Consider the following 144,179-nt stretch of genomic DNA (forward strand, 5'->3'; position numbering starts at 1 on the left):
CCATACCATGGGTAGAAAGTTGGACAGATACAGAAAGCACTGAGTGGTGGTAATGGGATGGTTGTTATATGGTAGGGTGGGTGTGGTTTGCTCCAGGAATACATGCTGGGTCCTTTCTCATTTTCGTAAATGGTTTGGACATACAGAGAGAATCGTCTCAAGTTTGGACTGTTGGTCCCAAATTTGACGATACACGTACATACCAACCGAAAGGAAAGACTTGCATTTATACAGTGCATTTCATAACCACCAGATGAATCAAAACACTTTACATCCAAAAACGTTTGCAATGTAGTTACTGTTATGATACAGGAAACATGTCGGCAAATATGCATTCAGAAAACTCCCACAAACTTTAATGAATCAATGATCAGATCATTTGTTTTTCTGGTATTGACTAAGGGGTGAGTATTGGTCAGGGTGTTGGGGATAACTTTCCTGCTCTTCTGCAAATACTGTCGTTGCAACTTTCATGTCTGCTCGACTTGCTGTTTAGTGTCTCAACCCAAAGACATCATCTCCAACAGTACGGCGTTCCCTGCAACATCAGCCTAGGTTTTGGTGCTAAGGACCCTGAGTGGAGGTTGAAGTCATACCTTGTGAGTGAGAGGCAAGAGGTCCAGGTGACATAGTGATTCAACCACATTTCACATTGATGCATTTTCCATCCCCCGTTTGTGTTGGCAGGCTTCACCAGTTAGTCTCAGGCTCCTGCCAGTCTCAGTATGAGCTACCATGCAATTTTCTCATGTATATGCACAGCAATGCGAGACCCATTGGCTGGTGGGGTGACCTCACTTCCAGGAGCCTGAAATCATCTGCTGTCAGAGCTTCAAGAGCCAAATGGATAAGGGGACATCTTTTATTAAAACTCATTCAGGGGATCTGGATCTGCTCATTGCTGGCTGTGACAGCCTTTATTACATTCTCCTAGTTGCCCTTGAGAAGGTGGTAGTGTGCTGTCATCTTTCACCTCTGCATTCTTCTGCTAACAGAAGGAATGAATGATTTATCCAGATTGTTTGATGTTTTTGAGGATTTAGCAGCAGCTCTGAATTTGTTACCGAAGTCTATGAAAACATATAGTAAAAGATAAAAAGCAGAATGTAAGCAGGTAGGGGTCAAAAGGCATTGCAATAGGGAATAAATAGATGGGGGGTGGACAGAGATAGGGGAAATAATGATATGGAAGAAAGGAAGGAAAACGAAGAGATGGAGGCAAGGGGATATCCATGGCAATGGAAGGGAAGGTAAATAGATGGTGAAAGAAGTAAGGTGCATATTGATTCTAATGGAGTGATAAGAAAGAGCTTACATTGATCTATCACTTTTCATAACCTCAGTATGTCCAAAAACATGAAAAAATACCATTGATGTGTAGTCATTGTTAGGTAGCGGGAAGATAGCACACATAGCAAAATTCCACACACCAAGCGAGATATTTGTTAAAGATAATGTCTGCATCTGGATTTCTGATATCACCATCTGGGATTCTGTTGTTCTAATATGGCTGTGTCTGGGATTGACGGATACAGATACGGATACGGATAGCAGGAGGCTACATTTTCAGTTTATATGCCCCTTTATTAAACATGGTAACTGCTAACTGCTCTCAGGACAAGCCTTTGCATGAGGCTGTTTGACAAACCCAGCTCTCAATCAACATGGTAGCCATGTGACCTTACATCACTTCCCTTGATAATGTCGGCTACCTTAATGAAATATTAACATTAATCATTTACACTACATTCCCCTGTCTCTATTCATTACATCTCTCACATTACCTTATCTTACAGGTCAGCTTCAGAAGAATTAAAATTTTAATTAAAATAGTGTCCAGCCTTTATTTTTAGAATCACCTGATTGCCAGTGTTGGTGATGCTTAAACTATGACTCTGCTCCTATTACGTGATATTTGAGAAGCAAAAATATGAGACAAGGTTATCTGTTGAGTTCCTCAGGCAACATTTTGACATCTCCTCCTCATATAGTAGTTACGTTCTGCAAATTAGTTGTGGCATGACACAATTCTTGCACTGATACGAAAGCACTGTGAACCTGCCTCCCTTTTGCTTCACATCCAGGCCTCTGAAAGGGCTGTTAGGAAGACATGCACATTCTATTATCCTTAGACACAGAGCGGCTACATATGAATGGAGTCCTGCCATGCATTTTACAGGCGAAGTATTGTCTGGTCATTGACCTATGGGAATGGAGTCAACGTTACTGAGCAGGCTGGTATCTGTAATTTGTTAACCCTGCTCTGTTATCAAGGCCTCTACACCATACCAGGAGCTGCAGTTATCCTACTGGACCTCTGGGATAGGTGTCACCACTGCACATAACCTTGGAGGTGCTGCACACTCCATAGTGAAGTGGGCTGTTGCAAAATCATTCTTTATGCTGATACAGATTCAGGTCGTAGACTCTAGGTTCCATCTGTGGACAGCTTGGTGCTGCGCTTGATGTAGATTAGGAACTGGGTTGCCGCTGTTCAAATTCATTTGTTAAAGGGTTGATGATGGAATATGCTAAAGAGAATGGGGGCAGAATTCAAGAACTCATTAATCCCTTTGGCAAATAATGATGGAATTGATACAGCCCCTCATCAGGTAAATGACTAACTACGCTTTATTTTAAGTTCTGAAATTAATAAAGTGTTTGCAAAGTTATTGATACTTAAATAAATTGCTAGTCGTGTAACAGAATTGTGTATAAATTTTATTCCGTTACCCGTGCTTCATTATTCTAGGCAGTGGTTGGCTGAAAAGTATGATGTAATGATGTGAGCTACTGGTAGTATCATGATTTGTAGAACAGCAATTATATTTGTTTATGGTTCCTAGATGCTGCAGTGTAAGAATCAATGCAAAATTTAAAAACCACAGCATGCTGAATTGCAAGACATTATTAAGGTGACATTATTGCGAATTACTCCTAATGTTGCATTAAGAACATGAGGATGATTTATTTACTAATTGCAGGTTTGGAAAATGCCACAGTTCAGTCCACTACTTGTTCTTAAGCACAGAACGCACAGTACTTCTTTAAGATTTTGCACCTTGTATGCGTGACTGCAGCTGCTACCTGGTGGATGCTGCTTCAGATTATCCTGACTGTCTTATACTCAGGTGCTGATCTGGGTGGTGCTTGCTGAGTGGCTGGGGATACAGCACAAGGGGATTGGTTCGTGGTGGAAAGGACTGCATCCTCAGGCTGCTTGTTAATCTCCACTAACTGGCTTAGTGTCAAAGGCTGATAGAATCAGCTGCCGTTTGTGGATGCTGCTCAGGCAAGGCTGGAACTCCTCACCAGCCCTCAGCGCTAAAAAGTGATTCATATGATTTGCAGAACAGAGCACCGTTAACGTGGGAATAGCAGGGTGACCAACAGGGACATTATATGTGTGGATCGGAGCCTGTAGTATCCCAGTACCTCATCGGACACTGAACGCTGAAGCTGAGAACTGCAGCAAAAAAATCAATTAACTGTGGAAGACAAATCAAAAAAGAAATATCTGCAGCGGTAAAATGGCAGAGCAAGAAATTGAGGACTTTGACGCTGACAGTGTGTCAGACACAGCCTGCATGCTCAATCATGTTCACCCTCCACCGTACAGCATCGATGACCAGCCATGGCCTTTGGAAGCACGCAGCATGTGCGGGTTCTGGGGATGGGCTTTCCTTGTCACTGCTTTTAACTTTCTGTTGTTCCTCCTAAACTTTGTTCTCATGGGCACTGTGTTTTGCATTGTGCTGCTGCCCACTATCGTGGTGGTGTACTTTGGGTTTCAGTGTCACTCCAGGGTAAGTAACCTATGGCTAGAAATACTCATTCTCAATTTTTTTGTAATGGCTGTGAAGCAAACGTGAGTAGCCTCCTGCCCCAGCCGAAGATGCGACCCTTTTACTTTCGCCGGTTATGAAGACTGCATGACTCTTTTGATAATCAGTTGCTTTTTCTATGATTGTGGGTCAGGTGGTCTTGTTGAACACTAGAAAATAAAACTGCGCCAATTGTAATGAGTAGAGAGAGGATTGTGTCCTTTCATGTGGATCTAAATTTACCTCTTCATCTGAGTGATAGAGGATTGCTATCGATGATAACCTCCTGGTGAGCAAGTAACATTTCTTAAAGCTTATACGATGTTAATAAAAAATACTTTTGAATACAAACAGATGGTGCAGCAGCAAAAAAACTGCTCCAGTTCTGTCAACAGTGCCAGTGAGTGAGTCTTAGCTACTGCATGTGGTGCCTTGGCTGTGAATCATGCTATAACAACAGAGCCAGAAACTTTAGTCAATGGGGCTTTCTAGACTATTTTCTGTAGTCATCTTATGATAAAACAGATTTCCACTGAAGGTGTGTTTTCAAGGTAAATGAACTCAAGCTTTATTCTTCCAAACATGGAAGAGATAGTAAAGATCTACTTTTAAGCAGGATCTCAGAATTACCTGAAAAATACTTCCTTTGAGAAATACTCATGCTTAAATGCAAAAACAAAGAATACATAAGGGTATCTTAAGTCACAAACCAGGCTATTGTTTGATTTAAAAGTAGGCAACAGGCAATGTAGAGTGCAGATTTGGTTCAGATCAGCATCTTTAGGTAAGTCGGTGCAAAAATTCCCAAATCCCCACTTTCAGGGGATCTAGTGACTGGTGTCCACAAACATTGAATTATCAAGGGCTGGAAAATGTGGCCAACTCACCTGCTGAGCCATGTTTTCCTTGTTCTTTCATGGGATGTGGGCCTCACTGGCTAGGCCAGCATTTATCACCCAGTCCTAGCTGCCGTGGAGGAGGTGGCAGTGGAGCTATCTTGAACTGTTGCGGTCCAAGTGACGTAGATACATCCACAGTGCTATTGAAATTCCAGAATTTTGATCTGTGCTCTCATTATATCTCAGGATGGGATGTAGGTGGAGATTTGGGAAAAAGTTGCTTCCCTGCCTGCATTTCCAGACGTTGATGTATGAGAACTTAAACCAGAGAAATAAACTGAAATTACCAGCAATTTTCAAACTGCTTCATCGTCAAGGAACTTAAAAATCTGTAAAGTCACACAATGAGTCAGTATTTTCCATTAACAGGTCTGTTGGAAAATATTTTTTTTTGTTAAAATAATCCCTTCTCTGTCTCTGAGAATTCAATAAAGCGTATTGTTTTAAGGTAATTTCCCAGTTCATTTGAAGATGAGAGAAAATAAGATTCATATGAAAACCTGCAGTGAAATTGAATGAAGTGGTCGTACATTGCTCAACCTGAACTAATCTCAATACAAATTCACGAGGGAAAGAATGGTACATGGTGTGAAACTAAGATTAGACTGTACCTTAGCAACGCAGTGAGCCATTCAGACGGCTAGGCTTTTGTTTTGCTTCTCTGATTTTTACAGCTTACACCTGATGTCGTGAAATTGACATGATGATGGCATTTGGTGGAGATGGACACAGTATTTATTGGTCTGAAGAAGGGTCTCTGGACCTGAAACATTAACTCCATCTTCTCTCCACAGAGGTTCCCAAGCCTACTGAGTTTTCCCAGCAATTTCTGCTTTTGTTGCAGTATTTATTGTGTTGCCATGTTGTGGGAGGCAGAGACTGGTCCAGCTAAAGTCTTGCTGTTCAAACTTTTAGTTACACCCCAGGGTTCTCTCTGCAAAAGTCTCACGGTGCCCACTTATGACACTTGTAGGTCAAGTCTTAAATCAAGGCAGCAGGTTGATGGAGAATAGAAGGAAGAAAAGCCCCACACTTCTGGGAAAAACCTGCTACAGAAGCCAACAAAGAATGGAGATTTGGTAGAAATGGGTTCTTCAGCAAATTGCTTTCCCTTGCCCAGATAATGCAAAGATCTTTGTTCAGATTATTCTAGAGTGCAGCAGAATGCATATTAAATATTAGTTTATGTAAACTTAAGAAAAAGGCAAGTGAAGACTTTAATATAACAACTTTCAAGACCTCATGAGGTTCTAATGTGCTTGTCAATTAGATGAGAAGCTGTAGAAGTGTCATCACTGTTGCAATGTAGAAAAATGGGGCAGTCATTTTAGGCACAGCAAGATCCCACAAAACACAATGGCTTAATCAGCCAGGTGATTTAAAATGAGGAACTTATTCATGAGATAAATCATTGGTAAGACCTTGGTAGGACTTGCCTGCTCTTGGTTGAATGGTGCTATAGTACCTTGAAATTCTACATTGGTATCATGTCTTTTCTGAAAGTGTAGCACTTCTTCAATACTGTACCGCAGTGCCAGCCTAAACTGTTTACATTTCTTCCAATACGTACTGTCTTCAATCCAAACAATTCAATGTTTAAGTACATCAACCATTTCCACTCAACTCTAAAGATTGCCCTGAGGTCCCATTTTAAGGAGCTGGAATACTGAGTGGAAACAGTGGCAGCTCCTCTCCATGTTTTCAGCTCTTGTCACAAATCTGTCTCCAGTATTATGCATATAGACCTGTATTTTCAGTTCCTGGGGCACTTTCACTTTGGACTGCTGTCAATGTATCGTGAATCACCCTCTGTGAGTGTAACACTCCTGTAAATGTCGTGGGGGTTTTTAAAACTGCAATGACTGATCGTAGATTAGTATTAATCCGTAAAGTATTGGGATGCAGTTAGATTTTGCAAACACTAATATTTCTAACATGCTATAATCAGAGCGCAAGCTGAGAATCTTCCCATTTTGTTTAACGGCAATGTACGTTCTTTGATGGTTCAGATGTTTAAACTAAGTTAAGTGACAACAAACAGTATGTTGTTGGCTGCAATGCTGTTCCACCATCATAACAGGGGAGTTCTCCACTGGGAATGCAATTCCTGTCTGAATTTTACACAGTCTAACAAGTTAATTAACCTGTGCTGGAAATATGGAAACCCTATGGTGCAACTAGCTTGGTGGAGGCCTTGAGCATAAAAAAGAAAGGACCCTTTTCCAGGAGATTGTTGTTATCATGAAAGCAGCTCTTCAGACGTTGCTAGGTCCTTGCTTCCATCTTTGTGAAGATACTGAGAATCTGCTTCATGAAGGCACTTCGGGAGGCACAAGATGCGGGATAGCCAGGGCATCCCATAGGCAACAACATCTTCCATATTCTTTTCAATAGTCAGAATAAACTAACCATTGCATTGCTTATCACTGCAAGCTCCATCACCCCAAAGACATTCCAGTGTGCCCTGGTCACGGGGTAAACCCTGGGCTAATATATTGACGGTAAGTTACTTTCCATATATAATTTGCAAAATATGTAAAATTACTTTTTCTCAGTGTTGATCTCTTAATGTTGATCAAGAGAAATCTTTTTTGAGTGAGTTATTTAATTCTTGGGCAAGTCATGACCACCATGGATCCAGTGTCATGACTTGGTTAGAAAGCAGAGGTAAAAGGATTTGAAACATAGAGTCTCTTATATTTAGACAATAACCTTACTCTGTCATGTAAGAAAGCGGATCACAAAATCTACACCACCTATTAAAAGTCTGTTGTAATACCTCCTGATCATCCAAGTTCAGACAAAAATCTGGAATATACATCGATCTTTGTAACTTACACCATTCGGTCGTGGCTCTCTGGCCTGTATACATATTCAATTTTTTTGCATGATTCTGCTCCACACGTACAGAATTTATGTCTTTATATGACATGGAGAATTTATTCATCTGTTAGTCATCTGTTAGTTCTTAATATGGCATCCAATGTAATCCTATTGGAGTCATAAGACCTTGAATAATCCTTCTCTTTGGCTCCACCACACTGTCTTGCAGCATTTACCTACCTGCTATCCTCTTATCCCAAACTGCCATTTCTGTGATTCTTGTTGTTCATCATTTTTACCTTCTCTGTGTTTTATTTGCTTCTGGTTCTGCCACTGAGCTTATTTTCTCACTAAATTTCTCTTGGCATCCTATCTGCAGCCTTCAAACTTTATGAATTGCAAATGTATTAATTTGAAATCTTTAAGTGAGCATGCTTACAGCTATTCTCTGCACTGCTGGATTACAGCCCAGCCCTTGGAGTCTGAACCATAATATAAATGAGGTAGTTATTTCTTTCCAGAGGCAAGAAATACCACCTCATTAAAAAGTCATAAATATAAATGGCTTTGGCTAAAGCTGCTTGCCCAAGGGGTTGCTATTTTCTGCTGGCTGTATATAAGGTGAGAACTGTAGAATGATCAAAAAGGCTAATGGAATTCTGAGCTTTATGTCTACAAGAGTGGAACACATGGGGATAAAAGTCATGTCTCAAATGTTGCTTCCACAACACCTGGCATTTGTAGTTCACGGCACCCTGAACATCTTGAGAAGGAAATATTGGCATTGGAGATTTACCAGAATGAAATCTAGGCTGTGAGGGATGAATTGCAAGAAATGTTACATGGAGTCATAGAGAAGTACAGCACAGAAACAGATCTTTCAGTCCAACTCATCCATGCTAATCAGATATTCTAAACTAATTTAGTCCCATTGCCAGCGTTTGCCCCTAATCGCTCTAAACCCTTCCTATTCATGTACTCATCCAGATGCCTTTTAAATGTTGTAATTGTACCAGCCTCCACCACTTCCTCTGGCTATTTATTCCATACACACAACATCCTCTGCATGAAAATGTTGCCCCTTACATTCTTTTTAAATCTTTTCCCTCTCACTTTAAACCTAATGCCCTCTAGTTTTGGACTCTATAAACTTCTATGAGGTCACCCCACAGCCTCCATTACTCCAGGGAAAATAGCCCCAGCCTATTCAGCCTCTCCCTATAACTTAATTCCTCCAACACTGGCAACATCCTTGTAAATCTTTTCTGGACCTTTCAATTTTCATAACATTTTTCCGATAGCAGAGAGACCAGAATTGTGCTGGTGAGAATGCCTTGGAATTAAGGGTGAATTGATTCGGGTTGATTAAGATATTATAAACTGAAAGCTTGTGTGCAGGTTCCCCACCACCAACATCACCACCACAACCGCCTCCACCCCCCATTCTCAATTACTTGGAGTTTCACACTGGCCCCTGTAAACTTCTCCCTATCATTAGAGGACATCCTAATTGATAGGAGAGAGTATGGTATCCATATTGACCAAACCAACGGTTTCAAGAACCCCAAATTCGCCCATAGCATTTATCTTGGATGGAAAGCATTGACATTGATGGTTATTGAGGCAACAGTTTTAAAATTACTTGGAAGATGTATTATTTATTGTTAGGAAAAGGAAAAACATAAAATAATGTAGTCAAAGTGATAGTGATTAAACTAGATAATAAAGTGTGAAGCTGGATGAACACAGCAGGCCAAGCAGCATCTCAGGAGCACAAAAGCTGACGTTTCGGGCATAGACCCTTCATCAGAGAAGGGGATGGGGAGAGAGTTGTGGAATAAATAGGGAGAGAGGGGGAGGCGGACCGAAGATGGAGAGAAAAGAAGATAGGTGGAGAGGAGAGTATAGGTGGGGAGGTAGGGAGGGGGATAGGTCAGTCCAGGAACGACGGACAGGTCAAGGAGGTGGGATGAGGTTAGTAGGTAGGAAATGGAGGTGCAGCTTGAGGTGGGAGGAAGGGATGAGTGAGAGGAAGAACAGGTTAGGGAGGCAGAGACAGGCTGGGCTGGTTTTGTGATGCAGTGGGGAGAGGGGATGAACTGGGCTGGTTTTGGGATGCGGTGGGGGAAGGGGAGATTTTGAAGCTGGTGAAGTCCACATTGATACCATTGGGCTGCAGGGTTCCCAAGCGGAATATGTGATTAAAATAGGCTGCTCCAAGTTAAGATTTAACCTTGACCAGTCTGATAGACCGTATAACTTTCTGTGCTATGTATGCTGTCAGGAGATATGAATAAAACGCACCCTGCAAATTAAGTACATTTGAAATTTTGTCATTGAATTTTATTTTTGCAATAATGGCTTCATAATTTTACTTGTGTCGGGGGTGAGCTGTTACACAGTGTCACCTTTCTGAATCCCACAAAAGAACAGCAAGACATCCTCCAAGACACAGAAAGAAAATAAAGAACATGAAAATATGGCTAAAAAGAAAGAACAGGCCATTCGGCCCATCCAAGTCCATCTGATGTCTCACTTTCCAACGAAAGTTCATTGTTGTCTGATCCTTCCCAGAATGACTCGGCTATTTTGGGAGGAATTGGTGGTTGAGGGGGGCCTGGTTGTAGTGACAGAGAAAGCGAACAAAATGAAAGCCACTTTCCCTTGCAAAATTGAAGTGCAGTAAGAAAACATTACAAACGACCTGCCTCACTGCCAGTCAGACTACTGTCATTATGAGTGGATTTTTCACAGAATGCATTTCCCTTAAGAGCAGGATGAAGCATTTACTGGTGTAGTGAGTGACACTGAATGCTTTTAAATGATGGGCAGGTGAGTGGTTCCCATAGACCAGCAACTTCAATCAGCCGATAAGATAACACACATCACAACCAATTTTCACAGAAACCACTTTGTTCCTGAACTGGACATTGACTAGTCTTTTGATTTATTTCAATAGAGACAGCTGTTTCCCTTCATCCTGACTGAGAAAATCAGTGCTAGTAAGGGTTCCCCTGGCAACCTCATTGCCAGCATATAACTTGTGAGAGATGGGGGAACACAGGAAAGTGAAAGTAAATATTGTGTGCAGTCACAAAGAGGACAGGACAAGCCCCTATCTTGCTCAGAACCTGTGAGTACGTCCACTTCACCTCCACGACTGTGCTCTGAGTTTTTCCAACAGATAAAAAAAATCACTCTCTTTGTGATGATTACACAGGGATTTACTGTTGAGCTATTCATCAGGTTTTTATTCATTTGTGGGACATGAGCACTGGGATGTGGGACATGGACATTGCTGCTGGGCCAGCATTTATTGCCTATTACCAGCTGTCCTTGATGGTGAGCTGCCTTATTGAACCTCTTCAGTCCCGTGCTGTGGGTAAGCCCACAAAGCCATTTTAGAGGGAGTTCTAGGATTTTGACCCAGCGATACTGAAGGAATGGCAATTTATTTTCAAGTCAGGATGGTGAGTGGCTTGGATGGGAACTTGGAGGTGGTGTTCCCACATATCTGCTGCCCTAGTCCTGCTAGATGGAAGCAGTTGTGGGCTTGTAAAGTGCTGTCTACAGATCTCTTTGGTGAATTTCTGCAGTGCACCTTGTAGATAGTACATACTAGTGCTGCTGAGTGGCAGGAGTGGAGTTTTGTGTATGTGGTGCTAATCAAGCGGCTGCTTTGTCCTGGATAGTGTCAAGCTTCTTGAGTATTGTTGGAGCTGAAATCTTCCAGGCAAATGGGGAGTATTCCATCACACTCCTGAATTATGCCTTGTAGACAGTAGACAATAAGAGTCAGGTGGTGAGGTATTCAGTGTGGTATTTCTAGCCTTTGGTGTGTTCTTGTAGCCAGTTGTAAGCAAGAACTGTACTCACTGCTAATAGATACAGATTGTACCTCCCAGTTCCTGTGATGTACCGACTGTTGATCTACTAATGGGATTCAAAGTTAATCAAGGTTTTATGATCAAGATTTAAGTTGTTGGAAATCCCTTCCTGTTGAGAGGAAGTATTTGGGAAAATATACAATTAAACTGGACAAAACACTCCACAGTGGAATGAAAAGAGTGTCCATGGTCATTCTCTCCCCCACAAAGCAATTAATTCCCTATTCAAGGGAATCATCCCTCATCCCTAAATGGTCAACCTGCTCCCTAGATGGATCAATAGATGGATCACAAGATGATCACATGGTCAACAAATGATCAACTCTACCCTTCACAATATAGACTTTATAGTTTAGAGGGACATAAGATCAATTCCTTCCTTCTACACAATTTTTAACATTTGTTTTTGGGATGCCTAGCCTTTTGAGTTGAACCCCATGTTGAGATGACTCCAGTTGTCTGACCTGGTCAGATTTGCTGGTGTCAGTCAGTGTGACTGCCTCACTTGAACAGGCTTGTTGGCTAAGTCATGCCTCACCCCTCACGTCGTTAGCAGCGAACATCAAGTCAGACTGCTTATAATTGAAACTTGCCATTAGCTGACCAACGTGGCGAGGCTTCACCTTTTACACTGTAAATGCTTGAGCAAGAAGTGTCATAGTTGTGAAGGAGCCAAATAACTGAAGATGCTCACTGAAGATTGCATGACGCAATCTATCCTGCCAGGTACACTCATATTTGGACTCGGGTTCGTAACTATGTGTTTCCCATTTGTGCCCAACAAGATTGTGCCCATGAATGTCATCGTTACTTATTCATGGTATTCTTAAGAGGAAAACCACTTAGCCTGCCTTCAGGAAACTGAACGTTGCCTCCCACTCAGTAAAGATACCCCACCCACCCTTCTAAAAGCTCCATGACGACCTGTAAATATCTAGGTCATTTTAATGTGCTGGGTCAAAGGATGTGGAGATTGAACTGATTGCCTTTTTTAAAGTCACTGTAGAGTACAATTAGGTGGCAGGTAATTTCAGGTCAGGAGTAAAACAGGCTGTGTACTCAACATATTAATTGAGTAAAATAGGCAGTGGACCCAAATATTAAGTTCAAGCCAACATCCTCATACGAATTCACAATGTAACGTCATTCTGTTACTGCTGTTATTTATAGCTCTGAGTCTGTTAGTTTTATGCTGGCACAACATAAATTATTCTCAGTTATTATTTTGTTGACAGTATACTGTGTTTTTGATCAGTGAGAGGTGAGAAAGAATTTTAGCTGTTGATGGTTTAGGAGATGGATTTCTGTTTATTGCCACTTGTTTTTGTGATAATAGAATTGATTATTGCAGCCAAACGCTGAGAGAGAGTTCAGAAGCAAATCATTGTTTATTGCCACAGAAATACTGCATTGATCTCAGCAAGGAACTGGCACTGTTAAAATCTCTATGAAATCTGGACTTGACTAAAAGCATCTGTACTGTTAAACTTCATCACAGTGCAAAAAGCCAAACTTCAAAAGAGTTAGAGCAGTGTTCCAGATGTTAGTGAACTAGATCCTGAGGTACAGCCAGTTGCCGGATTGACCGCCCATACTGCATGATCCTGAGTTTGCAATGTAATATTTCCCATAAGCCTCTCAGAGAATTAATCAGAAAACACAATGTCATGATCCAAATGCAATTTTACCTGCAGCCTTCTCTAATATTGCATTGTCTTTGACTTCTCCATGTGTCCAACATTCAGTGCTAAATAGGTAGAGCTTCTCTCCAACTAAATACTGAAAAGACTGGAGTGATTGTCTTCTGTCCCCACTATAAATTGCATTCTTGCGACACCACTCTGTCCCTTCTGCAAGATACTGGCTCGACTTGAACCAGGCCATTTACAACCAGTGGCATCCCATTTGATCCTGAACCTAGTCTCGTCTTCATCACCAAGATCTTCCATTTACTCTTTGATAACATTGGCTGTCTTTCCCTTAGTTGATCCATTGGCAAGACCTTCATTTGTGCATTAGTAATCTTTGTACATGAGTATTTCCGAGGTCTCCTGGCTGGTCTCTTACTTCGCACCTAATGTAAATTTGAGTTCTTAGGAAACTCTGCTGCTCATCAACTTCCTCACACCAAGTCCAGTCATCCAGCCTGCCCATCCAGCTGGTGACCATTCTCACTGACCCACATTGACTCCTCATCCAGCGTTGTCTCATTCTTGTTTCCTCCAAGGTTTCTCCTCTTCCCATCTCTGGAACCTGCTCCAACCCAATAAAGCTCTGAGATCGTGGCACTTCTTCAGCTCAGGTCTTTCGTTGCACATCTGCTACTACTTACTTCTCCATAGTTAAAATGCTCTCACTGCTGCTTTGCTCAATTCTTCACTTACCTTTGCATTCGGTAGGATTGTTGCAGCACTGCTGATATTATTCCTGCCAGATTGCAACCTATCACCTTCACAGGAGTCCCCAGTGGCTGTACGCCCCTGTGCAAATCTCACAATCAAGGTCAGTTGGGAAGTCTCCCATTGGTTCCCTGAAGAGCTCAATTCATCCAATTAATGGGAAAGGTGACTTCACTTTGTTGCCCACTGATTACTCCCTGTGTCCTCCACCTAATCCTCAGTTAAAATGATGAGAGTCAGGAAAGGAGGAGATAGACCAGCAAGTATACCACCACTATTTTTTTTAACTGTTCCCTCTCCATTCCTTCACAGAATTGTTATAGTCTCAGAAAGGGACTATTTGGCCCATCAGATTTAAACCAGCTCTCCAAATCAACATTTTGCATAGTAATACGCTCCTGTCTTCTCCCTGAAACGCTACACATTGCTCGTTTTCAAATAACCATCTGTCTTTCTTTTGAAAGTTTTTACTGAACCTGCCTTTACTGTTGACTCACTGGCTAGCACTGCTGCCTCACAGAGTTAGGGACCTGGATTCAATTCCAGCCTTGGGCAGCTGGCTGTGTGGAGTTTGCATGTTTTCCCAGTATTTGTGTGGAATTCCGCCGGACGCTCCAGTTTCTTCCCACAGTCCAAAGATGTGCAGTCTAGGTGGATTGGCCATGCTAAATGTGGGGCTACAAGATAGTGTGAGATCCTGGGTCTGGGTGGGATACCCTTTGGAGGGCTCGGGCTCGGGCCGAATGGCCTGCTTCCACACTGTGTGGATTCTATGATTCACACCATCATGCAGTACATTCCAGATGTTAGCTGCACGCTGTGAGAAATGCTTTTCCTCAATGTCAGTTTTGGTTCTTTTTTAAAACTATGCCCTGTCTTTCCCAAATCTTTCACAAGCAAGAAAATGTCCCTATTTGCTCTGTTCAGACCGCTCATGATTTTGAATACTTCACCCAGAACTCCTTTTAGCCTCTTTCTTCTCCAAGGTGAACAGTTCCAAATTCTTCAGTGTACCTTCATAACTGCACCTCTTCATCCCTGGAACCATTCTCGTAAACCCCTTCTGCCATCTCTCTGATGCCTTCACATCCTTGCTAAAGCGCAACACCCAGGGTTGACCACAAACCTTCAGGTGAGGCCAAACTAGTGTCTTGTACGAGTTCAATATAACTCCCTCGCTCTTGTATTCCATGCTCCTGTTAAAAGAAGCCCCAGAAACTGTTAGCTTTATTAACTCCTCTTTTATCCTGTTTTGCGAGTTAAATGACTGATGCACACATATACATCCTTTTTCCCCTGCTCCTGCACCCCTTTTGGGGTTGTACCCTTTAGTTTGTATTGTTTCTTTATGTTCATCTACCAAAAACTATCACCTCATATTTCCTTCACCTCAAGCTTCATCGGCCACCTATCCACCCCATTCACCCAACTTTTGAAGTTCTAAGCCATCCCCTCATAACTTACAATGCTTCCAAGATTCATATCACATGCAAATTTTGAAATTGTACCCTGTACACCGAGGATTATGTTATTAAAATATATCAGGAGAAGCATAGATCCCAAAAATGATTCTGGGGGAATGCCAATACAAACCATGCCCTAGCCTGAAAAAACATTCATAAATCAATGCTCTGTATCCTGTCACCATTCAATTTTGAGTCCATGTTGGTTTTACAAAATTTATTCATAGGATGTGGGCATCGCCAGTTGGGCCAGCATTTATTGCCCATCCCTAATGCCTGTTAAAGTCAACCACATTATTGTGCGTCTAGAGTCACATGTTGGCCAGACCAGGTAAGGATGGCAGTTTCCTTCCCCAAAGGACATTAGTGAACCAGTGGAGTTTTTTTTTGCGGTTCCTTTTACTAAGTTTCTTTTATTCCATGAACTCTGACTTTGCTTACAAGTTTACTTGTGTGGCACCATATCCAATGTTTTCTGTGAATCCATGTACCTCACATCTACAGCATGGCCCTTATCAAGCCTCACTGTTACCTCTTCCAAACAAAAACTCCAGCAAGTTAGGTCAATATGAGTTTCCTTAAAGAAATCCATCCTGAATCTCTTTGATTAACTTGTATTTCGTAAAATCATATATTCCCTACAGTGTGTAAGCAAGCTATTTGGCTCATCGAGTCTATGCTGACATTTTGAAGGGCATGCCACCTAGACCAACCCTCAATTATCCTATTCCTGTAACCCTGTTCATGCCACTATTCATTTTGTCCTGAATTATCATTTCTATAAGTTTCCAACCTCCAACGTTAAACAGACTAGTCTGTAGTTGTTTGCTTTTCACCCTTACATTCTTTTTAGTAATGTTTGCCATTTTCCAGTTCTCCAGCACACTCCTGAGTCCAAAGAAGACAGAAATTTTATTGCCAGTGTTTTTGCAATTTCTATTCTTGCTTCCCTCAGTATCCTTGAATGTATCTCACCCAGTCTAGTTGTTTGTGCATTATTTCAAATTTGGTTTTAAGGTGATTGAGGCAGATAAGCTTCAATGGAATGCAGGCCAGAATGTTAGAAGGAAGAATCACAAGGGAAATGTTTGCGCTTCAGTGTTGGCCAAATAAACTGCGCTTTAGATTATTTATACACTTTTAACAACATTTTTTTACCCATTCCTTCACATATGGAAACTGGGATGAATTTCAGAGTAAGATCAAGATATAGATTTATATTTAATTACTTGCCTCCAGATCATATAAATAATTTTATTTGACAGAATAAAAATGTGAAGTGCAATGGAAGACCAGTTAGGAGGCAGCAGCTGGTGCAGTTTAGCTCCAGTCCCAGAGAGAAATTCTACACAATGAAACTGTTAAATTAGTTGTCAAAGTGTGCTGTTACACTCCACCAGTTTCATTATTCACTTGGTGCCAATTACCTTCAATATAACCATGATGGATTATTGTCAGGTATTTCCAACAATGCACAATCAATCGATGGCTTAGGTGAGATAACGAAATTTGATGGAGGACTATCTCTAATTTGACTGTCACTTACTGCAAGTCTATTTCATGTTTCATGGCCTCTAATTTAGCCTTTGAGCCACATCAATAAGTTCAGAGTTACAGTACAGAGGTAGTTTAAAAAACAGATGAAGGTCTGAAAATCTCATTGTGTGAGGTAATGGGAGGGGACAGTCAGTGGCAGCTAATGAAATGAGTGGAAGAGTTAGCAACAAATTTGAAGCAATGTATTTTTCTCGTCTTGTGTCATTTCTCAGTGGAATATTAGCGATGAAATGTATTAATTCTCATGTGTAGCGGATCACAAGAGCTCAGTCAGCATGACTGTATAGAGTGGGTGTTATCAGTAATGTGGTAGCGGGATGATTTTGGTGACATCCAGTTTTATTGGGAAAGTAGGAGACGAGGAATCAGTTCAGTTTGGGCTTGTTAAGTGTATTTTGGGATGGCGTCGGGGAGATGGGGCAAGGTGTATGTGTGTGTGTCTGTGTGTTGGGGTTGTGGTCCCAGAGCTGGCAAAGGGAGGGTGGGCAGGGCCTCAGAAACTAGTGCTGGGGGTTAGCCCGCAGTATGGACTGGCCAGCTCAATATACAATATATAATCAGGCACTGAATGCATTTGAATGAGGGATCCACACCCCACCCCCGCTCCACCTCCATCCCTACCCCACCCAGAGTGTCCCAGTGGGTATGATCCTTTGGGAATGCTGCATGGCAACAGGCCCACCTGGAGGTGGGGCAATCCCAGTGGGGGAGGTGAGCCCCTCAAATGGACCACCATTAGCAGAGAGACAGGAAGGATATCGGTGGACCCTCCCACTAAAGTTTACTATGATGGAGGCGGGCAGGTGGGTAGAGTTTGGTTGTGACATTATCCCACTTAAATAAGTGCCCTTCGCACCTCCGAGCTAGCCTCCACCAGGAGCAGAGGATCCTGCCATGTTTGTAGCACAGTAAGGAAAACTGTGGGGCCTTAGTCACTGGGAGCCACCTCCTCCCCTCAAAACTCCAGCCTGGCCTGTTGCTTCGCAATGTTCACAATAGCTTCTACACTGCAGCCAGATTATGTCCCTGGGCTGGGAGGTGCTTCGATCAAAGGCACTTAGTGACCAGAAGGACTGCACATTGGGTGTAGGTATGCTTTCTGGGAGCAAACCACACCACCACACTGACTAGTGACACCCGCCCCCCCATTCCTCCGCCTTCTCTCTCTCTCTCTCTCTGTGAAAACTTAACACAACATCATCTCCCACCAACTCCTACCCCACATATCATATGTGCTTGTTCAGGGTTGTACACAATCCTCGGATTCTGGGAATAATCTTCCAGCAGTACCATTGGCCTTCCCCATGGAGCTGCTGAGTGTGAGCTATAGGGTTCTGCTGATTGGCTGGCAGCTCTTATAAGGTGGGACTTCTGGCCCCTGGGGTCTTGATTTGAGGCAAGAGTCCCCACCTGGCATCACCGCTGCCTGATTGACATGTGGTTGGGTGAGTCTTTTCTGGAAGAGCCACCGTGGGCCATTTGCCAGCTCTCCAGTATTCACCACTGCCACCATGTTGTAGTATAAGTATATCTGTTAGATAAGCACTGGCTAGACTCCAAGGGGTATCTTTAAATGGTATTTATTAACAATTGGTACATAGCAATATTGCAGCAGGCTTCTATAACATAAACTGCTCTATTTTCAACCTTTAAGCAAAGTCTTTCCTACATGACACAGAGGTCACGGTTACACCTTCACGTACCTCAGAGTCTCATTTGCGTATCTGTCATTTATTTCTATAGTAATGCTTTCCCTCTTCGATCAATGTTTCCCATTAATAAGGTTTTAATGCAGGTTATTATGGCCATGGAAACACACTGTTGTTCATTCTAGAGGAACATAATTTAAAAATACTAAAGTTACGCTGAACTTGCATAGTACCCTGACCACACTCAGAGCATTGTGCAGAGTTTTGGTCCCTATAGCAGAGAAAAGAATATAGAGGCATTGGAGAAGATGAAACAAAAATACTGCAATAATGTCAGAACTGAGTGAATATAACTTTAAGGAAAAAAATAAATAGGCTGTGGCTCTTTTCACTAGAGAAGGTTGATGAGTGATGTGACAGAGATCTTTGACATCATGAACAATTTGATAGATCAAGTGCAAGAGAAGATATTCCACGTGTAAGATCATGGTTATAAGATACTAACTGATAAACTCAATAAGGAATTTAGAACAAGTATTTTTACACACAAAGTATTAGAGTGTGCAATCTAGTACTGTATGATACAGTTGATGTGTATGGCATTGATCTAAATTTGTGGAAAACTGGATAAATAAATAAGGGAGAAGGAAATCCTGATAGAGTGGGAGGAAATGTGTGCGAAGCATAGCCACCTGCACTGATCAGATAGGCCAAATGGTTTCGCAGTTGTAAAAGATTAAAAGAATATCCTGTATTTACACTGTGTCTTTCATGGACTGGGGAAATCCAAAGCATGCTACAGGTAAGGAAATATTTTTGAACCATGATCATTGTTGCACCAAAGGAGATGCAGCAGCTAATTTGGATATAAAATTCACCCAAAAACAGCAATATGATAGAGGAAAAATAATTTGAATGATAAATATTACCTCGGACATGCTACTGTTTTCCTCCTCCAGACCAGTAATTTATCTAGATAATACAAGGATGTTTAGCATTTTAGGTTTTCTATTTCTGCTATGGTTGGTTAAACTTGGTCAATAGTACTGATGTGCAATGATGTCTATTCTTGCTCGCTCTCTTGCCAGGGCAGCTGTGTCCCCTGCTGCTCTTTCTGTCACTATCTCAACAATTCCGCTGTTACACCTTCCACAATAGCTTTGCCCATGCTGACACTGATTGAGGTGGGTGCCACGTTTCCAATTATCCTGTTGGATCCATCAGAGTATGTTTGGTGTCCTTCCACTTGGCCCATCCATCATATTGCTGAAACCTATTCTATCACATTGGTTATGGTGTATGAATTTTAGTGCTGGCTTAATCCTTTTTGTTCCAGATCAGACTGGTGGATCATATCAAACAACACATCCCTTCGGCAGAGTAAAACCTTTACCCAATCAGACCCTGTTTGCACAACTCATAGCCTAGTGCCTAACAGTTGATGCAATTCTTCAATTGAACAAAACTTGCTAAACAATTCCGATTGTGCTGATAATTGCAATAATAACTAATTTACAATTAATTGTCAGGCTCACAATGTGGCTGACGTAATGATACTAGAAGCTACATATATTAACACACAGGGCCCAACTGAACAAAAGGTTGGAGGATAGGCATTCCCTGGTGTATGTCCCAGCAAAGCTCTGGGCAATCAAAGTCGACTTACTTTGTTTGAATTTGAACAACAGTTTGGCGATTACCTGGTCCCTGGTGCATGCTCCATGGCAACACCGCAACTAATCTGAATTCATTTGAAAATTAACCAGCACCCTGATTAATGTTTCCAGAGAGACTTGAAATTCTTGTAATTCTGCCCTGCCACATGCAAGATGAAACACTTTGGCAGCCAATCTTTTTCTCAGCCTTACCTCTGTTTTGCACAATCAGGTGACTATTTCCACTTTTTGCATCCTTTACCTTAATATAAAACTGAACTAATGCAAATAACACTTGAACAAACAGGTAAATGATACTTCAAAGGGAAAGGTAAATTTCACTTTAAATTGACAAAACAACAAAAATGCTTCTTTCTTACATGACCACAAGAAGACTCTTCATGGAAACAGTGCAACACATAACTATAAAGATTTTTGCATGCAATCTGGAATGCCAGAACTTTTGTTTTCCCCCTCAACAGATTTAGCCCTTGAGTCAAATTCTTTAACAACTGTATTCCATCTGAGGTCAACTGAATATGGTTAACAACAAAAAGGCAGATGAACATGAACCCTTTCTCAATTGGGTCATAATAGAACTGATGACCTAGCTTTCCATGGCTCCTTTCTAACTGAGCAACCACCAACGCTGTTTCATAATCAGGTCCCTGATACAAACTTTCAATTCTTTTTGAACGCCTGATTTATTCATATTACCCTTAGAATTCAGATCTTTCAGCTTGGCAGCAAACTGCCTCCACAAGAGGTTCTACAATTTTATCTTGCTTCTTTCTGCCTAACAGAAGGCTGACCATTTTTTCTTTGTAGAGAGCTCAGCTTGCTCCTAAACACACCAGGACTTTCATAATTATATCTTACTGCAACAGCACAGAAACAGGCCATGTGGTCCAACTAACCTGTGCTTTTGTTTACATTCCATGAGTCTCCTCTGGCTCCATTTGCGTCATCCCAGCCTTTCAGTGTACCGTTTTATCCCCTCTCCTTTCATGGACTCATCTAGTTTCCATTTGAAAATATCTAAGACATTTGTTTTAACTTCTTTCTCTGACAGCAACTCCCTTGTTGTAACTGCTCTCTGAGTTAAGGAATTCCTCCTTATTACTCATATGGACTTACGAGTCACTATCTTATACTTAGGAGCTTTTGTGCTCCTGAGGTGCTGCTTGGCCTGCTGTGTTCATCCAGCTCCACACTTTATTATCTTGGATTCTCCAGCATCTGCAGTTCCCATTATCTCTTATATTTACAAGACTTGTTTCAGATTCTTCCACAATAGAAGTATTCTCTCAGGTCTCCTCTATCCAATCCATCGATAATTTGAAAAACTCTATCAAGTCTCCATTAAGTCTTCTCTTTCCCAATGACTAAAACCCCCATCTGTTTGATCTTTCCCAATATCTGACTTCTCTTAATTCTGCTGTCATTCTTTTAAAGTGTTTTTACATTTTCACCAGTGGTTCTATGTCATTTTTAAAGTGCACAGACCAGAACTATATTTAGTAGTCCAAGAATGCCCTGACAGGGGTCCTTTACAAGTGTTGGGTATCCTAAAAGGCATTAAGGTGGACAAGTCCCCAGGTCCAGATGGGATCTATCCCAGGTTTAGGAGGGAAGCAAGAGAGGAAATAGCTGGGGCCTTAACAGATATCTTTGCAGCATCCTTAGACACGGGTGAGGTCCCTGAGGACTGGAGACTTGCTAATGTTGTCCCTTTGTTTAAGAAGGGCAGGATTATTTTCATTAGAAAGACGGAGATTGAGGGGGGACCTGATTGAGGTCTACAAAATCATGCGGGGTATAGACAGGGTGGATAGCAAAAAGCTTTTTCCCAGAGTAGGCGACTCAATTACTAGGGGTCATGAGTTCAAAGTGAGAGGAGGAAAGTTTAAGGGAGATATGCGTGGAAAGTTCTTTACCCAGAGTTTGGTGGGTGCTTGGAACGCATTGCCAGCGGAGGTGGTAGACGCAGACACGTTAGCGTCTTTTAAGATATATTTGGACAGGTACATGGATGGGCAGGGAGCATGCCTTAGAAAATAGATGCCAGGTTAGACAGAGGATCTTGATCGGTGCAGGCTTGGAGGGCCGAAGGGCCTGTTCCTGTGCTGTAATTTTCTTTGTTCTTTTCTTTGTTCAACATAAGTTTAGTACTTTTGAAATCTACTTGCCTAGGAGTTGTTAAGAATTTTAATTGCTTTGCTGACTAGTTCTGTTCACCTTTCTCTTCCTTCAGTTTTATAATGGATCTTCCTTTCTATAGCCATTAGAACAGGCGGTTTTATAAGCACAAGATTTGGTACTAGTACAAAGGACCATTGTCCCAGTTACAATGGCAGACCCAGCAGAAGGGCCCAGCTGTGGTGTCCGGCCTACAGCCCCACATGAAAGGCAGGCATTACTGATGCAGGCAGGAGACCACAATGTTGCCTCAAGACAGAGGCGCTCTGACGATTTTTGAAATGCTCGACAAAGCAAACCTCAGTTTCTAGGCCATGTTGTTGTGAGGGAGTCTTTCATAGGCTGGCTCATGACTATGGCCCTCTGATCCCCATAAATCAGGGATATTTAAAGGAAGCATTGAGGGCCTGCTGGCTCCCTGCTGTGGGGCTGACTCTATGCTAAGACCAGATTCCAGTTGTAGTGGGATTCCTGTCCACCTTTGTGATGAATCTGGTGGTGCCAGCACTCGAGCCCCATTTGGGGCCTTAATTAAGTATAATTTGTTTGCCGTGTCTGCTGGGTGAGTAGGTAAAGCTTGTTAGATCCCTCCTCCAGCAGCAATAGTCAAAGATGGGAATATGTCAGGGTGTTGGCCTGCCATGGGAATCTGTTATTTTGCTTTGGGTCCCACCTCCAAACCCACTTTCATGATACTAAGAAAAAATAGCAAAATTAAATCTTGAGGTTTGATCACCATTGAAGAAACCGAATTCTACTTTGCGTGATATTGTTTAGAATGCTCCTACAGGATCTACAAAGATATTTTTAGACCTGCCAGCCTGAACCTGTTTCCGAGAGATGTTTTGCCTGCCAACTGCATATCTGATGATAATGTGCTGAAGGCAGCTCATCTGAAAGGAACAGAGTTCATGTTGTCAGACGATATGCAATTGTTAAAAATCTCAAGGTACTTAAAGAGTAACCATTCACTGCATCTTCCTCTTAAACTATATCAATTTCACAGAAAAAAATCAGGCTTCAGGTGCTCTGAATGTGTCCTGCTACATCTCTATCCAGTCGCTATCCAGTTTCATCTCCATCAAAGTGCAGGAAATACCAACTCAAACTGAAACTGAAGTAACAAAAAAGGTAGCAATGGAAGGGAATATGATGGCCCTGATTCTGCGGTTGACAGTGAAGGAATGGATGCATGATGCTGGCAGTTCTGCTTGTGTAAACTGTATGCCCCTTCCTTGCCTGTATTAATTCTGCTGGGCATAAGGAGGTTAAATTGCATCAGACACTGGCGTAGAAATATAGAAAACAGGAGCAGGAGTAGGCCACCTGGCCCTTTGAGCCTGTTCCACCATTCAGTAAGATCATGGCTGATCACCCAACTCAGTATCTACTTTCTTCCCATATCCTTTGATCCCTTTAGCTCTAAGAGCCAGACCTAACTCTTCCTTGAAAGTGTTCGGTGTTTCGGCCACAATTGCTTTCTGTGGCAGAGATTGCCGTAGGCTCACCACTCCACCACGGAAAAAAATTGTCCTAATCTCAGTCTTAAATAGCATAACTGGTGGCCTTAGCCTGTGGTCCATGGTTTACCCTGTCCAGCCCTGTTAGAGTTTCTATGAGATCCTCCCGCCCCCTCCATTCTCCTTAGTTCCAGTGAATATAGTCCTAACCGATCCAGTCTCTCTTCATCTGTCAGTCAGGAATGTGACTCATACCCAGGCTGGACAGAGAGGCTGAAAGCATTCTTCTCATCTTGCAAAATAACCAAGTAGTACACTAAATTATCTGTAAAGATAAACAGTCTGCCTGTCAGGTCCAACTCCTTTCACATTGGTACAATCAGCAAAGATGAAAATCGAGACACGCAGTCAAAATACAGAAAAAAATCGATGAGGGAACCTAACAAAGAAGGAACAGAAACAGCAAAACACACACAAGAAAAGTTAGCATTAGCAGATAAGATTAAGGATAATCCAAAAAGGGTCTACAAATACATTAACAGAAAGTGGGTAACGAGGGAGAGGGTTGGACCTTTTCATGATCAAGGAGGTCATCCTTGTGTTGAACCCCAGGAGATGGGAGAAATACTAAATGAATACTTTGTGTCAGTTTTCACAATGGAGAAGGAAATGGAGTCTAGAGAATGCAGAAAAATAAACTGATGTTTTAAAAACAGTTCACATTACAGAAGAGGAAGTTTGGGAGGTCTTAGAGAATACAAAGGTAATCTCCGGGACCTGATCTAATGATCCCACAATGTTGAGGGAAGTAAGGGAGGAAATTATGAGACCCCTTGCAGAAATATTTGCATCATCTATCACTACGGGTGAAAGCCTGATGATTGGAGGGTGGCTGAGGTTGCACCTTTGTTTAAGAAATGTAAGGAGAAACTGGGGAACTATACACCTGTGAGTCTGACTTCAGTTGTGGGTAAATTTTTGGGGGTGATTATAAAAGATAGGATTTATGGACATTAACAGAGGCAAAAATTGATTAGTGATAGTCACCAGGGTTTTGTACGAAGAAAATCATGTCTTACAAACTTGATTGAGTAATTTGAGGAAGTTACAAAAAGGTTTGATGATGGCAGAGCAGTAGATGCTGTTTATTTGGATTTTAGTAAAGCGTTTGACAAAGTTCGACATGGTAGACTAATTAGTAAAGTTAGGTCACATAGGATTCAGGGGGAGCTTGCCAATTGGATACATAATTGGCTTAACTGCAGGAGACAGAGTAATGGTGGAAGAATGCTTTTGGGACTGGAGGCCCTTAACCAGTGGTATTCCACAGGGATCGGTTCTGGGGCCTCTTTTGCTTGTCGTTTATATAAATGATTAGGATGAGAATATAGAAGGCATGGTTAGTAAGTTTGCGGGTGACACCAAAATTGGTGGCATAGCAGACAGTGAAGAAGGTCTTCTAAGATTACAAAGGGATCTTGATCAAATGGGTTAATGGTCTGAAAAATGGCAGATGGAGTTCAATCTGGATAAATGGGACGTATTGCATGTTGGTACAACAAACAAGGATAGGACATATAAAATTAATAGTCGGGCCTTGGGGTAGTGTGGTAGAATGGAGGGACCTCGGGATATGGGTACATAATTCTTTGAAGTTTGTGCCACATATGGACAGGATAGCTAAAAAGGCAGTCGTACACTTGCCTTCATTGCTCAGTTGTACATAGGAGTTAGGATGTCATGTTGAGGTTGTAAGGACATTGGTGAGGTCTCTTCTGGAATACTGCATCCAATTCTGGTCGCCCAGTTATAGGAAGGGTATTATCAAAGCTGGAGAGGGTATAGAAGAGATTTACCAGGATGTTGCCAGGTATGAAAGATTAGAGTTATAAGAAAAGGCTGGATAGGCTAGGACTTTTTTTCACTGAATTACAGGAGATTGAGAGGTGACCTGATAGAAGGTAATAAAATAAAATGAGTTATAGATAGAGTTTATGGTAGCTGTCTTTTCCCTAAGATGGGGAATTTCAAGACTAGGGACCACATTTTTTATGGTGAGAAGGGAGAGGGATTTAAAAAAGATATAAGAGGCAAATTTTGTGTGGTTCGCATGTGGAATGAGCTTCCAGATGGAGTGGTGGATGTGGGTACAATTACAATGTTTAACAGACATTTGGATGGATATATGAATAGGAAAGGTTTGGAGGCATATGGGCTAGGAGCAGGCAGGTAGGACTAGTTTAATTTGGGATTACGCTCAGCATGGACTTGTTGGACCGAAGGGTCTGTTTCAGTGCTGTATGACTCTATGACACAAGACTGGTTAAGAATGGATGCAATTGGGCACATCGTCAAAAGAGATCCCTCTGTCTATTTGAGTAGGTACTGATGATTCTGGATTCATTACTTTGATCGGAAACATTGTTTTCACTTGTTCTTCCTCACCTCTAGCCACAGTTTCGTGACACCATGCAATAGTTCCGGAAAACTTTTGGAATTCTCTGTACAATTGTCGCCACCCTTCTTTAGGAATGCTGTTGTTAAACAGAAAAGGGTGCAGAAAAGATTTACAAGGATGTTACTAGGACTGGAGGGTTTGCATTACAGGGAGAGGCTGAATAAATTGGGGCTTTTCTCCATGGAGCAGAAATTGAGGGGTGATCTTATAGAAGTTGTAAAATCATGAGGGCTGTGGATAGGGTGAGTAGCCGAGGCCATTTTTCGCAGAATAGGGTAGAACAAAACTAGGAGGCATAGGTCGAAGGTGATGGGGAAAAGATTTAAAAGTGACCTAAGGGATAGCTTAGATTGTGTAGAGGGTGAAGTGTGTATGGAACAAACTGCCAGAGGAAGTGGTTGAGGTGGAATCAATTATAACATTTAAAAGGCATCTGGATGGGTACATAAATAGGAAGGGTTTTAGAGGGAATATGGGCCAACTGCTGGCAAATGGGACTAGGTCAGCTTGGGATGTCTGGTTGGCATGGATGCTTTGGACCATCAAGTCTTTATGACCTTAAGACCCCGCAGCAAAACGTGCAATAAGAAAGGTCTCAAACACCATATAATTGTACCCAAAACCATCTAGCACAAAGTTATCTGACAACTTTTTCAAACCTCCACACTTTAAAATGACAGGGGAAGAAAGGAAAATGCAGTTAATAAATGAAATGTCACGAAATGTGCAGAAATTATCCATTGTAAGTTAAATTTGCATCTTTATCTATTTAGTGGTAATAGCTGTGACAATAATATGGTTTAAGAGGTGCATTTTTTTTTGAAGAGGTACCTTGAGTCATAGGTGCTGAGCTATCTCCTTCAAGGCAAAAAGCAAATAGCTGGTGAGCCTTTGATATTTTTTTCAAAATTTGGAACAATAGCAGCAGCATGAATGGGTGGAGTCAGGCTCCCACAGAACCAGGGTTTTAGTTTAGCTTTCAGCAGTTGTTGGGGTTTTGAAGCTGGATGTGGGAGCTGTTATTCCTCCCTCTGCCACAGCTAAAAGCCTGGGATCTCTCTTTGTTGCCCGAATTGCATGTGAGACATTTTGTTTTACTGACTTTGCCTTTACCAAGGGTGTGTTTATGGAATGTTGCTATGTCGGGACGGTTTATTAGTTAAATAATCTATTATTCTGTTAGGTTTTCCAACAGAGTTAAAGCCATACCAATACCTCTTTCCTTTATTTGCACCTTTACTGTAAGGTAAGAATAAAGTGAGTTTTGCCTAAAGCCAAGTAGTGAAACCAATCAAATTACATCTGGAACACAGCATCTTACACTTGCCTTCCAATAAGATAAAATTTCGGGTCTAGGCTATCTCCTTGGTGTATTTGAAGGGCCTTTGGTCTGGCCAATTACATAGCAAATAAGTTTTATCCATGGCTACTCACTCGTGTCTTTGCTTTCTTGTACATTGTTAACTCCAAAATACAATCAAACATTACAGAAAAGATACACTGCCATAGAGGGAGTCCAACAAAGGTTTATCAGAGTGATTCCTAGAATGGTTTGTTGGACAAGGAGCGATTGGGTCAACTGAGCCTGTATTCACTGGAGTTCAGAAAAGCAAGGAGCGATTGCAATGAACTGTATAAGATTCTGACAGGGTGGATAGGCTGGATGCAGGGAAGGCACATTCCTTGACCAGTGGGCCCCCCCAAACGAAAGGTCATAGTGTCAGGATATGGGGTATGTTGGGTGTGGGGTATGTCAGACTGAATTGCGTTGATTTTGAGGGAGTTTGTGATCACAGTCACTAATATAGGCAGCTGACAATTTATAGCAATTTTTTGAAAGTTTATTGGGTTTGTTATGAAGCAGGAGTTTAGATATGATACACTTGTTAATTAGACAAAGGAGGAAATATACCTGTGACAGACAAGAACACTGCACCGATCCTGAAGCTGTCTTGTAGAATGCAGGAGCAGTGGTGTGGTGGTTTAGGAGTGAGGGGGATGATCGTCCCTGATGTTGCGCATCTTTGGTGGTATTAGGTTTTGGTCTTCTCCCATGAAATTAGTAGCTCTTTCCCCTGGATCTGCTCACTCCTATCTCCCCATTATCCCTGTTGATATCTCCCATCTGGGGACTTGCTGTCAATGCTGTGTTAATCACCTTGCTAGTCAATGACCACAAGCTCATGATGTCAGGATGACCGTTATTCCCTTTGTCCACCTCCATTTGAAGGTCTGCTTGCATTTCCTTTTAAGAACAAAAACTTGTTATTTTTCAAAACACTGTATTGGTAATAATGTAGTGTGGTGCCTGATAAATCTCTAATGTGAGTTATGGCCTCAGTGATTCTCATAACATCTCCTCTGTTTACGTATGGTAGAGATCTGTTTATATTTGTAGATGACTAGTTACTGCTGTAACACACAGGCTACACAAAGAATTTCAGTGTTAAGGAAGATTCCAGTTTCCAACAGATGGGGAGCAATTTCCTCACTCAAACTGGTAGAACACTGGTGACAAACTGGTGGAATTCACTACCTCAGAAAGCTGTGGAGGCCAATTCATTGAATAGTGCTTCAGAGAGAAATAAATTTCTAGAGGCTAAAGATGAAAAGGCCATGGGAAGAAAGTATAGTGTTGAGAAAGAAGATTAACCACGGGCATGTTAAATGAAAGAATGTTGGATTCCCTGGGGATTACTCCTGCTCCCATTGTCTGTTTCTAAAACTGACAATTTCATGTACAGAAACTTACTAGTTACAGCATAGTCTTTGTGCCATGATGAAGCAGTAATTTTCAAATTTGATTTTAGCTGTGTTAAACATAATTCACATTTCAGCACTCATTGTCTTCCAAGATTGCAAAATGGTGTCGTGTGTCGGAATTCATCTATAGTTGTGTTGCTCCCTCATCATACGAAAAGAAAGACTTTTCTTATACTAAAGTGAGCACTCTCCATGCCAGAGCATTGATGGCACAGCTACACCTGACTGCATTCTCACCTAAGAATTGCTGTTCTGAAGGAAGAATTGGACAGTGATCATAAACGTAGTTGATTTGTTCTCTCTAGCTTGAAAATCAGGTGCAGGATTTTGTGATTTGGTCCCTGTCAAATAGGGATCTCGAACCCACAATGTGTTGGAAACAGTCACCTGGCTGTGACTTTCCTGAATTGGTCAATTAGTGATACAAAGGAGGACTCACTGTCAAAATAGGGGTTTTTCTTTTCTTTTACAGGATGAGGGCATCACTGGCAAGGCCAGCAATTATTACTCGTTCTAATTTCCCTAGAGAAGTTGGTGGTAAGCTGCCTTGCTGGATTCCTGCAGTCAATATGATGTAGATATGGTGAAGGAATCATTGCACTATTTCAAGTCAGGATGATGTGTGGCTTGGAGAGGAACTTGCAAGTTCTGGTATTCCCATGCATCGGCTGCCCTTGTGTGTTTAGATGGTAGAGATCATGGGTTTGCAAGGTACTGTCAAAACAACTTTGGGACAGTTGCTGCAGTGCGCTTTGTAGACAGTTCACACTGCTGACAATGTACCTCAGTGTTGGAGGGGTTAGATTTTATGGTGATAGGTGGAAAATCAAATAGCCTGCTTCTTCCAAGCCATTGAGCTTCCCCCAGTCTTGTTGGGACAGTACCCATTCAGTCAAGTTGCGATCATTCCATCTTACCGCGTCTTGTACCTTATAGATGGCGGACAGGCTTTGGAGGGAATAGGCAGTGAGCTACTCATTGAATTCGGAGCTTCTGAGCTCTTGTAGTCACAGTATTAATAGTTAGCTTTTTCAACCAACCTGTTCAGATATTTTTGAAATATGTCCAGTATAGGTGGGCCTTGAATCCAGGCCTCCTGGCACAGAAGTATGGACATTACTGCTGCACGACAAGAGCCCTCCTACTGCACCTGGTATTCACAGGTGGCCTCCCATCCAAGTAGTAACCAGGCTCAAGTCTTGGGCATTTTCAGGCTAGTATGGCTTCAAGCAAGCAGCTCCAATCCATTAAGAAATGGTCATATTTGTGCACAGGTTGCCAGAGTAAGAAGTGCCCACTTCTCAAGCCCGTCTTCCATGTCAAGTCCAGTCCAGTCCAAGTCCTGATGCCTTGAAAGCCATGCAAGCTGACGGAAAAATTTGTTAATGGTCTCTTTTGCTTACTTTAATCTGCTACATGCTACTTACAAGAAGGAAGTCCCCAGTTACCCTTTGGGAAAATTGACCCAACAGTACGATGGTGCTGGCAAACCATCATGATGACCAGCAGTATGAAATTATGCTCCCACCCAAAGGAATTGAGGGAGGACAAAATTCTTCTCCAATTGTCAGATCCTACATCACCTGAGATCAACCAAACCTGAGGTAGAGCAGGAATTTGTCACAGCTCAGCATGATGCCATGCAATCCAGGAGAGAGAAATCCCTGAGCGATTATGCCTACGGCCACTAAGACCATGGACTCACTGCCAATCCTTCACTCAATTTTGTGATGAAACCAATTAAAGTGTGTTATTAATTGAGGTACAATTGCATGTGGGAGCAGCCTCACGTTGCTCCAACATCAGTGAATGTAATGTAGCAAAATTGTCCCAATCAGCAGATAAGACCATAAGACCATAAGACATAGGAGTGGAAGTAAGGCCATTTGGCCCATCAAGTCCACTCTGCCATTTAAATCATGGTTGATGGGCATTTTAACTCCACTTCCCTGCACTCTCCCAGCAGCCCTTGATTCCTTCTGAGATCAAGAATTTGTCGATCTCTGCCTTGAAGGCAACGTCCCGATATTCATCATGGCAACTGCTAATTTACTCACCAGATGTGAAAAGCATCTTTTATCCTTGGGAAACCAAAATAGATCTACATTAAAATCAACCAGTTTATGATTTACAGAGAAGATAGCTTTGGTTATTATAATCTGTAATATGAGGGAAAGAAAAGCTAATCTTAAATAAGAAGGGGAACATATCAGGGACTGGTCATTTATAGAAAAAAAACTGAGTGCTGCTTCCATGTAAGATGTGGGTGAGTTGGTGAGTGCACCATTCCCCCAAGGTAAATTTGACACAAATGGATCCAGAATTCCACCCATTCCCACCATTGGTGGAGCTGCAAAATGTTTCCTTGGGCTCACTGCTGGGCAGTTGCTGCACCTGCCTCAGTTGGGGATTTAAGAAGTAAATCAGGGTTTTATCATTGACATAGCATTCAGTTTGCAATTTGAGGACCAGATACTGGAGGAGGGGTCTGAGAGTCCAGACAAAAATGAACTGATAGTTCATCCAGTGTTCATTTCACAAGGAGGAAGAGCGGAGCTCCTTTAAACTCTACAAACCCAACTGAGCTTGAGGCCTTCTTTTGCATTATTCTACCATTGAGCAGCAAAGAAATTTCAGTTTTGCTTCATATGATTTTATAATGCAGGGAGATCTGATATAGCATAACTTATTATTACTGCTTTTAAAATATTGAAAAATAAATAATTCCAGAGGTACAACATGAGGAAATGGATAGATCTGTTAGAGATCCAGCACAGATGCAGCGGGGCCAAATGGCCATCTTTTGTTTTGAAAAATTCTGCAATGCTGAATGGATAAGTAAATTTACTTTCTCAGATGTTGGATACAATATTTAAATCTGAGATTGTCATAGGAATTCACCCAGTGCTTGATCTGAATATCTCGGGGCAATGAACACTGCATAAACCAATTGATAGATGCCTTCAGCTAAATCATTGATGACAGATTATAATTGAACACAAAAGAGGCTAAACTATTAAACACAAGGAAAGTGAGTGTTTGTTGTGTTACTTACTTGGGAGCAGCTGGCAAATTCTTCTGCCGTGCTAATATCGTGACCAGATTTGGAGGCGGACAGAAATTCTCTGGAAAATGGATTTCAAACAAATAACCTGAAAAAGAAATTGGATGTCAGCAATTGAATGGTTTCTAATTTGCTGCCTGAACGATTTGAAGCAAATGGGGTGCTTGAGGAGATTTTTGAAGCCTGCTCCTGAAAAGAAAACTGACAGCAGTAATCAGCTGACAAAGATATCCTCCTTATCGGTAATTGTAATAAAAAAAAGCTCCACGCATCCAATCCGCAGGAGACCAAATTAACGCAAGACATCATTTTTCATTCAACAATGAATAATTGAGAAATCAACAGTATGTTATTAGAACTCTAACTCTACATAGTAGTCAATTTTCCATGTTCCATAGGTAAAAGATCCAATATATAAGATCCACTGTCTTAATGTTCCTTCCGGACTAAAATAACAGTCTAGGTTATGTAGCTGCTGCATAGAGTTTGAAACCAAGACTTACTGACATTGAGATTAAAGGCTTCTATATACAGTTACCAATAACCCGCTCTCTGATGCTCCATTTAGGCTCTGCCAGTGGGCTTGTCTCCTGATATTTATAGAGTCTAGTGTGAACATGAAGAAAGAGCTGAATTCCTGGGATGAGATGAGAGTGGCTTGGTAGGTAACATGTGACAGAGTGTGGCATTGAGCAGTCCCAATAAATTTATGCCAACTGATTCAGGAAACAGACTCTGCGCTGTTTGGAGTCTTATCTAGCACAAAAAAATGGCAGTTGTGCTTCTTGGAGGCCAAAAATCTCAGCTTCAGAACATGTCTAATGGAGTTTCTCAGAGCAGTGCCCAATCATTTGAGCTAATGGTTGTTTCTAGTCCCACTCATCATAAACTGCTTCATCAAGTACCTTCACTTGCCATAAAGTCAGAAGTGGAGATGAGTATACGGTATTAAGTTCCATTTGCAACTCCTCAGATTTGAAGCAGTGAAACCCAGACAATGGTACAGATTGGACTGCTTAGTGGCAAGTGACATTCATGCCACACAAACAGCAGGCAACGAAAGTCTCTAAGAAGGGACCGCCTTAAACTTTCATACCTTCCACCATAAGCACACTAAGGCCGCAGAAATTTCAACCACAAAGTGCAATGCAGCAACTCATCAAGCCTCTTTAAAGCAAAATTAACTCCGCTGTCATCCAAAAGGAGAAATATCACAGGCACACGCAAGATCCTTTTCATGCCACACACAGCCTCCGGCAATAACAGACGCTCAGTTATTGATTTGTTAGTTTTATGATTGTGAAATTTGAAAAGATTGTAACAATTGCACAAGTGAGACTGTAAGTGTGGCACTGCAAGTGTGACAGTTGGGTGTACCTACACTCATGCACTACAATGGATTAAGAAGGTTTTCACAAGAGCACTTAGGGATGGGGCTTGCCAGCAATGCTCGCATTCAATGAATTAAAAAAGTTGGGAAAAATATGTATTAAATACATCATTTTAATATAAAATAAAAATTATAAATGTGGTTCCAAATATATAATGTTATCAATGTGTATGAAAATATCAAACACAGATTAATTGCAGAGAACACCTTTTCCTTAGGATTATGATGCAAGTTAAAAATATCAACCAGTTAATAGAAAGTATATTTATTTAAACCAATAATCTAATCAGGTTTTCAATAGTCTTTCTAGCTTGTTCTAGTAAACCTTTAATTATCTGTTAACATTTCCTGTGACACAGGCAGGTAATTCCTATAACTATACAGCACAATTTACAACACCAAAAAACATAGAACAGTACAGCACAGTACAGGCCCTTTGGCCCATGATGTTCTGCTGACCTATTATCCTATTCTAAGATCAAATTACCCGGTATACCCTACATTTTACTATCCAAGAGTCACTTAAATGTCCCTAATGTATCTGACTTGACTACCATCGCTGGCAGCATATTCCACACTCCCACCACTCTGTGTGAAGAACCTACTTCTGACATCAGCCCTATGCCTTCCTCCAATCACCTTAAAATTTTGCCCCCTCGTGATAGTCATTTCCTCCCTGGGATAAAGAGGTCCACTCTGCCATTTAAATCATGGTTGATGGGCATTTTAACTCCACTTCCCTGCACTCTCCCTGTAGCCCTCTCATCATCTTGTACACCTCTAACAAGTAACCACTCATCATTCTTCGCTCCAATGAGAAAAGTCCTAGCTCCCTCAAACTTTCTTCATGAGACCTGCCCTCCAGTCCAGGCAGTATCCCCATAAATATCCTCTGCACCCTCTGTAAAGCTTCCACATACTTCCTATAATGAGGCAACCAGACTGAAGACTATATTCCAAGTGTGATCTAAGCAGGATTTTATAGAGCTGCAGCATAACTTTGTGGCTCTTAAAATCAATCCCTCTGCCAATGAAAGACAATGCACCATCTCCCTTCGTAACAACCCTATCAACTTGGGTGGCAGCTTTGAGGGATCTATGGACATGGACCCCAAGATCCCTCTGTTTCTCCATGCTGCCAGGGATCCTGCCATTAACCCTTTATTCTGCATTTAAATTTGACCTTTCAAAATGAATCACTTCATACTTTTCTGGGTTGAATTCCATCTGCCACTTCTTTGCCCAGCTCTGCATCCTGTCAATGTCCCATTGCAACCTCCCACACTATCCACAACTCCACCAACCTTTGTGTCATCAGCAAACTTACTAACCCACTCTTCCACTTCCTCATCCAAGTCATTTATAAAGATCACAAAGAGCAGCGGTCCCAGAACAGATCCCTGTGGCACAGCACTGGTTACTGAGCTGTAGGCTGAATACGTTCTATCTACTACCATCTACTTCCATCTTCTGCCTTCAATTGGGCAACCAATTCTGTATCCAGACAGCAAAATTTCCCTGAACCCCATGCCTCCTTACTTTCTGAATGGGCCCACCATGGGAACTTATAAAATGCATTGCTAAAATCCAGTTACACCACAGCCACTGCTCTACCTTCATCGATGTGCTTTGTCACATCCACAAAGAATTCAGTAAGGCCTGTGAGGCCTGATCTGCCCCTCACTGAGCCATGCTGACTATTTCTAATCAGACTGCACTTTTCTAAATAATCACAAATACTCTCTCTCAGAATCCTCTCCAATAATTTGCCCACTACAGAAGTAAGACTGCCTGGTCTATAATTTCCAGGATTATCCTTATTCCCTTTCTTGAACAGGGGAGTAACATTTGCCACCCTCCTATCATCTGGTACTACTCCAGTGGATAATGAGGACATAAAGAACATTGACAAAGGATCAACAATCTCTTCCTTCACTTTCTGTAGAGACCGTGGGTATATCACATTTGGCCCAGGGGACTTAGCTATCCTCATGTTTCTCAAAATTTCTAGCACATCCTTCTTCCTAAACTCAACCTGTTCGAGCATATCAGCCTGTTTCACACTGTCCTCACAGGCTACAAGGTCCCTCTCACTGGTGAATACTGGAGCAAAGTACTCATTAAGGACCTCCCCCACCTCCTCCAACTCCAAGAACAAGTTCCCTCCACTATCCCTGATTGGCCCTACCCTCACTCTGGCCATCTTCTTGTTCCTCACATAAATATAGAACACCTTGGGGTTTTCCTTAATACTATCCGCAAAAACTTTTTCATCCCCCCTTCTAGCTCTCCTAAGCGCATTCTTCAGTTCCTTCCTGGCTAGCTTGTAACCCTCTAGGGCACTGTCTGATCCTTGCTTCCTCAACCTTAAGTAAGCTTTATTCTCTCTCTTGACTAGATGTTCCACATGTCTTCTCATCCACGGTTCCTTCACCTTACCATCCTTTCCTTGCCTCAGTGGGACAAACCTATCCAGTACCTGTAGCAACTGCTCCCTCAACAACCCCCATATTTCTGCTGTGCATTTCCCTGAGAACATCTGTATCCAATTTATGCTCTGCAGTTCTGGCCTAATAGCATTGTAATTCCCCTCCCCCAGTTAAATACTTTCCCATATCATCTGCTCCTATCCCTCTCCATGACTGTAGTAAAGGTCAGGGAGTTGTGATCACCAATCCAGGACATTCTGATGGCTAAACCAGGAAGTGGTCTCTGACTTTATTCAAGGCCAGTATTTCTTAGCCCTGTCTTGTTGGTGCTCAGAAAGTAACAGAATGCATCTGGTAACACGGAACCTCAATGTTCGTCAATGTCAGGACGATGTGTGATTTGGAGCTGAATATGACTGTGATGGTGTTCAATGTACTTGCAGTTCTTCTCCTTCAAGGTAATGGAAGTTGTAGATTTGGAAGGCATTGGGAAGAAGATTTGGAAAGTTGCTGCAGTGCATCTTATAAAGAGTACAGCCATGCTTCTCCATGTGGAGTGATTTAATGTTTTAGGTAGTGGATATTCTTAGGTGACTGCTTTGTCCTGGGTGATGCTGAGTTTCTTTGAAGTTGTTGCAGTTGCATCAATCTGGGTAATTGCAGAGCATTGAACCATACTCTGAACTGTCCCTTGTGCAAAAGACTTTGGGAAATTAGAAAGAGAGCCGCTCACTAAAGAGAGATGACAAGGTGTAGAGCTGAATGAACACAGCAGGCCAAGCAGCATCACAGCAGCAAGAAGGCTGACATTTTGGGCCTAGACCCTTCTTCAGAAATGGGGGAGGGGAAGGGGGTTCTGAAATAAATAGGGAGAGAAGGGGAGGCGGATAGAAGATGGAGAGAGGAGAAGATAGGTGGAGAGGAGATAGACCGGTCAAAGAGGAGGGGATGGAGTCAGTAAAGGTGAGTGTAGGTGGGGAAGTAGGGAGGAGATAGGTCAGCCCAGGGAGGACGGACAGGTCAAGGGGGCGGGATGAGGTTAGTAGGTAGGAGATGGAGGTGAGGCTTGAGGTCGGAGGAGGGGAGAGTTGGGAGGAAGGACAGGTTAAGGAGATGGGGATGACTTGGGCTGATTTTGGGATGCCTTGGGGGGGAGGGGAGATTTTAAAGCTTGTGAAATCCACATTGACACCATTGGGCTGCAGGGTTCCCAAGCGGAATATGAGTTGCTGTTCCTCCAACCTTCGGGTAGCATCGTTGTGGCACTGCAGGAGGCCCAGGATGGACATGTCGTCTGCAGTATGGGAGAATGAGTTGAAATGGTTTGTGACTGGGAGGTGCAGTTGTTTATTGCGAACCGAGCCTAGGTGCTCCACAAAGCGGTCCCCAAGCCTCTGGTTGGTTTCCCCGATGTAGAGGAGGCCACAAGGGGAACAGCATATGCAGTATACCACATTAGCAGATGTGCACGTGATCATCTGCTTGACATGGAAAGTCTTCTTGGGGCCTGGGATGGGGTAAGGGGAGAGGTGTAGGGGCAGGTGTAGCACCTCCTACAGCTGCAGGGAAAAGTGCTGGGTGTGGTGGGGCTGGAGGGGTGTGCGGAGCGGACAAGGGAGTCATGGGGAGAGTGGTCCCTCTGGAAAGCAGGTAAGGGTGAGGAGGGAAAAATGTCTTTGGTGGTGGGTCGGATTGCAGATGGTGGAAGTGTCGGAGGATGATGCGTTGGATCCGGAGGTTGGTGGGGTGGTATGTGGGGACAAGGGGGATTCTCTTTTGGTTTTTATTGCAGGGAGGGGGTGTGAGGGATGAGTTGTGGGAAATGTGGGAGACACGGTGAAGGGCATTCTCAACCACTGAGGGGGAGAAGTTGCGGTCCTTGAAAAACAAGGACATCGGAGATGTATGGGAGTGGAATGCCTCATCATGGGAGCAGATGCATTGGAGGTGAAGGAGTTGGGAATAGGGTATGGCATTTTTGCAGGAAGGTGGGTGAGAGGAGGTGTATTCTAGGTAGCTGTGGGAGTCGGTGGGCTTGAAATAGATATCGGTCTCTAGGTGGTTGCCGGAGATGGAGACAGAAAGGTCCAGGAAGGAGAGAGAGATATTAGAGATGGCCCAGGTGAACTTAAGGTTGGGGTGGAAGGTGTACGGCTCTAGCCATTATGCCACTGAGCCAGTTGAGTTTCTGGTGAATAGTGACTCCTACAATGGAGTTGGTGATGGCAATGCCTTCGAATATCAAGGAGAAACATCAGATTGTGTCTTGTGAAGATGGTCATTGCCAGGAATTTGTATAGTTATAAAGGTGACTTGCCAATTTTTTTCCCATCTAATTGTTGTCCAGATCTTCCTGCATGCACAGACTGTTTCAATATCCTAATGAATTGAAAAATAGATCTGAAGATGGGATCATCGGTGTACAGTCCTCTTCCTGATATTATTCTGCAGGGAAAGACATTAATGAGGGAGCTGAAGATGAATGGACTGAGAACAATGTCTGAAGGAACTCCTGAAGCAATGTCCTTAGACTGAGATAAGTAACCTCAACAACTTCAATCGTCTCACTGTGCTAGATATGACTCTGGGCAGTGAAAGTTTCCATTCACTCTTCCCCACTACAATCTCCTCTGATTTCAGTTTTATTAGGAATCTATGATGCAATACCTTATCTTAATGTCAATGCCAGTTGGGTTCACCTTACCTCAAATTCAGCATTTTTATCCTTTTTGCACAAGAAATCAAGAAGTCAAGAAATGATTGGTGCATGTGGAACTCAAATTGAACATCAGTGAACAGCGGGTTATTGGTGAGCAAGTGTGGCTCAGTAACATTATGAGTTAGTGAATCAATAATTCACCAAGGTCTGAATTAAAAAAGTTGCTTGCTTGTGATTTATTTTCTGCATCATTTTTCTGGCCCGTACTATTGTGTGGAATGTAAGACTCTTGGAAAATGTTTAAAACCAAATAGAGAAAAAGAATAACCCTTCAGTAACCAAAGTTCTCTGCCTTCAACAGTTTGGCTCTGAATTCTAATTCAGGGCAGAATTTTCACCTCTGTTTGGGGGAAGAATGCAGGTGGCATGCAATTTTTGTGTTGTCAGTTGCCACGTCAATTTCTCACACCATGCCATCCTGGAACTCTTTATTTCTGAAGGTTGGAATAGGAAAAACCAAGCTGTGGTCAGCTTATTAAGGCAGCTAAAAGGCCAACTAAATCCATGAATTAGAGCCTGACTGGAGCAGACCAGGGCTACAGACAGACTTTAAAATCTAGCTTGCCCACCATACCATTCCTTCCTCCCCAGCCACAAAAATGAGCCTATTTCACTTGCTATGGCCAGAAGCTGTGATATGGAGTGGTTTCCCGTCCAAAATGAGCCACTAAATACAATCTGTTCAACACCCAAATGTTAGCTACCTACTCCCTCGATGATGCTCTGAACAAAGCCTAACATCCCCTGAAGAATGTAGGACCCACCCCACTCTGTAACTATGGCCTATACCCCAGACAGATCCTGCGGGACAACTCCGATTGACTGCAGCCCACTGTCACTCTGAACTCAATTTGCAAGATGACTTCAGCTGAGTGACTAGTAACTCCCAGACTGATTTTGTTTGATTGCTAAGACAGACCATGGCCCAATCTTAGTAGTAGAAACAGCCCAGGCCCTGGATTGAGTGAGGAAGTAGCCCCTGGCTGAATGGAGCACCTTTGCCTCAGTAGCATACTTCTCCATGCCCTTTCCCACATCACTACGCTCTTCCTTGCAGCCTAAGCTGGTTCACCAACAATCAGCTTAAAACATCTGACTTGTGGAGTGGACTGAAGCCTGCCATCAATCTGTGAGTTACCCGTTTCAACCTCAATTGCAAAACATTTTAAAAGCAGGTGGACCTTTGAATGGAATAGCCTTTCATGGCCTAACACTGGGGCTGGACTCCCAATGGCCATTCCACAAAGGAAACGAGATGGGAAAGCTTCCTGCAAATTCTGCAGAGATGCTATATTCCTGACTGTGCACACTGGTTTGCAATGGGAATGCTTCACTGGTGCTGCAGATTCAGGAGCATTTAGATTGTCCAATGGATTCAGTTTGAATTACCGCATCCTGTTGTCTTCAAAGGACCTATTGGGCCATTTTTGGCAATTAGCCTCATTGTCTCATGGGTGGACTGAGTGAGGGATTTGTTACAATGCTGGGCTGTAAATCCAGTTTTACTACTTGGAATGTTTCTCAGCACTTTGCAACTTTCAATGCACCCAACCATTGGGCAATTGCAGGCTCTGAAATGACTTTTCATTGTGGAAATGTGATTTGGCAAATGCTTGCAATTCTCTTTAAGTCTTTTTGTCGAAGATTTAGCATATCAAGAGGCACTCATTGTAGCTTGGATAAATGTGGGTGATACAGGTGCAAGTAATGGATTTGTTTATGCAGATTCTACGCTGTATGCTTTGAAATGACATTCAATTCGCTTGTGGGAAACATAGCAGTATTATTCACTAAATTTTTTTCTCCTCTGACAGATTTGAAGTAATGTTTCTGGATGCTGACGACTGAGTTAGGTGCCAGTTTAATGAGTGCAAGGCATTTTGCCAGGACATGACCATGTGCAGCTAGCAGCGTAATAGAAGTTTCACTGTCACTGTGATTCTTACTGTAAGCCGGTATAATAACTCTATTCTGTCAGTAAAGTTTAACTACTTCTAATGCACCACATCACACAAATGAAAACAAGCAGTAAGCCTAACAAAGAAATTCTGTTACTTCATCTCCGAAAAATGCATTGCCTCATGTTGATGGAAATGTAACCTTTCTTCTGATAAAGTGTAGCCTTGCTAACTGAGCATGTTCCTTGTAATGGCATATTTTTTCATTGTTAGACTACTAGGAAAATTTGGCATCCTTTAGAGGAGATATCATTGCAGACTCAACACACATTTGGAATGAAAATGCTTTGCACCACACCAAAGCATAGAAGTTTCAAGCAGAACATAAGACCCAAATATGTCCATGTTGGATTGCTGTTTAGTTTGAAAGTGCTACAGGTTTTATATCAGAATTGGGATCAAGAACCAAAGCATCAAAGTAACATCAATGTTATCAGGTTCCAATTGACCTGCAGTAATATAATTATTTCATATTGCTTAAAGTGTATGCTACATTGGCAGCTACCCCAGGGAATACCACAGCTTGCAGTTTTCTTCCAGTGAATCAAGCAAATATATTTACTACATAATGAATAACATACCAATTAAACCAATTATTATGCATCAGAGGCAGATGAATGAAGCCAATCCCTCATTTGTGCCAATTAAGCCAAATCTATTGTCCTTGACTGCGACCACCAACTCCATTTCTCAGTTACTGACACCATCCTTCTCTTTAAGACTATCATTCTTTCTAACAATTACATGAGGATAAGGCAGACTGGTCACAATCCCGGCTGTATAATTGATATTCAGAAGAGCTTCTGAACACATATTCACACCATTTCTAAGATTGCCCTTCTCCATCTCTGTAACATCTTTCGATGCCATTCTGCCTCAGCTTATCTTCTGCTGAGATCTCATCAGGCCGTTATTAAAAAAAATTCCAGACTTGATTATTCCCTGGCCTTCTGGATTTCTTCCACCCTCTATCTTCGAAAGCTTTGCTGCCAGCATTCTGTTCACCCATCATCCTCGTGCTCACGGGTCTACACTGGGTCCCTGCTACACGATGCCTTGATTTGAAAAGTCTTGCTAATGATTTCAAATTCCTCCATGGCTTTATCCACTTTACCTCTGTAACCTTCTGCAGCACTATCTGAAATAGTTAATAATCTCTCATTCTTGCATCTTATAAATCCCAGTTTTAACAGCTCCACCATTGGCTGCGGTGCATCCACTTGCCGAGTCCCTAAGCTCTGTAATTTGCTTCCTAAATTTCTCTGCTTCTCTACAATTCCTTCCTTCATTCTTATGAAGTTCCTTAAAATCTGTTTCATCAAACCATTGGTCACCTGTTGTAATCTTAGACTAAGAGATATTTATCAAATCATCAAGATATTACAGAAAGGTTAAACGTGCCTAATAATCTGTAATGGAACAACTTTTTTGGCACAACAGGTAGAAAATGCCAGAAGTTCATAGGAACTTTCAAAGCAGAGACTGTGTAGTGTTGAATGAGTTCACTCCTAATGAAGTATGGGTGTATTGCTGCAAATACCCTGGATAGACACTCGAAGGTAACATACAGGGCTATGGAATAAGAGCTTAAAAGTGGGATAAGGATGGGCACATTTTTTTCAGCTGGCATGAACACAATGTGACCATTGACACCTTTCTATGCTGTCAGATTTTCTGTGTTTGTAAATAGGGAGAAAGGTGATGATACAATGAAAGGAGAAGGATAGGTGAAAAATTGATATTTATCCTATATTCTGATTAATTTGTAAACTGAAATGTGATATGAAAATGCCAAAATATCTGAGGTACAAATTCAGATATGATAGCCTGGTTTCAGGTTATTTAAAGCATAAATTTATGATGAGAAGGGAAAACTCAGAAAAAACGCCAGGAAAAGTTCTTTAAGATGATAAAGATTACTAGGGAGTATGTTATTCAGAAGCATTAAAGTGGGAGATATTGTATGCTTTAAGATATATTCTTGCCAAACAGTGCTATCAAAGGATATGGCCAATAAAGTGGGGTAAGAATGTTTTGAATAAGCCCCATGGATGAGAATGGGCCTCTCCTTTGTACTGAAAGATGTTGGGGCATCCTTGCCCTGATTAGCCCTCTCAGAGTTTGGGAACAAAGCGGGACATGATGGTATATGAGATTGCAGGACCTGGAGGACAGCACAAGCATGGATAAGTTAGACAGCCCAGTTCTTCCTCCACTTTTTGTACGTTCCTAGCTCAGGCAAGAATACTCGATTCACATACCCGATTCAAAACGCCTCAATGCTGTATGGGGAAAATTCACTTTGGGAATCTGGGAGTCAGAATTAAAGTTAGCCAAAGAGCTTTCTTCATCCCAATGCACTCTACAAACTTTTCACACATCATCAGTCACCTTACTTTATCCCCAGCCTGTGACACAGTGGTTAAACATCCAACTGTCGGAAAGACATCCAAAAATAAATTACTGTTGGCTATTATTCCAATCTACTGCATCAATTCAACATTCGCACAGAGTAATATATGGTAATAAATACAAATAAACACTAACAAATACTGCACGAGAGAGTGAAGGTGAAGTATAGGGACACTTAGACAGATGGTCATGTTGTCCCTGCCCTATTGTTGTTTGTGGTGACAGAGCTATCCAGGGATTGATGTTTGTCTTCCAGCATGGCCTCTGAGTCACAATGTCACTAGCTCAAATGAGTTGCAAGATTTTGAGCAGATAATCTAGATTGGCTCCTTGGCAAAACTTCCTGTACTCTGCTAACAACATAGATTTAATGGGTCCTCAAGGGCACACATTTAATTTCACAAATCTGCATATGCATACAGCCTCTCTGAATGGTTGAACAAATATTTATCCTCTTCCTCCCTCAATGTTTCTCTCTTTATCCTGAAGAATGGTCATTAGGCCCAAAACATTAACTCTGCTTTCTCTCCACAGATGCTGCCAGACCTGCTGATTTCTGTTCTTGCTTCAAATTTCCAGTATCTGCAGTTCTTTGTTTAACTTATCTCTTTATTCCTCCCCTGCTGGTAGGAGCACACTGACTGCTCTTGGCAGTCCTGCTCAGTTAGATAATTTTCAGGTGTGAGTCTAACTGTGGGTGTTAACAATATGGGGTTTCACAGTCATTGCCTGACCCTGTTGCCATTGAATGTCCACACATGTTCATTTCCAGTAGCAATATTTGGAATATGATTGAAAGAGCGAACCCTCGAGCTTTAACTCCTATTTTTATTGTCTTCATGGAGATTCTGAGATGGGAGATGCGCTTCACACTCATTACTAATTTGTAAACTTTTTGCTTGCTCGTGTCATTTTGAAGAAGCTTTATTTGCTGTCAGTGTGACAGACCAAATATATTTTCAGCACAATCCCTTCTCACTCTCTACTGACACATTAGAACTTAATGTTCCAAGACCACAAGATTTCTTTGTCCTCTGTACAACTTTTATTCAGATATCAGTGCACGATTTGAATGTTGATACTGAAAGTTGAAGTCGAATAGAGAATGCCATTTTGTATTCAGCAAACTGTACAGAATATATTAATCCCCAATACTGAAAGTTATGGAAAATAAATTCAGAAAGTGTTCATCTTAGTCATCCTGTTCTCTGAAACATTCACATATTGTTAAAGGCAAGGAGTTTCCATCAAAGAGATGGACCATGTGTCAACACAGAGACTAGTCTGAGAATCACATAGTGAACAATGATTATCAAATGAATCATTCCCAATTTATGATATTATCACCAATCTGTAATGAAGAACAATAAATCTGTGGGATTCGGAAGTTAGCCAAATTACAACCTTGTTAAAAATGGAGAGAAAGATAAATTGATGAACTACAAGTCACTTAGGTTGATGTCAGAAAAGGAAGTGATGGATTCTAACGTCAAAGGCTTTGCGTAAGTGCTTGTCAGGTAAAAGGATTCAGAGACAGAGGGTGGTAAAGGGATTCAGAGACAGAGGGTGGTAAAGGGAGTCAGAGACAGAGGGTGGTAAAGGGATTCAGAGGCAGAGGGTGGTAAAGGGAGTCAGAGACAAAGGGTGGTAAAGGGAGTCAGAGACAGAGGGTGGTAAAGGGATTCAGAGACAGAGGGTGGTAAAGGGAGTCAGAGACAGAGGGTGGTAAAGGGATTCAGAGACAGAGGGTGGTAAAGGGAGTCAGAGACAGAGGGTGGTAAAGGGAGTCAGAGACAGAGGGTGGTAAAGGGATTCAGAGACAGGGCATGGTAAAGGGATTTAGAGACAGAGGGTGGTAAAGGGATTTAGAGACAGGGAGTGAGGATAAAACCCGCCTAAAAATTGAGCCAATATATTAAAAAGACAAAATTGCCACAATAAATTGGCACAGTCATTACAACGACTCATGTTTGGATGTCTCTGTCAGAGATAATGGGAACTGCAGATGCCGGAGGATCCGAGATAACAAAGCGTAGAGCCGGGTGAACACAGCAGGCCAAGCTGCTCCTAAGATGCTGCTTGCCCTGCTGTGTTCATCCAGCTCCACACTTTGTTATCCTGGATGTCTCTGTCCCTCACTTTGCTAGTGTGTTCAAAATATGTAGCAAAAACTTACTTATCAATTACTGATATAAATTGAGATTTGATATTATTCATAGAAGGTTTTAATAAAATACATAGAAATCTTATTACAGAATTTTCTATTAGCAAGTAACTTAGAATAAGCATTGTTACAGAGATAGTACGAACTGCCGATGATGGAGAATCTGAGATAGCTTTTCCTGCTCCTCTGATGCTGCTTGGCTGGCTGTGCTCATCAGCTTCACACTGTGTTACCTTAGAACAAGCATTGTCTGTTTGAGTTGAGACTAATTTGTTTTATGTTTGACCTGCAGGTTATTCATTCTGATGCCTATTACTGTAAAACTATCCTCGACGATAACAGTTCCTCCGCCCTCATCATTCTTGGTTTTGTCCTAATGTCTCCCCTGATTGTTATTGCCATGGTGACCTACTGTAGCGTGGCACGCCGTCTGCGTCTCTTCCTTTGCTTCCTACCTTACTCCCGAGCCATCTACAAAGGGATGAAGTGGACTGGGCATGACAACCCTAGTTTTTGTTGCTGTGGAAAAGAATGGGACAGCAATTTGAAGGCTTGGGTTTGATCAAGTTTGAAGATACTTTGTATGTACTGCAGCCTGTTACTGCGTTTGCAACATAATTGTGTGCTCCATGTTCTGTTTCCTGCATTGTGAAATTATTGACAGTTACATTTTTGTATTAAGATCAAAGGAGTGATTGCTGGGAATACATACCAGGTCCCCCTGCAGTGGTAAAAGGATGAAAAGGATTGATGGCTTGGGTTGAGAGGTATCAGAGTTAAGATATCATTCTGAGATGTTGTGTAGTTCCAACTATGACAGCTTTCCCCCGTCTATTTTTAATCCTATAATTTTAAGTAGAAAATGTTTATTTATTCTGGTCTCTTTCAAGTCAAGTAGCCTCATGCATTTTCAATTAGTTTTACGAGCTTTGCCTACATTATACACATCTACATGCGATGTTTGTGCATCTGAATGTGTTAAGCTCCTGATGTAAACACGCCACACAGTAATGACATCCCCCCTCCCGTTGAGATACTGCAGCGCTAACACTCGTGGGAGGTTTCTCTGCATTATCTAGCGTGGGTTTGTCACTGATTACAGCAAAAGGCCCAATCACTGGGAGGGAAGCTTCCAAGGAAGCTGAAAGGAAGCATGCCTGTTTCTCTTGGACCACAAGCCATGCTGGACAAGGATTAAACTATTTCATGGACCAGTTCTTGCCTTACTGCCAGATTATATTTAAAGTGGAGGGAGAAATCTGAGTTACATGTTTAAATGAGCATGCCACATCTGGGAGCAGACTGATTAACCATCATTGTCAAAAATATCACTGGGCAGATTCATGAATGGGGTTTGTTTGTTGATTTATTGTTGTCACATGTGCTGAGATATAGAGAAATGGGTTGTTTTGTGTACTACATAGGCAGATCGCACCATTAAAAGTGCATCAGGGTAACAGACCGGTGTTACAGAGGAGCTGCAGACAGAAAGATGTAGATTTAAGATTTTTTATGAATTATTCCATCCCACTCAAAGCTTCCCATTTCTTGTAGGCTCAGTAGGTTAAACCCCCCTAATTAGGAGCAACATGATAAATGAGTGGTAAATGACATGATTCTGCAGACTTTTTTTTCTTTTTTCTTAAATGTGGCTGTCACCAGCAAGGCCTGAATTTGTTGCCCATTGGTAATTGGCCATGAACTAAGAGGCTTAAAGTGAAGGGTAAACCTCACTGCTGTGGATCTGGAGGTAGGTCAGGCCAGGTAAGGAAAGCAGGCATCCTTCCTTAAAGGATTTATATGCGTCAGATGGAGTTTTCCAACTTTCAGGGTAGTTTTTTTATTAAACTTTAATTGCAGATATATTAATTGAATCAAATCCCAGCTATGGGATTTAGACTCACACTCCAAGACCATTAGCCTGGGCCATGAGTTTATTAATCCTGTGACATTATCACCACACCACTGTCTCCCCTCAGCTCATGCCTGTTGTTCATCAGTAGATCCTTGATTTCTGCTATTATTTCATGCACTGAACCACTTTCATCAATTAGAAAGTAGCAGTCCCAATTTCCCATTAACAGCCATCATCAAAATACATAATAAGAACCGAAAGAACTGCAGATGCAAAACAGAAAAAGGTTTAGAAATTGCTGGGTCACTTGACCTGAAATGTTAACTCTGATTTCACTCCACAGATGCTGCCAGACCTCCTAGCTTTTCCAGCAATTTCTGTTAATGCTGAGAGTACTGTTAATTGGCTGTGGGGCAATGACCCACTGTTTTACTCTGGGTCAGAACAGCTAAAATACAGTGTTTGAAAAATAGCCTGAAGGAAAATTCCACAAAAAGAAATATCTACAAGAACATTGCATTTAAAGTGACAAAATAGGATTTCAGGAAAATGATTTCACCCCACAAAGTCCTTTAAAATCTAGATTGATTATCTTAACATCAATTGTTCATTACCAAATCCGGAGTTCCCTGACCATTTTCCTAAGTACCATTGAAATGAGAATGAGAGAGTAGAACTTGCTGTTTAGTTCAACACACTTCAAATACAGGATGGCTGGCAAAGGAAGAAAGCATTGTGCAATTGTTGTCAAATTAATAAACAGGGGAAGGGTTTCTTTTCGATGCAAAGTTAACAACTTCTAAATCTGTTGTCTGGGTTGCTTTGAGGATATTATTATATATATATCCAAACAGCCCCAGCATGTAAATTCTGGTCTGTATTTACAACTCATGACCCTTAAGAGTGTGTGAGTGTAAATCCCATCTGAGGAGAAATATTATGGGAGGGCAAATATTGAGAACTTAAGCGATTCACTTTACCTTTGTGCCTCAATCAATTCAGGAATAGAGAAGCAAGAAGCATGGTTTTCAATGATGGACTCATTCCCTGTGTTGTTGAAAGCATGGTGTTGTTTGCCTGCAGTGCCCCTGAATATCAATATTTGGTTTGTATCTTTGCTGATGCTTTGACATGATTGTGAAAACCAGTGTCCTAATCCTCAGTTAATACTGAAGTGTAAATAACAGTTAATATATGCTGCTTGTTTGTTCAGATATCTTCTGAAATGCCTGAAGTAATGTTCAACCAGAATAATTTTGCCATCATTGTCTGTCATATCTAATAACATGATCATTTTAATTCTTTGCTTGCACCAAAACAACCTGTTTCAGGTTGGACAGCATGCGAGCACAAAATTGACAAAATGCAAACTGTTAAAAATAATTAACTTGTAAAAATGCTAAATGAATAAATATGACTGTATGCATAAACAGGGAGTGTGAAGCATCTTGAAATTTCTTAAAGATTTGAACAATGTATTTTCAGTGACTCCCATCTTCCACATGGGCAGTGAACAGCTCTGAAATCCAACTTCTGTTATTTGACTATTCAACAACAGTATGACTACACTCATTTAGGAGGTTTCTGAATCTCATAGAGTTGTACAGCATGGAAACACACCCTTTGATCCAACTCGTCTATGCCAACCAGATATCCTATATTAAACAAGTCCTATTTGCCAGCATTTGGTCCATATCCCTCTAAACCCTTCCTAGTCATGTACCCACCCAGGTGCCTTTTAAATGTTGAAATTGTACTAGCCTCCAACTTCCTCTGTCAGCTGATTCCATACACGCACCATGCTGTGTGTGAAAAAGTTGTCTCCTAGGTCTTTGTCCGTTCACCTTAAACCTATGCCCTCTAGTTTTGGACTCCCCAACCCTAGGAAAAACACCTTGGCTATTAAGCCTATCCATGCCCCTCATGATTTTATAAACATCCATAAGGCCACCCCTCAACCTCCAATGATCAAGGAAAGTAGTCCCAGCCTATTCAGCCTCTCCCTGTAGTTCAAACCCTTCAGTTCTGCAATGATCTTGTAAATCTTTTCTGCACCCTTTCAAGTTTAACAACATCTTTCCTATAGCAGGGAGACCAACATTGAATGCAGTATTCCAAAAGTAGCCGAACAAATGTCCTATACAGCTGCAGCATGATCTCCCAACTCCTATACTCAATGCATGGACCAATAAAGGCAACCAAACCAAACACCTTCCTCACTATCAATGATAGAAATTGTAGGAAAAGCTCAGCAGATCTGGCAACATCTGTGGAGAGAAATCAGAGTTAACGTTTTGGGTTAAGTAACGCTTCCTCAGAACTTCTTCACTATCTTGTTTACCTACGACTTCACCTTCAAGGAACTATGAACCTACACTCCAAAGTCTGTTTGTTCAGCAACACTCCTCAGAACGTTACTATTAAGTGGATAAGTCCTATTTAATCTATCAGTGCCAATGGAATATAATTACAATAGTGGCTAATGTTGATATTATAGCAATATTTATCAGAGGTGGAGATATAACACCAGCATCTATCATTGCAGGTGGACTAATATTATGATGTTGACATCAACCAACACTGGAACAAAATCACTACAATATTGATAGCTCTCAATGTTGACATTGTGTCATCACAATACTATTTCTCGGAGCTGTTATTTTATCATCACAATTTGAACATTTACTATTCTGGCATCCAGGGTAGGCTTTGATCTGGACCTACCTCTGTTGCTGTACATAACCAATGCATGCTTAAACTAAGAGCTCTGAAGATTAAATGGGAATTTGTACTCAGGGCTGAGCAAAATCAATAGCGCCAGCACTAGTTGCACATCCACAGGTAACATGTCTGAATGATGAGAACAATGTTGAGGTTCACTAGGATGATCCCTGATAAGGATGGATTGTCTCATGAACGAAGTCTAAGCAGGTTGGGACTCTACTCACTAGAGTTTAGAGGAAGGAGAGGTGATCTCATTGAAACATATATGATTCTTAAGGGGCTTGACAAGGTAAATGCCGAGAGGATGTTTGCCCTCATTGGAGAGTCTTGGAGCAGATGGCATAGTCTCAGAATAAAGGGACACCAATTTAAGACTGAGATGATGAGGAATATTTTCTCCCAGACGGTTGTGAGTCTTTGGAGCTCCTTGGCACAGACAGCTGTGGAGGCAGAGTCCTTGTGTATATTTAAGGACGAGACAGATAGGTTCTTGATCAAATAAAAGCCGAAAGAGCTGTGCATCCGTAAATCAGGAATAAAAACAGAAGCTGCTGGAAAAGCTCAGCAGGTCTGGCAACAGCTGTGAACATTTAAGCACAAAACCAACTTCAGAAGCAGTTGGAAATTATATAAGCACATGCACCATGAGTACACAATTTACATACCTTGGGTATCAGGAATATTATTCTTAACAGATTAATGTTATTCTAAACAGACTCAAAGATTGAGGATCTTGAAAGATGAGTGTGAGAGACTAGATTTATCATGTAAATTGTATTTTATCCCTTCCCCAGGTTGGATATTCATGATTTACAAATACAATCTCTACAATTGCACAACAGCTTAGATTTGGCAGGGTCAGGTGCATCCAATTGCACAGCTATCCAGGACACAGTTGGTTACCGATCCCTTATCAGTTTCCTTTGGATGTCGAATTGTTTTCGATCTAGACTCATTCCCTGACAGCAATACGTGTGTAGCATTGAGCCTGCTCCTGCGCATTCAAAGGTGCCCTAATCTCCTGGAGTAGAGGGCATCCTCAGGTTCCTCAGTGCCCAGCTACCTGTCCCTAAAACAGGGAAGTTGTTGCTGTACTGCTCATTCACATGTCTCCAAAATTAGGGCTGTGCATTCACTTTAGGTTTCCTCTCACTCCATTCATTCCCAACGCTGTCTGTTTTCATTTCTGAACTCATTCTTCACCAAGGATCACAAACATGTAAAACTGATTTTGAATCTTGTTTAAATAAAATAATCTCTTTTCCCATTTGCAGGCACTCATATTTAGATGCACACATCCCTTTTAGAGGGATTTGATAGCCAGGAATTCTATTCACATGAAGCTGACTCCAGGTGGAGAGCACGCCTGTGCATTATCTCCATGCGTTGGAGCACAAATTACAGGACAGTCAGTGGACTGCTGAGCTGGGGCAGCCTAAACTGGCAATAGATTCACAAAACCCTCGTCACTACAAAACGGCATATCTATCAGTGCTGGCAGCATCGAAACACAAAAGGAAAGTCTTCAGTGCTGATGCTGACATTGATCTAGCACACAGGGCTACAGTATAATCAATGTTTGGGTGGAGACCGTGCAAAAGTATACATTTATTTTATCACTGCATAGAAGAAGAAATACAAAGCTACAGCATTCCAAAGTGAGCCGCAGTTTTCCATCAGACTAAATTCATGGCTGCAGTATTGATTCATGAGTCTGATAAGAAGAATCAAGATATTCAACCTCTTCATTACTGGAGGCTACAGCCTCGAGTGTAGGCAATGAGGCATCCAGACTGCGAAGGGAAATAATCCATCTCTCTCCCTCCCTTCTGTGGGGAGATGTAAAAGAAAATCCCTGGGGAGGTAGCCACTCTTTCACAGTTTTCTCTGTAAGCTGCTGCCTCTGCAAATCCCCTGTTGAAAGAAAATTGGGAAATAAATACCTTGACAGGTGCTGAAAGGGCAAATCCTGAAGTGAAAGAGTGAATCCTCAGCTAGTGAGGGAAAACCTGAGGAGTCAAACAGCACAGTACAGGCCCTTTGACCCACAATGTTGTGCCGACCTACTTAGATCAATCTACCCTGCATGCTCTACATTTTACTATCCTCCATGTGCCTATCCAAGAGTCACTTAAAAGTGTTTAAAGTATCTGGCTCCTCTACCACTGTCGGCAGCACATTCCACACCCCCACCACTCTGTGTAAGGAACCTACTTCTGACATTTCTTCTGTACCTTCCACCAATCACCTTAAAATTATGCCCCCTCATATAGTCATTTCTGCCCTGGGAAAAAGTTTTTGACTAGCCACTCTATTTATGCCTCTCATCATCTCGTACATCTCTATCACGTCACCTCTCATCCTTCTTTGCTCCAATGAAAAAAGCCCTAGCTCCTTCAGTGTATGCACAAACCCACACCATTACCACGGAATTGGAAGGAGTCAGAAGAAAGCCAAAAGAAAATAACTCATTTTTTTTTGTGATCCGGACTGGTGGCAGAACTGTGCTTCTCTGACCTTTTTTCTTCTTCCCTGTCACAACGTATATGTTTTAGCTTGTCTCTTTGTGTGTCTATTTGAATGTGAATGGGAATTTTTAAGCAAGGGGAACAGATGCAGTTATAGAATTATCAAGAAACAATTCAACTTGTCTATTTTTTGCCGTTGGTTAAACAACACTACAATAAATAGTTATTCCCTTGTCAATGGGAAAAAAAACCTGTGTGTGAATTCTTTTAACCTAAATTAGACAATGAGTTAAAACTGGGCAATCAACTTTTCACATGTGTGACATCTTCATGAATAGTGAGGCTGGATTTCCAACTAAGTAAATCAAGGCAACTTTAGATACAGGATTATAGCCTTTCATATCAGGCTAGGTTCTGCCATTGGACAGAAACTGGGCTGCAGTTTCCCATTACTGGGCAGATAACAGGGTCACAGAACTCCTTGATAACAAAGTGTGGAGCTGGATGAACACAGCAGGCCAGACACCATCTTAGGAGCACAAAAGCTGACGTTTCGGGCCTAGACCCTTCTGATGGCCCGTCAGCTTTTGTGCTCCTAAGATGCTGCTTGACCTGCTGCGTTCATCCAGCTCCACACTTTGTCATGTTGGATTCTCCAGCATCTGCAGTTCCCACATTATCTCTGCTCACAGAACTCCTTTACATGGTAAATGTAGACTGATGATATTTCATCATTGAGGAGATGCATGGCCGCAGTCAACCATATTCAGATAGCTCAAAAGCCACACCACTCTGTCTCTGGATAGATGCACTGTCACAGTTTGCTACCATTGTTTAGATAACATGGTAGAGTGCTTGATCACTGAGTATATACAGAAGTATGATATAACCAGAGGCTTCTATACGAAAAGTGCAAAGTTATGGTATCTCCTAGAAAATATTGATAGAATGGACCTGTTTATATAATTTGTTCGACCTGTCACTTTCACTTTCTCAGATAGATAATGTTTAGAAACAAAAACAAAACTTTCTGCCTGACCAGTACATGGTAATATGAGTTAAATCTGTTTGCTGGGTAATTTCACTGATGTCCTGTTCCAAGTAAGAAGCCATATTGGAAAATAATTGACCTTGAATAATGAAGTTCTGCAGCATTAACTTCAATTTATCCAGCCTCCAGCGCAGCTTCTAGTTAAATGTCTAGTATTGACAAATTTATTCTGCAAAATTCTCAGGCAGCACAATAGTCATTTCAATGCTTTACCGTCCTAAGTACTTACTAGATATCACCATAGCAATTGAGAAACAATTGTTGCAATGGTACAGAAATGAAAATTATTTTCTTGATTGTGTGACACTCGAATGTCTTCCCATTTACTTTTCACACTTGACTCGAATGGCTTTCTTATTAAAAACTAATAGGCATCTTGAGACTTCATTGCAGTTGGACTACTTACACGTTCTATAGATACAAAAGATACCTGTTGCCATATAAAAATAAATAGCATTTAAAGCTGTCGGTAGACTTGGTAAATTCTTCCTAGCAGCTGTGTTTGCTTGTGGTGTACTTGGCTAGTTCAAGTCGAAGATTGTTACACTAGGTCTGTGCCAGAGGATTGAAAACAGAACACAAAGTGAGTGTAAAACTCCCCATATAACGGCTTGCTACCGGGGCCCAACATATACACACAAACACATGTACACACACACACTCTCATACAAACACACACACACAAGCATTCACATGTTGACACGCACACCTCAAGCTAACACAAACACACATTCACTGCACACACAAGCTCAGTCACTAACGCACAGTCATACGCACACAGACATATACTCTCACACAAACACACACATAGCTCACACACTGACACAAACACATAAAACACATACACACACACACACACACACACACACACACTCATTCACTCACATAAACACTCTCTCTCTCACACACACACATTCACTCACATAAACACACACACACTCACACACACACCCTCACACACACACACACGCACACACACACACACGCACACACTCATTCATACACACACACACTCACTCACATAAACACACTCTCTCACACATTCACACAACACACTCACATAAACACACTCTTTCTCACACACACACAGACACACTCTCTCTCACTCTCTCACACACACACAGACACACTCTCTCTCTTTCACACACACACACACACACACACACACACACACACAAACACACACACACACACACACACACACACACACACACACACACGCACACACACACACACATACTCATTCACACACACACACAGTTCAATGCCCAGGGAGCAGCAAAAGGAAGAGTATAATTACAAACATTACAGATAATGCGCAGCATCACGTAGAAAAGGCAGGAGTTTGGAACCAAGTCAAAATGCTCAGAGAAGTGGTCTTCTTTGCCACCCAGAGAGCTGCTGAGAGCCCCACAGCCCCTCTGTGGCGGAATATTCACTATAGTACTTCTCTTGTGTTTAACTGAGTGATGATGGGCCTTCCTGAGGATTAAGGACACCAAAAGCACCTGCCAAGAGCTGCCGTCCATTCAGAAGCCACTGGGTCTTTATGAGTTGGCAGCTGTGCCCAGCAGTTGGTTGCTACTTCTGAGACCATGCACAATCAAAGCATGTGATTGGGTAAGGGGTTTCTGGGAAGAAGGAGAGGTTTTGGCGAGAACGGCAAGGGAACATCTCTCCTCAAAGGGAATTCAAAGGGAATTAATTAGCCCCAATGAGTAACGGAATGGGAAGGCATTCATAAACCTAAACTGCACTCACTAAATGTTTACTTTGTCACTGTGTGGAGTATGCAGTGGATATGTTGGGTTGAACTATGTTATACTCAAGGAATACAAAAATATGCAGCCCCTTTTTTTGATTATTAATGGAAAGATAATTAGGTATTCAATAATGATGCAGAATTACTGATTTTTTTTGCTACAAATATCATATCATCAGAGTTTCTGAACCATTGCCTGTGGGGCTATGTCCTCCATAAGTAACAACCAGTTTCCTAGGACTTTTCCAATGCTCATGGTCGCATTTCCTATGATTATGATTCATGAAAAACATTCAGATGCATCATTTAGAATAAAATTGAAACCAACAAGATCAAAAAGCAGCAGGTGGTGGAATCTTAGGCTTTCATAACTGGAACAACATTCATTGCTAATTCGCAATACAATGACAAGGCTGCTCAGCAAGGAATTGCAAATCTCTCATTAACAGGCAGACAATGCCTTGGTGTTACATCCTCAAAATGTTGCATTGTGTGCACTTGAGATCCAGTTGGCAAAACGGGTGAAATGAATTGTGTTTTGGAAAATGTTATCAGCAATGAACAATGTTACAAAGAATTACCAAACATAGGTCTGTATAGTTTCAACTTTTCCAACTGAATTGTGAGATACCAACAGTAGCACGAAAATTATTCCAATGAAAACGAAGTAACTGAATAGTGTCAACACAGTTCATATACAGGGCCAGACAATAAAAAGATCATGCAAGGTCATTATTGAGCAACAAATCACTCAGTGACAGAATTGCATTCTTATATGCTTTTAATATATTGAAACATTTCAAGGCCTTCAGTGTGAATGCAATCTGACAAAAAAAGGACCCAAAGCGTGGTCGAAGAAGCAGCAGTTAAACTGCATCATAAAGGGAGGAAGAGACGTGAAAGGGTTTTAAGGAGGTCATTTCAGAGAGTAAGGCCTAAACTGCATTGATGCTGCACCTTGCTCATCCTGAGGAAATGGCTGCCTTCTCTCCCTGTTCTACTGACCCATCCTGACGGGTCCTGTAGCTGTGACCTCTTCCTATGCTGTACGCTGTTTGCCCTCTGTGAGGTTTGCTGGTGCTTGTGTGTCTGCTGTCGCATCTGCTCCTCCTTCATCATCTTCTGATCTGGGCAGCCTCACTGATGAAGATCTCACTGCGGCTGGATCCATCACTGTTGCTGACAATAACCTCTGTGATGGGAGCATAAGGAACAGAACATGTTCTTAGCCAGTGGAAGGCCAATGTTGGCACACCCAGAGAATGACGGCAGCACAAACTCGATAGGCCTCGTGGAAAGAAACCCTCCATGAAACCTAATGAACACAATAAGAACCAGCCTGCGATTGGAGAAATAGATCTTCAGTGATTCTAGCCATACAACTAACAATGCTCCGTGATTGAAATTTTCCTGGGGAAAGAATTTACCTTCCGTTCCCATGTGTTTTGAGTGCTGCTATGTGATTGATGAGGCCTGGTGCTCCCAGAGCACAGGCCTTGATGATTAGCACCATGTGTATTCACACACTCCCCATACCCTGACTCCAACTGTGACATTATCAGTGCAATTAGCCTTTTCTTGATTTTATGTGGAGTTAAAATGATAGGCTGGAGACTGGCTTCCAGGCAGGCATTTCAGAAGGAAACCAAAATGAATCATCCACTCGACATTTCTCACTGATGATGCTTGTAAATGTTTCAGCCTTGTCTTATATATTCAAGTGCTTGGCGCTGCCATCATTAAAGATGGGGATATTTGCAGAGCCTTCTCCTCTCACTACTTGTTTCATTGTCCACGAATGTTCACCATTGATTGCATCAGGACTGCAGAGTCAAAATCTGAACCATTTGATTATGGTGTTACTCACCTCTGTCTATAGTACGCTGTTGCTGCAGTTTGGTACACCTGCAGTTCTGAGTTGTAGTTTCACCAAAGTCACACTCACTTTTCAGTGCACCTGATGCTGCTACTGTCATCCTCTTCTCCATTCTTCAGAGGCCCTAATTTTCTAGCAACACCAGGACATGATGCTCCAGGTTATGGTGGAATAGAATTCCACTGCTACTGATGGCCCTCAGGGCCTCATGGATGCCAACCTTTGAATAGCTGGATATGTTCTAAATCTATTCGATTTAGCACAGTATTGCTGCCATACAATTAACACAATGGAAGATATCCTCTGTGCAAAGATAGGACATTGTTTGAAGAAGATTGTTTGGAAGTTACTCTGAATGATATGGTTATGGGCAGTTGCATTTGTAGCAGCAAAAAGTAAATTGGTAAGGACTAGGCCAAGTAGCCTTTTTCCTATTATATATTTACTACTTGTCATTCGTCTATTCTGGCAGCTTAGTCTTTCTTCATATGGCTAGCTCAGTGCTACTTTTGGTGGTTGGCCTTGAATACAAATTACATAAGCTCAGCGGTTAGCACTACTGCCTCACAGAGCCATGGACCCAGACTCAATTCCACCCTTGGGTGACTGTCTGTGCGGAGTTTGCACATTCTCCCCGTGTCTGCGTGGGCTTCCTCTGAGAGCTCCGGTTTCCTTTCACAGTCTAAAGATGTGTAGGCTAAGTGGATTGGCCATGCTAAATTGGGTTAAACATGGGGAAATGCAAGGGTAAGGGAACAAGTCGGGGTGGGATGCTCTTCGGTGGGACGGTATGGACTTGTTGAGCCAAAAGGCCTGTTTCCACACTGTAGGGATTCTATGATGATGATGATGCATTTGCTATCTTCAATGTTTCTTCATGGTATTTATTATGGAGGAATACTGAGAGAGAGAAGAAGGGAGGAAGGTGGTAATCAGCAGGAAGTATCCTGCCCATTTTTGACTTGGTGGCATGAGACTGCATGCTGTCTGGTGTCAATGCTGAGCACTCCCTGAACTTCTATCTGTAGAAAGCTCTGATAATTAACTAGATAACCAGATATTACATACTATGAAAACAGAATATTAAGCAGAACAAAAGAGCAAGGTGAATGTTTATAATGTTGGTGCAGCAATAGAAGTAACATTTACAGATCCTGTCCGTCCAATAACACTGCTCTTCAGATTCAGGTTAATTTTGAAATGCTGCAATTAGTAGATTCAGGCAAAATGTAACAGAATATTTTTGGAAACAACAGCTCCCAACAAGATGTGTAATTATGTAAAATCAAAAAGCAAAATGTGTTAATAAATTGAAGCAGGTGGGAACGTTTAATCAAGGTTTTCCATCTACCAGTATCGTATTGGGGAGTGAAATTCCTCTCGGGCCCATGAATGAGATTAAATAGTAATTACTGCGCAGAATGGGATGAAGTAATTAAAATTAGACCACCAAGTGGAATATTTTTCTTAGTTTAGTTGGAAACATTCCAAAGGGAAAGGCTGTATATGATTTCATCTGCAAGCCACATAAATCATCTGGGCACTATTCACCAAATGATATCAGGTTGGTACCTGTACAGTTAAAGTTAGCAAATCATAATTAAGAATGGTTCTACTTTGAGATATTTGTTGTTCTTGTTAATGCTGACCAATAAGGAAACTGCATTTCATAGCCTGTCCATGACCCAAGATCTTGGGACAATACAGAAGGAAATGAGTAAAGATCTCCAGACTGAAACTCTCTGCACACCAACAATTTGTTGATGCCATAATTGGAAAGCCCAAGCTAGGGTCAGATGTTATGCATCACAAAATGTTGAGATATACAACTTGTAGCTTCTGAGGCACCCAGCATAAGGAAATGTATGATGAATATGCATAGTGAAGAACAGTCCTCATCCATGTTCAGTTAATTGACAACAGTGAAACCTGGAATGCTTAAAGTAGCTCAGGACAGTGAGAAATTGTATGAATCAAGACACTGACACATGCTTTTAGAGAAATCAATTTTTGATAAAACAAATGAGATTGACGCAAACACGCTGGTATCTGTGAGAGGAACTAAAATCTAAAGCGTCAATGAGCATAGAGCTTGGATTTGCTAAATTCATGCTAGGGTACTCTGAGTGAACAATAACATTGGAACAACTGATGAATAGGGAGAACTAATAACTAATAAGAATTACCAGAAGATTGATAAGGGTAAAGGGAGAGTTATGGAATCTTTTAAGTTCAGGGTTTCTTGAGAATATTGTACTGTAGCATTACAGCATGGTGAATTATGATTCTGCCTGTATAATTATGTAACATGCTGGCTAAGTAAAATTTAAGTTACTTATCATTGGTGTTATGTTTCAGTAAGCCCTTACCAAATTAAATAGGAAATCTAAGGAATTTCGCTGATGCAGAATGGGAAGGGAGCTCACCAATGATCATCCATAAATGAATCAGGGCCAAAGAACTGCGAAATAAATAATTACATTGTAGGTGCATTTCAGTTGCTAGAATTAAAGTAAGAGTAGTGGATTAATACCTTTCTAGACGTACTTGTCCTCTGGCCATAATATATTTTAAATGTGACCTGGTTGGTGTTATGGTCAGTTGAATAGTTCTTAGACTGTGGGTCTAGGTCCGAAATGTCAGCCTTCCTGCTTCTCTAATGTTGCTTGCCCTGCTGTGTTCATCCAGCTCTACACCTTGCTATCGTAGACTGTGTCAGGTTCAGTATTAAGACTAAACAACTGAGTTTTTTTAATCAATAACAAATAACATGTTTATTACAAAAACAACTTAAACAAACATGCAAAGATTAATGACAAATAAACAGTTTAGACTGTGCAAAGATAGATATGCCTCATATTCTAACATCACAAACTTGACATGAGGGCAGTAAGGGTAATAAATAAATGATGGCTGAGCATCTTACTGAATGTATCAAACTGCAAATACAATTTCACAGATCTGAAGAAATTTTCAGCAGTTCCTATCAGATATTGGTGAGTTTGAGAGTCATCAATTCTCATTAAACTTCACAAGGGATGATGATTGTTGACTTTTGATGACCTGGCCGTGAAAAACCCTCAGATCTGCTTTATCATTGACAGCCCCAATGAGTGCTCACATTCTGGTGGTTCATCTTCCTTTCCTGGATCTACGGTCTCTTGGGCTCTTGGAAATTGCACTCCAGTGCTTGGTCATAAGTACGAAGCCAGCTTTTCATGTGAACTTCCCAAAACCTGCTCTGCCCCTGAGCTCTAAGCTACCTCAGTTGCTCAAAACAAATATCACACATGGGATTTCAACGCCCACTGTTTCCTGCATGGAACTGTAAACCCCAAAATTTCCAGGATCTTTCCAGAGCCCTGTGCCCGACACTTCACCCTTACTAATTTCAAGAACATTGGCCTGATTTCTAACAGCGCAGAGACATCCAGCTTTTGCCAGTTTCCTACCAACAAGATTCAGTGTAGTTCAGTTGTTTGTTTTCTACACTGCGATTTAACATGTTTCTGCATGGACATTGCTTCTCTTTCCCCCAACAAGGACTTCTCTGAACCCCAGCTAGACAGAACTTGCATTGTTTCAGTTGCCTTTAGCAGTACAGCACAGCCTTGCCCACCATGGGTTCTGTCCCATCCATCTGTCACTAACTGTGACCCTGGAATAGCTTTTCAGTGACCACTGAACTGTTTTGAATGACTGAAACCCTTCCAACAAATTCTGCCCTCTATCACTAGCCAGAATTGAATACAATTAATTCTGGAGCAGTCAAATGTGACAAACCTTTAGATCTCTCCATACTGGTGAACATTGCAATGTTACTATTTTCACAAAATGTTTGTTTTCATATCGCATACATAAAATAAAATGTAACTCATCACACTGTGGACTCTCTAGCCCTGGACCAATGGGCTCGGGCTCAAGTCCCACATGCTCCAGAGGTATATCATAACATCTGAACAGATTGATTAGAAAAATAGATTGAATTTAAAAGTTAACGGCACTATTAGCCAATTGTAGATTCAAGCTGATAAACACCGAAGAAAGTTAATGGCAAAGAATTTAATACCTGACAAGAATTAGATTGACAAGGGTAGAAGGAGAGTTACATAATCTTTTAAGTTCAGGATTTCTTGAGAATATTTCACCACAGCATTCTGCACAGTGACTTATAAGTGTTTCTACCTATATCGTGATATAATATGTTGGCTAAATAAAATTTAAACTATATCATGGAAGCGTGGCTTAACTTGTTGGAAGGAATCCTGAGGGACAGGATTTACATGTATTTGGAAAGGAAAGGACTGATTAGGGATAGTCAACATGATTTTGTGCATGGGAAATCGTGTCTCACTAACTTGATTGAGTGTTTTGAAGAAGCAACAAAGAGGATTGATGAGGGCAGAGCGGTGGGCGTTATCTATATGGACTTCAGTAAGGCATTCAACAAGGTTCCTCATGGTAGACTGGATAGCAAGGTTAGATTACATGGAATAGAGGTAGAACTAGCCATATGGATACAGAATTGGCTAAAAGGGAGAAGACTGAGGGTAGCAGTCGAGGATTTCTTTTCAGACTGGAGGCCTGTGACCAGCGGTCTGCCACAAGGATTGGCCCTGGGTCCGCTGCATTTTGTCATTTATGTAAATGATTTGGATGTGAACATGGGCGGTATTGTTAGTAAGTTTGCACTAAAATTGGAGGTATAGCAGACTGCAACAGGATCTTGATCAGATGGGCCAAAGGGCCGAGGAATTGCAGATGGAGTTTTATTTTGATAAATGTGAGGTGCTGCATTTTGGAAAGGCAAATCAGGGTGGGACTTATACACTTAATGGTTAGGTCCTGGGGAGTGTTGCTGAACAAAGAGACCTTGCAGTGCAGGTTCATTGTTCCTTGAAAATGGAGTGACAGTTAGATAGGATGGTGAAGAAGGCATTTAGTTTGTTTGCCTTCATTGGTCAGTGCATTGAGTATAGGAGTTGCAGCTGTACAGGACATTGGTTAGGTCACTTTTGGAGAACTGTGAGAAATTCTGGTCTCCCTGCTATAAGAAGGATGTTATGAAACTAGAAAGGGATAAGATAAGATTTACAAGGATGTTGCCAGGAATGGAGGGTTTGAACTATATGGAGAGGCTGAATACACTGGGACTATTTTCCATGGAGTGTCGGAGGCTGAGGGGTGACCTTATAGAGGTCTTTTTTCTAGGGTAGGGGAATCCAAAACTAGACAGCATAGATTTAAGGTGAGAGGGCATAGATTTAAGGTGAGAGGGGAAAGACATAAAAAGGACCTAAATGCAACTTTTTCACGCAGAGGGTGGTGCGTGTATGGAATGAGCTGCCCGAAGAAGTGGTGGAGGCTTGTACAATTACAACATTTAAAAGGCATTTGGTTGGGTATATGAATGGGAAGGGTTTAGAGGGACAATGGCCAAATGCTGGCAAATGGGACTAGATTTAAATAGTTTATCTGGTCAGCATGAACGAGTTGGATGGAAAGACCTGTTTCTGTGCTGTATATCTCTATGACTCTAAGTAAGCCCTAACCAAATTAAATGGGAAACATGAGGAATTTCACAAGTGTAGAGCAGAGGGGAGCTAGTCAACTTCAAAAGGAGCTAATAAGTTACAATATTTTTTCATAGAGGCCTATAGTTATTATGACAAAGAAAGTGATGATTCAGTCCTTTATATTTAAAACTAATGAATCATTACTGAGCTCTGGGCATTTTTGGGAGTGGGTGAGTGCTAGTGGCAGAGAGTTTGAAAAATAGAGATTGCTGAAGTTTCAAAAGCAGGATAATATGCATGCAAAGAGAATCAGGCACCCAAATAAGAGGCACATTTTCTCCTACCCAACAATACCACAGTCACTATAGCATTGAAACATTGCCAAAGTACGAAACACACATTCAAAATGTCGCCCAATTCAGCCAACTCGCATAGAGATGGAGCATTCTTCTTCCAGAAATTGGGATTCATGCGCATATCTACCAACATATGGAAAATTGCCCAGGTATTTCCTGTCCCAATAAAGCAGGACAAATCCAGCCCAGTCAATTACCTCCCATCAGTCTACTCTCCATCATTAGTAAAGCAATGGAAAGGATGGTCAACAATATATTCGGATGACACTTACTAAGCAATAATCTACTCATTGATACTCAGTTTGGTTTCTGGCAGGGTCAGTCAGCTCTTGACCTCATTACAGCCTTGGCACAAACATGGACAAAACAGCTGAACTCTAGAGGTGAGGGGAGACTGATTGCTCTTGACATTAAGGCAGTATTTGACTAAGTGTGGCATCAAGCAGTCTCAGCAAAACTGATGTCAATGGGAAGCAAGAGGAAATACTTCACTGAATGGAGTCACACTTGGCACAAACTCTTGCAAGAGTTCCTGAGGTGACTGTCCTAGGCCTAACCATCTTAAGTGACTTCATCAATGACTTCCTCCGTCATAAGTCAGAAATGGGGAAGTTCATCATTCAGTACCATTTGTGAATCCTCAGATGCTGAAGCATGTCTGTGTCCACATATATCAAAATCTGGACAATATTCCTGCTTGGACAGATAAATAGCTGATAGCAATTTCACCACACAGACACCAGACAATGGTTGACACCGGCAAGTGAGAACTTCAGCATCTGACTTTGACACTCAATGGCATTACCAGTGTTGAATATCCCGCTGTTAACCTCAGAATAGGGAGGGATGGTAAGTGTATAAGGTCATCACTAGTAATAGAAGTAGGCCATTCAGCCCATTGAGTCTGCTCCACCATTCAATGAGATTTTGCTGATCAGAAAATCCTGAGCTCCACATTCCTGCCTTTTCCCCACAACTCTTGACTCGCTTACTGATTAAAAATCTGTCTATTTCACTCCTGAATATAGTTAACAACACAGCCTTTATGGGTCTTTAATAATTCTACAGATTCACCACTCTTGAAGAGAAAAAATATCCTTCCTCATACACTGTGGCAGTAGAGTGCACCATGAACAAGATGCACTGCTGCAACTCACCAAGGCTCCTTCATTTTACTATTTCTTCACAAGATGTGGATGTTAAAACTGGCCCAGTAATTAATGCCCATCCCTAATGCACTGTGCCTCAAGGTCTGCAGCAGTGTAAGAAGGTTGCTCTTCACTACCTTCTCAAGAGCAATTAAGGGTGGGTAATAAAGGCTGTAATTCCCAGATTCTGTGAACAAATAAAATTTAAAAGAGGGAATCTCACAAACAAGCAAGCAGCCTAGAGAGACAGAAATGGACACTCTAGGGCGAGCCAGCAGGTCATATCACTGGTTGGACATTTATTGTAGACTGAGAGAGATATATAATAACACTGATGCATTATTGCTAAAGGACTAAGAACCATTTGCTGCCACAGTAATCATGATAGAAATTTGCTGTCTTTGCTACCGTCTGCTTTGGAATGACAGAATTCAACAGTGTTTAACCAATATGTCTGAAATACTAGACTGATATATCTGCCACTAAATTTATTGTTTTCCCTTGTGAACTAGTATCCATGACGAATCCATGTTAAAATATGTTAATGAGCATTGGATTTATAGTCACTTGAGTACTCCAAAAAATTGCTTTGAAGTTCAATGACATTACATCTTCATAATTCAATGACTTTTTCATTGCTTTCCATCTTTGCATTCCCAAGCCGTGATGCACGAAAAGCTCTTTAAATGTTCATTAGAGACGTTATATGCAAATCATTATGTTGTTTTAATGTCATCTCTTGCATTGTACATCCCAACAGCAACCAAACCCAAAGAAAGCATAATTCTAGCAATAAATCAAATGAAAATTGCCACCGGGTGAGCAGGTTTTTTTTGCATTCTATCAAGTGATGTGCACATTATCAGATAGATCAGTACTTGTTACCCATTCTTAGATGTTCTTGAAAAGGTGGTGATGGGTCAGCTACGTGAACTACTGCAGTCGATCTGCTGTAGCCACATCCACTGTATTGCTACAAAGGGAATTCCATGTTATTGGTCCCACAACAGCGAAAGAATGGATCTATAGCTCCAAGTGTGTCTTGGAAAGGGAGCTTGTGGTGTTCCATGTACCTGGCCTTCTGGTCTTTCCAGGAGGTACATGTTTTCGATGCTGCTGTTGAAGCAGCCTTGGTGAGTTACCATGGAGCATTGTGCATCAGAGGCAGAATGAAAACAAATCCAAAAAAGGTTGGTTAAAAATAATTTGTGACCAACGGATGCTGTGACACTGGGATTTTAAATTTGGTTTTTGAACCACTGAATAGCTATAGCATAGGATGAGGCCATTCAGCCAGTTATCTCCGTGCTAAAACAATTGGAAAGGATCGGAAAAGACCATCTGCTCCAAAATCCATTCACACAGATATGGTGCAGATATGCGCCGGTTATCCACATCTTAGGAAAATAAGAAATAGGAGCAGGAGAAGATGTGGCCCATCATGCCTGCTCTGTACCTCAATGGGTGGTTTTGGGCTTCAACTTCACTTTCCCACCAGTTCTCCATGTCTCTTTGGCCTTCTTGAAATGCTTATATATTTTTACTCCATCTATTCTGACTCTAATCATGACATATGTGCCCTTGCATTGTACACCACAGACTGGGGTTTTCCAGAGGCAGATACAGATCTCTGCTTTTAAGGCCAGTCCCCAGGAAAAGCTCTCCAATTCATTACAGGTCCAGATGGGGTGTCTCAAACTGATAAACTCCATGGTGAGGATGGATAATCTGGCTCGCATTGATTTTTCACTCATCCCCTCAGTCGGTGTCAACAGGGTTAATTTTACAAAGATTTCTTCCCTTGAGGATACATTTCCCTCAGACCCATATTAACTTACTTTGTAAAAAGAATGAATTAAGCCCAGCTTAATTGAATGAACAAAAAAGTGTGTTTACTAATTACTAATTACTCATACAGAGAGATTGGAAATGAAAATTCAGTCCAAGTAGATAAAAGTTAAAAGTAGTGATACAGATCAGGTTCCGGATTATTTGTTAAGAAAGGGATAGTTGGATGTTGAAGCTGCTGCAGTGGATGACGCTGGTAGTCGAACAGTTAATTTCGAGATTCTTGGCTTTTAGGTAGATTGAAACCATTTTGTTGTGATTTATTTCAGCAGTGGCAGACTGGCAGCTCTCAGAGTAAGAGACAGCCCTTTCCTGTTTCTTTAGCTGCACTGGTTGTCTCAGAGATTTGACCCTCACAGCACACACTGCACACACTCGGATGTCAGACCACGCATGCACATGGACACCAGCTGGAACTCACCTTTAACCACTGTCCCTGTGAATACTTGAAAGGAGGGAAATGCAACTATATCTCTCACCCAGACTACACCTTCTTTTTCCCAATAGGTGACAGGTTTAGATAGAGGATCTGGATCGGCGCAGGCTTGGAGGGCCGAAGGACCTGTTCCTGTGCTGCAATCTTCTTTGTTCTTTGCTCCATTATGTTCACATTCTGAGAAACCCCCAGGAGATTAAAACTTAGATTGCACTACACTTTCTCAGTTTACAGCTTCTTTGACATCCTGTTGGGTGTGATATTCTAGAGTCTCTCTCTCCAGGCAGCCACCAAATTTAATCTACAGTCAATGGTTGGCTGCATGTTCTTTTTCTTAAAATAACACACATACACATTGCAATGAAAAGTTGATATGCAATACATGGTCTGGGTTTATAATCCACAATCATGACATTACACATCTGTCCACTTTCGCCACGAATCTGAATCAAAATATTCATTTGGTCTACATTCCCAAATCCTGTACACATTTTTGTGCAGCCTGAAAACATGTGGATTGTTCCATCAGCGCCTTCCTCCAAACCTATACTGTAGCCATTCTACTGCAGAGGCCAGCTGTACTATTCAAGCATTGCATTCAGCTCATTGCTGAAACATGATCTGCATGCTAATAGCAGGAGAGCGTGCAGTTTTGAGACTGGATAAGGGGAGTTCTAAGGGCTGCAGCATAGTTTGTAGGCAAAGCAAGTTTAATCACTGTATTGTGAAGCGCCTTTCCTTTTCTTTATCTATGAATAGATCTGGACAGTTGCTTGTCTGTATGCAGAGCTTGCAAATGTGGCGTTTTCCACATTTCTAAGGTTCTAAGACAATGTGGTTCCTGTCCAAAATATTCGTCAGTGTTTGAAAGCTTTAGTTCTCAGACCCAGGCTACATGCTACAACATACACTTCATCTAAAAGAGATCAGTTTTGGTCATAGCTGATGGAAACCATTGTCAACTCGTAAACAATAGACCAGAATGTGGGGGAAACATGATTTAAATTAGTCAATAGTTATTAGAACATGAGTTGTGCCTTAATTATTGGCTGATATCCAGAAGGAAAACAGAGGATGGGTGTCGGAGCAGGATTAACTCACAACCTGTCTGTGGAATCTGGTGACAATTGCAGAAGGGAGATACAATAAAGTGTGTGCCTCCACTAAATGCATTATCACAGAAATTATAGGCATTAAATAACAATCGATACCTCCATAGCTTTGGGGTGAAGAATAGGGCACTAGTCATTGTCCTTCGAATTGGTGTTGTCAAAGTTACAAGAATTAGCGGTATTGCTCTATTCTGCACAAACACCAGACAAAGCTTAATCCACATTTGGAGCATATCAATGTAAAGCCTGGAAAAGATACTGTGCAAAAACTTTAAATATCAACGTGTTTCATTCAACACTCTTGACAAAGGAGCTTTCTTTTAAGTTGGCACTGAATGCCTTTCATTTCAATACCTTTTGCATTGCTTCTGAATTGATAGCAAGTCCCTTCATTGTCAAAAGCACCAAATGAAATATTGAAACAGTAATATTCTTTTGAAATGTCTGTATTGCTTCCCACTTAAATAAAATTAATTAGTCATTGAAGGCCAGTAGATCACAATCAATATGGTTTACAACATGAATAGTCAGTGTCATCTCAATATTTGCTGCCACAGTGTTAATCTATCACCTATAAATTTTTCCATGTGAGCTCTTCATGTCTAAGGACTCAAAGCTGAACAGCAATTGCAAGACAATAAAATGTGAGGCTGGATGAACACAGCAGGCCCAGCAGCATCTCAGGAGCACAAAAGCTGACGTTTTGGGCCTAGACCCTTCATCAGAGAGGGGGATGGGGTGAGGGTTCTGGAGTATTCCAGAACCCTCACCCCATCCTCCTCTCTGATGAAGGGTCTAGGCCCGAAACGTCAGCTTTTGTGCTCCTGAGATGCTGCTTGACCTGCTGTGTTCACCCAGCTTCACACTTTATTATCTTGGATTCTCCAGCATCTGCAGTTCCCATTATTGCTCGCAAGATTCTCCTAGGTGGTTCTCCCCACGAAGCACTGCACCAGGCTCTGAGCTACAGGAGCAGCCTTCCTGCTTTCTGTTACTTGAGAATTCAATGGAAGTGAAGGCCATTAAGAGAGAGACAGAGATGCATTATTCTATGTCACCTTATTTGACCATGTTCATGGTCTCCAAGTTACCATGCCCACTGATCTATGGTTGAACAGACTCCACGGAACAGTGATCCTTTCATGTTTCTGACATATCTTCACTATTGTGCCAAAAGCCAGTTGGTGGAAGATGATTATGGAGTCAACCTTTCCTCAGTCATAAATGTATCCAAAGAGGGCTACATTACAAGCATATGTCTTCTGATTCAACCACCTCCAGAGTCAATGTGTCATATATGATTGAGCAGAAATTCAATCAACAACCTCTACCTGCATAATAGTAAACACAATTGATATACAGTTAACAATCTTGTTCCATTCAGGCAAACTGATCAGCTTTTTTCCTCTTTCTCCTTCTGAGGCAGTCCCTCGTGATCAAGGATAACTTGCTTCCAATTAGGTTTGATGGATTCTGAGATAGTTGATAGGTGCAATGAGTGAAGCAGATGGTATTGAAGGGTGAGGTACATGATAGTTTGGCAGTTTGTATACTCCCTCTGATGCCTTGTCTGTATCCTTGCGTCCGTGTCCTGCCAAATTCTTTCAAAGTGTTTGGTGTCTTTCTGAATGAACCTTCTCTATTGTGGTCAGCCATAAACCAGAGACTCCCATGACTCTAAGGAGATTTTTGAGCAATTGAGGGACATTTTGAGGACATCCCTAACCTATTCAGATAATCTATCCAAAGAGATGGAACATTGACAGCATCACACAATTTCCTCTGCCTGACCTCTCAGACCTACAAGTAGCTGTAGCCAATGATCAGATGCTTCATTGCTTTTCCTGCAACATTATTTCATTAAAGCAGGGCAGCTTGCTTATTGTTGTTTGCTGCTGTCAAATATTTCAAATCAGAAGGACTTTAAACTGTTGTGGATTTTTAAGGCTTTCAAGGAGTAAAAGAAATTTCTGCTCTTCACTGGATGAGTGCCAACATGTTCATGGGTATTCCACCCGGCATAACTGGTATCGTGCTCTTTTGCTGAACCCAGAAATCCATAATCACACAATGGAAAAGAGGAGGAAAAGAGGACCATTAATTCAAGATATGTTCCCCTAATTTTCTTTTTCACACATTAATGCACTTTTAAATAATGGGACTGACTCCATTTCAATAATCATTTATAGCAAAAAATGCCACATTCTAATAACCATGCAAGAAAAAATCCTCTAACCTCCTCCCTTTAAGCCTCCTGTACTAATCCTCTGACCTCTTATTGTTAATTCACTAAATCAACAGAAAAATCATCAAACACTTAGCTTCTCAACGACCTTCAAAGATTCAACATTAAACATCTCTGTGAATATGTCTAAGAAAATCTGATCCAGTAAGTTTATTCCTTTGTTAGTGGTAATAAACCAGTGGATCTTCAGCTTCAATATCCATCCTATGATGGTAATTGTTGCTCAGAGACAAGAAATAGAATGAATGACTTTAATAAGCACTGAATTTGTCTTCCATGAGTTTGGATCAACAAATAACTCCTCTAAATTAATGTCTGGATTAAATCCTTCAGTATTGTGAAACAGATACATAGTCAGGCATACCAAAATATTTAATGTTCTTAATTTTGATAAGCGCAGTGATAATTCAAGAATCCTGTCAGCTTCCCAGCACAGATGAGAATGCTGCAGTAATTGGTCTGTACTCAGTAACTTTTCATTCTGTGTCCTCTCTACTTGACACATGATGCAAGTCCCCTCTGCATCCCCTCTTACCTACTCAGTTTAAGCAGGCTACAAAGTTGCCTCAATGTGCCGTCCAACCCAGAAAGAGGCTTTTGACACCACACCCAGCTTCACTCCTGTCTCACTGATGCTGGGAGCTTCCTGCAAGTTTTCATTGTTTTAAGATTGAACATTTTTCAGCATTCTCCTTGCTGGCCTCCAAAACCCTCTCCACAGTAAGTGCTATCTGTACTTCCCCTCACTGCATCCTGCCCACTCCTTTGCCCTGCTCATGTAGGGCTTCATTGTTCTCAGGAACACTGAAATCAAAATCCTGTTCTATTTATGAATTTCTTTCTCACCTAAGTACATTGGGAATTCCTTCAACCCCTACTCTTTAATTTTGTGACCATGGTTTTTAATGCTTTTTCCTATCAACTTTCTTAATCAGTGGGTAGAGATTTCAGTCACCAAAGTCTTATCATCCAAAACTTCATTCTTTAGCTTTGTTCCTTCTACTCCTAAAACTTACCTTTCCACTGCTTTGGGCAACTCTCACTAAAATTCTGTTTGGATCAGTCTGTTCTCTCCAAACCGTCTGATTACTTCATGATCTCATCTTGTCCATGCCTCCCATTAACCCTTGATCTACGGCCTCAATCTGGCCTGTTCCAACTGCTTCATTCTTCACTGCTCTTTTATTCTTCCACATGAAGTGTTGTCAAACATCTTTTTAAGGCACAATTCAAATACAAGTTGGTTCTTTCTACTTGGGTCATTTTGAAGTTGCTTCAATGCAAAGCCATTATATCCGAGCATTTGTGGGAAATGTTTTTACCTTCTAGTTTGCAGAAAGTTAAACTTTCTGTCCTTTCATTTTGGAACATGGATTCTCATATATTTTGCAATGGACAAGTCATCCACTCAGAACAAATAGCTTGTGAAGTTGACCCAATACCAATCTCCTCTTTGAGCTGCTCTTTGATGTGTAAAACAAGGGGAGCTCCCTTTCCAGCTAAAAACATAATATGCAGCATTTTAAAAATATAAATGCCTTGTTTGTGTACCAATGGTTACGAACTTTGAGTTCAAAGAAATGAAATGATTGACTTTATGTACAATGTGGGAAGATGCTGTGACATGTTCCATCTTTGGTGGGTTTAAACAAGATACAATAAAGAAATAAAGGATCAGTGCCAGGCAGGTTTGGCACCATGCTCTCGGCTGTCATTTCATAATGACTAAGGCTTACATCACTGGGAACTTATAATGAAGAAAAAAGAAACTGCCGACCAACTAAATACATATTTTTGTTCTGTCCTCACAAAGGAAGACACAAGTAATATACCGGAAATGTTGGGGAACACAGGATTGAGTGAGAGGGAGGAACTTAAGGAAATCAATATTAGTAATGATATGGTGTTGGGGAAATTGGTGGGATTGAAGGCCAATAAATCCCAGACTATGAGGATTTACATCCCAGAGTACTTAACGGAGTGGTCCTAGAAATAATGGATGCATTGGTGGTCATCTTCCAAGGTTCTACAGATTCTCTTAGGAAGGCAGATTGTTATCTGAATGGCTATAAACTAGAGATGGGAGGGGATCTGAAATCAAATCTGGGTACTCTGATATGCCAATCACTAAAGGTAAGGGTGTAGGTGCAGCAGGTGGTGAAGCAGACAAATGGTATGTTGGTAGTGTGAGTACAGGAACAGGCATGTCTTGCTGTAATTAAACAGGGCCTTGGTAAGACTACTTGGTAAGGAGTTGGACATAGCACTTAGGTCTAAAGGGACAAAAAGTACGATGGAAAAGCCAGAATAGGGTACCATGTTAACAGGGCCTGTTAATGAATAGCCATAGAGGATATGGCACTGAATGTCTAAGGTGTCAAGGATGTAATTGTAAGATTGCATATAATTTGTAAGAAGGGCTCATCTGCCTTTAAAATTGACTCAGAATCTTACAAGATGGCTCCTAGAAGTCACATGACTGCGCTTATTGATTCACTCCAAACTAAAATGCAGACTAAATGAGTGATATGTCATCTCAGCATCAATCTCAAAGGGAGATCTTTAGAAGTTGAATAACCCTTGGACAATAGAATGTCCTTCTAAAGGTGTGTGAAGTCAAAACTTCTGAGAGAACAGGAGACTGGAAGGCCACCACTGGGAATTCCAAAATAATTGTCTTTGCTTGTTGAACAATGATTCACCGCAGTTAACAAAGAAGTTGTTTTGCTTTGGCGTAAGAAGGCAGGCTGAGACACAACATTCTGTAAATAACTCCAAAACGAATTTCTGAGAGACACCATTGCAGAGAGAGAGAGAGTTCTCAACAATGAAACAAACAAAGGGAAACCAACTAAGAACTACTGTACTGAGCCAGGCTTCCTAGGGCCATTGCCTGCAGTGTGGTAGAGGTGAAATAAAGGAGCTATTCACTCCTTCTCAGAACCTTTTCTGCTCAGTCCACATATAGGAGAAAATTTCAACTGTTCGATCGCAGAAGCCATCACAGCTGCAGAATTTTGACTTCAAATTTTCAGCCACTTCAGCTCAGAAGGTGAAATCTGCAAGCAAACCAGATTTGCAGCAGACCAACTGTATAATGATGAAAGACATATGTTTTTCCAATGCTTTCTTTTAATCTTTCTGACTATATTTCAGTCAATTACTATATCCCTTTTTACTTAGAAATAGGTACTGAGTACCTATTTACTTAGTAATCTGGTTATAGGTGTGTAATAGAGTAATTTTTTTCAGAATACAGCTTTGTTTAAAGCTAAAGCTAAGATAAAGCTATTAACAAGCTTTGCTGCTTGTTATTTTTAAATTTGAGCACTTGAAACACTAAAAAGTGACTTCAATGATCAATGCAAATTCATGGTTCAGAGATCACTCTACAGGTATCCTTGCTGTGGCCATGTTGATAGCAACAATACCACCGTTCATATGGCTATAATGATTCTTGTTGCAAGCCTACGTCTTTAATTCTGATTTGCTGCTGTTTCACTGCAATACAGTGTAACAACTAGTCACGAATGTGTGCTGTGCACAACACATTTAGTATAGGCTTTTGCTACAAACGTACGATCTTTAAGCTGCATTGAAAAAAAAACTGCTTGTTCCAAAATTTAGTCAGTGCTATAATCCATCTGATGTTATTGCTGGGCAAGTCAGATGCCAGAATGAAATCTTGCTTATAGATCATATTTTGGGTTGTTTTTTGGTTTTTATCGAGATGGCCTTTCACTGAAACACACCTATACAATGCTGCAGATTTAGCTTTAGCAATGAAATCGAAGTTCATTGCAACAAAAGAAAGTGTACAAAATAGAATAAACGTACTTATTTAGATTTAACAGAAGTTTAAAGGTTTTGAAGTACATGGTAAAATACAATCTTATTTATTCCAACAGCAACCTAATATTGGGAACTGGCAAAGAGAATAGGGTGGTCCTAAAAGGAAAGTCTGCTAACAGAAGTGCGTTAGGAACAGCAGCCATAAACTGGTGTGGGCAGCAGTGGAGGCCCTTCCAGTGGCAAGGTGAGGAAGGGAGGTTTTGGAGAAGGGGAGGTGAGACATCAAACACCAGTCACAGAGGTCTGAGTCAAAGCAAGTTACTGTCAATAGTGCCAAATAATGTTGGGAGGTCCATGCTGCATGATAAGTAAATTAAGGAAAATATTGCAAACTTATAGTAGGAGCAAATTACTGCAGATGCTGGGATCTGTACTGAAAACAAAATAATGTTGAAAATCAGGTCACGCAGCAGAGGAAGAGCAAGCTGACATTTTAAGTCTAGGCGACTCTTCATCAAAGCTGATGTGAAGTGTGGAAGGGACAGCATTTTTGCAATAGTGTGAGGGGGTGGGGGTTGGTGGGGAAGAAGATGGAGTGCTGGGGGAGAAAGGGTGTTGATAGTACAGATTAAGTGATTGGAATGTGAGAATAGCAGAACAGCGGTGTGTCTAACTGCCAGACTGGAAAGAACAGCCAGTCCCACTGGTATGGGGATCAGGGAGACATGGTGACAGAGAATTCAACGAGTAAAGCCATAAGAAAAGGAAGGAATGGGAGTGGATTCATAATCTGAAGGTGTTGAATTCAATATTAAGTCCAAAAGGTTGTAAAGTGCCTATTCCGCAGATGAGTTTTTGCTGCGATTTGCTGGAGCATTGCAGCAAACCCAGGACAGGCACATGGGCATGCAAACAGGTGGAACTAACATCTCAAGGCCTTTATGGTTGTTTTCCCTGTTGTAATGCAGGAAACACTGCAGCCTGTTTGAGCCCAGAAAGTTCCCACAAACAGAAATATGAGAATGACCAGATAATATTTTTTGCGATGGATAAACATTGAAGATAGAAACAGGCTAGGACAAGAGGGATAATATCCCAGCTCTTCCTCAAAACAGTACCATAGAACTTTTTCCAGCCGAATGGGCAGACTGTGAGACGTCATTTTAACATCTTACCTGAAAGACAGCGCCTGCAACAATCCAGTGCTCCCACAGCATTTCACTGGAGTGTTAGCTTGAATTTCTGTTCTCAAGCCTTTCATATTAACCTAAGTGAGAGTGCCACCAGTTGACAGCAGTAAATCAAGAATCCAGGCATGCAAAGGTTATCTATTTATTACTCAGTGTTACACCATTTGTGATGCAAGAAGTATCTGTGGCAAACAGAAAGTTCAAAATTCTAATGCATTGTAGATTTCTTTCTAGAAAAGATGATCTATTGGTTTTAGTTGTTCCCTCTCCTTATGTTTCAAATGATCCCACTCGCCTCCACTGCATGGCATCTTTCCTGCCCAGTTAGCAGTGTGTTGGGAATGGCTATCAGGCAGGAATAAACCTGAAAACAAACACTGCTAAAACAGAACAGCTTTTTGCTGGTTTTTATTAGATACAGAAATTGCAAATTCTTAATTTGAACATGTTGGTAAATGCAGCTGAACAAGTAGCCATCATCAAATAACCAAATGATTATCTCGCGGAGGATAAAATCAGCACGTGGCATCCTCCATGTACAGCAACAACGCTAACATACTGAGTACTTGTTTAGAGCTTGCCAAGCACGTATCAGGAAGATGAATATTACAGACGGTACACAAACAGCAAGAAAATGCTGAGAACATTATGCAGTGATGTTGTGTATACAGATTAACAATTAGTTTGGCTACACTAATTTAAACTAGTCTGGTTACAGATGTTAAATAAACAGATATCCAAGTTACACTGTGTTGCCATTTCCAAAAGTGCTTTTCAGATGCAGACCTGCTGCAGCCCACAATAACTGCATTGTTTAAACATTACTGTGCTTTCTTATTTCATCGCTCATGCATGATATGTAGGAAGAGAAGCAAGCTATTCATCCCACACTGTCCAGCTTCCCCAACCATTGGGCTTCCTCAGTAAAACAAGGTTTTCTTCTCTGTACCATTTCAATATGATGTGGAGGTGCCGGTGTTGGTCTGGGGTGGGGGGGACAAGGTAAGAAATCACATGACACCTTGGTTATACTGCAACAGGCTTACTTGAAATCATAACCTTTCAAAGCACTGCCCACTCGTCCGATGAAGTACCATTTTGTTTTGAATTATGATTGTTATGTCAACCTCCTTGCTTGATTGAGATATTGCAAACAGTAGTGCTCTGTTGAGGGTGATGTCATTGTTGACCTTGATTTGTTCCCACGTAGGTGTTATAAGTAGATTGCAAAAGCAATGCTCCTTTAATAGTCCCACATTCAAGAAGAAATCCCCATAAATGTTCCCAACTGTCAATGTGCCAAACACTTTGTAATTATTGTCTCCATCTCCCACGATAAAGAACCCAAATGTGACCTTCACCCTTTTGACTAGAAAATAAAGTTCTGCCGATCTGAATTTCAGAGCAAAAAGAAATGGCTCTGTAGTAAATCAAAGATGTCAGTTGCCCTGCTGCGATTTATACTCTCTAGTTTGTCACAAACATTCATTTCATCTTACCTCGTTTTCTGCCTCCCACTCCCTGACCCTAAAAGTAACCACAGCCAGTGAGTCTCCCACTGTTTCCATGGCAGATAATTTTTAATTGCCACGAGGCTTGGTCCTCACTTAAACAATAATTAGTTTTCAATAATTTACAGAAACAGTTTCAAAGGAAGAAATAACAGGCTGTGACATGGAAGCTTATTCGAGTTAATTTCTTCAGATGTTAGTGTTAGAGGGACAGGGCACTAATTAAGACAGAGATTAATTCTTTAGTGAATCTTTGTCTAGTCCAATGAAGTTAGAAAATGCAAATAATAAATGGCAGGTTCATCCACACCTGAATTAGAAAGGACAGTTTGTTAACGATGGAAATGATAACAAGCAGTAATACCAATAGATTAGTAAACAAAAGGGGCCAGACTAATTTTCTAGGGACACAGGTTCAAATTTAACTGTATTAATGTAAGGCTGAATAGGCTGAGGCTATTTTCCCTGAAACGTCAGAGGCTGAGGGGTGATCTTATAGAGATTTATAAAATCATGAGGAGCATGAATAGGGTAAATAGGCAAGGTCTTTTCCCTGGGATATGGGTGTCCAAAACTAGACAGCATTAGTTTAAGGTGAGAGCCGAAAGATTTGAAAGGGACCTAAGGAGCAACTTTTTCACACAGAGGGTGGTACATGTATGGAATGAGCTGCCAGAGGAAGTGGTGGAAGCTGGTACAATTACAACATTTAAAAGTCATGGATGGGTATATGAACAGGAAAGGTTTAGAGGGATATGGGCCAAATGCTGGCAATGGGGCTAGATTTATATATGGTTGGCATGGACGAGTTGGACCTAAGGATCTGTTTCTGTGCTATATACCTCTATGACTCTGTTCACAAATATATTAATGAATCTGGAATTGAAAGCTAGTCTCAATAATGGTGACCACAAAAAAAATTGATTGTTATAAAATCCCACTTTGTTTGCTAATATCCTTTCAGGAAGGAATTTTGCCTTGCTTACCCAGACAGGCCTACATGTGACTCCAGACACAAGCAGTGTGGTTGATTCTTAACTGCCCTCTGAAATGGTTTAGCAAGCTAGTCAGGTGCAGTGTAATTAGAAATGGGCATTAAGTGTTGGCATTGCCAGTGATGCCTTCATTCCAGGAAAAGATGAAATGTCTAAGGTAGATATTGGAAGGAATCCTTTATTTGTCCATGGGATATGGATGGCTAGGACAGCATTTAGTGACCATCTAAATGATCACCTAAAATCGCCCCCAAGGGGCAGTCGAGAATCAACCACTTTGGTGTCAGTCCAGAAGCAAATGTAGACCAGACAAGGATGGCAGATTTACCTCCCCACAGGGTACTGTTATACCGGTTGGGTTTTAAGGCAATGAGCAGTAGTCACACTGTTGCCATTGGACCAGCTTTCCATTGTAAAATTTATTGAATTCAGATTTCACCATCTGCTAAAGTAGGATTGTGAACCCAAATGTCCAGAACTGGGGTTCTGGATTGCTAGTTCATTGACATAACCACTATGTTAACCACTCAGTGCACTCCTTAACTGGGTGAGACAAAGGTAAGAAAGGCAGAAGTGAGGAGCACTGAGCCCAGTCACAGAGAAGAGATGGGAAGTTGAATGGCAACAGAGTGTTTGTGAATCCTTGTAAACAGAGAATGTTGGTCATCTCTGAGAGAACAGTGCAAAAGCATTCAAGATGGTGTCAGTACTGTGTGGCTCCTTGCAAGCTCCCTAAAGTGGATCTAACTCTAACATTTCTTATAACCATTCTACAGTTTTAAATTTAAATTCTTGCCAATGTTGATCTTGCCTCGTGCAAGCCCTGTATGACGTAATCTGTTTCTTTTCACCCTACGACCTGTAGGTTCTTGCTTACTATGATCTGCTTGTACTGCTTGTAAACAAAACTTTTCACTGTACTTAGGTACACATGACAATAAATAAATGAAATTCAAGAGCTGTTGAGTCTGAAAGGTGTTGGAAGGACACCACCAGAAGCTAACAAAAACAGAAGTTGCTGGAAAAGCTCAGCAGGTCTGGCAGCATCTGTGGAGAGAAAATCCGAGTTAATGTTTCAGGTCCGGAGCCCCTTCCTCAGAAGAGAAGTGCAATTCTGAGGAAGGGTCACCCAACCTGAAAAGTTAACCCTGATTTTCTTTTCACAGTTGCTGCCAGGCCGGTTGATATTTTCCAGCAACTTCTGTTTTTGTACTACCAGAAGCTACTTTGGTATTGGAAACCAAGTGACAACAATCTGCAATGTGTGGCCAACATTCACTTTATGTCAACCCCAAAGCAGACTCATTAGTTAAAGCTTTCCACTGTAGACTGATGTCATTTTAGACTCACATCATTCATCAGTCAGTCGCAGAAAATCAGCCAAGCCCACTGCCCAGTCTATGAGGCCTTTGAACCTTGATACAACACTTTCCCATAGCTACAATAGAAAAATAGCTTTAAGCAAAAGATAAAACCAAAAGAAATGGTTTATCAAGCTGTAAGTATTGGAAACAACATTTTTTTGTTGCAATGTTGTCATAGAGATACTGCAGTTGTAGATCAAACTTGCATCTCTAGCCATGCCAATGTTTATGAAGAATCCATGCCAACAATGCAAATTACTTTCCCTCTCCCCTTAGATATTGGCTGCCTTGTTGTAAATTCCTAAATCCCTCAGGTTGTAAGAAAATCGAGAATAGGCTAAGATATGAAATTACTGATAGAAATTTTATTACAGGGCTCCAGAATGTGCAGCAGGTTGATGAAATGCTCCTCCTGAAGCTGGCACTGAGGTTGATGAGAATAATCACATGACGATTAGAATGAATTGCAGATTTGCAGGGAGATTAAACTCATCCCTATGTACAGAATGGAAATGTCCAGCTGTGTACAAGCCAGAAGAGAAGTTCACAGGAAGGGGAATTGGGTAATACTGAAGCCAAAGGTATATTACATACCTCATACAAGCATCTTTTCACTCAAAAAGTGGATATAATTAAAAGATTCAAATGGGATTTTGTTCAGGCATAGTGTGTGTTGTAGGAAGGTTGTGCTACACCCACATTACAACTAATTTGTTCACTTGGAGTGGAGGTTAAAAAGGAGCTGTGCAGGATTTAAGATGCAAAATCATCCAAAGGAATCACATGGCCTGAGAAACGATAACTGAGTTCATTATCAGCTTGGAAGAAGTAAGAGAGTCAGATTGTTGCCATTCACCTCAGCCAGGTAGAAGTCTCCTGCATTTGCATCAATCCCATTATCAGCAAATTGGGTAATGATGTCAGGGTTAGAAAAGTGCAATATCAGAATGAGACAGATTAAACTGAGTATGGACAGAACAATTGAGTCAATTATTCAGCTCTGAGTCTCACTTAGCTGAAGAATGAGTGACACATCTGGTTGTGTGGAGCAATAGGTTACAAATGGTTGTGTTAGTGAGCTGCAGTTTAGAAATTAATCCTCCTGTCAAAGGGCAATTGTCTCAATTGTGTAAATTTTCACTTGTTTCAAACTTTTCGGGATTATCCAAATTGGTATCGAGCTGATTTTAGCTTGATTTAGGTATATTACAACCAACTACTCAGTGACTCCATTTCTTTTGTCTTACCTTGAACATTTATAGTTCTCAGCATATATTTTTCAGATGTTACATATGATAAGGTTTAATATCTGACTTTTAACTTGACAAAGCAAATAAATACTTGCATCTATTCCCGTACTTCCATCAGCAAAATAAACTGTTGATCTTATTGTGCTCATTCTGTCTCTTGCTTTTCTTGTAAAGCATCTCATCCTGTAATGACTGTATTAGGAAGAGTTAACATTAACATTAGCATCTGTTTTTGAGTTCAGTTCAGATACAGCAATCAGAGGCCAGCAATGCTGCATCCACCCACACAAGGATCATTGGAATTCTGCCTACAATGGCAGACAGTAACATTGATCTCATGGTTTCCAAAAAAACAATAATCTGGGAACAGCTGAGTGAACAGAATGAAGCCAGAGACTCAATATGCTGTTGGGGGAGGAATTTCAGGATTTAAAATGTCAAAGATCCTGAGGGGTCTTAACAGGCTGGATGTAGGAATGATGTTTCTCCTCATGGAAGAAGCAAGAACTGAGCGGGGTGTCACTGTTTAAAAATAAGGGGTTGTTCATTTAAGACAGAAATGAAGAAATTTTATCCTTTCAGAGGGTCGTAAGTTTTTTGGAACGCCCTTCCTCTAAGTGGAGGAAGCAGAGCCTTTGTTTGTCTTTAAGACAGAAGTAGATAGATTTGTGACAAGCAAGGGGGTGAAAGATTATTGTGGAAGGGAGGAGTGTGGAATCATCAGGTCAACCACGATCTAAATGAATGGCAGACCAGACTTGAGGGGCCAAGTGGCCTACTCCTGCTCCCAGTTTGTATCTTTATATGAACTGCTTTCATGTCATGAAGCCTTAAACAGCAACACATTGGTGGCCTGATAAGAAGTATATCAGAATTGGACTATGGAAAACACTATGATATGTTATGCTTCGATTTTTATAAGGGATTAAACAAAGATTGCAAATGAATTGATAATAGTTAACCCAAATGTTATGAAACTCATTAAAATCCTGAGTATAAATAAAAGATTGGCTGGAGTGGAACAAGCAGGGTTTGTGTCTAATTGCACTGTCACTTTAAGTATTAAATGCAATCGCTCAGGCTTGAAACTTGACATGCAGTGACTTGAACAGCAAATCCAATTCATATTAATCAATGGCAATTGAAACTTAATTGTCAATTGTAAAGTGCTGCACTGGCACAAGACATGAGCAATACATGTACTTCCAGAGTGCCTTGTGAAACAGCTCAGAATAAAGTTGAAAGTAGAACTCGCCATTAACATTTCCAAACAATGGAGAGCAGCAATTGAGAAAGTCACCAGAACTTTATTATTTAGGAAGTAGAGGCAAGTCAGAAGTCATAATAAAGCTCTATTGTGAACATTGACTGAAAGCACCATTGCTATTTTTGAAATGAAAGGCCTGACAGAACATAAAACATAGGACAGTAGAGCACAGACCAGGCCCTTCCACCCATGATGTTGTGCCAAACTTTTACCCTAAACCTAAGGTCGATCTAACCTCCATCCCTTTCTTATACTATCATCCATATACCTATCTAATAGCTGCTTAAATACCCCTAATGAGACCAATTCCCTACCCTCTCCAAAAATGCCCCTACCACTCTCTGAGTAAAGAACCTACCTCTGACATCTCCCCTATATCTATCTCCACTCACTTTAAAACTAAGCCCCCTCATAATACCTAGCTCCACCCTAGGAAAAAGTCTCTGGCTATTCACTCTATCTATACCTTTGATCATTTTGTATACCTCTATCAAGCCACCTCTCATCCTTCGTCATTCTAAAGCGAAAAGCCCTTGCTCTCTCTACGTTTCCTCGTAAGACCTTCCCTCCATTCCAGGCAACATCCTGCTAAATCTCCTCTGCACCTTTTCCAATGCTTCCACATCTTTCCTGTAATGAGGTGACCAGAACTGGACACAATCCTCCAGATGTTGCCAAACCGGGGTTTTGTATAGCTGGAGCATAACTTCATGGCTCTTGAACTTAATCCCTCTATTAATGAAAGCTAACACACCATATGCCTTCTTAACAACTCTGTCCACCTGGGTGGCAGCTTTCTGAGAATCATGGACATGAACCCCAATATCCCTCCGCTCCTCCACACTGCCAAGAATCTTTCCGTTAACCCTGTATTCTGCTTTCGAGTTTGTCCTTCCAAAATGAATCACCTCACATTTTTTGGTGTTATTCTCCATCTGCCACTTCTCAGCCCAGCTCTGAATCCTATCAATGTCCCTTTGTAACCTAGTATAGCCCTCTGCACTACCCACAACATGACTCACCTTTGAGTCATCCGTGAATTTACTAATCCACCCTTCCACTCCTACATCTAAATCATTTCCTAAAATCACAACTAGAAGAGGACCCAGAACTGATTCTTGCGGTACGCCACTCGTAACTGAGCACCATATTGAATATTTTCTGTCCACTACCACCCTTTGTCTTTGAAGGGTCAGCCAATTCTGCATCCAATCTGGCACCCTTCCCCATGCCTCCTCACTTTCTGTATGAGCCTACCATGGGAAACCTTATCAAATGCCTTACTTAAATCCATGTATACCACAGCCACTGCTCTACCTTCATCCACTTGTTTGGTCACCTCCTCAAAGAATACAATAAGGTTTTTGAGGCATGATCTACCCCTCACAAATCCATGCTGACTGTCATGAATCAAACTGTGCCTATCCAAGTGATTGTAAATCCTATCTTTCAAAGCCCTCTCCAATAATTTGCTCACCACTGAAGCAAGACTAACTGGCCTGTAATTTCCAGGGTTATCCCTATTCCCTTTTTTGAAGAAGGGAATGATGTTTGCGCCTCTCTAATCTTCTGGCACCATACCTGTAGACAGTGAGGACAAAAAGATCATCGCCAAAAGCCCTGCAATCTCTTCCCTCGCTTCCCATAGAATCCTTGGATAAATTCCATCAGGCCCAACGGAATTATGTATCTTCAAGTTCCTCAAAATTCCCAGTATATCTTCCTTCCTAATATCCACGTCCTCTAGCCTACCAGCCTGTTTCGCACTGTCCTCCGCTACAACTGGGTCCCTCTCAGTTGTGAATACCAAATAAAAGTATTCATTAAGGACGTCTCCTATCTCTTTAGGCTCCGTGCACAAATTCCCTTTACAATCCTTGATCAGCCCTACACTTACTCTGGTCATTCTCTTATTCCTCACATACGTGTAAAATGCCTTGGAGTCTTCCTTGACCCATCTGCCGGCGCTTTCTCATGCCCCCTTATAGCTCTCCTAAGCCGTCTCTTCAGCTCCTTCCTGGCTAGCTTGTATCCCTCTAGAGCCTTTTCAGATCCTTGTTTCCTAAACCTTTCATAAGCATCCTTCTTCCTCTTAACCAGTTGTTCGACCTCTCTCGAGAACCAAGGCTCCCTCACTCGATCACATCTTCCCTGCCTGCTAGGGACAAACATATCGATCACACACAGTATGCATTCCTTAAACAATCTCCACATTTCTATAGTGCTCTTCCCTGACAGCATCTGTTCCTATTTTATGTTACCCAGTTCTTGACTAACAGAATTATAATTACCCTTCCCCCAACTATAAAACTTACCCTGCTATATGTATCTGTCCTCTTCCATGACTATTGTAAAAATAACAAAGTTATGATCACTACTGCCAAAATTCTCTTCTACCAACAGGCCTAACACTTGACCCGGTTCATTGCCATGCAGCAAATCCAAAGTGGCCTCTCCTCGTGTTGGTCTGTCTACATACTGTGTCAGGAATCCTTCCTGAATGCACTGGACAAAATCCACTCCATCAAAACTATTACAACTAAAAGTGCCATGCAGAAGGTCTAAATTTAGAGGAGTAGAAAAAGCGCAGTGATTGTTACGAGGTCAGCCCAGTGGGCATTATAGAATAAGAGTTCTCTGAATGGGGCTGATAATCTGATCCAATTAAGGAGCCCTTGTTGACAGATATAAACAGGAGCGGAAGGGTCCCATTGTGATGCAGTGTTAGTGCCCCTGTCCTGCATCAGGGAGCCCTGGCATCAAGTCACACTTGCTCCAGACGTGTGTAACAACATCTTCAAACAGGTTAATTGGACGAATAGGTTAATAGAAATGAAATATAATTTAAACAAGAGTGTCAGACATCCTGTTCGCTCTGAGGAACTGGATCAGTGTCAAGGACTTTCCACAAGTAATTAAAGGGTGACTTGGTGATGGGATATCGGAGTCTGTGGAGTTATTTCAGAAAGCTTTGGAACGTTTCGGACTGAATTGTAATAGGGATAGGGGGTCCGGAAGGATTTACAAACAAAAAAATGCAATTTTAAATGAGAGAAATTCAGTTCCTGAAACAAATTTAACATTGTTTGGATTACTCTTGCAAAAGTAAGCTGTTTGAATCCATCATTTTGTACGATGAACTCTTCATTTATAGCCAAATCTGTGACGCATCATCTTTACACAAGGTTGGAACTTCTATCTTGCAGATCTCTCTACCTGGGCTATGTGGCTCAGGCATTATTGTTTTACCATCATCATGAGAACTTGACACGTTGACCTCATCACTCTAATAGTATAGAGCAGGAAGGAAGCAGTTGTGGCACAGTGGTAATGAATCGACTTCTGGGCCAGAGGTATGTTGTAACATGTCCAAAGAGGTTGTCTAAAATAAACATAGTCCAGAGAGGACTGAGATGACAAACAAGAAGGATTTTGTAGTAAAGGTAATGTCCTGTGGAAGCTGGGTTTTTGAAATAAAAAGTACTGGAGTACTTCAGCAGTTCTGGCAGCATCTGTAGAGAGAGAAAAACAGAGTTAACCTTCCAAGCCCAATCTGTGTCTCCCTTAGAAGAGGGAATTTGTACTAATTAGCAAATAGACACTAGCCTTTTAATCGAGCTGAAGATCATGGAAAGTAGAGAATTGGGGGTCAACCAAGATGACATCAGGGTAAGTGAGTTTAGACGTGATGAAGGCACAAATGGTGATTTAGTAACATTATTTAAAGAGCTGAGATATAACTGTGGTGGTGCAGCTCTGTGTTATAGAGGTATAACTTGGATGAGGATCTAAATTCATTCACACAAAACCTATTGGTGTTAGGCCAAGGAATCCAAAGCATTCAAAATCCCAATACTCTCGGTCCTAAATGAAATGCACGAAGCGGGGAAAACACTGCAACATCTCTTGTTACGGGTTTATAGTTAGAAAGGCAACTAAAAACAACTTAAAAACTAACCAGGCATGGGTACAATCCACTTCACCTTCTCTGCTTAATTTAAGATGTTTAACAAGTACAGAAACACACTGCTCTGTAATTACATTGTTCTGAACGGATACTCAATAAACTTTGATGGAGGAAATCATTTATGAAATTTGAACTGAATAAACTGGGCAATTCTTGGTAACCATCTTCTACACAATGCAATACTGACAGAAAGAACAGATATAAAAGAGCATGAAATGTTTCAGAAATTACACAACCTGCACCAGAGCAATGACAGACAAGATACTGCAAAATGTTCCCTTACAACTGAAGCAGATAGAGAATCAACAGACAGAAACAGCTTTAGACAAATTGAGATGTATTTCTCAAATGAATAAATCATTCAATTTCAAACCACGAAGATGGAAAACCTAATAATAATGGGGATTAAATTGATTCTGCTCAGCAATTTAAAATAGATGATAATGAATCAAAAAGCCTTTTCCACTACTGCCCAATTTTCTCTTTCGTTCAAGCTCATGCGGTAAAACAAACAGTCAATTCATTACACATTTTGTGTGACTGCCCACAGCTTGCTTCGGTACCCACCTCTCTTCAAAAGGCTGACATTTAGGCTTGTTAGTGTTCGAACAGTCATTACTTCCCAGATTCTCAGATTGCTTCACGTTTAGTCAGCTTTATCAACATACAGTGCCTTCAATTTTTTTTAAAAAGTGTCCCTACAGTGTAGTAATTAACACAGAATGAGTCTTGTGCTGTGACTTTCAAGCAACTGCATGGCAAATCGTGCAGCTTAGTGGGAACATTGGGTGAAATCAGAGATTCTTTGACTGTAGATGGTCTCCTTGTAATAGTGTGGACGTCTTGAGTTAATAACGATATCAATCAAGTAAAGGAAACAATATTATCAACTTCAACAAAAACAGAAATAGCTGGAAAAGCTTGGCAGATCTGGAAGCATCTGTGGAATGAAATCAGAGTTAATGATTTGGATTCAGCGACCCTTCCGGTTCTGAAGAAGAGTCACTGGATCCAAATCATGCAATACTGGCAGAAAGCACTCCTGGCAGAAAGTGCTCCTGGCCATCTTTTGGTAAAAGTAACCACGTCTGTGGGTTACAAGATCTTTTTCAGCTGAGTGAAACATAACCTTCGTGGGAAGTCATTTCTGTTTAACAAACATGGCTTCGATTGAGAAGCAGCCAATCTTCATTAATTTTGTGGCAAATTGAAAACTTTGTTATAATGCTAATTCAAAACATTTTAGAACAATCCTGAAATGCTGTGATCCTGAAACCCTGAAATGCTGAGTTCATTTGTCATATAATTTAGCAAAGAACTGTTTGCAAGGCGACAGGATTGTTGGCATTTTAATAAAGTTATGGCCATCAAGACAGCTTCATTTGCATTTAGAGATATAAAAGAGCATGGAATGTTTCAGAAATTACACAATCTGCACTAGAACAATGACGGGTAAGATACTGCAAAATGGTCCCTTTAACTGAAGCAGAACAGAAATGTTTATTCTGATTTCTCTCCATAAAAGCTGCCAGTTCTGCCGAGCTTTTCCAGCAATTTCTGTTTGCGTTTCTGATTTCCAGCATCTGTAATTCTTTTTGGTTTTTACCATCAACTTTAATGTGGGCACACAAATATATTCCTGTGTACAAACATCAAAGCAGACACTTCATTGTAGGACTGATGGAGCACTGCATGGAGGTACCATCTTTCAAATGAGATGTTAAACGGAGGATTTGTCTCAGATGGTCATAAAAGTTGTCATGGTATCACTTTGAAGTAGTTATCCTCAGTGTCCTGGCTAATATTTGTCCTTCTATTAACATCACACAAACAAGTTATTTGGTCATTATCACTTTGCTGGCTTTGGGAGCACTTTGTATGCAGAGTAGCTACAGTGGCTACATTTAAAATGATATACCCAATTTCCCATGACATGCTTTGAAATGTCTGGTGGCTGTGCAAGCTGCTGTATAGATAAAGTGCTCCTAGCAATCTTTTGGTAAAAGTAACCACATCTGTGGGTTACAAGATTTTTTTCAGCTGAGTGAAACATAACCTTCGTGGGAAGTCATTTCTGTTTAACAAACATGGCTTTGAGTGAGAAGCAGTCAATCTTCATTAATTTTGTGGCAAATTGAAAACTTTGTTATAATGCTAATTCAAAACATTTTAGAACAATCCTGAAATGCTGAGATCCTGAAACCATGAAATGCTGAGTTCATTTGTCATATAATTTAGCAAACAGCTGTTTGCAAGACAACATGATTGTTGGCATTTTAATAAAGTCGTGGCCATCAGGACAGCTTCATTTGCATTTAGAGATGGCAAGAACTGCAGATGCTGAGGTCAGAGACAACACAGTGTAAAGCTGGAGGAACACAGCAGGGCAGGCAGCATCAGAGGAGCAGGAAAGCTGAGTCGGGACCCTTCTTCAGAAATGGGGATGGGGAAAGGATCTGGGAAATATATTGAGGGAGGGGTTGGGCTGGGGAAGGTAGGCAGGATGGTGATAAGTGAGTGCAGATAGGGAGTGGTGGGGATTGGTCAATGGTGTGGGAGGGGTGGATAGGTGGGAAAGAAGATGGACAGGTTGTGTCAGATCAAGGAGGTGGGGATGAGAGGGAGGGTTGGACATGGGATGAGGCCGGGGGTGGGGATTTTGAAACTGGTGAATATCATGTTTAAACCATTGGGCTGTAGGCTCCTGAGGCAGAGTACGAGATATTGCGGTGTCATTGTGGCACTGGAGCAGGCCCAGGATGGACATGTCACCCGGGGTGTGGGAGGAGGAGTTAAAATGGTTGGCAACCGTTCCATATTTAGGCCATTGGGTTCATTAACTTTACTAACACCTTTCACCCCAACCTCAAATTTACCTGGACCATCTTTGATACCTCTCACTCCTTCCTGGATGTCTCCATCTCCATCTCTGGTAACTATCTCAAAACCGACTTCAAGCCCATCGACTCCCATAGCTACCTGGACTATACTTCCGCTCACACATCTTCCTGCAAGAATGTGATTCCCTACTTCCAATTCCTCCACCTTCACTGCATCTGCTCTCAAGGTGGTGCATTCCACCTCCAGACATCTAGATGCCCTCCTGTTTCAAGAACTGCAACTTACCCCCCGCCAGTGATCGAAAATGCCCTCAACCACATCTCTTGCATTTCCTGCACTTCTGCCCTCAAACTCCCTCCCCACAACAAAAATAAAGACAGAATCCCCCTGGTCCACACATATCACCCCAACCTCCGCATCCAACGTAACATTCTCTGCCACTTCCTCCACCTACAATCTGTCTCCACCCCTCCCCACCCCTACCTGCCTTTTGTAGGGACCGGTCTCTCCGTGACTCCCTTGTCTGTCCACACTTCCCATTAGCCCACCACCCCCTGGCATCTTTCCCTGCAACTTCAGGAAGTGCTACACCTGTCCCTACACCTACCCCTCAGCTCCATTCTAGGAACAAAGCAAACCTTTCATATGAGACAGGAGTTTACCCGGATATTCGCCAACTTGATCTACTGTATCCGCTGCTCCTGATGTGGCCGCCTCTACATCAGTGAGACCAAATGTTGACTCGGAAACCGTTTCACCGAGCATCTGTGATCTGTATGTGACAAACGACAGCACCTTCTGGTCACCAACCATTTTAACTCCCCCTCCCACTCCCTTGGCGATATGACCATCCTGGACCTCCCCCAGTGTCCAGATGCCACCCAGAATCTGGAGGAGCAACATCTCATATCCCGCCTCGAGAGCTTACAGCTCAATGGCCTAAACATGGAGTTCACCAGTTTTAAAATCTCCCCATCCCCACCCCAGCCTCATCCCATGACCAACCCAACCTCTCATCTCCGCCTCCTTGATCTGACACAACCTGTCCATCTTCTCTCCAACCTATCTGCCCCTCCCGTCCCATTAACCAATCCCCACCACTCCCTGTCTGCACTTACCTATCACCATCTCACCTACCTTCCCCATCCCCATCCCTCCTCTCTCCATTTATTTTTGAGCTCCCTTCCCCCTCCCCATTTCTGAAGAAGGGTCCCGACCCAAAATGTCAACTTGCCTGCTCCTCTGATGCTGCCTGGCCTGCTGTGTTCCTCTAGCTCCACAGTCATTTGCATTTAGCTATGTTTTCTCTGTGCAGACTTGTAGCAAAAAAAAAGTGTTATTGACGAGATGGAGCATTTTGTTAGCTGGCACAGCAGTTAAGGAGCAGTCTTGGAAAGTATATGGCCATCAGCCGCATTCAGATCAATGAAGGAGAGCACGGTTTACATTCAGATTCTAAATGAATGAAAAGCAATATACACTATTTACTGCTGGATTCCATGCGTTGCTTTTCCTGAGGTAGAATTACAGTCATACTGAATAGTATGGGATACCAGAAGCTACAATATCAGCCTGTTTTCGACATTTCATTCCTGCTGTGTCTTCAATATTTCTGCCAGTGCCTCCTCTATATTGTCCCCTCTCAATCAAGTCTTACCCATGTGGTTTCTCTAATTTTGTTGGCATCTGTGCCCCTATAATATGATAGTATCTCTGTGACTATGTCTGCATCAGTGTTTCTCCACCTGTGTCAGCAACTCATATCTGTATCCATACCAACATCTTCACGTCTGCCACAGTATATTTTGTTTCTGCTTTTGTCAGTGTCTCTGTCTCTGTATCCCTGATCCTATGCTCAAGCTAGCAATTTAAACTCTGATGAAGTTATGACAGAATCTCTGTATGCTGCATATAGGTCTGACAAGATTAAAACTTTTTAAAAGTCGTTCTTGGAATGTTGTCATCGCTGACTGATCAGCATTTATTGCCTGTCCCCAGTTGCCCTTGAGAAGGTGATGGTGAGCTGCCTTCTTGAACCACTGTAGCCCACGTGCTATAATGCTATTAAGGAGGGAATTCCAGGTTTTTGACCCAGTGACAGTGAAGAAACAGCAATATGTTTCCAAGTCAGGGGACGATGAGTGGCTGGGTGGGGAACTTGCAGGTGATTCTGTGCTCCCATGTATCTGCTGCCCTTGTCCTTCTAGATGGAAGTGATCATGGGTTTGGAAGGTGCTGTCTGAGGATCTTTGGCAGATTTCTGCAGTGCATCTTGTAGATAGTACACACTGCTGCTACTGAGCATCCAGAGGTTTCTTTGATCATGATCAATCTGTGTCACAGGGTCTGGTCAACATTGAGCACTGTATACCACAGCGTCACCACTTCTGCTGGGTCTGTCCTGCCAGTGGGACTTTAATGAGTGCAGTCAGCAGCACCCACTATGCTGATGCTATGGGGCATGTTCAGAGTTGAAAAGGAGCTAGTAGGAGACAGATATAAGGCTCTAGTGCTCCCAACGATCTGCAATAATGTAGGTCACATTCAAGTAAATTGTTCAGGACTCTTACTTACACCAGAAGAGGTGGTTATCCTCATTCATGCTAAACCATTTAAAGGCTTGAAGGAACCTGCATGCACAGTTGTGTTTCAAGTTTAAACAAAAGGAAGTTCCAAGGCTTCAGAAATGGATAGGTGGCCTCCTTAGGCGAAATAAAATTTACTCGCATCTCTAATGTGAGTATTGGTATAGCTTTTAGATGCCAAACTCTTCATAACTGATTCTCAGCATTTGTTTTTCTACAGCTGATACAGGCAGAGCAAGATGTGAGCAGGATGACTCTTTTGACTTCCTTCATTCTGTAAACATTGTCAGGATAGGGGATGGGGACTGTCAGGGACCAGGGACGGGGAGATGGTGAGTGTAATGGGGGGCGGAACGAGTGTCATTAGTTCAGGGATGGGGGTACTGGGTGTTTATTATTCAGGTTTACATACATTTTTAGGCTTTCTCAATACAGTTCTCACCATCAACATCTCACTTATAATTCATAACAGCAACATCCTTGGGTAAACTGAAAACCAAGTGTTCGATGCGACAATCAGCAAGGGAGACATTCATGGAGGAGCTTCAGGCAGCATCATTCTGTCCATTGATGGAAATTTAAATTTCCCAGGTAAATACCATTCATGAGTGAGGTTTGTGGTCCCAACTTGTATAACCTATAGTGTGCAACCAGGCCATTTGGCCCACTGAGTCCATACTGACCCTCTGAAGGGCATCTCACCCAGACCCAACCCTCATCTTATCCCTGTAACCCACTCAGCCTACAAATCCTTAGGTACTGTGGGCAATTTAGCATGGCCAATCCACCTAGCCTACACATCTTTGGACTGTGGGAGGAAACCAGTGAACCCAGAGGAAGTCCACGCAGACACTAGGAGAATGTGCAAACTCCACACAGACTGAGGGTGAAATTGAGCTCAAGGTCCTGGCACTGTGTGGCAGCAGTGCTAACCACCGATCCACCGTGCTGTGTGTAACAGCAGCCATTACAAATTGCATTGCTATGGGGAGTCAGGTCATTGTGAACCATTATGAAGAAGGCCAGAGGAACCAGATTTGCATTTGCTCCTGTAATAGTAAACCTCTCCAAATGATCATTAGCTTATTCCCCACAGAATGAATGTGTATTGCCTTTGCTGTGCTATGAGCTGCTCATGTTGCCAGCTGCAAGCTGGTGACTATTTCTCAGCCTGGGGGGAGGAATGAAAATTGGGATTAATTTTATAATAAAAATCCATTTTGCAGAATCAGCTGCAGCACTTTGGTTAGCTAATCAATTCTATCCTGCTGTGCATCTAAATAGCTTTCTCAATTATATACGAAAGGGAGGGGGCATTTCCATGGTGAATAATTTCTTTCTGATTGCCTGTGTTGTTTAAATGGGCGTATTCAGTGATCACACCATCAGTGGCTCATTGTCATTTCTTTAACAGAATTTCAGATCCAAGTAGAAGTAAGTATTAGAAAGCCTGATTGAATCAGCTATGGGGGCCACTCTGTAGCCAGGAGTTGTAACTTGTATTTGTTATCCCTGATATGCTACCATAGGACCCCTGCTCCACACTATCACTGAGCTCAGCTCCAAGCACCCACTTATTTCAGGCCTTGTCTGTACGTGAGGACAGTGAGTGTCTCTTTACCCAAAATATGTCGTCCTTTCACAGTCACAGCTTCTTAATCTGTCTGTCATTCCTTCTGTCCTCTCTTCTGAGGGTTGGGCCTTGCATATCCATTGGATTAGTCCATGTTTGTGGATAAAGTATTGCAGTGGTTTCCCAAAACCTTCCACAGGATCGCTGAATAGAAGATTCTGCAGCTCTTACAGTCTGTCATCAAACACTTCAGAAGGTTTTATAGCCTGATAACCAATCAGTTTAATAAAGTTACAAACACACCTTCAGTGGCCAACAAGTCCCAACATGGGACTCAAACCCAGAGCTTCCCCATTGAGATAGGGATGCTATACTCTGCACCACAGGAATACCTCGCTTCTTAATTGATCAATTTGGTGTTATTGGTTCCTGTATATCATTAATTTATCTAGAGCGTGATCTCCCTTCCCTATCATCCTGTCAGTTGGGCTCTGGCGCTTTACTGCATAATAAAAAAAGGCTTTTCTTCCTGCCCCAGGCTTCTACTGATTCTAACATTTCAATGACGCACTGCCCCTTACATACAGAGGAGATCTGACTGCATTTGTGCTCATTGGCAATGAGCTATCTCCCATTGTTTACAAGAACAGGTAGCCTTATTTGGTGGCTGTACTTTGCATTTTATTCCTGGGATATGTGAGCATGCGTTTGTTTCGCGCTTTTCACAAGCAAACAGCATCACAGCCAATGAGCTGGTCACTGTTTGAATGTAGGAAACGCAGCCCACAGGAAAATAAGAGATACATGACCAAACATTCTCTAGGTTGAGGGATAATTGCAGGCCAAGATTTGGGAAGAATTCCCTGGCTCTTCAAAAAGCATCACAAGAATCTTTGTATCAGAGACAATGGGAACTGCAGATGCTGGAGAATTCCAAGATAATAAAATGTGAGGCTGGATGAACACAGCAGGCCAAGCAGCATCTCAGGAGCACAAAAGCTGACATTTCGGGCCTAGACCCTTCATCAGAGAGGGGGATGGGGAGAGGGAACTGGAATAAATAGGGAGAGGGGGGGAGGCGGACCGAAGATGGAGAGTAAAGAAGATAGGTGGAGAGAGTATAGGTGGGGAGGTAGGGAGGGGATAGGTCAGTCCAGGGAAGACGGACAGGTCAAGGAGGTGGGATGAGGTTAGTAGGTAGCTGGGGGTGCGGCTTGGGGTGGGAGGAAGGGATGGGTGAGAGGAAGAACCGGTTAGGGAGGCAGAGACAGGTTGGACTGGTTTTGGGATGCAGTGGGTGGGGGGGAAGAGCTGGGCTGGTTGTGTGGTGCAGTAGGGGGAGGGGACGAACTGGGCTGGTTTAGGGATGCAGTAGGGGAAGGGGAGATTTTGAAACTGGTGAAGTCTACATTGATACCATTAGGCTGCAGGGTTCCCAGGCGGAATATGAGTTGCTGTTCCTGCAACCTTCGGGTGGCATCATTGTGGCAGTGCAGGAGGCCCATGATGGACATGTCATTTTCTAGATGACATGTCCATCATGGGCCTCCTGCACTGCCACAATGATGCCACCCGAAGGTTGCAGGAACAGCAACTCATATTCCGCCTGGGAACCCTGCAGCCTAATGGTATCAATGTGGACTTCACCAGTTTCAAAATCTCCCCTTCCCCTACTGCATCCCTAAACCAGCCCAGTTCGTCCCCTCCCCCTACTGCACCACACAACCAGCCCAGCTCTTCCCCCCCACTCACTGCATCCCAAAACCAGTCCAACCTGTCTCTGCCTCCCTAACCGGTTCTTCCTCTCACCCATCCCTTCCTCCCACCCCAAGCCGCACCCCCAGCTACCTACTAACCTCATCCCACCTCCTTGACCTGTCCGTCTTCCCTGGACTGACCTATCCCCTCCCTACCTCCCCACCTATACTCTCTCCACCTATCTTCTTTACTCTCCATCTTCGGTCCGCCTCCCCCCCTCTCCCTATTTATTCCAGTTCCCTCTCCCCATCCCCCTCTCTGATGAAGGGTCTAGGCCTGAAACGTCAGCTTTTGTGGTCCTGAGATGCTGCTTGGCCTGCTGTGTTCATGCAGCCTCACATTTTATTATCTTACACAAGAATCTTTGTACCTACTCAAAAATGACCTGTGCTTTGGTACAACTCCCACCTGAATAATAACATTCCACACACAACTGTAATGAAGGTTAGATGATGTGCTCAAGATCCAGAGTGGGATTTGACCTAAAGACCTCTGGCTTAGAGGCAAGAAACCCAATTGAACCGAGATGCAATGCTCAGGATTCCAGCTAACAGAAAGAAGAATACGCTTCCTTTGCGGGAGCATAATACCTAATTGATTAATCAGCTCTGAAAATACAATTAGACTCAAATCCCCCTCCTTTTGATGAATTAATGTCGGCGACCCTTGGATTAATATATATTTCTTGGCTAGTGAGTACATTTCTATGCAAATCAAAATGGTTGATGAACAAGCTCTTGAAAAATCAGTAGCTGAGTAACTCAGCCCCAATAAATTATATACTAACAGAAGGTTTCTGAGAATAATTAATTTTAAAAGCCATGGCTGAGTAAGGAGAATTGTTAGATGAAATAATTGTGCATTAGAAATGAACTTCGTAAATTGTCAGTGGTTTAAGGTGGTGTGCGTCCAAACCAATAATTGAAAAAAATGATAATAAAGTGTGAAGCTGGATGAACACAGCAGGCCAAGCAGCATCTCAGGAGCACAGAAGCTGATGTTTCAGGCCTAGACCCTTCATCAGAGAAGGGTCTAGGCCCGAAACGTCAGCTTTTGTGCTCCTGAGATGCTGCTTGGCCTGCTGTGTTCATCCAGCTTCATACTTTATTATCTTGGATTCTCCAGCATCTGCAGTTCCCATTATCTCTGATAAAATTGAAAAAAATGACTTAGGTTTCTAAATCATCACTGCATAAATTAATTTTAATATGAATCGTTTGTTGATGCTCATTACTCAAGAGTTCATCGGTGGCTGAGAAATTAATTGTTGACTGAATGTGTTGCTGAATCGGAGTATTTAACATTCCCTAAATTATTATTGTTTATCACAGTTATATCTCAAATAAATTGGGGGCTGACTAACAGATGAGTTAATAGGTGAAGATGTATTGTGAGTTCCCCATCACCCTGTGACTATTTACTCCTTTCTCAGCCTCTTCCAACACTTGAATAATCTTCAGTTATTTCTAATTTATCATGTCAGATTTTGTTTGTTTCCTTCATTAATCTCATTTACAATAAGAGGATGTATAGTGAATGCTGAGGCCCATTTTGTTAAATGCCAGAGTTTAAAATGCACGTTGACAAAGTCCAGTGGTAGCCTTCCCCAGCCAGAGCTTTATTTCTGGTTAACACATCAGCAACTTCAACAACGCTGATTACTCGATTGCCACATTTTATATACCCAGTTACCCCTTAATTAATAGCTTTCCATTGCCTGTTCCCTCGTTCCATTAAGTATGTGGCATTCCTCCCAGATTCCACAAGAAGATGACAATTTGGCCAGTAATGTAGAATATAAGGGTTTCTGAATGAAGAAAGATTTTGTGCTTTGTATCACCCAGTTTAACTAGTGTTGTTGGACAGTTATGGAGTCATAGAGCTGTACAGCATGGAAACAGGCCCTTTGGTCCAACCGGTCCATGCTGACCAGATATCCAAAGTGAACCTAATCCCATTTGCCAGCATTTGGTCCATATGTCTCTAAACGCTTCCTGTTCACATACTCATCCAGATGCCTTTTAAATGTTGTAATCATACCAGCGTCCACCACTTCCTCTGGCAGCTCATTCCATACACGCACCACCCTCTGTATGAAAAAGTTGCCCCTTAGTTCCCTTTTAAATCTTTCCTCTCTCACCTTAAGCCTATGCTCTCTAGTTTTGGGCTCTCCTACTCAAGGTATAAGACCTTGTCTATTCACCATATCCATTTCCCTCATGATTTCATAAACTTCTAAAAGGTCACCCCTCAGTCTCTGACACTCCAAGGAAAATACCCCCAGCCTATTCAGTCTCTCACAATAGCTCAAACTCTCCAACTCTCGCAATATCTTTGTTAAATCTTCTCTGAATTATTTCAAGATTCACAACATCTTTCCTACAGCAGGGGGACCAGAATTGAACACAGTATTCCAAAAGCAGCCGAACCAATGGATCAAAGGCAGAGAAATAAAAACAAGGAAGGCTGATAGTTCAGCTTCATAAAAAACTGTTTTGATCGCAACATTATTGTGAGGCCTGGGGTAGATCACAATCATTTTAGAGCAACAATGAACTTTGGGCAGGAAAAGCAAAAGTTTTCCATTCTGACTGTGTGACCCATTATCTAACAAGCTCCATCCAGGCGAGGACACAAACTCACAAGTGCTGAAAGATATCAAGTGCTGAATGCACAGTCAGACCACGGATCATTTATGTTGATTTTCTTTTCTCCCTATTTCAGATTATAAAAAAAGCAATTGGGACAATTTGGCAAAATGCTAAAATGTTTAATAAATAACCCCTTGTATAAATGAGAGTGAGCAGAGGGAACTGTAACATATATAAAACCCATGTCAGACAAAAGCACTCACCTTTCAACCCCCTCATATTATGGCAGGGAAACTCATCACTTGCTCATTGTCACTGATCTCCCTCTGAATTGCAAAGAATTGAACAAATTTTTCAAATATTAAGCACTGCTGATGAATTGGGCATCTCCCTGCACGCGTTGTCCATAAAAGTATCTCTAGATTAGAGTATTGATGTTTGTGTCACTTTAGAGTTGTTTTTGTCAATTTCATCGATCATTTTCAGTAGGTAATCAATAATGTTAAAACCCAGCATACAATAGTGTACAAAATATATTACAAGGAACCTCCTGGGAAGCAGAAGACAAATTTACAGAAGGCAGAGAAGGAATCATGTCTAGAATAATTAACCGAGTCAACACTGAAGCATAGAAATTGGAACCTGCTTAAAAATGGGTCACAGAGGTGCCCACGGAAAGTCTTGCAACTCACCCACAAGTGAGCTCCTCTTGCCAAGATGACGTCCCTTGACCTGGCACTGAGTACCTTTGAACACAATTGCAGCAGCTCATAATAAATGAGGCATTCAATGTGTTAGCCATGGTCCATTTGAGAATGGAAAGGAATTCTCTGGTCCTGCATTGTGAGACCTGATGCTATTCCTATCCATCTGGGGAATTAGCATACTCTCCAGATAATAACTAAATTGCCAGTTTGAAGCATTTGTGGAAAATGTTAATGCCAGGAACTCAGCTGCCAGGACATGTCTACAATGCATGAAAAAATTCAATGGCTTCACTAGAATTTATCAAGGGAAGAATTCTGCTATGTAATGTCCTGCTCATATGAGTAAGGCAAAACAAAGGAAGCTTTAAGGTCAAATCTTAAAATATTACTGGGAAAAACATCATTCGATGAAAGGTAAGATTCAATTTTGGAATTGTTTAAGCTTATGCTCACTGCCAGATGGTTATGCTCATAGTGAAAAGGAAACATCCATAAGCAAATGGATAATTCTACATTTGGAGCTGGTCTTTATGACTGCATTGGGCTGAATAACAGTGAGAGACCTACCACATTGTCCCCTCAGGCAAGGGTCACTGTGCCAGTTGGGCACTTCTGAATGGCACCATTACTGGGGTGGTCATGGCTGCTGCTGGAATGACAGGCCCTCGGTAGGTGATGTCAGAAAGGGGTTCCTACAGGAAAGGATTGTTAGAGGTTGGCAATAACAGCAGGGCTACAGCTCTCAGCAAACACCTTTCCTGATGTTATCACTCATCAAACACTGAGTTCCTCCGAATGAGGGAGTCCTCTCATTTTGGGGACCATAGCAGGCTGCACAGTTTTACCTGTCGTGCACTGTACATGTTGATAGGCCCGCTGCCACTCAGTTGGTACCAACAGTCCCCAAGGAGTCATTAATTGGCCTTTCAAAGCTTCAATGGGCAACGGGGTGGGCCAGGCTTTCCCAACACGGAAGCAGCAAAGTTCAGCAACATCGCCATCTCCACTACCTAAGTGTCTTTCTTGCCTCCAAGCATGACATAACAGGCCATGAAATTCTAACCTTAGAGAGCAAGTGTCACTTGCAGTTGGAGGAATCTCACACTTGAAGTGAGACATCCTTAATCAGCGGCAGATCCTTCCTGCCGGAGGACTTATAAAGTCATCCATGGTAAGACAGGAGGTTGTCACATGAACATGAGAACCTCAGGTCTCATTCCCGATTTTGATATATTCAGAGTGAAACCATCTCCACCAGAAGAGCAATGCTGGGGAATGTAAATGTTAGGATTAATGGATTTTGTGCATTTTTTAACCAGGACAATGAGATAATCCATTTAGATTTATTCGCTAGGAAACTGAACAATCTGCAGGTCCATCAATTTGAAACTCAACCAGATGCTGCCAACAAAGAGAAAGACATAAACAGAGACAGTTTAATACTTTTGTAGATTATTGCACCTTAGGACAAATAATGTAACTGCACAGTCAGGGTAATTTTATGGAAAACAGTTCCAAGTTAAAATTTTTGCAAGTTGACAATTGGAAACAATGATATTGTTCAGGATCTGTCAGCTTCAGTGTTAGTAATGCATAGCAACATTCTTCCAATTTAATATTGCCAGACACTTTGATGAAAGATCTGCACGTACCAGATTTTGCTTAAGCTCTGGGACTTAATAATAAATATTTATTACTTTAGATTTAGTTAGAACATTTACTGAACATCACAATCAAATTACTGTGAATGACCAAACCAGGAATTGGTGATTTCCAGCACTCATTTTCCCCTGGGAGACCAATTGTATCATGTCAATTCTATATCCAAAACTCATGTAGCAAACTGGATCAGTGAACGTTTTCAAATCTGCTGTAGCAGTCAGGATCATCCCATGTGTTCCTGCATCAGCTAGGCTGTCCAAGATCTCAAAATATCCCCATTTCCTTAACCAGATTGCAATTTTATCCGATGAGAGGTCACAGACCTGAAATGTTGTTAGTTCTGTGTCTCTTTCCACTGAAGCTTCCAGATCTGTTGAGCACTTCCAGCATTTTCTGTTTTAATTCGAATTCTTATCAATCCAGGTTTGACAGTAAGGGACATGTTAGCTACATTCTGCACTCCCTTGAATGTCAGCCACATACAAAACTCACAGGATGAAGAGGTTGCCCTCAATCCCAATCCCCTGCTGGTTTTCAATACAAGATAAAAACTGTAAGTACTGGAGAAACTTAGCAGGTCTGGCAGACTCTGTGGAAAGGAAATGTGGAGAGTTAATGTTTCAAGACTAATATGACTTTTCTTTAGACCTATGAGATGAAGTGGCGATTCTCCAGCTATGCATTTCTCTCGTTTTGTTATTATTTAGTATTCTCAGCACTTATTGTTTTCTCTTTGATTAGTGAGCACAAGTAAAAAATGTTTGGAAATTACTTTGGAGGAAGATTGTAGTGTTAGTGATGCCACATCATTTGGAAGATCTGCAGGAAAATTGGGTTAGTTTTTTCAATTATTAATGTGTTCTCAGCTTTTGGGTAACTTCAGCACGGCTCCAGCTGTTAGCCATCCTTCAGATTGACATGAAAAGGTGAGTGTGAGTCTGCTTCAGTCCGTATAGTAATGGTGTTAGACTGGGATGGCAGAGGGGAAGATTTCCATCTGTCAATCCAAGAGGACAAGTAGTAACTGATGTTAATCCAACCCAAAAGGTGAATGTTAATATGCTGAATTCTATGGTTTTTACTATTCACAGCTTTAGTTGGGTGGGTGTAAAGAACACACTATTTAAGAGGGAGGAAAATTATGCACAAATCAAATATACAGTACAAGTAATGTAGTGTAATAGCATAACAAACATTCTACAAGTCGTTAGAAAGCTTAAAGACTTTTCTCAATGCTTTTACAGCCATTGCCACTGTTAAAGTGTTATGGAATTAAAAAGACAGAAGAATAAGGAATACTAAGATCTAGTCATGTGCTGAAATGAAGTGGTTTTACATGATGCTGTTGTGATCAGACTGACTGTGGTGTATTGCTGGGCATCATAAGACCATAGGAACAAGAGAAGGCCATTCAGCCCCTCAAGCCTGCTCTACCATTCAATGGGATCATAGCTGATCCAATATTCCTCATATTTGCTTTCCTGCATTTTCCCCCGAAACGCTTCATTCCCCGTCTGATCAAGAATCTATCTATCTCAGCCTGAAATAGGCACAAAGACTCTTCCCCTACAGCTCTCAGTGGCAAGAAGTTCCAAAGACTAATGACCCTCTGCGAGAAGAAATTCCTCCTCATCTCAGTCTTATATTGATGCCCCATTACTCCAAGACTATGCCCTCTAGCTCTAGACTCTGCCATGTGGGGAAACATCTTCTTACCATTTACCTTGTCGATCCCCTGAGGTGATCTCCTCTCATTCTTCTCAACTCCAGTCAGTAGATTCCCAACATGTTTAGCCTTTACTTCTAAGTCAGTGCCAGCTGAAATAGCTCCGTTGGGAGAGTGTTAGACTGCAGATCTAAAAGTCTCTGGTTCAGTCACAGGTTTCAGCAAAATGAGTTCCTGACTGTATCAGCCTTTGTCTAGGGGAGGAGGTTGCTGGACTGTTAATCCAGAGTCTAATGACAACCATGAATCCATTGCCAGTTGTCATGAAAAACCCACCTGGTTCACGAATGTCCATTTGGGAAGGAAACTGCCATCCTTACCTGGTCTGGCCTACATGTGACTCCAGACCAACAGCAATGTGTTTGATTCATAAGTGTCCTCTGAGCAATTAGGGATGGGCAATAAATGCTGCCTAGCCAGTGACACCTCATTCTTGAATGAATTTTAAAAATCCTCTAAACCAGAAATCATCCCAGTGAACCTCCTTTAAACTGTTTCCAAGTATACAATATCTCTCCTTAAGTAGGGAGACTAAAACCGATCACAATACTCCAGATGTCGTCTCATCAGTACCTTGCATGGTTGCAGTAAAACTTCCCTACTCTTATACTCCCAACACCCTTGAGATAACAGCCAACATTCCATTAGCCTTCCAGATTACCTTTTGCACCTGTGTGCTGGCTTTCTGTGTTTTGTGCACAAAATCACCCCCAAGTCCCTTTGTGTTGCAACTTTCTACAGTTGTTCTCCATTTGAATAATATTCTGATCTTTTGTTGTCCCTTCCAAAATGAACATCACCTTTACCAAATTTACAACCTTTCTCCCACTTACTTCAACTATCGTTATCTCTCTACAAACTGCTTGCATCCACTTCACAACCTGCCCTTCTACCTACTTTTATGCTGTCTGCAAATTTGGCTGTACTACATTCACTTCCTTCGTCCAATACAAATATTTATTGTAAACAGTTGCAGTCCCAGCACTGATCCCTTTGCAACCCCACTGACTATGGATCACTAACTCTAAAAAGAAACCTGTATCCCCACTTGCTATTTCCTGCCCCTTAGGCAATTCTCTACCCATGCCAATATACCACCTCCAACACCGTGGGCTCTTATCTTATGATTAACCTTTTGTAAGGCCCATTGTCAAACATCTTCTGGAAGTCCAAGCACAACACATCTACTGGTTACACTCTGGTTGAGACTTGCCTGAAAATTTCTAATAAATTAATCCGACACGATTTTCCATCATGATGCCATGCTGACTCTGCTTCATTAGATTATGATTTTCTGGATGTTTGGTTATTAATTCCTTAATAAGCTCTAACAGTCCATGATGCAGCATTGCCGGCAGACATATGCAAGCAGGTTTAAAGCCGAAACAGCCCAACACTGTCATTATCTGTCTAGCCTATTTGGAGTCCTTTAGGCAGCATTCACAGTTTGTTTTCTTTGAACTGAATCCTATAAAAAGACACACACAGTTACAATAATGTTTGTCAAACTGGCTGATTTAATTGACAGGTTCATGCAAACACAGCTTGATGGATGAGAATCTTCTTGTGATTCTGGTCTTCCAAAGGACTATCCAGAATAACAGCTAGTCACCCCTTTAAGAGTATCTGTAGTGCTGGGCCTAGTATGTAGCCTGTAGGTATCAATTAGCTGTTGGCTGGATGGTTACTGTGCAACACTGGTTAATGGTACAACAGGAGCTCAATCCCCTACCTGACCTCTTGGGGCCTACCCTTTTGCCATTCCCAAAGGGCTGTCATGGTATAAGCAATTCTCAGACAATGAGGACACTGCAAAGAGAGAGTCAGAAGCTATCTTAAGGGTAGGAATCTGAATATAGATCAATTATTCATTCAAACAAGGCCAGAAGGTTCAGGTGGATAAACATGAAGCAGTTTTTCAGATGTCCTGATATTATGGAATCCCCAGATAGAGGCCATTCGGTTGATCAAGGCTGCACCGACCCTCCAAACAGCATCCCGCCCAGACCCCCACCCTGTCCCTGTAACCTCCCATTTACCAAGGCCTACCCAACTAACCCACATACTACAGGACAATTTAGCATGGCCAATTCACTCAACCTGCACATCTTTGGACTGTGGGAGGAAAGTGAAGCACCTGGAAGAAACCCATGCAGACATGGGGAGAATGCGTAAGTTCCACACAGACAGTTGCCTAAAGGCTGGCATCAAACCCAAATCCCTGGTGCTGTGAGGCAGCAGTGCTGACCACTGAGCCAATGTGCCACCCCAACTGGTATCTTTTTACCCTGGCTCACACAAAAGTGAGAAGTAATGAACATCTACACATCTGCAAGGGAAACAGTACAGACATAGCCTAAATTATTTTGTTGATTTACTTTTAACTTCAGGCTCAAATACTAATTTGATATATTTCAATGGGAGTCAAGTGTTGCAGTTACTATCACTGCACGATAAATTGCCAAGTCTAATTGTTAAAGCTAACATTACATCCGTCTTTAAAGAGTTGGCAGAATCACAGGATGCAATGGGTGAATAACCAGCCAAGAGTTTAAATAAACCTCCTGGAACTACGCTGTAAGTTTACACAAATCCTTCCAGGTATTGAGCATCAATTGCAAGTGATGCAGCTATTTCCTGGTGACGTTCATGGCTCTACATCAATGTGGAAGCTGTGATTGTTAAGGTTTAGAACTCACTTGTGACATCACGCAACACTGAACCAAATATCCGCCATTTATAATGCTAGTGTGCAATTACAGATGCAGCTAAGGACCTGATGATATAAACCTTCAATTTATTAATCTTTAAGTCAAATTGACTACTTTGGACGTTGATTTGAAACAACCCAAGATTCTTCAAAATGGCCCACAAAAGTACCTAAGCTCAAGAGCAATGAGACTTCTCGCCAAAGGAATAGTTGGAAAAAAGGACTTAAATCCAAATCTCATTATGCAAAGAAGTGGCTTCTTTATCTCTATCAAAGAATAACAGGAGAACAAAACAGTAAATTGCTGAAAAAAATAACAGGTCTGGCAGCATCCGTGGAAAGAAATCAGCGTTAATGTTTTGGATCGAGTGTCCTTTCCTCACAACTTCTGAGGAAGGGTCACTTGACCCAGACATTAACTCTGATTTCTCTCCACAGATGATGACAGACCCGTTGAGCTTTTCCAGCTGATTTACAGCATTCAGAGTTCTTTCGGTTTTAATAACAGGAGACCTCTGAGAATGGACCATATAGAAAGACTTTGTTAAAAGTTGATTGCTCCTATTAAGTGCCAACAGCCAGGGTTCACACATCGAAACCCTGTTCTGTCAGAAGCCATGATTAGAAGCGAGTGCATTTTTTTCTCAGGAGAAAGGAGTAAACAGTCAGTAACATCAATTACAAGATCTCCTTGCGGAATGAAACAGCATCGCCTCTTTTTCTTTTCGGAAGTAATGCAAAATTGATCAGCCCCAAGGGAAAAACAATGTTGAATGAAGTTTTCCTACAACATCCTGGAAAGCCAGTAATTTTTAAAAATTCCACCTCCTTTCACATTGTGTTTTCTTACATGCCAGTGTGCAATTGCATCATTGAATTTGGGAACCATTTTTATCCCTTTTAGCAAGTATTTCTTGGAGTTTTTGATAAACCCTCTCTTTAATATTGATTAACTCAACAAGATTTGACTGGCCTGTTTCTTCATAGCTTTAATATATGTTCAAGTACATGCTGAATTGGGAAGAAAACACATCTGTTTAAAAATTAAAAACTCCGTTATACCAACTTCAGCAACAAAAAGAGAAGAATTTATTCATCCTTTTGAACTTGACCTTCGTGGTAATGACTGATCTATATTCATCAGCTCTCAGATGGGTGAAAATTGTCACTTGGGGCTAACCTTTTTAATGACTCCCTTAATTACAGATGGTATATCTGATATACTTTATTCAGCTCTTTATTACTTCCTTTATTTTTACTTTAATAAGTGGGGCATTTAAAGTGTATTAATCTCCTTGGGTGCCAGGTAATATTTCACTGAAAATGTTATAAAGTTTAATAAAATGTTATTGATTCTCATCCCAAGATGGGATATAGAGTGAGTTGGAAACCAATTTGACCTCAAATATTCTTACACACAGAATAAAAGACCCAATACCCACATTAAAACTCACTAACCGACTCAAAGTGTAGTGATACACTCTACAGCCAGACACAGCATCCATAAGCTATGTTAGGAATAGTGTCCTGTTACTCTCATAGAAGTAGGAATGATAGCCTAATGATAGTATCGCTGGACAATTAATCCAGAGACCCAGGTAACATTTGGGGTACATGGGTTTGAATCCTGAGATCTGGGCCACATGATGGAATTTAGCTGCAGGAGAAATGCAGAGAAAAGAATTTAACCCTGTACATGGCCTTCGTCAACCTTACAAAGGCCTTTGAAATCGTCAATCAGGAGCATCACTGTGTGCCCTTCTTAACTTTGGTTGCACCGAGAAGTTTGTCACCATCCTTCGCCTCCTCCATGGTGACATGGAAGTCATGGTAATAACCAACGGCTCCACCACTGACCCATCCCCTGTTCAGTCCCCAGAGTCAAGCAGGGCTGTGGCATTGCCCCAACACTGCTCTAATTTAGAATTCTAATGATGACCATGGTCAAAATCCTGAAACTGCCTCCCTAACGGCATTGTGGGTTTACATACACCAAATAGACTGCAACAGTTCAAGAAGGCAGCTCATCAGGACCTTCTCAAAGGCAACCCAGGATGGGCAATAAATTACACCCCGAACCCAGTGATACCCCTATCCCATGAATGAATAAAAAACAATGATGTATTAGCTCATGCTGTATTCAGCATATTTTCTAGGCTCTGCATCAAATATATTGGCTTGCATTCATTGATAATGTGGAGAATAGCATTTTATAATTGAGTTGACTCTACTCTCATAGCCTAAATTTAAAGGTTTCAATCAACTGAAATTGCACTAGAAATGTTTATTTGCATGGATTCTTCAAAAAACAAAGGTACAAAGGGAAGCCAATGCTGTATGTTCAGATTTGTCAGTGACAGTAGGCTGTAAGGTTGAGTGAGTGCTGATCTGAACCTCAATCCCTTCCTCAAACATGACAACCATTGCATTTCACACTCATCTAAGCAGATCTTACTGTGATGTCTGGAGAGCAGCATTTGCTGATGAAGATCCCTATTATTACTGTGGGCTGAGTCGGTTTAAAATGTATTTCAGGTTTTTTGTGAAAGTGCATCTCAGCATTTGAAGGCTGTGGGCTCTATGCCAACTCCAAGCTGCATATGTTGGTGGCACAATCATTGAATATAGATGTTCCTCTACATTCAACATGCTTTGAGAAGCATAAAAGGAAACAACATTTTTAGAAACTTCAGACTGTTTGTGCTGACACAACCCATGTTTGTAAATATGCATGAAGGGTTAAAAACCTCCATCCACTCAGCACACCAGGTCCCAAATAAACATCAAAGCAGAGATTTCCCCAATCTCAGTTTGTCATTTAGTTTGTAAGGGCTGTGTGCACAATCCAAACCTTGCAAAGCAGTGAGAAAGCTCATGGAAACAGCAAGAATCTAAAACCTCCACAGAATTTCAGATCTTCCTGTTTTATCAATACCAGACTCAAGGTAACTGACTTGCACATTTCTGACTCATTCTTTTTTCTTTCTTGAAGAGGATAGCTGTCCTTGGGCATAATTTGCTTTCCCACATAATTTGTAAAATTTCCACCTCCTTAGCTTCCTCCCTTACTGCCTTAAGAATTCTTGATGCTAAAGAGTATAATTCTAATAGTTAGTCTACTGTTTGAGTGCCTTTTTCGTAATGCATCTCCAACTACTAACCTCTGGTAAATTGGTCTTACACTCACCTCGAGCACTTCAATAATTCTAATATTCACCCAGTCTCTGAAAAGTAACAAAAAACTTAAATCATGCTGAACCTTCAAAATCATAGAATTCCTAGAGTGCAGAAAGAGGCCTTTCAGCCTAGTGAGTTTGCACTGACCGTCTAAATAGCATCCTATCTAACCCTCTCACAGTAACCCTGCATTTAATGGTTAATCCACTTAGCCTGGACATTACAGGACAATTTAGCATGGCCAATCCACCTAACCTGCACATCTTTGGACTGTGGGAGGAAACTGGAGCACCCGGAGGAAACCCAAGCAGACACAGGGAGAATGTGCAAACTCTACACAGGCAGTCGCCTGAGGGTAGAATCGAACTGGATACCTGGCGCTGTGAGGCAGCAGGGTTAGCTACTGAGCCACTGTACAAGTGAAAGCTCTGGTTAGATCACAACTAGAATATTGCACTCAGTTTAGTCACCACACTTTGGAAAAGCAATGAGAGGCCTTGTGAAGTGCAGAAGAGAGATTTACCAAAATGGTTCCAAGGATGAGGGCCATTAGCACAGAGTTGATTGGAATGCTGGGATTGTTCTCCTTAGAGCGAAGAAGATCGAATAGAGGTGAACAAGATTATGACAACTAAGAGGCATGTCACGTGGTAGAGGTGATTGTGGACTTCCAAACTTTCTAATCATAGCTGATGGTGCATGAACTCGGGCAGGGCTTTCCAAAATAGGGGGATATGACCCCAAGTGGAATCTGAGGCAGCAATGGCTGCCATGGAGCTCCAACTAAGCTTCACTCTCTGCAAGCCAGGAGCATCACTTGAATTTGTGCCCATCAGCTCCAGCTAGAGATATAGGACACCAGACAGATATGTAGTTCACATTTTCAGCAATGCCTCCTTAGATACTCTCTCCTGTAGGTTCCCTGGACCTGTTTCTGTGGAATGGCAACAGGAGGCTATCCCAAGTGAAGTTGCTCAAGAGAACCTGGCAAGAGGATGAATGATTTGCTGTGTCCAACTGGGGGTTAAGTGCCACTGTCTACTGAACGTTTCATGCCCCTGTGAGTGAAAGTTTGCACATTAAGGTTGCTGAGGACTGTCACACACAAGAGTGGGGAACGGGCATCCCCATCAGATGCCTTTGGGGCACTGCATATGTCTCAATTAATTAGAGCGACTGGATTTGCAGCGCTTGTTCCAGTGGTACTGGTCCTCACATGTCTGCCAGGGTTCACTGATAAAACAGTAAAAAAGACTCAGGCAGCATAGGGTCACTGACAACCATAAAAGAAACGTGATTTTGGTCAGAACACCATACTGTACAGTGTGAGTCACACACATTAATGTATTTCACTTAATTCTTTGATGTAACCACAAGCTCCATTCATTCAGAACCCTGCATTCCTTCGACGTCCTAATCCACATTTTTCATAGCAGCAATGAAAATGTAGATACAGAAATTTGCATCTCATTCTGTATGTGTGAAATCAGAGAAAATGTTCATGTGTGAATGCTAACGTCTCTTCATGTTTCTGTGCTGCAGGAAAATACATGCACTATAGAACATGGAACAGTACAGCACAGTATAGGCCCTTCAGCCCATGATGTTGTACTGAGCCTTTACCCTAAACTATGGGTGCAAATACAGCTGGACAGGATGGAGGTCTATACCTGAGATAAGGTTCCTGACCTCCTTTGAGGAGCAGGCAGGGGGGAAGTGACTGCGTTGCAGAACATGGGTGGGAGGAGGGGATAAGAAGTAAGAGATAGGTGGGGATATAGTCCAAAGAGAGAGAAGAGCAATTGGACAGACAAAGAAGTGAATAACAATTTGACTAGGAGGTTGAATAGTGTTGACTGTTAGTGGGAAGGGATTGTGCCTGTATGCAAGGGCACATTGGAAATGTACATCCAGTGAGTGAAAACGCCCCTAGGCTGCTACTCCCAGCTGCATATGAAGCAGCAACCGCTTCAACCCTGAAACATCAATCTGTACGTTCTTTCAACACAGATGCTGGCTGATCCATTGTGTATTTCCAGCAAACTCTATCCTTGTGTCTGCCATCCTCATACAGGGGCTTTTACCGGGGCCTTAAGGAGAGGAGGGTAAGATTGAGAACTTGCCCGGTGGAAGCACATGTTCAGAATAAAAGTCTCTCCTGCTCATGAAATGAGGGGACTCACATGGAGTTTTGATTGCGGTAAATGATCTGCAAATTGCTCCTCTGTTTGTGGGGCACCTGCTGTCTGTACAAACTGGATATTCTCTCACTTTGTTTCCTGGCTTCCCTTGGGAAGGGGATGAAGTCTGTCGAAAGAGAATTAACCCACTTTCTTACACTGGGACGAGCTGCTTCATGGCTAAATGTCTGCTAGTTAAAGAAATTCCAAGTGGTGTTGATTTCTACTGGTACAGACTGAGATAACCCTTTTGGTGGAAGTAGGCTGCAGATCTTCAGCCAGCAGTTCTTAGGTCTCCCCAAGTAACCACAGCAGCAACTGAAGCCAATGACCTAGAGAAATATAAATCAGGTCTTCTTTATCTGGAAACTTTGGTGAGTGGGTACCTCCATGTAGGGAATCTTCTCTGATGTCTCATTGTAAACTAACCTCTTCCATTCAGCCTCGTCCTCTTCATAACATATTATAGATGGATTACCTTTGGGAAGTCTATGTATCAATCCTACTGTGTACTTTCTACAGAGTTGGTTAAACAGGGTAATAGCATCCTGACAGCACATTAAACAATGCAGGGTCATAACCATTGTCAAATTCAGCAAACAAAAATGCACTTCTCAATGTCTACCTCAGGGATATTGCCCTACAGCTCATCACAGCATTTATTCAATGGCATCCATAATTTGGGTCTGGTTTGGGGAGAATGCAGAGAGTAGGGTTAACCAAATTCATTAAGAAGAGTCACACCAGACTCAAAACGTTAACTCTGTTTCTCTCTTCATATTTGCTACCAGACAGACCTGCTGAGTTTCTCCAGCATTTTCTGTCTACAGGGTTAATCACGTTCGTTTGACAATATTAAATATGGGTAGGATGCCAGCTAGTGATTATTAGTGCCATGGGTGTTAAGAGGAGATGGTGCAATAGGATCATTCTGGCTGAAAGCTTCTTACTTGATTTCACATCACAAAACTTTTTGTCCAGTGTGTGCAGGAGGGCTTCCTGACACAGTATGTAGATAGGCCAACAAGGGGCGAAGCCACATTAGATTTGGTACTGAGTAATGAGCCTGGCCAGGTGTTAGATTTGGAAGTAGGTGAGCACTTTGGTGATAGCGATCACAATTCTGTTATGTTTACTTTTGTGATGGAAAGGGATAGGTGTATACCACTGGGCAAGAGTTACAGCTGGGGGAAAGGCAATTACGATGAGATTAGGCAAGATTTAGGGAGCATAGTATGGGGAAGGAAACTGCAGGGGATGGGCACATTAGAAATGTGGAGCTTATTCAAGGAAAAGCTCCTGTGTGTCCTAGATAAGTATGTACCTGTCAGGCAGGGAGGGAGCTGTAGAGTGCGGGAGCCGTGGTTTACGAAGGAAGTAGAATCTCTGTTCAAAAGGAAGAAGAAGAGCCAGGAGGAGACATGAGAAGTTGTTGGCGGATAGGATCAGGGTAAACCCGAAGGCTTTCTATAGGTATTTAAGGAATAAAAGAATAAGAGTAAGATTAGGAACAATCAACGATAGTAGTGGGAAGTTGTGTGTGGAGTCAGAGGAGATAGGGGAAGCACTAAATGAATATTTTTCAACAGTATTCACTCTAGAAAACGACAATGTTGTCGAGGAGAATACTGAGATACAGGCTACTAGACTAGGTGGGATTGAGGTTCACAAGGAGGAGGTATTAGAAATCCTACAGAGTGTGAAAATAGATAAGTCCCCTGGGCCAGATGGGATTTATCCTCGGATCCTCTGGGAAACCAGGGAGGAGATTGCCAAGCCTTTGGCATTGATCTTTAACTCGTCATTGTCTATAGGAGTAGTGCCAGAAGACTGGAGGATAGCAAATGTGGCTCCCCTGTTCAAGAAGGGGAGTAGAGACAACCCTAGTAATTATAGACCAGTGAGCCTTACTTCAGTGGTTGGTAAAGTGTTGGAAAAGGTTACAAGAGAAAGGATTTATAATCATCTAAAAAAGAATAATTTGATTAGGGATAGTCAGCACGGTTTTGTGAAGGGTAGGTCGTGCTTCACAAACCTTATTGAGTTCTTTGAGAAGGTGACCAAACAGGTAGATGAGAGTAAACCGGTTGATGTGGTGTATATGGATTTCAGCAAGGCGTTCAATAAGGTTCCCCACAATAGGCTATTGTACAAAATGCGGAGGAATGGGATTGAGGGTGATATAGCAGTTTGGATCAGAAATTAGCTTGCTGAAAGAAGACAGAGGGTGGTAGTTGATGGGAAATGATCATCCTGGAGACCAGTTACTAGTGGTGTACCACAAGGGTCGGTGTTGGGTCCACTGCTGTTTGTCATTTTTATAAACGACCTGGATGAGGGCGTAGAAAAGTGGGTTAGTAAATTTGCAGACAACACTAAGGTTGGTGGAGTTGTGGATAGTGACGAAGAATGTTGTAGGTTACAGAGAGACATAGATAAGCTGCAGAGCTGGGCTGAGAGGTGGCAAATGGAGTTTAATGCGGACAAGTGTGAGGTGATGCACTTTGGTAGGAGTAACCGGAATGCAAAGTACTGGGCTAATGGTAAGATTCTTGGTAGTGTAGACGAGCAGAGAGATCTTGGTGTCCATATACACAGATCGTTGAAAGTTGCCACCCAGGTTGACAGGGCTGTTAAGAAGGCATACAGTGTTTTAGATTTTATTAATAGAGGGATCGAGTTCCGGAACCATGAGGTTATGGTGAAGCTGTACAAAACTCTGGTGCGGCCGCACTTGGAGTATTGTGTACAGTTCTGGTCACCGCATTTTAAGAAGGATGTGGAAGCTTTGGAAAGGGTGCAGAGGAGATTTACTAGGATGTTGCCTGGTATGAAGGGAAGCTCTTACGAGGAAAGGCTGAGGGACTTGAGACTGTTTTCATTAGAGAGAAGAAGGTTGAGAGGTGACTTAATTGAGACATGTAAGAGAATCAGAGGGTTATATAGGGTGGATAGGGAGAGCCTTTTTCCTAGGATGGTGATGGCGAGCACGAGGGGGCATAGCTTTAAATTGAGGGGTGAAAGATATCGGACAGATGTCAGAGGTAGTTTGTTTACTCAGTGCGTAGTAAGGATATGGAATGCTTTGCCTGCAACGGTAGTAGATTCGCCAACTTTAGGTACATTTAAGTCGTCATTGGACAAATATATGGACGTACATGGAATAGTGTAGGTTTGATGGGCTTCAGATTGGTATGACAGGTCGGCACAACATCGAGGGCTGAAGGGCCTGTACTGTGCTGTAATGTTCTATGTTCTATGTAAAACTGTCTGGAGATGATTGTAAATAAAAGGGAAATATAAGACTTGTGCTTGTTTGCCTCTTCTCATTCTGAGGAGGAGATTTGCTGATCGTTTCAGCTCAGTGATTAATGAGACAATAAGCTGTGCTTCAACCAGAATCTCCCATGGAGCATTCTGCCCTTGAAATTATTTATGGGGCTGCTGTTCAAACCATTGCAGCTTCATTTGAGATTGAGACCCTGTTGCTTAAAGCAAAGCAGGGGAAGGCACAGTGATCAGAAAACTTTAAAAAAAGTATTGGGATCCTCGGGATGCTGCCAAGCTAATGCATTTGTTCAGTTTTCAATCCACAACCAGCAAGATTGAGGGGTTGGCTCGTCGTCCATTAGACCATAAGACCATAAGACATAGGAGTGGAAATAAGGCCATTTGGCCCATTGAGTCCACTCCGCCATTTAGTCATGGCTGATGGGCATTTCAACTCCACTTCCCTGCACTCTCCCTGTCGCCCTTGATTCCTTGTGAGATCAAGAATTTATCAATCTCTGCCCTGAAGACATTTAACGTCCCGGTCTCCACTGCACTCCGTGGCAATGAATTCCACAGGATCACCACTCTCTGGCTGAAGAAATGTCTCCTCATTTCCGTTTTAAATTGACCCCCTCTAATTCTAAGGCTGTGTCCATGGGTCCTAGTCTCCCCGCCTAATGGAAACAACTTCCCAGTGTCTACCCTTTCTAAGCCATACATTATCTTGTAAGTTTCTATTAGATCTCCCCTCAACCTTCTAAACTCTAATGAATACAATCCCAGGATCCTTAGCCGTTCATCATACGTTAAACCTACCATTCCAGGGATCATCCGTGTGAATCTCTGCTGGACACTCTCCAGGGCCAGTATGTCCTTCCTGAGGTGTGGGGCCCAAAATTGGACACAGTATTCTAAATGGGGCCTAACTAGAGCTGTATAAAGTCTCAAGGTGTTAGGTGGGGAAGTGCCATAGATATGGAGCAGAAGGTGTTTCTTTTTACACCAATGACTGAATTAAAACAAAATACAAATATTAAAACAGTACATCTTTTGGAACTTTATTGGAAGCCTGATGGAGAGGATTTAGGAGACATTGGGCAGAATCTTAGAGGGACCTGAATCACCTTATAGAGTTTTAGAAAATCATGAGGGGCATGGATAGGGTGAAATGACAAGGTTTCCCCAGGTAGGGGAGACCAAAACTAGAGGACACAGGTTTAAGGTGAGAGAGGAAAGATTTAAAAGGGGCAATTTTTTCATGCAGAGGGTGGTGCATGTATGGAATGGGCTGCCGGAGGAAGTGGTAGAGGCTGGTACAGTTACAACATTTAATAGGCATCTGATTGGCTTTATGAATTGGAAGGGTTTAGAGGAATATGGGCCAAATCCTACCAAATGGGGCTACATTAATTTACAACATCTGGTCAGCATGGACAAATTGGACTGAAGGGTCTGTTTCCTAGCTGTGTTATTCTCTGACTCTATGTGGAATATGGTGAAATTTGCAGCAGAATTGCATAAGAGCTCCAACAAGGTTTACCTCAGCAAGGCCAACTCACTGCACTTTTCACTCATCTGCCAAGTGCTGAGGCAGGTTTCTCACTTGGTAGGGTAGAAATGAGGGGGTAGGGAGATGGGAGCTTGGCGTTCATAAGCTGAGAGATCTATCTGCTCTGTGAGATTGAGTAGAAGTGGTCTACAAAAGACGAGAGGGAGTCTCATCAAAACATAAAATTCTTAGTAGTCTAGATGGATGAGATGTTGACATTGAGAGGCTGTTACTCGTGGCTATCAGTGAAGTCTAGAATTACAGGCATTATAGTTTCAAGATAATGTTTGGATTGAGATGCGGAGAAATATCTTTACACAGGGGACTGTAAATTTTTGTCATTCTGTACATGACAGAAATGTTACTCTCAGCCGATGGATATTTTTTAAAAAAGGATAGAAATCTGAGTACTACAGGAATGAAGGGAATGAAGTATTGAAGCTGAAGTATAGTCATTAACTTACTGAATAGAGGAGCATACTAAATTGACTATGACCAACTTCTATTTCTTAGGTTCTTATCTGCGCTCTTCTTGGAGGTGGGGGAAGAAGAGGGAGTGGACATGGGATGGGGGTGAGAGGCAAGATATTTGTGGGGACTATGGTTGCAGGGTTTATTTGAGGGACAGAGAGTTGGGTTGCAGGTGAAAAGGAATGCTTGTGATGGGACCCCAAAGGTCAGAGGCACGAGTGCATTCACGAGGTTGGCACTGAGGCCAGAATGCTCCGATAGTGAAGAAAGGGCACTGACATCTCGATCTGACCATTCTCACTTCCCTTCAGCTGCCAGATCTCCAGTTTCCTTGGTAACCCTACCACCTGGCCTTGAAACTGAAGTAGAGATAACACTGGAGGCACTTATAAAATTTAAATTAGGGATCCACTTACACAGAGCAGGCTAGCTTCCTGCCCTCTCTCCTCTAAGACCACTTCCCACCCTGTCCAAACAATCTCTAGTTATACAGGAAAAGGATACATCAGGGTGGGGCGGCTTGGATTTGCCATTTTTGACAGTTTTCCTGCCCCAGGACCCCAAATGTGGGCTGCAGATTTTGATTTGTCCTGTTCAAGAAATTGTGGTCATTTGGCTTTAAATAATTAACTTCTGCCGAACTGAACCAGGTTTTATTGTCGTCAATTATTAATTGAATATTAAACATATTCTGTTTCTTAACGGACCTATGAAACACACTCAGAAATTTTTTTTTGTCTTACTTGGTGTCTATCTTAAATACTGTACTGAAGAAAAACAATATTTAGTGCCAATAATAAAAGCAAGGGAGAGCAAAATAAGACACTCACAAATATCCCTGGGAATTACCTGATAAACATTCAACCTCCACGTTTAAATCCATTGTGCTTACAAAGTCAATTAGCAACAATTGTTATCCCAGGTTTACTAATATTAAGACCATAAGATGTAGGACCATTCAGCCCATCGAGACCAATATCTCGTTCAATGAGATCACGGCCTATCTGATAATCATCAACTCCATTTTCCTGTCTGTTCCCCATAACCCTTGATTTTCTTACTGATTAAAAATCTGTCTATGTAAACCTTGAATATACTTAATGAGTCAACTTCAATAGACCTCGGTGGTAAAGACTTCCAGATTCACCTCCTCATGACTGATAAAATCCTCCTCATTTACTATCTTAAATGCATGATCTTTACTCTGCGATTATGCCCTCTGATCTGAGACTGTCCCACAAGGTGAAACAACCATTCCATGTCTATCCTAACAAGCCCCCTAAGAACCTTATTTTTCAATATATTTGCCTCTTCTTATAGAGTCATACAGTAATACAGCACAGAAACAGACCCTTTGGTCCAACTTGTCCATGCCAACCAGATATCCCAAACTGATCTAGTCCCATTTGTCAGCATTTGGTCCATATCCCTCTAAACCCTTCCTATTCATGTACCCATCCAGATGCCTTTTAAATGTTGTCATTATACCGACCTCCACCACCTCATCTGGCAGCTCATTCCATACACACACCACCCTCAGCATGAAAAAATTGTCCCTTTAAAATTTTTCCTCTCTCACCTGTAACCCATGCCCTATAGTTTTGGACTCTCCCACCCCAGGAAAAAAGACCTTGGCTATTTACCCATATTTTTTCTAAACTTCAATGACTACTGGCCCAACCTACTCAATCTCTCCTCATAAGACAAGCCATCTATACCTAGAATAAATCCAGTGAACCTTCTCAGGACTGCCTCAAATGTCAGTATTCCTTCCTTAGATGAGGGGCCCAAAGCAGTAATGGAACTTACCTTTGGTTTACTTCTTTGAATGCACAAGTATCTGGAACCTAACCCAACTATCAAATTTTTCTCCGCTCAGGAATGGTAGTGCAGTGGTACTGTCACTAGACTGGTAATCCAGAGATCCAGGTCCATGCTCATCAGGAGATGAGTATACAAATTCCGGTGCTGTGCACCTCTCTGGTGTAAATAGTCACATGGCTGGTCAGTTGAGCTATTTAAGGGGCTCTCTTTAGGGTGGACTGAGGCTGCTTTCACCCTCCAGGCCTATCCAGAGCACCGGCCAATCCCTTGATTTGCTGGTCTCCTGGACCGTAAACAATCTCCTGCCAATTAGGAAAATTCCAGTCAGCATCAATTAAATTGGGTTAGGTTCCAGATACTTGTGCATTCAAAGAAGTAAACCGAAGGCAAGTTCCATTCCCAACGTTCAAAGGGAAGAGAGTATAAAAATGGGAAGATCATGTTAAAACTATATAAGGTACCACTCAGATCTCATCTGGAATACAGCTTTCGTCCTTTAATTAGATAATATTGTCAGCATCCATTAAATTGGGTTAGGTTCCAGATACTTGTGCATTCAAAGAAGTAAACCGAAGGCAAGTTCCATTCCCAATGTTCAAAGGGAAGAGAATATAAAAATGGGGAGATCATGTTAAAACTATATAAGGTACCACTCAGATCTCATCTGGAATACAGCTTTTGTCCTTTAATTAGATAATATTGTCCTTAAAAAACACCTAATTGCCAATCCACCACTGGCAGGCCACTAGCTCCTGTTTGTCTTCATCCTGCCTCCTCAAAATTGGCCCAGTATAGGATTGAACCCCCGGGCAGGGACACAGCAGGAGCCTCAGCTGCTTCCAATCCCAGCAGGGTCCTCAAATTCTGCAACTGATATCTAACCTTAACCCCATTGTAGTCCATCTGCCTTCTGCAGAGCCCACCATCTTCAATTTCCAGCGCATCAGCCTTTTGCCAGTGCCCAAGCTTGGCACATCTGGTACTTCTTGGTGGCAAAAGCCAAGACAGCAGAGAAGGTCACTTCTGGAACATATCAAAGATGGAGTGTATAATTTAGTCTTTTTCATCAAATGCATCTGATGGATTAAGACAAATATATTTCTTCAGACTACCAAATCTGGTGATTGAGCTTTGTCACGTCAACAGTAACAAGGGTAAAATAAATGCTGTCACTTGAGCTGAGCGCAAATTATGTCAGAGTTAGGGAGAAGCACATTTTGGATGTGGTGATGAAGTTATACTATTTGTCTGAATGGAAATTATGAAAGAGTTGAGTCATTTGTTGTTTTTTCTAAATTTGTTAGTCAGAAAATTAATACAATATACAAACAACAACACTCAAGAAGCTTATCACCATTCAAGACAGCAGCCTGCTTGATTGACACTGCATCCACAAGCATCCACTCTCTCCACCACCAATGGTCAGTAGCAGCAGTGTGTATCATCGCAAGATACATTGCAGAAATTCACCAAAAATCTTCAGACAGCATCTTCTAAACCCGTACAAGTAGAAGTAGGACTACAAGGGCAGCAGATATATGGAAAAACAACCACCTTCAAATTCCCCTCCAAGTCACTCGCCATCCTGACTTGGAAATATATCACCATTCTTTCACTGTTGCTGGGTCAAAATCCTGGAATTTGCTTCCTAATGGCATTATGGGTCAACCCATAGCTGGGGTGGACTGCTGTGGTTCAAGAGATCAGCTCACCACCACCTTCTCAGGGCAAGTAGGAATGGGCAAATAAATGATTGCCATTCAGCAATGGCCACATCGCATAAATGAATAAATGAAAACAGAATTATTCCACTTTTTGGCTTCTGTAGTTTACCATTGATCTTGAATACACCACTGTTATGACAAAGGCACATAACCACACATTAGTTACTGACAATTCAACTTTTAATGATAAAACATTTGGTTTTTAAAAGAAAACACAATCAAAAGGAGACCGTGGATGTAAATTCAGTTGCTGCCTGGCAAATCCCCAAAAAGAGTCATAGATTGTCACTTCAAACAGCAAGTCCTCAAAGGGCGAGATGCAACCAAACCAACTGTGATGTCTTGTGGCTAAAAGGATGTTGAAATTCTGCCAGTGTTGGACTGGGCTGGACAAGGTCAAAAATCATATGACACCAGGTTATAGTCCAACAGGTTTATCTGAAAACACAAGCTTTCCGAATCTCGCTCCTTCTTCAGGTATGATAATAAAAATCTGGCTACTCATCTCAGCAGTAAGTGATCTCCTGTGGATTTTGTTTCAGACTTCCAAAAATTTACAAATAAAGGTGTTGAATATTAACAACAACCCCTTGTCTGCATGTGTAACTGGCTAATGTACTACTGTAGACTGATATGCTGTAAAGCGCACAGCTGGAGAATAGTCATTAGATACCTCTGTACTACAGGTAAAGAAGGATGTTTCCACATACTAACTTCTGGAAGCCAGGTAATTCAGTAAAATCATCATTAAGAAGGAAACTGAACAAAAGCCTGTTAGCCAGCTTGCACAACCAAGGAACTAAAAAACAACGTATAAAAGTGTAGAGCTGGATGAACACAGCAGGCCAAGCAGCATCTCAGGAGCGCAAAAGCTGATGTTTCGGTCCTAGACCCTTCATCAGAGAGGATGAAGGGTCTAGGCCCGAAACGTCAGCTTTTGCGCTCCTGAGATGCTGCTTGGCCTGCTGTGTTCATCCAGCTCTACACTTTGTTGTCTCGGATTCTCCAGCATCTGCAGTTCCCATTATCACTCAACTAAAAAACTACTATTGCCAGTTACATCCAAGTCAACAGTTGTACCATTCCAAAATCTACTCTCTTCAGAATCCAGAGATTGAATTATGTGTCTTTTTAACTGTTACCTTTTTGCGTGAGTCATGTTTCTAATCTGTGTGAAACATTTTACGGTCTTTTCATGCAATTAGTAGCTAATCAACTCATCCTTTCAGTTAACTTGACTCTCTGTAAAACATAAATATACTTGCATTGGGAAAAGGTATCCTTTCTCAAACTGCACTTATTGGGCGCAATTGAGAGAAGGGTTGACCAAGAAGGGGAACCAATTAATCCCCCCTCACCTGGGAACATAAGCACTTTAGTGGCATTTCAGAACGAAATAGGGGTTCTTATCTGGAGACTGCTGGCAGCCCAGTGAATTTGCTTGCATTTGTCAATGTAAAAAAACTTCTTATTTCCTGAGGGGAGGTGAATTCTCTCAATAAACAATAGACAGTCGTTCAAAAATGCTCTGAGGATATACATCTCCTTACAGATTAGGACATTATCACTGAAGGAGCTTCCTCAAAATTCTGCTTTCCTGTGTTAAAGTTGTGCTGGATAAATGCAGATAATTATTGCTATGTTTCTTTAAGGCACAGATCAGTTGGCTGAACTTTGCTGCAGTCAAATATCTGTTTCAGTTTCCTCCTTTGCCAGTAGCCGCTCTTGAAATGACATCAACCTGCACAGTCGCTGAGGAAGCCCACAATGTCCTCCTCACAGAACTTAGCAGAGACTGAATGATAAGGCATACCTGACAAAGAGTCTAGAACTTGTGAAAATCTGAGGCAGTGGTGGAATTTAGCACACACCTCTCTCTCTCTGTGCCAGGCCTGCAGCACAGGCTGTGCCAACAGAATAGAGAGGAGTGAATTCAAACCATATGCTGACCTAAACCAAATGGCTGTTCAAACCTACAGCTTTTCCATTCCCATCATAACTGTGGCAGAAACATTGCAGTAATGTCATAAAATAACAGTAATGTCAGCTCTGGTAGATGCCAGAATATCTTAGTTAATGAAGGCCAGTTATAAACTGGTAAGTGTCAGTAATTCACTCTCAGTTGGTCTCAACAACTATGTCTTTTCAGCATCCTGCTACCACCCTTCAATTAAAGCTTAGCCAACTGGAGCAAAATGAAGAAGCCAATTCCAAGGTTTCATTGAGTGGAAGAAAGAGGTGTTTTATTATTCAAATTAATAAAAGCATAACAATATACAAACCCAGGTAATAAGCTTATAATGAAATAAGGGGAGGATGTTGTAACAGACAGGAAAGTAAAAGTAGTGAAAATTTGTCATTCTTGAAATCCATAAGAGGCAAATGAGAAGCGTGAACTCTGATTGTTTAGTTGTTTCCTCAGAGTGACCAAGCCTGTGGCTGTTCACAGTGTGGTCTCCCCCACACTGGGGAGGTGAAATATAGGCTGGCTGACCACATTGCAAAACATCTACATTATGTCTGCAAAAAAATGATCCCGAGTTTCTCATCACCTGCCATTTCAACATGCCAGTGCGTCCCCATGCCAACACTTCTGTCACAGACCTGCTGTAGTACTCCAGTGAGCCTCAGTCCAAGCTGGAAGAACAACATCTCATCTTCTGCTTGGGACCCTCCAGCCTCTAGGACTCAATATCAACATCAATAAAGGTTTGGAGGGATATCGACCAGCAGCAGGCAGGAGGGACCAGTTTAGATTGGGATCTGTTTGGCTTGGACTGGTTAGGCTGAAGGGTCCATTTCTGTGCTGTATGACTTGAAAGCCTTAGAGCCTGATTCCATCCTTTGATGTTTTTGAACCCACCCCAATGCCGGTCTTGTTATGGTATGGGTTACTTTGAGCACAATCACCCATTCTCACATACACCTAGACCAATTATCACATCATATGGGTTACATTCAGCGTAGCTAACCCATTTTCTCACTCTTGGCTCTTAGTATCTCTTATTCAACTTTTCTTCAATCCTGGCCTGCTATCCATCATCTCCTTTTTCACTTATCCTTTTCATATCTCTCTCTCTATGCTCCATTTCCATCTATCCACTCACCTACCTGCTTCCCTCTCAGCTGCCACCACTTCAGCTTCAGTATTAATATCACTTTTCCCTAGCTACCAACAGTTCTGATTGTCACCGGACTCAAAACATTAACGCTGCTTTCTTCCCACAGATACTGCAAGCCTGCTGAGTTTCTCCAGCAATTGCAAATAAAATTGATTTCATGGTGAATGGTGTTTAAGAGATTGAGAAGAAGCAACAAAAAAAACTTTCAATAGCCTTGCTGTTATCTGTCCATGTTGCTTTCTCTCTTCTTCACTGATCAAAAGCAGGTTGCAGAAATGTGGTTTGCTTGTACATTCCAAGCTTAGTTCTATTGTCTTTTACAGACTGAAAACTCTGCGGGTAACCTTTCAACTCTCAATATGCGTATTTATTGTGCAAGTATGAGCAAAACTTGAGAAGCACGTTTACTGACGCCTCATTGACATTTCAGTGCCTCTTAATTAACATGGCAATTCTGATGCAGCCAGCTTTGAATATGTACCTCAAAGCTATGCCAGGTGATCACAGCATTTTAGGTCAGCCATGTCCTTTTAAAGACTACTTTTGTCCATGAAAGTCTCAGATATTAAAGTCAAATGATGAAAATCGAGCATTCAGAGTGCATTTTCACTGCAATTGTAAAATAAGTCATGGGAAGTTGGTTCCTTAATTTTAACTTCATTTCCCAAAGCAGATGGAAGATGATAGTGGGAGCAGTGGCACTGTCTAGCCATCGATACTTCCTTCAGAGTCAACTAAGTGGCCAATTTTAAGCTGTCTATTAAGCTGCTTGGAAAGGTGCCTCCAGCCAGACCTTTTCTGTTGCAGGGCACTATATTTGGAGTGTACTGAAGAAGTTCTGATCAGGATCTGCCAGATTTGACTTCTGACCTGATTTGTGAACTTTCTAATACACTTCTAGCCAATGTGTAGATTTTCCATCCAGACTACACCCACTCTGCCTAATTACAAACTCCTCTGTACTGTAAATAAAGAGCTACATTCACTGATGTGCGTTAAATTAATGTTTCTTTGTTGTCATCTGGCGATCTTTCATGATGGCAACAGCATACAGTTTCACAATGATGCAAACTAAGGATAATTAATCTTTCCCCATCAGCTGATTTAACACCTGGGATTTTACAGACTGAAATAATTTTTAATAGAATGTAAAATTGCCCCTGCTATCCAAACAAATATCAGCCAAGTTTCATGAAACTGACCTGGATTAGATTAAAGCCTGTCAAAGCTGAAAGGAACATTTTCCCCAAGGGCAGTGAAAGCAGACAGCCAGTTCCCCTGGGAAGCATGAAAAGGTCTTCATTTCCTATTTGATTTACACCATTATTGGAATCTTCACATGCTGGAAATGAAACCCGACCTGCAATTATCTCCCTGAAAATATAACCTCAACAGGCATGGAATGTACAATCAAGCTGCTATTTCAAGGAATTCATTTTTTTAGCAGACCAAAAGAGATGAAACCTATACTCAGAACTGCATACAAGCTGAGAAGATTTCCTCTTTTGAGAAACAACAGCTTGATAGCATTCATTGGGAAGAAACATCAGAAATTTAACTGCAATAGTCACTGATGGTCTAAGAGACCAAAGAAGTAATTGTGACTTCAGGTTAAAACCTTATGTTTATGGGAAACCCAAAGAACTCTAAAATATAAATCCATTTATCTTCATTTCTTTTGGGCACAATCCTCTTTTAAGTGTGTGTGTGTGTGTGTGTGTGTGTGTGTGTGTGTGTGTGTGTGTGTGTGTGTGTGTGTGTGTGTGTGTGTGTGTACACGTCCATGTGTGCGTGCACATGTGCACCTACTTCTGCTCTTATCTATCACAAAAAAAGTCAAACGATTTACATTGTGCCTTTGTTATCTTCCTTAGGGTTAGCAGGTAATAATATGGTTCTTTCTTTCACTCTCGAACAACCTTCAGATGGGCTCCTTATTGTTTACAATAAGAATGGGTTTTAATTGGAAAAAGATATAGCTTCATGCTAAAAGGAATTTACACACTTGTTCCAACCAACCAAGAAGTTTGAAAAGAGGAGAGCTGGCTCACTCTCTCACCTGTTTATACAACATTTCCACAGTATCTTTTATCCAGCAATATGTCCCAAAACACTTCAAAGCTGGATTATTAAACACGAGTTAACCAAGGCAGACTTCCCTTGTCAATTGCTAGTTTATAACTGTTCCATTGATATCTGTTCTTCAGGGTAATTAGAAACTACTTCTGCTTTATACAGAGATCAAGTGTTTTATGTTTTCATTAGCCAGATTAATGTAACAGCAGTCATCAACTGTTTAATCACTCATCCTTCCATTTCAGTGTCAAATAAAGAACCACTTCCGAAGCCAAAGCACTACAAATCTTTGACGCATATTAATTTATCCCAGAAAACAGAGAATGCCTCAAGGAAACTCAGTTAGCCCACATTCACGCTGTCCTTCTAGTCCAGAATACAATTGATAGACATTATTAGGGTCTCAGTGCACTCATTCTCTCATTGACTTTGTTGTAAGTCAATTCTGGTCTCCCTGCTATAGCAGAGATGTGGCTAAACTTGAAAGGGTTCAGAGAAGATTAACAGAGATGTTGCCAGGGTTGGAGGGTTTGAGCCATAGGAAGAGCCTAAATAGGCTGGAGCTGTTTTCCCTGGAGCGTCGGAGGCTGAGGGATGACCTTATAGAGGTTTATAAAATCACGACAGTCACAGATAGAGTGAGTAGCCAAGGCTTTTTACCTGGCAGAGGGGAATCCAAAACTAGAGGGCATAGGTTTAAGGTGAGAGTGGAATGGTTTAAAAGGGACCTGAGATGCAGCATTTTCATGCAGAGGATTGTTCATGAATGGAACGAGCTGACAGAGGATATGGTGGAGACAATACAATTACAGCTTTAAAAGGAGTCTGGATGCATGCATGAATAGGAAGGGTTTAGAGCGACATGAGCCAAATGCTGGCAAATGGGACTCAATCATTTTGGGTTATCTGGTCGGCACAGATGAGTTGGATCCAAGGGTCTGTTTCCATGCTGTATTATTCTATAACTCTAATGCGACACCAAGCCATTTTCAATCAGCATAGCATGGGCAAAGAGGTAGATGATAGAGTGTGTTTTAGAAGAGATAAGGGTGGTTAAGATCAGAGAGATTAAGGGGAAAAAGTCTATTTGGGCTGATGCATCTAAAAGATTTGTCAGTGTTAGGAATGGAGAAAATTGGGGCTGGAGCAGAATGAGAGGACTGCAGAGATCTCAGGAGGATACAAACATAGGACTCTGCAAGGCCAAGGGGAACACTGAAGACAAGGACGTGCATTTTAAAATGAATAAGTTGAGATATTTGAGAGCTGTTGTAGATCAATAAACATGGTGAAGGTGGAGTGAAGGGGACTGGGTTACAAGGCAACATAATTTTGGGTGGAAAATTCAACAAGGGTGCGAGTTCAACTGTTGTCCAGGAAGGTGTTAGAATAGCGTGTGTAGAAAGTTTCAGCATTCGATGAGCTGAGGCATGGATGGAGCTATGTGATGTTGTGGCGATGGTAGTAGATGGTCTCGGTATGGAGACAAAGTGGGGTTGGAAGCCCAGCTCAGGTTCAAAATGCTTCGATTGTTGTCAGCCAAGAATGAATGAGGTGGGACACATCTAGGGCAGAGCAGGGTGAACGGGGGATGAGGTGCTCCCGATGTACACAGGGAACCCCATAAATGATGTGCCCCATTCTTCCCCCATGCCCTTTTACAACTTGTATTCAAAAAATTGGACTACCCACTTCAATCCACCTGCTCATGTCCGCCTAATTATGGCGTTGCTGTAAAATGCAGCCAATGGTTTCTGTTTTTCCAACATTTAATTTGAGCAAATTTCTCCTCATCTAATTCCTGTGTTGAACAAGCAATGGAGCAGAGGCAGTGATAGAGAAAGAGAGAATAATTGGTGAGATAGAGCTGGATGTTGTCTAAAAATTAACTAACATTGCTCCATTAGCAGCAGTCAGAGATGCTCTTTTATGCAGATGACACTTGAAATTCAGTCTCTTTTCATTTTGGAAGGATTCTATTTCACTTTCTTGATCTGATGATCCAGACATTGTAAACTTGAAACATGCCCACAGCAAAATATCAATTTGAATTTTCTGGATTTCGCGCTGTTAGACTCTAGAAGGATAAATTGTTAGTATGGAGTCTAATAGAACATAGAACATTACAGCACAGTACAGGCCCTTCAACCCTCGATGTTGTGTTGACCTGAGAAACCAATCTGAAGCCCATCTAGCCTACACTATTCCATTATCATCCATATGTTTATCTAATGACCATTTAAATGCCCTTAAAGTTGGTGAGTCTACTACTGTTGCAGGCATGGCATTCCACACCCTTACTACTCTCTGAGTCAAGAGCCTACCTCTGACTTCTGTCCTATATCTATCACCCCTTAATTTAAAGCTATGTCCCCTCGTGTGTCAATGATCACAGATGCCAGATGCACCATGGGTACTCATGTGGTTTGCAATGATCTAAATCTGTAGTCACGGGAAAGGCACTCACCAAACACAGAAATACAGACCAATATGAGCTAATCTCTGACTATAAAGGATTTGTTCCTGTTCATTCTGCCCTGTCCAAGCACAAAGAGTGCTATCTAATAAGGTCATCCTGACATCATCTGTCAGAAAGGAAATGTAGCAAATGGCATTGTTAAAACTCATTTCGGCTATTGACATGGTTTCTAAACCTATACCAGTTCCTTTCCATCATCAGTGTGGTTAACAAGAAGCTGGCGGTGCTTTATCAAAGAGAGCTAGCTGAACTGCAGGACTCTGCTGTGAAACAAAACTGCCCATTAAGTCTCAATAACAGCAAGAACAGGGCAGTGTTGTGTAGGAAACAATTGTGTGCATAAGCCTCAGGCAGTGAGGTGCGGAATTTTCTAATTCCACAGGCTAACTGAGGAGGCTGTTTGAAAAGCAGGAGCTACGCCCTTGTGGGCCCATGTCAGGTTTTCCTTTGTAATTATATCCCTACACGCAAATCAAGTGGCAAAGTCTGATGAGCAGAAATGTCCGGCCGGATGCCATACTGATAGGCAGTGGACTGCACTTCACTGTCGGCAACCCAGGAGCACCACTCAAACTCTGCTCATCATCTCCACCCCTGGAAACATCAAAGATCAGGCACTACCCCACCTAGAGCTTCTTCTAAAGGCTGCCTGAGGAGGAACATTCTTTTTCTCAGGGACAGCAACAAGAATCCACCTCAACTGTCGAAAGCAACCAGGACAGAAGTAACAAGGGTCAGCGTCCATGGCTCGTCTGAGAGAACCTGATTCCAATGCTGCAAAAGCTGTGCCATGCCAGGGTACACACCACTGTCTGCTTAATATTTCCTGCTCTCACAAGTGCATGTTATCAATGTAAGGTTGCCACTCACAGAGGACAGTCACAAGCAAGATGGGGTGCCAGGCATGCCCTTCAGATGCATCATAAGCAATCAACTCATTTCAGCAGCTAATGCCATCCTTCTGGCACCACAGTACTGCTGCACCCCCTACCCATCCTTACAACATAGATAAGGCCTACAACAATCAGCATATGATAAACCATTAGCTTTCATCACAATTCAGATGACAGCTTTTCACCAAAGACCTGCATGGGACAATGATACAGTCACAAAGGGTGACAATTTGAGCGGACTACCTCTTCAGGGTTCCACCCAACGTGCCTGACCCAGTTGGGTTTGCTGGTGACAGTCAGTATGGCTGGCATTACCTGAGCAGGCTTTATCTCTATCACACAGTGTTTTCATTGAAACAGCTTGTTCTGAAAAAGTCAACTAACAGGAAGAAACTGGAGCTTGGCAGCAGTCTACACCATCAGGTGGACCTCATACATGAGGAACCTCATTAACCCACTCCCTCCATCACCAATGTTCAGTAGCAGCAGTATGTACCATCTACTAGATGCACTGCAGAAATTCACTAAAGATCCTCAGAAAGCACCTTCCAACCTACAGTCACTTCCAACTAGAAGGACAAGGGTAGCAGATACATGGGAACACCAAGTTCTCCTCCAAGCCACTCACCATGCTGACTTGGAAATATATTGCCGTTCCTTCACTGTCACTAGGTCAAAATCCTGGAATTCCCTCCTTAACAGTGGACTGCAGTGGTTCAAGAAGGCAGATCACTACCACCTTCTCAAGGGCAACTACTGATGGGCAATAAATGCTGGCCAAGCTAGCGATGCCCATGCCCTGCAAATGAATAAAACAAACTCACACCTATGTTCATAAGATCTGGTTTATAAACATGTTTCCCATTTTTAGCTGACAAGAGTGTGTAACTAACTGTAATTCCAGGCAGCAGGGGTGTCAGTGAACATTTATGATCATGCTACAGAATGCAAAAGAGGTTCAACGTCGGAAATGGTTCTGGAAAATTCAAGGCAAAATGTTAACTCTTCAACAGAAACTGGTCTTCTTCCCATTTTACTTCCCTCTAAATATTCTGAGTGGGCACAGAAAAGTCAGCCCTTCCGCTAACATTGCTCCAGATTCACCAATTGTGGGAGCGAGGTCTCGACTGAGGCAAAGTTTTGTTCTAAGTGTGAGTTTCAGTCTCATTAAAAACAGCAGACAAGATATTCTGTTTTTATAAAACGTAAGTAATTTCTTTTCCCAATGGGGCAAGTTCTAGATGCAACCATTTAGTCTAACCCACAGAGATTGAGAAAGTTGAAAGTTAACGGAGATTGGGACACTAACAAAACCAGGGCTAGCATACAAAGAGAAACACTTGTGTCAATTTAAAATCTTATTAGTGCTAAAATTGACTCCAAACACAATAACTCACTTTGACGTGGTTGCTGCCATTTGTGCGCAGTGAAATCCCACAAACAGCACTGAGGTGAATACCGAGTCAATCTACTTTCCTCACAAGGGTGAAGAATACTGGCTTGACCCTGCATGAACTTCTTCAAACAGTCTTAATGATTTTTTTAACAACTCATTGATCCACCAGATCTGACAGATGAGGTCGTGATTAAACTCATACTTCACCATGTAATATCTCAATAATAAATAATATAAATAAGTTTCTCCTGCAGCTGCCTCTTTCTTGGGACCTGCAAAAACCTGTTTAATGCGATTCAATAGACAGCCCTGATCCTTCAAATGAGATATTACAATGAACCCCTGTCTGCCTGCAGTTTAAGATGCCACGGCAATATTTTGAAGAAGCACCCTGTGTGACGGTAAGTACTGCAGAAACAGACTGTCCGAACGTTATATCGTCGGTGTTTGCAGGATCCTGCTGTGCACAAATCGTTTGGCTGGTTTCCCACATTTCAACAGCGACCACACTTTCAAGAGCTTAAACACGATGTACAAGCAGATTACTGCAGTTGCCAGAATCAGACTGAAAACAAGAATTGCTGGTGATCTCAGCGGGTCAGGTAGAATCCATTGTGATCACCAGTATTTTTTTGTTTTCAGTTTAAACTGGCGAGAAACCAAGGTTGCAAAAGGCTTTCTATGCGTTCAAATCTTGCTTTCTTTCCCCTAATTTCATTTTATCAATTCAGAATAAGCCCTCCCCTGCGCACTATCCCTGTGAGATGAAAGTTGGTTTGGAATGAAGACTGAAATCTCTAGACTTTCAGTTATTAACTGTGAGTATGATCCGATCATTCTCTGACTATTTCTCTTCTAATTTGATCATTATTGTGTCTCACAGCATGGCTTTTGCTGGAAACAAATCCTATGTTATTCTGGGCTTCTCCCTAAGTTCCTTGAAATCACAGCAACTTGGAGAAAGCCCAGAGTTAGTGTTTGACTACGCCTAGTTTAGTTTGGAGGGAGTTATCTCTTGGTGCAGTTTTCTCGTGTTGAAAGGTAGAAGGAACACTTAGAAAGCCATATGCGTGCTGCTGCGTCTACCCTGCTGGCTGAGGGAAGAACATTAAATTATCTTAGAAAGAGTGCATGCTGTTCCAGTGATAATGGAGGATCAGCGCAGCAGGCCTGTTTACCAGAGCATGAAATACAGGAACAAATGCAAGTGGTGCATGACAGGACATTTTTTGACTTCAGTCTTTCATTTTTCATCCATGAGTAGAAAAAAATACGAAAATCAGAAGCCTTAAGGTGAAAACTTCATAAAACCTTCCCTCTCTTTCTCTCCTAATGTTGCAGTCTTCACTGTTGTTTGCCCACCCATCTGTGTGTCAGGACACTGTAGTTTCAAGCATCACCCCACTCTTGAAGATTTTGTACATTATCCAGGTTTAACATTGCTGCATCATTCAAAGGAACTCAAGGAACTGACCTTCGAACCTCTCCCCCGCAGAACGGGCAGCCCTCCGCTCCCTCCGCTCCAACCCCAACCTCACCATCAAACCCGCAGACAAGGGTGGCGCAGTGGTAGTATGGCGCACTGACCTCTACATCGCCGAGGCCAGACGCCAACTCTCCGACACCACCTCCCACCGCCTCCTCGATCATGACCCCACACCCGAGCACCAAACCATCATCTCCAACACCATTCACGACCTCATCACCTCAGGGGACCTCCCACCCACAGCCTCCAACCTCATTGTTCCCCAACCCCGCACGGCCCGTTTCTATCTCCTTCCCAAAATCCACAAACCTGCCTGCCCTGGTCGACCCATCGTCTCAGCCTGCTCCTGCCCCACCGAACTCATCTCCACCTATCTGGACTCCATTTTCTCCCCTTTGGTCCAGGAACTCCCCACCTACGTCCGTGACACCACCCACGCCCTCCACCTCCTCCAGGACTTCCAATTCCCTGGCCCCCAACACCTCATATTCACCATGGACGTCCAGTCCCTGTACACCTGCATTCCGCATGGAGATGGCCTCAAGGCCCTCCGCTTCTTCCTGTCCCACAGGCCCGACCAGTCCCCCTCCACCGACACTCTCATCCGCCTAGCTGAACTCGTCCTCACACTCAACAACTTCTCTTTTGACTCCTCCCACTTCCTACAGACTAAGGGGGTGGCCATGGGCACCCGCATGGGCCCCAGCTATGCCTGCCTCTTTGTAGGTTACGTGGAACAGTCCCTCTTCCGCACCTACACAGGCCCCAAACCCCACCTCTTCCTCCGGTACATTGATGACTGTATCGGCGCCGCCTCTTGCTCCCCAGAGGAGCTCGAACAGTTCATCCACTTCACCAACACCTTCCACCCCAACCTTCAGTTCACCTGGGCCATCTCCAGCACATCCCTCACCTTCCTGGACCTCTCAGTCTCCATCTCAGGCAACCAGCTTGTAACTGATGTCCATTTCAAGCCCACCGACTCCCACAGCTACCTAGAATACACCTCCTCCCACCCACCCTCCTGCAAAAATTCCATCCCCTATTCCCAATTCCTCGGCCTCCGCCGCATCTGCTCCCACGATAAGACATTCCACTCCCGCACATCCCAGATGTCCAAGTTCTTTAAGGACCGCAACTTTCCCCCCACGGTGATCGAGAACGCCCTTGACCGCGTCTCCCGCATTTCCCGCGACACATCCCTCACACCCCGCCCCCGCCACAACCGCCCCAAGAGGATCCCCCTCGTTCTCACACACCACCCTACCAACCTCCGGATACAACGCATTATCCTCTGACACTTCCGCCATTTACAATCCGACCCCACCACCCAAGACATTTTTCCATCCCCTCCCCTGTCTGCTTTCCGGAGAGACCACTCTCTCCGTGACTCCCTTGTTCGCTCCACACTGCCCTCCAACCCCACCACACCCGGCACCTTCCCCTGCAACCGCAGGAAATGCTACACTTGTCCCCACACCTCCTCCCTCACCCCCATCCCAGGCCCCAAGATGACATTCCACATCAAGCAGAGGTTCACCTGCACATCTACCAATGTGGTATACTGCATCCACTGTACCCGCTGCGGCTTCCTCTACATTGGGGAAACCAAGCGGAGGCTTGGGGACCGCTTTGCAGAACACCTCCGCTCAGTTCGCAACAAACAACTGCACCTCCCAGTCGCAAACCATTTCCACTCCCCCTCCCATTCTCTTGATGACATGTCCATCATGGGCCTCCTGCACTGCCACAATGATGCCACCCGAAGGTTGCAGGAACAGCAACTCATATTCCGCCTGGGAACCCTGCAGCCATATGGTATCAATGTGGACTTCACCAGTTTCAAAATCTCCCCTTCCCCTACTGCATCCCTAAACCTGCCCAGTTCGTCTCCTCCCCCCACTGCACCACACAACCAGCCCAGCTCTTCCCCCCCACCCACTGCATCCCAAAACCAGTCCAACCTGTCTCTGCCTCCCTAACCGGTTCTTCCTCTCACCCATCCCTTCCTCCCACCCCAAGCCGCACCCCCCGCTACCTACTAACCTCATCCCACCTCCTTGACCTGTCCGTCTTCCCTGGACTGACCTATCCCCTCCCTACCTCCCCACCTACACTCTCTCCACCTATCTTCTTTACTCTCCATCTTCGGTCCGCCTCCCCCTCTCTCCCTATTTATTCCAGTTCCCTCCCCCCATCCCCCTCTCTGATGAAGGGTCTAGGCCCGAAACGTCAGCTTTTGTGCTCCTGAGATGCTGCTTGGCCTGCTGTGTTCATCCAGCCTCACATTTTATTATCTTGGAATCTCCAGCATCTGCAGTTCCCATTATCTCTTCGAATGGTATGGTAGTCTGCTTTCTCTGGTGGTTCAGGTAAAAATAAAGAATTGCGTAGCATTTGTTCCAAAGAAGAGCAGCGTTTTCCCAATCTGTGGCTGACACTTGTCCATTAACCAACACTTCCAACACTTCAGGAAAGGAAATCTGCCACCCTTACCTGATCTGGACTACATGTGACACCAGACCCACAGCAATGTGGGCAATAAATGCTGGCCTCGCCAGTGACATTGACATCCTGTGAATCGATTTAAAAAATGCCAGATTACCTGAATATTCATTGCTTTGTTCTTTTGGGCATTGGTCTGCATGAATAATGGCTGCTGTGTATAATAGGATTGTAGCAATGATTACATATCATTGTAATTAATGAATAGGCTTTGGTTCAACTCTTGGGAGAAGTGATAAGATGCCACATGGTTTTTTGTTCTATTCCAGTGGAAAAATAGTTGGAATTTCCCCACGCCACGAGTGACATAGGCAATGATAAGAGACATGGAAAAATACGGTAGGAAGCCCAGAATAACATAGGATTTGTTTCCAGGAAAAGCCATGCTGTGAGACACAATAATGGTCACATTAGAAGAGAAATGGACATAGAATGATCGGATCATACTCACAGTTAATAACTGAATTTCCCCACACCACGAGTGACATAAGCGATGATAAGAGACATGGAAAAATACGGTAAGAATTAAAAGATCTGATTCTTAATGATGAGAAGAAAAACATGCCCAATTTTTCCCTCAAGGTTTTGAGGGTGAGATTAGATTTTCACTTCAAAGTGACGACTATTTCATTTCCCTGTTTTTGCGTCTCACTAATTTCCCAGCTTTCCTCCTCATTATGCAGCTTGCAATTCTCTCCTGTGAGACAAAGTGGCAACAATTCCCAATTTGAAAGGCAGGGTGCTTACCTGGCAGTTCACGGCTTGTTTCTCAGGCCTTCATTTCATGTCCCTTCACCAACAAGTCCCTGACTGCTCCACAGACAACATCCTCCACCGCCTTTCAACCATCAAAACTGGCAAATCACCACAATATCATGGCTAATCTCAGACCAACTCAGAATCCAATGCAGCCCTTCAGGACTTCACTTTGGAGTTCAGGGACATCATTGACTTAACATAAGAAATAGGAACAGGATTAGCCATCTGGTCCCTTGAGCCTGCTCTGCCATCCGATAAGATCATGACCAATCTTTTCCTGGACTCAATTCCACTTACCACCCATTCACCATAAACCTTAATTCCTTTACTGTTCAAAAATCTATCTTTACTTCAAAAACATTCAACAAGGTCGCCTCAACTGCTTTACTGGGTAGGGAATTCCAGACTCTCAATCTCCTGGTGGAATAAATTTCTCTTCAACTCCATATTAAATCTGCTCCCCCTTATTTTGAGGCTAGGCTGCCCAGTTCTAGATTCATCCACCAGTGGAAACAACCTCTCTGCTTCTATCTTATTTATTCCCTTCATAATTTTATATTTTTCGATAAGATACCCCTCATTCTTCTAAATTCCAAAGAGTATCGCCCCAGTCTACTCAATCTCTCCTCATAAACCAGCCCTCTCAATTCCAGAATCAACACAGTGAACCTTCACTGCACCCCCTTCAATGTCAGTACATCCTTTCTCAAATAAGGAGACCAAAACTATACACAGTACTCCAGGTGTAGCCTCATCAGCACCTTATACAGCTGCAGCATAACCTCTATGTTTTTAAACTCCTTTCCTTTCCCAATGAAGGACAATATTCCATTTGCCTTCTTAATTACCTGCTATACTTGCCAACCAACTTTTTGTGATTCATGCACAAGGACACCCAGGTCCCTCTGCATAGCAGCATGCTACAATTTTTCATCATTTAAACAATAGTCCATTGTGCTGTTATTCTGGCCAAAATGGATGAACTCACATTTACCAACACTGTACTCCATCTGCCCAACTCATATTGCCCATCTCACAACCCTCCACAGACTTTCAGTGTCCTCTGCAAGCTTTGCTCTATCACTCATCTTAGTGTCATCTACAAACTTTGACAAGCTACACCTGATCACCAACCCCTAACAATTTATGTGAATTTGAACAGTTATGGTCCCAACAATGATCCCTGAGGCACCCCACTAGCCACCGATTGTGAAACAGATAAACACCCATTTATCCCGACTCTTTGCTTTCTGTTAGTTAACCACTCTTGTTTCCAATGCTGATACATTACCCGTAACACCCATGCGCCTTTATCTTCTGCAGCAGTCTTTTGTGCAGCACCTAGTGGAATGCCTTCTGGAAATCCAGATACACCACTTCCACTGGTTCCCTGTTGCCCACTGCACTTGTAATGTCCTCGAAGAATTTCCGTAAATTAGTTAAACATGACCTGCCTTTCATGAGCCCATGCTGTGTCTGCTCAATTGAACAATTTATATCCAGATGTCTCACTATTTCTTCCTTGATGATAGATGCAAGCATTTTCCCCATTACAGACGATATGCTAATGCGCCAATAGTTACCTGCCTTTTGTCTACCTCCTTTTTAAACAGAGGCATCACATTTGCTGTTTTCTAATCTACCAGAGCCCAACAGGTCCACACAGGGACACAGAGCCATCCCAGGCATCCTCACAGGATATATATGACAACTCTTAGCTTTATTTCTTAATGTTCACCCATTTTATGCTTCTTTGGAAGCTGCCAGCCTTTAGATTGCATGGCACTTTAGCCAGAGAACAGGAAAAGATAGAAGTTGTGGAGGATGAGGTGGGTGAAAGCTACTGAGTAGAGATGCTATAGAGGGTGGCAGTCCATGAGCATTGATATGGTTTGTGGCTGAGTTACAGTGAGTAAGAGCAGGGAGAAGATGATCACTATTGTCTTTACAGAGTGCAGAAGATCATTAATGTTTTGTTCCTGCACTACTGTACATTCTCCCTGACCTGGAGACAGCAATAAGCCAAGCCTTGGTGTCGAGTCTGACCGTGTTTGATTCCTTCACCTCTTCTGGTGTCCAATGACCTCCTACCCCCATCCCTACCCTCAGATGGGAAGAGCTTGTAGTCTCCTGGCACCTACCTGGACAGTACTGTCCTTTCCTGAGACATTTCAGTTTGCTATGATGATGGTGAGTGAGGTTTTCAGCCCCTGAAGTGGTGCTCAGATGGGTATCAATTTGGTGCCAGCAGTGATGGGAATTTCTCCTACCCTGCTGTGTGATTGCACAGGAAGCTCACCAAAGAAGTTGGGTGTGTAATGAATGAGGCAAAAAGGTGGGAGATAGTGTGAGAAAGGTCCCTCTCGGAGCCATGATGGGATTGCAGTCATGAAACACCTGAAAATTACACAGCCTAAAAATGAGAAAATCTAATCCAATAGCTGGATCCAACATGCTCATTGATAGCACCTCAGTTGTGTCATAGAGTTTACACAACAAACAGAAAGATGAAACGTGAACCTGAAGTGACTGCATATCACACAGAAAACTCCAGGCTGGATGTTGCAAGAACTGTCAAGCTTGTGCAGACTGCCAGTCCATGCTTTCTCCTTTACAAAAACAAATGAGCTCCACATTTTTGATGGGAGATTCCAAAGCAGGGCTCCTTCCAACACGTGGAGCTGTGCTTCTTTCCCGGCAAGTCCCTCTTTGCACCGAACTGTTGGGAGAAGGCAAACACACTCTCCTTCTCACAATAGTCGCTTGCTGTTTCCTGAAATTTAAATGTCCAGCAGCAGGCAGCCACTTGGACCGGCCCTGTGAAACAGCAAGTACATAAGGCGAATGGTTAGGGTGCCAGGAGGGCAGGGAGTAGGGTGCCAGATAAATACAGTGCCAAGCACCTAAGGTGCCAGGGCAAATGATGGCAAGGGGACCAGGTCAGCTTTGGAGTGTTTAGGGTAGGTTGAGTTGGGCAGGAAATATCAGGAACAGTGTGGGACAGGGTTGGTGGGTTGGCAAAAGAACAAGTCCAGCACTGGAGGAACGGGGTTATTGCATCCTGCTATGGGGGGGAGAGGTGAAGAGGGACTGTGTTGTTGGAAAACTTGTAGCTGAGTGCATGAAAAGGCAAGATAATAAAATGTGAGGCTGGATGAACACAGCAGGCCAAGCAGCATCTCAGGAGCACAAAAGCTGACGTTTCGGGCCTAGACCCAACATCTGATGAAGGGTCTAGGCCCGAAACGTCAGCTTTTGTGCTCCTGAGATGCTGCTTGGCCTGCTGTGTTCATCCAGCCTCACATTTTATTATCTTGGATTCTCCAGCATCTGCAGTTCCCATTATCTCTTATCCATGAAAAGGCAAGTTGGGTGCTCAATTTAATAATTCTTCAGGAGTTTGACTAAGTCTGTAATAGTCTGACTTCCCTGGAGTAAGTATTTACTTAACAGCAGTGGAAACCTCCAACCTAAATGGATACTCTCAACAGGCTCTAGTTTTGGGGGAATTGTCCAATGGAACCTTCAATTTCCTGGGCAGTTCCTTACAAGTCTGTTACACAGTTTCTTCTTCAGCAGATGCCTGTGTGAATAACGGTTTGTAGTAACGGCCTGGAACAGAAACTCTAAAGCTTCCTGTGGTGTGGGAGAGCATATTAATGGCCAGGGTTTGATCTAATATTGCTACGTGGGTGAGCAACATTGCTAACACGCAGTTAGAAAGATTTCAGTTTCTATGGCACTACCCTGATCTGTTTGCAAGTCTATGCAACATCCCAAACTGAAGCAAAGGTTTTCAGCTTCACACTGTCTGACTTCAAAGGCACTGTTCAACTGACAATTCCTGTTCTTGTTTATCAGACATTCCATTTTCCAGAAGCAGCCATGAGACTGATCTTCTCCTAGTCTCGGGTAATACTGTGTGTGCCCTTGTTGTGACTGCATCTCTCTCTTTTATCTGTGTTTTACTTCAACCAGACTTGGGTAAACATGTCAACGTCAATGGTTGCGCAAGATCAGCTTTAGAGCGCTTATCAGAGTAAGATCAATTTAACAAATATTTAAGCCAAATCATTCCTCTTCCTGTGTTGTTATTTTTACATCTTCTATATAAATGCTTTGCAGGAGTTTCCTCTGGACTTTCTTTGGCTGCAACACCATCCTTTTTGTGTGAAGTTTCTTCCCAGGGTTGGGCCCTGAGCGTCTCCCAAATACTCTGCACTCAATATTTACATTAATTATGTCAGACATTCAGTGTAAAAGATTCAATTGGAAGCCTCTCCCTGTCTCAGATTAATACTAATGAGCCGCATTTCTCATCAATCTGAACATTTGTAAAGTGGCCTCAATGATAAGGCAATGATACTGAGTTCACAGCTTGGCATTTTGCACAACTGTAAATCCCAAAAATATTTGGGTGTGTTTAAGTCATATTTACAGTTCTAATTTACTGATCATTTCCAAATAGAGCAAAGCTTGAATATGCAGGGATCACAAGAAACTGAAAGAACCTGTGCAATAGCATGTTGTACACTGACATGTCTCATGGATCCTATTAAGGTTCACAGACTGAAAGTGCAACAAAAAGAAAGAGACACTGGTTGTGCAACAGTCTAAGAGTGATTGAATCAAAAATCATATAGCCAGTTTTCGAAAAAAAAGTGATGGCCTTTCAGGGGACATTGACAACTGATGGGCCAAATTCTCAAGTGGTAGCATTGTCACCTCTGAATCAAAATATTCTGAGCTCAAATCCATCTCCAAGATTTGAGCACAGAAAGCAAAGCTGACACTGCGGCGCGGAGGGCGTGCCGACCTGTCAGGGAATGCTGTCTTTCAGATAAGGTGGTAAATTGTTGCTCCGTGTGTTCACAGGCAAACAGAAATGATCCCATAGCACTATTTTGAGAGAAAACCATAAGCGTATAAGTTCGCTGAGGCATATTTCCTGCATTACACCACTGACAGTACCTCAAAAGTTGAAAAGTGCTTTGAAGCATCGATTAGCCACAACAGGTGCTATACAAATGCAAGTCTTTCTTTTTCTTTTTAAGGTGGCAGGGGGAATGGCAGGAAAAAAAGGGGCCAGGCACTGAGAATATGTGTTGGTTACAGCACCTATATCACGATGCAGCTATTCCACACTGGGGGACAGTAGAGACTCTTGGTACATTTTGGAAGATGAACGCTGACAAGGGCCAGTTGGAAAGTGGCAGGCTGCATGTATCCTCATTGGGACGATTCTTTCTACTCTGATTCACTGTCATCCTTGTTGCAGTAAAAACTTTTGCTGAGCAGCTGCGCAATAATCAAAAGTCTGGTTGTCTCACTGCTGTTTGAAATTGTTGCCTTGGAAGTCCATTGTAAATTGATTTCCTTCCAAATTCCTCTTAGTTCCAGCAAGCCAGGTGACACCCAAACAATTTTCATCAAGCGTTCCTGACCGAAACCACTCCTCCATCCGCTGCATTCAGAGCATTTATTGGAAAATGTACTGGACAAGTCATGGTGCGCATTTGTGAAACAACTGCTTGCCTTCCCATAATGCCTATGCTGATGGAAAGCATCGCAATTTGCTTCAAGAAGGTACAAGGCAAAATGCATACCAAACCAAAGAAAGGTGTAGGTTTTAACACAGCTAAACAAGGAGAGGGAAGTAAAGGAGCAGAGGGAGTGTGTGCTGGATTGTTTATGAGTATCTATGGTTTGGATGATCTGGAGTTTGTAGAGGGCCAAAGCTGGGAAGTCAAAGAAAAGGCTTTGGAGCTGTTGAGTGTAACTAATGAAGGTATGGATGGCGGCTTGGATGTCAAATGGTTGGAGGCAGGAGATATTACGGGGTGAATGGATGTAGTCAATGAATGGACGAGATGTCGCAATTTACGCAACTTAAGATCCAACAGAAACTGGAGATTGTAACAGTCTCACTAAGTCTGAAACCTCAACAGCTGAAGATCATTAGAGCCTGAAGTGACATATTGGAAACAAAAACAAAAGTTGCTGGAAAAGCTCAGCAGGTCTGGCAGCATCTGTGGAGGAGAAAACAGAGTTAACGTTTCGGGTCCAGTGACCCTTCCTCAGAAGCATGGAGGACAAGTCAATGAATAAATTCAAGATACAGACTGAGAACTTTTTAGATGAAGGTATGGGGAGAAAGTGAAAATATGGCATAGAGATAGAGGATCAGCTGCAATCACAGTGACTAGCAGAGCAGGCTTGAAGGGCTGAATGGCTTACTCCTCTTCTATTGCAAAAGTGACAGTGGAGGGATGGGAGTTATCTTAAATACATGGTATTAAACGCAGGTAAATGAGATGACAGAAAAACAACAAACTAATATTCTGTAAGCACATATCACAAATAAGCTGAATAAGCAAGTGATTGGGACCTTATAGGACTTGCCAACAGAGGGGAGTGGATGTAGCAGCAAAGAAAATTTATTTCCTTCAGAATACTGTGAAGAGCCAGCAGTAACTGATGGTGAATATACAAACATGCATCTCCAACATCAAAAACATCAATGCTGGATGGACCGAGTGCCAGATTTATGTCCAGCTGCTGTAGATTCCCGAAGCATTGAGGTAACAAGAGCAGACAATTATTCTCTCACAAGTGCTTAAGGTTCATTAAGACCATGGACACCCAATGATGTGTAAGTTGCAAATTAGGAAGTCTGAGACATCATGAATAGCTGCAATGATGAGGTGGCACCATCCCTATGACAACCTTATGGACAGTATTGTTCAAGAGTTTCCAGAGGGTCCATTGAAAGATTGTCATCTCAAAATTGTTATAGGACCGTTCTCCACCATCCAGCCTAGTGATTCTCTCATTGGATGCAACACGGACTATTGCAAATTCACCACAAGACCCTATATCCTCAAAGGCTCAAGGCTATCACCAACCAGAGGACATCTGCAAAGTCATACACACATTTGTTTCCCCACTCAAAGAGCAAACTGATCGGTTAAGGAAGATGATAAGACCGATTCCCAGGCTTAGATATTCACCAAGTACCAAAAATAGAGGTTCCGTTTCAAGGCTAACCAGGAGGAGATGCAAGGGTAGGGCTGGCTGCACTGTTTCTTGGGTGGGGTGGTGTAACTTTATTCATGCTGGGAAGTTAGCTTCCAGGCAAACTGCAGAAGAAGTGTTGGACCTGATTATTTAACCTGTGCCCATTGCCAATAGCCTTAGAAAAATCAATGTCGGACTCCGTGTTCCCTGCAGCTAAGGAAGTTGTCTGACTGCCACTGGGTAGAGGCTTCAAACAACTTCTACGATTTAAGCAATTCAAGCTCTGGAGCCTCCTGATCTCTATAACCCCCCAGCCTTTAATGAGAGACCCCAGCCTTTAGGAGGAGGCTGCATAATCTGTTCGCTTGGATCAAGGCATCCAGACCAACAATCACATACTGTAAAAAAAATGTAGATGGTTTGTGGCATGGGGCAATGGGAATTGGGCTGATCTGAGAGAGCAGCCACCTGCTGGGGATTGTTGGACAGGGTATTTTGTTGAATGGGGCTGTGATTTAGTTGCAGTTTTGAAGGGAGGCTCAGTGGCTCAGTGGTTAGCATCACTGCCTTACAGCACCAGGGACCTGGATTCAATCCCATCCTCAGGTAACTGTCTATGTGGAGTTTGCACGCTCTCTCCATGGGCTCCCATTGAATGCTCTGGTTTCCTCTCACAGTCCAAAAATGTGCAGGTTAGGTGGGTTGGCCATGCTAAATTGCCCTGTAGTGTCCTGGGGTATGTAGGTTTGGTGGATTAGTCATGGGAAATACAGGATTATGGAGAATAAGGTGAGTGGGTGAGTGAGTAAGTAGGATGGATGGTATGCTTTTCTGACGGTCAGGACAGACTCAATGAGCCAAATGGCCTGATTCTGCACAGTCGGGAAACTATGAATGGAGACCAGCTAGATTAGGAGCTGCTCAGTCCATTGGGTTGCCTATGCTGGCAGCACACTTCAAAATGGAAGTTTTCAAAGAGAATCAGTTTTGTTAGTACATGCCATTTTTAAAAGAGCAGTAAATCAGGCGTATGAGAGACAAAAAAGTTGTCAACATTATACATGAATAATGAATAGCAATGTTAATTATTAATGTTAATAGTTATTAATAATAACATTAAGACAGGCTCAATTATTAGCTTGGTAGAGGTTACACTAGGTTTATAACTTATACTGTTAAAGTTGATAACAGACACAAATGGAAGATAATTTTTAAACAGTTAAACAGTTTAGATAAAGTGGTAGGTGCAGGAGTTAGGCATTAGTGCAGTTATATCCGCTGCTATTTCCCTACATTTGCATCATTCTGGGAAGTAGTGAGGAAGGAACTGACAGTTAGTTAATCAGTTTTTCCAACTTGTCCCTCAATAGCAAAACAACATGATGGTAGACAATATTCTAGAAAGGATAATGTTTAAAATACTGAGTGAAGCTTTTAAAATTCAGAGAAAGGGAGAGTGTAGGAAGCAGATTAACTATATCTGACTGCCATTGACCACAGGTGCTCATGCAGTAAATAAGGCAGATAAACGAGATAGCCAGAATCAGATCCCATCCTGAAATTCAGTTACAGCTTTTTCACACATTGGCTGGGTGCTGGTGTTTGTATTTATTTTTCACAGGCAGAGTGAGTCTGTTAATAAGAACCAGAGCATCAGTCAGGCTGCTGTTTCCTTCTCAACTTCTTGCTGATACAATTGTGAATCCACATCACAGTGCAACCAGACCTTTTAAGCTTTATGTGTTACAAAACCAGACTCAGACCTGCTCACTCACCCATTTAAATTCATTGAATGTTACAGTCTAGCTCCAGTTCACTGCTAACCCAAATCTTAGAAATACCCTGCACTTCATCTCACCTCATCTACTGTATCCGTCGCTCCCGACATGGTCTCCTGTATATCAGGAAGACCCAATGGAAACTGGGGGACCTGTTTGCGGACCACCTGCGCTCTGCACGCATCAACCAATCCAACCTTTCAGTAGCCATCCACTTTAACTCCCCCTCCCACTTCCGTGGTGACATGTCCACCCTTGGCCTCCTCCATTGTCAGAGTGATACCAAACATAAGCTGGATGAATGACACCTGATAATTTGTCTTGAGAGCTTACAGCCCAATGGCCTGAATATTGACTTCACCAGCTTCAAAATCTCTCCACCCCCAACCTGTCCATCTTCCGACTCACCCATCCATTCCGCCCTTCCCACTGGCCAATCACAATAACCCTCTATCTGCATCCACCTATCACCATCCCACCTACCCTGCCCCCAGCACCAATCCCTTCCTCCATTTATTTCTGGGCTCACCTCCCCTCCCCAGTTGTGAAGAAAGGTTTCAACCCAAAACATTGACTTTCCTGCTTCTCGGATACTGTCTGACCAACTGTGCTTTTCCAGCTCCACATTTATTCTGAGGAAGGGTTGTCCGACTTGTAAAGGTCAACTCTGATTTTTTTTCTTCACAGATGCTGCCAGACCTGCTGAGCTTTTCCAGCAACTTCTGTTTTAGTTCCATATTTATTGACTCTAGTTTCCAGCTGCTGCGGTCCTTTTGTCTCCAGATCTTAGAAGTACCCCTGTGGACTGTTTTTTTCACAAAACTCAGAGTGAATGGAACATCACAAAAGAAAAAAATGAAAATACATTAGCGTACATCAGATCTCACAGCATCTCAGCATGTGCCCATAAGCATTAAGCTGTTTTGTCAGACTCATAGCTGAAAATATGACTCAATTACAACAGTTTCTGCATACATAACACATTTAATGTAGAAAATACCCCAAAGATGTTTCGCAGGGACGTAATAATGGAAATAAGAAAAAGGAATACAGAGTAACAGCAGGTAAATAATTACGGCGATAAAAGCAGCTCATAATGTGAGGACCAACACAATGTTACGTGATGTTATGAGTAACACCAGGTAATTGGATGATATGGTTACCTTAAGGTAACTGATTATAGGGTTAGCATAAGGCAAGTGGTTAAAAATATGGCATGAGTAACAGCTGGTGAATGATTGTGGGGACAGTAGATCAAAATATTGTCGAACCAACAAGAACTCAATAGTAATTATGATCGACACCTGGTAAAAGACAGCAAAAAAAACACAGATGAAATGATTTACTCTTGCCCCACTAAGCACGTGATAATAGAGTAAACGATGCTCCGCAGTTTGTCATGTAACACGCAGCAAGTGATTAATTATTATCACCGCAGTGCTTTACGGATGTTAAAAGGGAAATCTGATTAAAATGCAACCGGGTAAATGTTTCGAACTGTAATGGGATTAAATGAGGTAAACAATTAAATGTGGAAAAGGAGTTATCAAAGGTACCAAAGCATTGTGACACCAACGAGTAAAGATGTTACTCAGGGGAGCCGGTGTGTGCACTGACCACCTGGTGCAAATCAGAATAATGTCAAGGAAACTTTCGGTTTGAAAGTTCCTTCCCTCCAGCCACATGGGACATATTTGAGGCAAATACCGATCCTGTCAAACAGGCCTCACAGGAAATTTAAAGTAGAAGTGTAAACCCTCACATATTGGTCCTGCTAGAACTCATATGACTTCCTCCACAATTTGAGTAACTTTCACTGTGAAAGTGTACCCTGGAAGAACTGAAGAGACTTTGAAACCTGGGAGGCCCTGTAACCTGCAATATAAATTGACAAAAATGACATCTTTTTTTAAACAGGACATTACATTCCTGGTAAGTATGATTATGGATATTGGTTATATGGGGCCTCTCAAGTATGATGAATATTTTATTACAAATATTAGGCCTGAAAAGGTCCTTGCCTCTCAGTAAATCCTAACCAAGATCACATCTTGAACTTTCCTTAAAATATGAGTTCATCTAAGACTTCACTTCCCATACCTAATTCAAACTAGTTTCCATGTGCCAAACACCTCTGTGCTCACTGATTTATATTGTCTTTTGATGAGACAGTATCTCAATTTTGAAATTCTCATTCTTGCTTACAAATTTGTCCATGACCATGCTCTCTAGATCTCTAACCCTCCATCCCCATAACCCTCTGAGATCTCTGCGGTCCTCAAACTCTAGGTTCTCATGTGTTCCCAGTTTTAAATCTCTCCAGCATTGTTTTCAGACACACATTAGCTCTGAAACTCCCTCCTTAAAAAGGAAGCGAGACATTTATGATAAGAAAATTAAACACGTAATGGTTTTGTCTCTGGTCTATTAATCCAGGAATCCAGGCTAATATTCTGGGCACATGAATTCAAATCCCAATGCGGCACAGAGTGAGATTTGAATTCAATAAAAATCTAGAATAAAGAGTTAGATTAATGGCAACAATGCAGCCGTTGTTTACTGTTGTAAAAACCCATCTGGTTCACTACTTTTTCTTAGAAAAGGAGATCTGCCCTCCTTGTTTGTCTTGGTCTACATATGACTCCAGACCCACAGCGATGTGGTTGATTCTCAACTTGGAGGGCAATAAATGTTGGTCTGTTCCAGCATTATCGATTAAAGAATACGTATTTAAAAAATGACATTCCATAAAACCTATCACTTCAATCAAGCTTTTAGACAGACATTCCAACATCTTATTAGACTTATAGACTGGGATTCTTTTCCACTGGAGGTTGAAAGGCAACATTATAGAAGTTTATAAAATAATCAGGGCTATATATAGAGTTAATGGTAGTTGTCATTTCCCTCGGATGGGGGATTTCAAGACTAGGGGACACATTTTTAAAATGAGAGGAGAGAGATTGTAAAAATACACGGGGGCGATTTTTTTTACGTAGAGTGGGGTTCATGCGTGGAATGGAAGTGGTGGGTGTGGATACAATTACAGTGTTTAAAAAACATTTGGCTCAGTGCATGAATAGGAAAGGTTTGGAGGGATATGGGCCAGGAGCTGGCAGGTGGAACTAGTTTAGTTTGGAATTATTGTCAGCAGGGACTGGTTGGACTGAAGGGTCTCCTTCTGTAGTGTCAGACTTTAGGACACTATGGTGTGAAATTTTGTTTGATAATCAGTCCGATGAAGGGTTGAGACACTATTAACCACGTGAAGGATGCTACACAAGTGGACTTTGTTGTGTTATATTTCCATCTGGGGTTACTCAATGTATTGCTTTAGTACATTTGATGCATAACACCAGTGGAGAAACCACTCTGACATTTTGGCAGCGGCAAGATGGCATTAAATATCAGA

General features: G+C 42.1%; 1 protein-coding gene across 1 annotated transcript; it reads left to right on the top strand.

Moving 5' to 3' along the window:
• The first annotated feature begins 3,185 nt into the window (after positions 1-3,185).
• On the top strand, positions 3,186-48,441 carry LOC125466549 (transmembrane protein 88). Its single transcript, XM_048561146.1, has 2 exons — positions 3,186-3,806; positions 45,465-48,441. The coding sequence occupies exons 1-2, from the start codon at positions 3,531-3,533 to the stop codon at positions 45,732-45,734; spliced, it is 546 nt and encodes a 181-aa protein (XP_048417103.1). The 5' UTR covers positions 3,186-3,530; the 3' UTR covers positions 45,735-48,441.
• Positions 48,442-144,179: the final 95,738 nt, after the last annotated feature.

Source organism: Stegostoma tigrinum, chromosome 28 (genome assembly GCF_030684315.1).
Source record: "Stegostoma tigrinum isolate sSteTig4 chromosome 28, sSteTig4.hap1, whole genome shotgun sequence".
NCBI classification, from domain to species: Eukaryota; Metazoa; Chordata; class Chondrichthyes; order Orectolobiformes; family Stegostomatidae; genus Stegostoma; species Stegostoma tigrinum.

Bases quoted from the DNA above. Each gene is read 5' to 3' on its own strand.
- LOC125466549 (XM_048561146.1), top strand. From the start codon at position 3,531: ATGGCAGAGCAAGAAATTGAGGACTTTGACGCTGACAGTGTGTCAGAC. The intron at 3,807-45,464 runs GTAAGTAACCTA...TTTGACCTGCAG, and splicing joins GGTTTCAGTGTCACTCCAGG to GTTATTCATTCTGATGCCTA.